This window comes from Coregonus lavaretus, assembly GCF_964263955.1.
Source record: "Coregonus lavaretus genome assembly, chromosome: 22".
Taxonomy (NCBI): Eukaryota; Metazoa; Chordata; class Actinopteri; order Salmoniformes; family Salmonidae; genus Coregonus; species Coregonus lavaretus.
In genome coordinates, this window is record NC_140009.1 from 28,705,568 (window position 1) to 28,849,746 (window position 144,179).

The window sequence follows — 144,179 nt, forward strand, 5'->3', positions numbered from 1 at the left end:
AAATATTTCCCATGTAATGTTAATGGGGCACTAACATGGCTGCCATAGAATTTTGAAGTGTCATGTAAATGCACTATAATGCTCATTTTAGACATTACACTGTGTACAAAACATTAGGAACACCTGCTTGTTCCATAACATAGCTTTCACCTGGTCAGTCTATGCTCCCTTATTGATGTCACTTGTTAAATCCACATCAAATCAGTGTAGGTGAAAGGGAGGAGACAGGTTAAAGGATTTGTAAGCCTTGATACAATTAAGACATGGATTGTGTATGTGTGCCATTCAGAGGGTGAATGGGCAAGACAAAATATTGAAGTGCCTTTGAACGGGGTATGGTAGTAGGTGCCAGGCGCACCGGTTTGAGTGTGTCAAGAACTGCAACGCTGCTGGATCTTTCACGCTCAACAGTTTCCTGTGTGTATAAAGAATGGTCCACCACCCAATGGACATCCAGACAACTTGACAACTGTGGGAGGCATTGAAGTCAACATGGGCCAGCATCCCTGTGGAACGCTTTCGACACACACCTTCTAGAGTCCATGCCGTGACGAATTGAGGCTGTTCTGAGGGCAAGAGTGGGTGCAACTCAATATTAGGAAGGTGTTCCTAATGTTTTGTACACAGTGTTTATTTCCGCATGTAAATATTAATGGGGTGCTAACATGGCTGCAGTGCCATGTAAATGGTCACATAATGCAGAAACCCAACTCTCTAAATACATGGCTCTGGTTATTGCTAAACGATGTTACAACACGTCAGCAACATGTGATACTGTATTCGCATTTTGGACACATGACACACAGGATACTATGGACATGATATTGTCTATGATTAAGTAATGTTCAGGTAGGGTGAAATGAGAGGGGTTCTAAAACGGTGTTTGCCTTGTTGAAACAGATAAGATTACAAAAATGCATGTCTTATGTTTATGTCTCCAGGGAAACTTTTTTTTCTAAAGACAACCTAACATTAGGCTGTAGCTATAGCTCATGAAAACACATTGAGGAAGAGACAAAGTTCAACAGAGAGCGAATAGTCTGGGTGCAGCCTGAGCGTGATATTTCAGTCCCATCTTACATAAGGGGTGTTTTACTGTTATTGCCAGAGAGGGTTATATTTCCACAGGACACCTCTTTGGTGTTTTGATTTGTTTCCAAGGGTGGTTAAATTCACTGTTGCAATTCACCCAGTCCTGCTGTTACTCGTTTAGGGGGCTAGCTAAGTGAGCGATCTTAGTTCCAGCAGGTCTCTTAGTTAAAAGCCAAACGTATGTGTTTGCATTGCACGGGCTTAGTATAGAACTGGCTGTAAAACTACTTCATGGAAAACTCTTAAGGCCTTCGCAATCTTCTTCCCTCTTTTCTATAGACGGTACAATTATCAATTCAATTTAACTAATTTACTGTATGTCATGGAGTTGACTTAAATGCCATTTAGAATGCCTTTCTCGATCCCACTTATTGAGCCTACAGAAGAACGTGTTATGTTTTGGTTGTTAATTTCATTAGAATACATGGTTTGCGCAACATCTCCTACACTCTCATCTACTACTTTAACTCACCTGCTGCCTCTTGTGTCGTACTGCCTCATACTCTTGATAAAGTGGACCTTCTTGGCCACCCTTGCGGGTCCTGGAGAGCCCAAATGATTCCGTGATCTAAGACAAAATGGAGAACCCAAAAAGATGTGTCAATTAAAACGTCAACATTAGTAAATGTCTAATGTCTGGACCAACAGATAGCAAGCAGTACCATATCATTTCTCAGTGAGTTTTAGAATATGGAGGTAGACCAATTCTGTGCATGAGGGGAATTAACAATGTTCTTGAAATAATAAATGAAGGAAGACCTTGTAGATTTCTTTACACCACATATTTGAATAACAAAGCCAAAATTACAATCTTAGGTGAGAGGGAGCTTAAGTAATTGTCTGGTTTTTCTAAAGATGATCAGAGAGAAGGAGCGGGAGAGAAAGACAGAAAAATATATGTGGGGTGGGGAAGGGAGAGATGAAAACACAGGACAAGATCTGACAATGATTTTAATGTTTACTTACACAAACCACAGCAGATAATGTTGTTAAAATAAGCAAACCAATAAACAAAATATGGAAAAACTATATCAGATAATTGTATGAGCACTTAGTTTTATTTAGTGATATATTGTGCAGCACTTGTAGCTGCCTGCAACGTTTTTTATCGGACCTTGACAGGCAGATACGATTTTCTCAAATGGGGCAGCTGATAATATAAAAATATATAATCATAATATTATTGCCTTGAGAAAAACGCTGATTTTAAAAAACAACAACTACAATTTCGAAGGTAGGTCTGGTAGACTGTGACCATTTGAATAACCATTGATTTCTATAATGAAACTACCTGTTGGAAATATGCGGAAGTAAGAACACCTTTATAAATCAGGCCTATTCTGTCAAACGTTGAAACAGCCAATGTTGCTTACAATGAATACAAAAGCAGTGAGTTACACCTACAGACCCGACTGCTGGTCATCATGACAGATCCCTGATTGTTTCCCACCCTAATAAAAATTGAGTAGCTAATATGTCCCACCTTTGACGTGTATCCCCCGGCACGGAATTCAGAGTCTGGAGCACAGATGGCGATTTGGCAATTGGATTGAAGGTCTGAGGTCCAGAAGTGGGGGACAGGGGAGTATCTGGGGGTACCATGGAGTCTACACCCTCAAAAAACACCTCACTGCACCCCACAGCAGCACTTGAGCCAGTGTCTGTAGACATATCCAAATTAGGAGGGACTGGGCTCAGTCCCCAGATCCCCGCCACAGTAGTAGCAGCGCCACCGGCCAAGTAAGGTGATACATGGGGGAAGGTTCCGTAGGTACTCGGTGAAATTTGAGGGTGTCCAGTCGTATGTGCCCCAGCGGCGTCTCGACTTCCGAGCTCGGCTGCGTCCCTTTGACCGAGGTTTCCATTGCTGAGATGATATAAAGGCCGTCCGTCTAGAGATATGTTGTTCAGAAAAGAAAGAGCCGCCTGTCTCCGTTGTGAGTCTTTACCTTTTCGGAGGTGTTCTTTGTGTGATTTGGCAGGATTACTGTCTGTTTTACACTGACGACCGCACGCAGCAGTCGCCATTCTAGTAATAGAATGATTGATAGTGCGCATTGAGGAACGAATTTAGCCGGCGAGAGGACAACTCCACGCCCACCATAAGATGATTGGTTCAGACTTATCATTATGTAAATAACTTCGTTCTAGCGGATTGGCTGTGAGATATACACTGAGTATCCCAAACATTAGGAACCTCTTTTGCCCTCAGAACAGCCTCAATTCGTCGGGGCATGGACTCTACAAGGTGTCGAAAGCGTTCCACAGGGATGCTGGCCCATGTTGACTCCAATGCCTCCCACAGTTGTGTCAAGTTGGCTGGATGTCATTTGGGTGGTGGACCATTCTAGATACTTAAGGGAAACTGTTGAGCGTGAAAAACCCGGCAGCGTTGCAGTTCTTGACACAACCCCGTTCAAAGGCACTTAAATATTTTTCTTGCCCATTCACCCTCTGAATGGCACACGCACAATCCATGTCTCAATTGTATCAAGGCTTGAAAATCCTTCTTTAACCTGTCTCCTCCCTTCATCTACGCTGATTGAGGCGGATTTAACAAGTGACATCAATAAGGGGTCATAGCTTTCCCCTGGTCAGTCTGTCATGGAAAGAGCAGGTGTCCTTAATGTTTTGTACACTCAGTGTATAGATGCCATTTAGCAGACGCTTTTATCTAAAGCGACTTACGTCATGTGTGCATACATTTTATGCATGGGGATGAACAAACTATCCTGGCATTGAATCCTGGCATCCAAAGCAATACTCTACCAACTAAGCTACAGAGGACCACAGATGCTGGAGAGGGATTTGTAACAACTGGTAGATACATTGTAACAATGGATAGAGATACATACTGTAGGTACAACGGATAGATACATCGTAGGCACAGCCAAGGTATTGTTATACATTAGGCCCTATGCATTTATTCAGCAAAACGTTGGACATCTTTGGAAATCTTAACCAATAGATTTTTATATACATTATTATAGTCCAATTACTCATTTCATCCTAATCACCAATCAGTGCACTTGCGTCTTCATGGTAAGTATAGGGATCCTCTTTATATTAGCCAACTATATTGAGAAGGTCGGTGATCATTTATATTGAATTACATTGTGCTGCAGATTTTCAATATTGTGCCCCTATATGAGATAAGAACATGTAGAGTGGCTGGGAAGTGAACCGTTTTCTGTTGAAAATTATGATAAAAAATAAAGAATTTTGTGGAGAGAGCCCCACCTGGCCCATTGACCTCTGGCTGGACTCAGGTGCCAGCAGCCAACGGAGTAATGTTTCATAATCCACTGATCCACTGCTACATGAGACAGGATTTAGCTGTTTACCACTGGGCAATCTAATCAGAACAATCTGTCACTTTAGTAGAAGGATTTGCTCGTCTCTCTCTCCATCTGTCTCTGTACCTCTGTCTAATTGAATGATTCACATTTAAACCATTCTACAGTAGTTTGATAACTGTATTTAACTGACCTGAAAGCTGGATTTCCAGTTCCCACATATACATTTATGTACATTTTACATTTTAGTCATTTAGCAGACGCTCTTATCCAGAGCGACTTACATGAGCAATTAGGGTTAAGTGCCTTGCTTAAGGGCACATCGACAGATTTTTCACCTAGTCAGCTCGGGGATTAGAACCAGCGACCTTTCGGTTACTGGCACAACGCTCTTACCCACTAAGCTACCTGCCGCCCCAGACCTTTAATGTATGTATGTATATTTGGGATAATTAGCTATATTTTGGATAGCTGTGGTTGCATTTGGTTTCTGAAAATCACACATTGAAAGAATGACTTGGTCATACAGAAGGTAAACACATTGCTCTTTATTTTCCCAACAACAACATAATGAAAGTCTTTTCTTTTTTTTTTCTGCAGTGACCAGCAACAGTCTGGAACGACCAGTTTAAGGCTTTGATTCTGGTATGTGTTTTTGAGGTACAGCCCAGACAAACCAGTATGGTTTGATGGATGAATCCAGACAAGAACACTGTATAAGTTAAGCCGTGGTGTTATACACAGACTCAACAGTTAGCACCAACATGGAGCCGTGGCTTCATAGTTCTGTGGCTATGTGGAGATACTGATTTCATCTGCGTGCTAACAGGATAATTGAGTTAACTGGACAGCATTAAGAACTAACGCCTCATCATCTTTCTACGACACAATATCATATGAACCCCAATGTACAACATACACGTGCACGAACAAGCGCACACACGCTCCTCACATAAAAATGCTCCCAGTTTCAACCTCTCAGCCACATAATGGTTCTGTCTTCTTCTGGATTTAAAGTTGATACGCTCCATTTTTTGTGTTAGAAAGAACACTTATTTATCGAGCAATGACAACCTAGATACACACGAAACACATACTGTATCATCCTCATGAAGATTGACAGATATCTAAACTATTTTATACACGGCATCCAGAGTCCAGACAAGTTAGACATAATATATAGTAATCCATGGTACAGCAATCCTGCATATTCCGTATCCAGCCTACTTCCTGTTTGTTGTACTACAGGAACGTTGTGGTAATACCACACCAACTGTATAAAAACATAGTGTACTGAACATTCATCTCGATACATTTGTTCAATTTATGTTGCTCTTTAGAAATTGTCCTATGGATTTTCGACAATTTATTAAGGCTTTGAGATTACTTAAACATGCATAAATAGCTATGACAAATGACACACAGCAATAAGATCTTCCTTTGTCATCTTCAGGTTAAAATGTCCTGTTCCAGTAGCTCCATTAGATGGGTATGTATTAAGCATACCCCATGTGACTTATTTACTGTTATGGTGTATTATCATAATAAATTAACAGAAATATTGTCATAGGTATTCATATGTTTAGGTATTGTCTCTGATGGTATTTGTCTTGGCTTGAGAGGACATTATTTTGAAGCACGTTCATTGAGGATGGTTTCCCTCTGATTGACAGCTAGCCACGAAGCCCAGCTCCTCTTTCGGTGTCCCTCTGCATGTTCACTGATCCCTAACCTCTGACCCCTGCCCCATAATCCTCCCTGTACCATCCCCCTAACCTGAGAAATTATACTGACACCAAAACACACACCTCACCTAGTCACCTACTTAGGCCACATCAGACATTGTGTCTTTCTGTCCCAGACCTTTAATGTGAAAACATTTGGACACACTCCACCTCTCCCTGTCAGTGTACCTTTGATGCTTCACAACACCGAGGGGCTATAGAGCAGAACTGATCCTCAGAGAGAGTTAGTCAGCTGTGTGCCACTGTGGGGCCTTGCCGGCTGGCTGAAAGCCAGTTGAGTAACAGCACTCTCTGCGGTTCACACCGTGGTCTCATACTCCATCACCTCTGTGGGTGAGCCCAGACAGCGGTACTGGATCCTTGGTGTGACCGGAGCAGCACCCTCGAGCACCAGGATGGTTTTGCGCAGCCTGCGGTCGATGAAGTGGGCATCCCAGGCAGGGTACTTCTTCCTGGGCAAGTCAATACGGATGACTGGCCCCTCTGTACTAGGGGCGAGGGGTGGAAAAGTGGCCTTGGCTCCTCTTTTAAGTGTTCGTACTAGAAACACATCTGCATTAGCCCCTCCCATCTGCTCACGGTCTCCCCCTTTAGTCCTCTGCAGGGTCCTGGGGGGGCTGGCCACTACATCTGGAGGGAGAGAGGAAGCTGGGGAAAGGCAGGACTCCACTGTTACCTCCTCCGGCACCCCACATCCCCACCCTGAGATAGGACCGTCAGGGTGCAGCAGGCAGTAGTAGACGAACATAAAGAAGGTGCCCAGAGCGTAGCTACTGACCACCATGCACACTGTGAGCAGGGCATTAAAGTCTGAGGTCTGTGGGCCACGGTACAGATACCAGAATGTGGTGAGTGCCACGTTCTCAATAAATACAACCACGCTGTAGATGAGCATACGGCAGCGTGTGCGCCCCTCTCTTACGCTAAACCAACAGAAAACATACACAATGCCGACCACCATGTTATAGATTATCTCCTCCCATTTGGACATGCAGAAGTCTGTTTCGCCTTGAATTATCCAGAATGTCATGATGCACCAATGGGCCACGATGAAGATACCAAAGTAGAGTTGGAATACAGAGGCAAACAGAGCGAAGGCCATTGTACGAGCTCCGATGGTAAACAGGTGCCATAGGATTTGTACAATGACGGCCTTGTAGGACATGGGCAGCTTGTCGTCCCGGGAGTCCCTCAGAACCTTCTGGTAGGAGGCGATCATCCAGGACAGAGACATCAGAGAGGCAGAGGCTGAGAGGCCTGGAGAGAGAGATAGAGGCAGGGAGAGACAGGAGCCAGGCAGAAAGAGAGAGAGACAGAAAAATTAAAGTAGAGGTTTAGCAGTGTAAAAGGGTCTGGCAGTCATGAGATTAAAAGAACTCGCTGCTGAGCTGAGTGTCATGTGAAGCAGAAGGCTCCATTGTAGTCTAAGGAATGCTTCAGGCCAGGGAAACATTCCTACAATACAGACCAGTATGCTAGAATGTGTGTCAGCGTTTACCCATCTTTGTGGAGGGATTTTTAAATGAAGAATGGTGTGGATTTCACGTGTTGGGGAGTTTCAGAGGGTGATGTCACTAGTGAGTGATTATTAAGGTACAGTGGCTTGCGAAAGTATTCACCCCCCTTGGCATTTTTCCTATTTTGTTGCCTTACAACCTGGAATTAAAATGGATTTTTGGGGGGTTTGTATCATTTGATTTACACAACATGCCTTCCACTTTGAAGATACAAAATATGTTTTATTGTGAAACAAACAAGAAATAAGACAAAAAAAGAAGAAAACTTGAGCGTGCATAACTATTCACCCCCCCAAAGCCACCTTTTGCAGCAATTACAGCTGCAAGTCTCTTGGGGTATGTCTCTATAAGCTTGGCACATCTAGCCACTGGGATTTTTGCCCATTCTTCAAGGCAAAACTGCTCCAGCTCCTTCAAGTTGGATGGGTTCCGCTTGTGTACAGCAATCTTGTGTACAGCAAGTCATACCACAGATTCTCAATTGGATTGAGGTCTGGGCTTTGACTAGGCCATTCCAAAACATTGAAATGTTTCCCCTTAAACCACTTGAGTGTTTCTTTATCAGTATGCTTAGGGTCATTGTCCTGCTGGAAGGCGAACCTCCGTCCCAGTCTCAAATCTCTGGAAGACTGAAACAGGTTTCCCTCAAGAATTTCCCTATATTTAGCGCCATCCATCATTCCTTCAATTCTGACCAGTTTCCCAGTCCCTGCCGATGAAAAACATCCCCACAGTATGATGCTGCCACCACCATGCTTCACTGTGGGGATGGTGTTCTCGGGGTGATAAGAGGTGTTGGGTTTGCGCCAGACATAGCCTTTTCCTTGATGGCCAAAAAGCTCAATTTTTGTCTCATCTGACCAGAGTACCTTCTTCCATATGTTTGGGGAGTCTCCCACATGCCATTTGGCAAACGTGTTTTCTTAATTTTTTCTTTAAGCAATGGCTTTTTTTCTGGCCACTCTTCCGTAAAGCCCAGCTCTGTGGAGTGTACGGCTTAAAGTGGTCCTATCAACAGATACTCCAATCTCCGCTGTGGAGCTTTGCAGCTCCTTCAGGGTTATCTTTGGTCTCTTTGTTGCCTCTCTGATTAATGCCCTCCTTGCCTGGTCCGTGAGTTTTGGTGGGCAGCCCTCTCTTGGCAGGTTTGTTGTGGTGCCACATTCTTTCCATTTTTTAATAATGGATTTAATGGTGCTCTGTGGGATGTTCAAAGTTTCAGATATTATTTTTATAACCCAACCCTGATCTGTACTTCTCCACAACTTTGTCCCTGACCTGTTTGGAAAGCTCCTTGGTCTTCATGGTGCAGCTTGCTGGGTGGTGCCCCTTGCTTAGTGGTGTTGCAGACCCTGGAGCCTTTCAGAACAGGTGTATATATACTGAGATCATGTGACACTTAGATTCCACACAGGTGGACTTTATTTAACTAATTATGTGACTTCTGAAGGTAATTGGTTGCACCAAATCTTATTTAGGGGCTTATTTACATATGCACGCACCACTTTTCCATTTTTATTTATTTTTTGAAACAAGTTATTTTTTTTACAGGTTGTAATGCAACAAAATAGGAAAAACGCCAAGGGGGATGAATACTTTTGCAAGGCACTGTATAGGCATAAGCAATATATATGGGTTTGGGTATAGAATGTGTCAAGATACTGGGTAATTTGAGATGGTGATGTCACTAGTGAGTGATTAGTAAGGTAAAGGACGTGTCAATGTCAAGGATAGGTCATCACTGTGGATTGTATGGGGGAGTTTGAGATGGTGATGCCACTAGTAATTATTAAGGTTCAGGACAGTTTTTGTGTTCAGACCGTGACTCACCCTGCAGCGGGAGGACCTGGCTGGCCTGGACCATGATGCTGAGCTGCAGGACCAGCTGGGGGGCGCTCTTTAGGAAGGACTCCAGCAGGCGCAGCATGCTGATGTCAGCGCTCTCAAACATCATGCGCCAGTAGAAGTGACGGCGCTCATGGTCCCCACGCCAGCGACTCTGCACCCCCAAGTACAGGGCATGGACATACCTGTGGAACATCAGAGGGGAAGAGGGAGGTGGGGGGGGGGGTAGGGACAGAGAGGGAAGGGCATGAGTATGATATTAGAATCATGTCCAAATTTGGATCAAGAAACACTCCATATCAATCTGTTTTAGCCACATGCCAGCACCATCTCAAGACAGATGGCTCAGTGCAGCCTCAGTCCAGCCTCATTCTAGCAACTGAACTTCAAACTCCAGACAGCCTGGGAGCTGTCACTCCATCCAGACAGAATAACTGGTAATAGTTTGTCGTCTCTTGGTAGAGTGCCACTGAGCATGAATCTGTCTGGTCACTTCATCCTGTCCTCTCTAGGCTACAGAAGTGATCGCTTTGACAATATAAAATGTGGCTTCCTCATTTGACTTCAACCTCTCTAAATGTAGTGACTGTTTTTGTCATGAGTCATTACCTCCGACTGATTGTGTGAAAGATAAATGTTTCTCTGTGATGGTGGAACCGGAACTAAATGTGGCTCGGTGATGGCTAGAGGGAGGATGGGACAAAACAGAGCCCTGTCCTATAGTATCTCAATGAGCCTAGTGAACCAGGAGGGAGTGAGTATAACCCTTTTTGTTCTGGTTTCCTCTGCCTGGGGATGTCATATACACACACAGAACACACAGACATGCATGCTATAGTTGCCCACTGATGATTATTCTCATTCAAAGTGGTCCAAAAGCATTCTGCCATGCCACTCCCATCTAATATCATCCAAGCTGATTGAAATGTAATGACAACATGCTTTGCTGACCACAGAACAGCATCATTAGCCTTTACTCGCCTCCATCCCTGTGCACCTGTCTGTCTGTGTATCAGTGACAGTTAATTCCTGAGTCAACACCTGAGGGTAAAACATACAATGGTAATCCTCTTTAATGCGCAGACACGCCATTCCGAGACCAGCCACATGGAACAGAGCACACACAACAGCTTTAATGGAATTACAGCTAATACCACTTTGCCTCAGAGACTTTCAATAGACTCCTCAGACTGGATGGTACCGTGTCTCAATCTATACGAGGAAATAAAGAATATGTAAATCCTGCCCATGGAGTAATCTAAAATCCAATCAAAACTAAACCAATTTGATTTATCACATGCGCTGAATACAACTGGGGTAGACTTTATAGTGAAATGCTTGCTTACAAACATTTCCCAATGATGCAGTTTAAAGATGCAGATGCAGTGAAAAAGACCAGTTAACTGATTTTGCAAAGAAAGAAATGATGGCGTGGTTGTCTATTCAAATAGTGTTTCTACAGTAGATCATGTGCTGGCAGACTCATTCAAGTGACAGTGAATTGACCTAAAGGCCAATCCCTCACAGGTAAATTGACATACAGTTGCCTAGCTATGTAAACTTACTTTCTGTCCCAGGGGAACAGTGAGAGAGAGAGAGAAAGAGAGAGAGAGGTGGGGGATAAAAGGACATAGAGAATGAATGATTTGCCTCTGAGGTCTGTATCACTGGCTGCTGTAAATACAATTAGCCTACCAGTCTTCTCACTACAGTTCAAAGGCACAGCTAGAGCCTGTCAAAACCAATCATCACAGACTATGGCTGATTCCGAAGACTACTACTTCTGTATCTGTGGCTGAGTAGACCTCCAGAGCCATATATCTGCACTGTGAAATGCAATGAGACTAAGATATATTTGTTACATCCTCCTACCATATCTAGCTTATTTTCCATATTTGGCATGTATGGCATAGATAGAAAATCCATAACATAGGAAATCCATGCCCTGATATCAAATCCTAACACTCCCCATCTCACAGAAGACCCGACACTTTCACACTCAAACGATGGAAGTTAGACAAAGGGGATTTGTGTGTTCATAAAGCAGACGGTGTGGATGAGTAGACGATTTTCCCCGGGAGATTATTGACCTAGAAGCTCGTGAGGGGGGAGGAGCTTACAACTCCCTTCCTTCGTTACCAGACGTCAAAGAAAGCGATACAAAAGACATATCGACATTGTGAATAGAGTAGCCTTCTCTGGGTGAGTTTAGTTTAGTAGGGAAAAGGCTGAAATTAGGATATGTGTTTAACAATAATGTTCAAAATTGAGCTGTTAAAACAAACCAAGATATAGTAGACTAGTAGGGCTTTTGGAATGTTTTGATCACCATCTAAGCAGAACCCCGTCTCACACACACGTTCAAGCCAGTACAGTATCCGTGTATGAGTGATCTTACCTCCAGACCTGTGCTAGCTGAAATATATGGATGAAGCATTGAAAGAGCCACATAAAGGCTCTGCAGCAGCCCCGGGCGCCTCCCATAGTGCCGGTCGTAGGCAATGCCCCGACCGCTGCATCGCGGCCAGCAACCCCTTGATCGCTGTCCTTGGTGCTGAAATGGCTCTTCGCGTCCGATGCTGCGACCACGGCAGCTGCGGCTGTGCTACTGTCGTTGGTATCCGAATAATCATAGGCGAACCACCTAAAACTCAACACCTGAACCACCACAGATGGAACGATCACGAAGACCAGTGTCAATGCAAACCACCAGTAGTTCCGCCTGAGGTAGTAGTCCGCGGCCAGCCACAGGTCTGAGGCCCCGTCCGAAAAGAAGACCAAAAGGGCACATAGCGTCCAGCTGCAGTCGAGGAGCGAGTAGCGCTTCCTAGCAGGGTGGCACTGAAGCGAACGTTGATCTGAACCGGACAGGCACTCGGGCAGGATGTCATTTCGCAACGAGACGGGTGCACCATCAGATTTAGCGGCCATGTTTGTTTTAGAGAAGAGGGAGATGGGAAATGATGAAAAGGGGGAGGGGGTCGCGTATGTGTGTGAATGCATACGTGTGGGGGAGAAAGGGAGGGAGGAAAGGCGAGGGGAGGTGAGAAAGCGAAAACTATATTTCATAATAAATCCTGACCAAAAATTTGATTTATTTAGCTCTACCATACAACAGAAAATGAACAGTGAAATGTTAGCACGCTTGATCATCATTAGATGAATGATTGTGCGTTTTCTTTAAGACTGCATTTGCACTGGCAGGGGAGCCATGATGAAACAGTTGGACGTTTCATCAGTGCTGAACTGAACAGTGCTGAGATGGCCGTTTTGAGAACACAGCACAGGGATCATCAACTAGATTCAGCCCCGGGCCGATTTTATGTTGAATGGATGGTCAGGGGGCCGGAACATAATACAAATAATTTGTAGACAGCAAATTAACCGCAAGAAGCCCAAACACATATACTGTTTCACTAAAACATAATAAATTCAAGCCTTGCTTAAATTTGTATTCGATCATGTGTCTCTCTATTATGTGGGAATAATGGGGAAAATATTTATTAAATTAAAATCAGCTGATTTCCTGGTGTTTTTACTGTCTTTTATGTCGAGCAATGAACATTTTACAAATATAAACGTTTTTTTGTGTGTGTGGGGGGGGGGGGGGGGGACTCAGAAAACTTGGGGGGCGAAATGAAATCACCCGCGGGCCGCCAGTTGGGGAACCCTGACATAGCAGATGTTAAAATGTCATTTTACAAGTGCATTCAGTCCTTTGCTTCATATGAGTAGGCCTAATTTGCTCTAAAGGAGCTTGTTGCTCCTCTGTGTAGTTTAGGCCTACATGATCCATGTGCCACAAAGATACTGTACTTGAAAAATGTCTTAATAGACTACACATTAAATACCAAGAAAGGCATACTATGATGATGTGACACACATAGCCTATCAAACCTGACTAAAAGCAGGTGCCTATGCCTCCTAGTACAGTCTGTAATTATAATGACACCTTCTGGTAGCAGGGGAGGCCCCAGGCAGAGGCCCCATTGTCTTTCCCATTCACCCTCTGAATGGCACACATACAGTGAGGGAAAAAAGTATTTGATCCCCTGTTGATTTTGTACGTTTGCCCACTTACAAAGAAAAATGATCAGTCTATAATTTTAATGGTAGGTTTATTTGAACAGTGAGAGACAGAATAAGAACAAAAAAATCCAGACAAACGCATGTCAAAAATGTTATAAATTGATTTGCATTTTAATGAGGGAAATAAGTATTTGACCCCCTCTCAATCAGAAAGATTTCTGGCTCCCAGGTGTCTTTTATACAGGTAATGAGCTGAGATTAGGAGCACACTCTTAAAGGGAGTGCTCCCAATCTCAGCTTGTTACCTGTATAAAAGACACCGGTCCACAGAAGCAATCAATCAATCAGATTCCAAACTCTCCACCATGGCCAAGACCAAAGAGCTCTCCAAGGATGTCAGGGACAAGATTGTAGACCTACACAAGGCTGGAATGGGCTACAAGACCATCGCCAAGCAGCTTGGTGAGAAGGTGACAGCAGTTGGTGTGATTAATCGCAAATGGAAGAAACACTAAATAACTGTCAATCTCCCTCGGCCTGGGGCTCCATGCAAGATCTCACCTCGTGGAGTTGCAATGATCATGAGAACGGTGAGGAATCAGCCCAGAACTACACGGGAGGATCTTGTCAATGATCTCAAGACAGCTGGGACCATAGTCACCAAGAAAACAATTGGTAACACACTACGCCGTGAAGGACTGAAATCCTGCAGCGCCCGCAAGGTCCCCCTGCTCAAGAAAGCACATATACAGGGCCGTCTGAAGTTTGCCAATGAACATCTGAATGATTCAGAGGAGAACTGGGTGAAAGTGTTGTGGTCAGATGAGACCAAAATGGAGCTCTTTGGCATCAACTCAACTCGCTGTGTTTGGAGGAGGAGGAATGCTGCCTATGACCCCAAGAACACCATCCCCACCGTCAAACACGGAGGTGGAAACATGCTTTGGGGGTGTTTTTCTGCTAAGGGGACAGGACAACTTCACTGCATCAAAGGGACGATGGACAGGGCCATGTACCGTCAAATCTTGGGTGAGAACCTCCTTCCCTCAGCCAAGGCATTGAAAATGGGTCGTGGATGGGTATTCCAGCATGACAATGACCCAAAATACATGGCCAAGGCAACAAAGGAGTGGCTCAAGAAGAAACACATTAAGGTCCTGGAGTGGCCTAGCCAGTCTCCAGACCTTAATCCCATAGAAAATCTGTGGAGGGAGCTGAATGTTCGAGTTGCCAAATGTCAGCCTCGAAACCTTAATAACTTGGAGAAGATCTGCAAAGAGGAGTGGGACAAAATCCCTCCTGAGATGTGTGCAAACCTGGTGGCCAACTACAAGAAACATCTGACCTCTGTGATTGCCAACAAGGGTTTTGCCACCAAGTACTAAGTCATGATTTGCGGAGGGGTCAAATACTTATTTCCCTCATTAAAATGCAAATCAATTTATAACATTTTTGACATGTGTTTTTCTGTTTTTTTTTGTTGTTATTCTGTCTCTCACTGTTCAAATAATTCTACCATTAAAATGTGATGATCATTTCTTTGCCAGTGGGCAAACGTACAAAATTAGCAGGGGATCAAATACTTTTTTCCCTCACTGTACACAATCCATGTCTCAATTGTTTCAAGGCTTAAAAATCCTTCTTTAACCTGTCTCCTCCACTTCATCTACACTGATTGAAGTGGATTTAACAGGTGACATCAATAAGGGATCATAGCTTTCACTTGGATTCACCTGGTCAGTCTATGTCATGGAAAGAGTAGGTGTTCCTAATGTTTTGTGCACTCAGTGTATGTAGCCCAAGTATCTGATGCTGTCTGGCCAAAGAGAATATCACATGCCATACTCTTTTTGGTCAGACAGCATCAGGTACATGGGCTACACATACTGTACATGTCCTCTGCTTTGACAATGATGGCAGTATTATCAGCAGCACCTGTCTTTTTACAAAAGAAATGTGTTAACTTAGGTAATTTTTTTGTTGAAATTAAATATTTTTCTTTTCTCTGCCCCGCTCTGAAAGCGCCTCATTGCTGCAGCATAATTTCAATCAAAGTCACATTTACAATCATATCGCGTGAAACAATGCACGGGAACTCTGTCAGGGCGGAAAAGTCCATTATTATGAACCAGTCCGTGGGTGATTAATAAACTTTGAACACAGAGCAAGGCTTCAATCGCAGAGGGACATCAGGGAATGCTGTCTCTTTTTACTGAGACGTGGCTTACGTACAATACACTCGATTCTGCTATTCAACTACACCGCTTCCCCATATTCCGAATGGATCTAACGGCGGCTTCTGGTAAGTCGGGGGGAGAGGTATGTTTTCTCAAACAATTCCTGGTTTACCGAAGTTAAAACATCGCAAGCTGCTGTTCACTCGACCTGGAGTTTCTTGATGCTAAAATGCAGACCCCACTATATGCCGAGGGAATTCATATGCTACAAGCAAACACCAAGGCGGCACTCAGTGAACTTTACAAGATCATTAGCCAGCAAGAATCCTCTCACCCGGAAGCAGTCTTTATTGTCATGGGTGACTTTAACCAAGCCCGGCTAAAACAAATTTTCCCAACATGTATCCTGCCCCACAAAAGGATCCAGCGTGCTTGACCATGTATACAAAAACATCTGTGACGCGTACAAAGCCCCCACTACAGCCAATCAGATCACGTCTCTCTGTTCCTACTTCCCACTTGGGAGCCACCAACACAGAGAATAGTGAGGCGCTGGAGGAGACAGACTTAATGCTGCAGCATTGTTTTGAGAATACTGATTGGAAAATGTTTAAAGATTCATCCATCAACATTGAGGAATATACATCGTCAGTCACAGGCTTCATTCAAAAATGTGTTGATGTTGTACCCACAATAACAATCCGGACATACCCCAACCAAAAACCCTGGATGAACGGAGATATCTGTACAATGCTGAAAGGCTGTACTGCAGCATTTAATGTCAGCAGAATGAACTCCGATGACTCTGTGGCGCGTGATGCGTACAAGGCAAGCAGCTACGAGCCCCGCAACTCTGTTAGGGACTCAAAAATACAGACTCAAACTTGAATTGATGTTCGACAACTGAGACTTGCATCACATGTGGCAAGGACTACAGACTATCACAGACTACAAAGTCCTGTGTGGCTCAGTTGGTAGAGGTAAGTGAGGTAAGTGAACTGGCATTGTGGAATCATGACAACAACCTCTCCCTCAACGTCAGCAAACAAAGGAGTTGATAGTTGACTTCAGGGAACATGCCCCGATCCACATCAACGGGACTGCAGTAGAGAGAGTCACAAGTTTTAAGTTCCTCGGCGTCCACGTCACCGAGAACTTGTCATGGACCAACAACACCACCACTCGCCAAGAGGGCGCAACAGCGTCTCTACTTCCTAAGGCAGCTGAAGAAATTCGGCATGCCGACCCGGGTCCTCTTCAAATATTACCGCTGTACCATCGAGAGCGTCCTGACCGGTTGCATCACGGCCTGGTACCGGAATTGCTCTGTCCATGAATGCAACGCCCTCCAGCGCGTGGTGAAGACGGCCAAGTACATCACTGGGACCATGCTCCCACCCATCCAGGAAATCTACTTAAAACGATGCCCAGGGAAGGCCCACAGCATCATCAAGGACCCCACACAGCTTTTCTCTCCCTTACCATCGGGGCAGACGGTATCGGAGCATGAGGTCTGATACCAACAGGCTCAGAGACAGTTTATCTACAAGCCATCAGACTGCTGAACACTTGAACTGGACACCTGCTCTGATTCTCCGAACTTAGCACACATGCACACACCCCCAGAGATACACACACACATACACACATCACAACTGGTGCTACCACTCTTAGTATACTGCTCAGTTTATACACTGCCTGCCATCCCCCTTCCCCAATACACTTGTAAATATTGGACTATAAATTGGATTACCGTTTATTGAAAAAGTATGGATTTCTGCTAACAAAGAAAGGCACGCAATCACAGAGGACAAACATAGGTAAGCGTTTCATAAGATTTTGGGGGGGGGCCGCGACTGAGAGACCCATGGGGCGGCACACAATTGTCCCAGCATCGTCCAGGGTAGGGGAGGGTTTGGCCGGCAGGGATGTCCTTGTCCCATCACGCTATAGCGACCCCTGTGGCGGGCCGGGCGCAGTGCACGCTGACTCGGTCGCCAGGTGTATGGTGTTTCCTCCAACACCTTGGTGCGGCTGGCTTCCGGGTTAAGAGGGCACTGTATCAAGAAGCAGTGCGGCTCGGAAACACACGACCTTCGCCTCTCCCGTGTCTGTGCGGGGGTTGCAGCGATGGGACAGGGACTGTAACTACTACCAATTGGATACCACGAAATTGGGGAGAGAAAGGGGGTAAAATATACACCAAAAAAAACACACAAAAAAAGTATTTGATGTAGTCGGAGCTTAATTCCACAAAGCCTGGTCTCTGCTCAACTCCATTGGTGGAGTTCATCAGCAACTTCCTTCACCATTGAGTTGAGTTTAGTCAGCTAGGTCTGATATTCTCGTGACACAGCCTCATAAGGCGAACCCTGTTGCCGTTGTGCAGCATTAACTGTGGCCTGTCTGCCTTTCCTCTCAGCAAGCCTGGCACACAGCTGCTGCCGCCCTACAGCTATCACACCCTGCGCCTCCCTGGGTGGTTCCTCATAAGCCAAGTAGTAGGCCTTTTGCTGTGGGCACATCTCACGAAACGCTGCTGCTGTTGCATTTCTCCAATTCCTGCAGATGAACATCTCGAGCTTGGCTGCTGCGTCGGTCATTTTCTAGGATAATCTTTCGGCTTTTAAATAATTTGAAATTAATTATAAAAAATATAAATCTAATCAGTCTAAATAATTTGCCTGAATTAGACGGAGGATGAACTGTGACAATCGGGGACAGCAGTTAGCGCATCAGTAACGATGCGACATGGCTGTATTTCAGAAAGGCAGGAAACTGTTCGGTTGAGGGCGGATTCCATGGAAATAGAACGAGCTGTCTCATTCTAATTCTATGCCAACAATCGTTTAATGTTCCCGCAACACACTAGAGATTCGCAACAGGCAAAATGTCTTCACAACTATTGATTATCATCATGTATAGAGAAATAAAAATGCATTGACAAAATAATGAAAATGTACGAAAATTTTATCATTCATAAAAGCTGGAAAATCCTTTGTGACAAGGTAACAAGACACAATATAGTTGGTTTAGTACAACATATTTTCAGTCTCAAGACACATAGAAATCAAGTCTCCTCATTTCCCCTATTCTATAAAACACAAATTTCCCACAGTTTCATTATGCAAAAAAACAACACAAGAATTAGAATTTATTATGGGAAAGATGAGAGCCTTGCAGCTTCCCATATAAAACAAAGTCACTTACTAAATATGTTATTTCATGAATACAACTTCTTAAAAGTAGTAGGAGAAATAAAACATGGAAGTTGATGCATTACTGTTGACACAATTAGTGCAGATGGGTAAGGTAATGAAAAAGGCCAACATTTCCAATGATTTATTTTGCAAACATTTTGTCATTTGAAATGTGCCAAAGATCTGAAAATATTTGCAATCAAACAACCTAATTCATAAAATTCACAATAATATGCATGGTAGTCTGTTTTTTTGTTTTAAATTGTAATTTCCAAAACTGGGGAAAGGGAAAACTCTTCATCACAAGGCTGTCCCATTGACAAAATGAAAAAGAGAGAAAAAGGTGTGGATTTCTTAACCATTATTACAGTGGTGAAGAAGATAATTACTTTTCTGCTTTTGTCAAACGTCTCCATTCGTTATTGAAAGGGATTGAAATGCTGGCATGTTCCAACTGGGCACCAGTATTGTATTGCAGCTTCCTACAGGTAATAGAGACAGAGGACATGTTAGTTCACAGCTACTTTTGTATTCCTTGTGAGAGCAATTGCACATGGAATTCATGACTGTGAATCATGCGAGACAGTTTATTCTGATAGAAAGCAAATATATCAATGCAAGTACATTAGCTGGTGCCATACTCATGGGATTATGATCAAATTAAATACAAATGTAAATATCATAATACATACAGATTCCGTATCACCCATTGGATGCCATCTTGGCCCACTCACCTGGCTCAGAGCTGCTGTAAGTGGGAGCTTTAGAGCAGTGTGCAATTTGACTTCTTTGCCTTCTTCTTTTCTATGGGTGTTTTCCTATTGATCTGTCTGACCAGGTCATAGAAAATCTAAAGCAGACCAAAGGAGCGGGTAGTTAGAGATACATGAGCATTAACTGTCCGTTATAAGCGCCAGATAAATCACACTTGTTTACTTGACGAGATGTATTTTCTTATTGGAATTCTTGTCAACTCCCGAGACGTAACATACATTCATTCAGTCCAGGTGACTGGAAGTGAAAGCAGTGGGGCTTACCTCATTAACGTTGATCTTTGATTTAGCGGAGGACTCTAGAAAGGCACAGTTGTTCCACTGTCTGGCCAGGTTCTGACCCTGCTCCTTGCCCACCACACGCTCATCCTCCAGGTCACACTTGTTGCCCACCAGGATCATGGGGACCTGATACGAAATAATGAGAAATAGACAGAAGACAATGAGAGACTATAGTGCTTTACTCTGTTGCTTTCCAAAGCAAAAATATTGGCTATATATGTCGCCATAATGTGACAACAAATCAATAATGTACTAACTCTGCATGTGGCAGAAATAAGAGCTGAAACTGGCAAACATCAGTCATGACATTTCTATCTCATTATTGCCATGTTCTGGGCGGCAGGTAGCTTAGTGGTTAAGAGCGTTGTGCCAGTAACCGAAAGGTCGCTGGTTCTAATCCCCGAGCCGACTAGGTGAAACATCTGTCGATGTGCCCTTGAGCAAGGCACTTAACCCTAATTACTCCTGTAAGTCGCTCTGGATAAGAGCGTCTGCTAAATGACTAAAATGTCAATGTAAAATGTTCTCCCCACAGAGAATACCCTATTGAGAGATCCTATGGCTATCAGAGCAGTAGGATTACAAGACAAGAGCCAACAGACTCCTTTATTGAGAACACCATTAAAATTGCATACAAATCATAAACGTATCATAGTTATCATAACAGCTGCAATAAATGCATTGCCGACGAGGCCTAAGTGTTGGAAGCACGTCAATGACAGTGACTGAGCCCTAATAAGCTACAATACTCACATCCTCAGTGTCCTTTACTCGCAGGATCTGTTCCCGAAGGTCCTGTAGATCATTAAACGTGGACTGTGCCGTGATGGAGTATACAAGAGCGAAGCCTTGACCATTCTTCATGTACAAGTCCCTCATCGCTGTGAACTGCTCCTGTAGAACAGCAGAGGAAAGACTCCATGACATACTGGTCATATTTACTGTTAACACACAATCTGTCACCATGGCTAACTTGGACATGCTCTACCTACTGTTCCAGCTGTGTCAAGGATTTCAAGCATGCATTGCTGCCCATCCACTTCAACTTGCTGTGGGAGAGAGGGAGTCAAGTTTAGTAACATTTTGACATCAGTGGCGGCAATTGAAATCTTAGTAACTATAGGGCAGCATACCTTTCTGTAGGAGTCTTCTATTGTGGGGTCATATTTTTCCACAAAAATACCCTGTACAAATTGGACTGTCTGGAAGAGATTAAGCAAGGGGAGGAGAACATGAATGTAGAGAGTGACACATATATTCTCCAAATCAAAACGGCCACTCAATCAGGGCTCTAAATTAAACATTTTCATTGGTAGCACTGGTGCTCCTAACTTAAAGTTAAGAGCACCACATAACATTTAGGAGCACCAGAAAATAAGATTTTTTAATTGATTGAGATACAGCCTTTATTGGGCCTATATGACTTCTAGCTATTTTTTAAGCACATTTTGTACCCTAGCAACTAATCTGTTTCTAGGGTACAACATATGTTTATTATAAAAGTTAAAATGTTTATACAAATACCGGTCATTGAAATTACAAAGTAATTAGTGGAATATTAGGTTTGCTAACATTGTGTAAAACGCACTGTTTCCTAATGAGCTGCATTACATAGAAAATGGTATACTACCTCTTTAAGAATGTCAAATTTGTGTGTGATGACATGCACATCTGTCATTCATTCATCGCTTTGATCATTGATCTCCTGAAAAAGCTATCCCTTTACCATTCTTTCTGTGCCCCCAAATGTTTGGATGCACTGGTAAAGTTACCAGCTTGTTAGCTTGCTAGCTAATGCAGTAACATGACGGAACAAGTTGTTAACGGCCCGCGACATGGTTTATGAATATAAAATATGGCCCACCAATGGAGATGCATCCAACTGCAGCGCCAATGAGCAATAGAACGGAAAAAAACTTAGTGCCGGTAATATGGTCACAACTTTTGAACGGTTTGGCCACTCGGAAACAGCGGTACAGTAACGCTTAATCATTACAACAATTATTATCGGGCTGATTTTTTGTTCTAGGTGCACTGGTGCTCCCACATTTTTATTCCAAGTCACACAGCAAAATATTTAGTGGCATATGCGACCAAAATGGTCGCACTTTAAAGCCCTGCACTAAATGCACTTACACCCAGATTGACAATAACAGAAACCTAAGCATGGCGGTACTACTAACCAGTGCAGATTTGCCTACACCTCCTGAACCTAACACCACTAGCTTGTATTCACGCATGGTGGGGTTACTTCACTCGACAGCACAAACGTCTGTAAGAGATGAGACAAGAGAGAGAACATTGGTTAGGCCTACTTACGTCACTATTTATATAATTTTTACACATTGCCGGCCACAGATGAGGAGAACCCATTAACTCCCTTCAGTTTTCATCAGCTCTAGACGCAACATTGTGGGCGGTTCCCTCGGCTCGTCCATTATCTAACTACTTTAGTTATCATTTACATAGCCAAGCCTAAACATAACTGCCTTGTCGTGGTAATCCCCTTTGACAATACATATTCAGAAAATGAAACTCCCTTCCCTCTGCCAAAAGAATAATATATCTTTCTCACTTACTATCTTGGGCCATTTTCCCTTTTCAAAAGAAGGAAACAAATAGAGAGGAGCCAAGATAACCCAGAGATTTGTTCCTCCCTTATAAGATTACGCACTACATCTTTAACACTTAAGTGAGTGACAGTGAGCTGATGCTAATTGTCAAACAGCTTAGTCTCTATGGAGTCGGTAGGCAATAGCCATAGTGCCACAAATAGCTTAATCTAATTAGCATGCATAGGAGAAGGCCATGTGGGGTGAGGCGTTGCCACCACTATCAGCTTGGCAAGGTGAGAAGTAGGGCTTGTTAAATTAGCACAACATTATAAAACTCATCAGTCAATCAGGTTTTTATGACTGTTTATATTACAAAGCTATCCAGTAATTGTTTCCTGTTCTGTCTTGGAGCCAGCCATGGAAACGTGAGGCACCTGCCAATATACACTTTTCTCTACAGAATATTATCCCCATGATACCTTTGTTTTACTTTTGTTTTGTCTGTATTCCAACGGGACCACGTTGGAAACAAGTGGAATCGCTTTAGCGTGTTATCATTGCATCTTTCCCCCAAAAAAATATATTAATCTACATGTCTCTTTATGTCCAATAGGAATTACCACCAGGCACAGGCAAAAACTCCTTCATGAGAAAATACGTATTTTATGTGCTGTGCAGAGAAACAATCCAAACCCACTATCATTATCTAGCTTTGCAAACCCAACAAATTGCAAGCAGCAGCAGCATGACAAGTCTACAATGGAGAGATGGGTGGGATGTGGGATGTTACAAAGGTCCATTCAATCCTCAGGCCATTGCGATACACCCCCTCCTCTGTGAAAATGGTGTGCTTATAGAAAACAGAACAGAGATCAGAGTAAAAGGATGACCATTGCTCTTAAATAATGACTAGCCCCATTTTAGAAGCAGAAGTAGAACCCACAGCTGCAATAAGAATGCTAAAGAAAGTGTGTGCCACAAAGGTTTCAGAAAGGCATTTCACTTTTATCTGATGTGGCCATAGCCTTTAGTTGACTGATTACAGATGACACATCTGGAGTAGCGCTTAAGCAAATACAGTGAGCTCAAAGTATTGGGACAGTCATACATTTGTTGTTGTTTTGTCTCTGTACTCCAGCACTTTGGATTTGAAATGATACAATGACTATGGGGTTAAAGTGCAGACTGTCAGCTTTAATTTGAAGGTATTTTCATCCATATTGGGTGAACTGTTTAGAAATTGTACATAGTCCCCCCATTTTAGAGGACCAAAAGTATTGGGACAAATTCACTTATACGTGTATTAAAGTAGTAAAAAGTTAAGTATTTGGTCCCATATTCATAGCATGCAATGACTACATCAAGCTTGTGACTCTACACATTTGTTGGATGCATTTGCTGTTTGTTTTGGTTTTGTTTCAGATTATTTTGTGCACAATATAAACTAATGATAAATAATGTATTGTGTCATTTTGGAGTCACTTCTATTGTAAATAAGAATATAATAGGTTTCTAAACACTTCTACATTAATGTGGACACTACCATGATTACAGATAACCCTGAATGACTCGGGAATAATGATGAGTGAGAAAGTTAAATGCACAAATATCATAACCCCCCAAAAATGCTAGCCTCCCCTTTTATTGTAATGGTAAGAGGTTTGTTTGTCTTGGGGATATGATATTTGTGCATCTACCTTTAACCTGTCTCCTCTCATTCATCTACACTGATTGAAGTGGATTTAACAGGTGACATCAATAAGGGATCATAGCTTTCACTTGGATTCACCTGGTCATTTTGTCATGGGAAGAGCAGGTGTTCCTAATGTTTGTACACTCAGTGTAAGTGAATTTGTCCCAATAATTTTGGTCCCCTAAAATAGTGTGACTATGTACAAAATGTGCTGTAATTTCTAAACTTTTCACCCGATAGGGATGAAAATACCCTCAAATTAAAGGAGAAGTTATTTTTTACAACCAAATCTCTAGTTTGTATGTCAATGGCATTTTATAGAAGGGTCCAGACAAATGTATTGTGATTTCACGTTTTAGAGAAACTTACCACAAACAGCAAATCACTTCCTTATCCTCGTTGTGTAGTATGGGGGCCCCGAAAATAACATGAACAAAGGCTCCAAAATCACACAAATACATCATTTTAGAAACAGCAAAGCTCTCACTATAGTGATGCAGGTCTTTAAATGTTGTACACATGAAATTGTGTCAATCCGAACTTTATCCGCAACGTCATATTCCATTTTGTTGCGACTCGAGCGATACCTCTCCGTCCATTTTACAGGTAACTGACAAAATAAAGGAAACACTTGAGTAAAGGAGGGATACAAAGTATATTGAAAGCATGGGGTGCTTCCACACAGGAAGTTCCAGACACTTGTAGAATCTATGCCAAGGCACATTGAAGCTGCTCTGGCGGCCCAACACCCTATTAAGACACTATATGTTTATGTTTCCTTTATTTTGGCAGTTACCTGTAGCAGCAGGCTACACGGAAAATGGAACCGCTCCAGAAGGCTCGAGACGTGCAAAAGGGAATATAACATTGCGGACAAAGTCCAGAATGACACAACTGCATGTGTACAACATCTAAAGACCTGCATCACTATACAGAGTGCTTTGCCGTTTCTAAAAGGATGTTTTTTGGGTATGTTTCTTCAGGGCCCCCATACAACACAACGAGGATGAGGAAGTGATTTGCTGTTTGGGGTAAGTTTCTCTAAAACGTGAAATCACAAAAAATATGTCTGGACCCCTTTACAGTATAACATTCCATTTACACCAAAAATAGAGATTTGGTTGTAAAAAATAAAACTTCTCCTTTAAAGCTGATAGTCTGCATTTTAACCTCATAGTCATTGTATCATTTCAAATCCAAACTGCTGGAGTACAGAGTCAAAACATCAACAAATTTGTCACTGTCCCAATACTTTTGGAGCTCACTGTAAATGCCTTTAGAACTTCACATGGTCAATTCCAATATAGAATTCCTGCAAAACACAGCTGATATGGAGTGTTTCCATGTTGACAGCACCTTGGCACATCCACCATGCCCACTGCACACCAGCACAGTGAGCACACTAGCCTCTTGATATGTTATAAGTCAGTGAGGGTTCAGACCCAGTTTTCTCTTAACACAATAGGCAGCAGGCAACCTGACAGAAAATGTTTTAAGCCTACATATTCTTTTTTTTTACTAATGCTCTGTGCGTGGTACATTCCCAGACAGCATACAATAGCCTAGTTTCTGCACTGAAACTCATTTTATAGCAAAAACACCCACTCTAAGGACATAACCTACTGTGTTCAAGGCTGGAAGCGACAACTCCCCACTACATCTGGTGAGGGAAGGCTAGCAGTTCCCAGGACACACTGAAGTCTGTGGGCAGGTGTGGAGGCTGTGTTGGGAGCCAAAGGAGCTAGGCTACTCCAAAGAATCCCCACAAAACTAGGGAAAAGACAGAAGAAATATATAAATAGCATTTCACTTTCACTTTTTGTTAATAATCTTACGCCTGCACTTTGAGGGAGTTGGGAGTGGGACACATATTGCCAAACAGTAGGTGTACATTAGCCTGAGTCCTCTACTCATCAGTGAGTGCGTTTACACGCACACTAATAATTTGATATTAAACTGATTATGACAGAATGCAGAGTATGGCATTAGTCATGTAAACACCTTACTCTGCTTATCTTAATTGGCGTAAGGTCATAATCGAAGTAAGCATACGACGATTAAAACACATGGTTTTCTGAGCAATCTTTCAAATTATTTGGACAGCTTAATCGGCGTTCCAGCTGTGTATTTGATCTGCGCATGTGCCAGCGTGTGGTAGCGCAAGCCTCCCTCTTATGCGCGAGTGAAGTGAGTTCTGAAAAACTGAAAGTATGCATCATCTTATAAATAGTTTTCACATACAAACTTTATGTCAGAACTCCGAATCAAAAAGTATTTGCAAAAATAACATGGTCACTGTGTTAGAACTTATTTTGATTGGGGATTTTCTGCATTTATCAAAAGGCCCATCAGTAGCCTGATTTCAGATGTGTCCATGTAAACAGGATTATTAGAGAAATCGTTCTTCTTGCAAAGCTTGTAAATATTTTAAACAAACTATTACATTAACCTGACTATCCACAATAATCACATTATTGTGTGCATGCTACTGTGTTGTGTTGGGGAAGCTACTCTAAAATATAGTTTACCAAGCTACCAATTACTTCACACTGGAAGAAGTTAAGCTAGACTAAAGCTACCCTTAAGAAAAATATAGTTTACTTAACTAAAGTTACTTTGAAAAAGTAGTTCACTACATCCAAACTACTTTGTGAAAATGTATCATAAGTAAATCTGTAATGTCAGACTACAAATTGCAAGAACAAATCACTTTGGGGTCATATGTTAACAGAATGTGGAATTTAGCCTATTAAACCACAAAACAGTTTCAAGTGAGAATTAGGCAGGTCTGATGCCGAAAAAGGAAAGTATTGCCTACTTCACCCATATTTATTTTTGCAAAAGAAAAAAAGTAGTGTAGTTCCAGTAGTTAGCCTAGCTACACGGCATAAAAGTAATTAACTACTGAAAACACTACCTAGATTTGAATTTAGTTCAACTACCACCAAGCTACTGGAAAATGTAATTCATTACTAGCTAGTTGAACTACTGTACATGTACAATGAATGTACAAAACATTAGGAACTCCTGCTCTTTCCATGACATACTGATCAGGTGAATGCTATGATCCCTTATGAAGTGGATTGTTAAATCCACTTCAATTAGTGTAGATAAAGGGGAGGAGACAGGTTAAAGAATGATTTTTAAGCCTTGAGACGGATTGTGTATGTGTGCCATTCAGAGGGTGAATGGGCAAGACAAAATATGTACTGTCTGAATAAAGTGTCAAACCACCTAAAAAAAGTTGTTCACACCCCCCCCACAAATCTCAAAGTCATTGAATTTTGAGTGTTCATTTAAATGTTCAAACCATTCTGAATACACCTGACCTGTTCATAGGCCTAAGCCATGTCAAAATACATAGAATTGCAGGAAACTAGCTTTAAAAGTATCTCCCCCAGACTCCCATCTAAGGTAAAATCTCACTCCAAACTTTCTTCAAAAGTTGCCAGCCCTGCACCTGTGTGTAATGGAAGGAGGCCACCAGAAAGGTGTTGTCAATGAAAAATACTGTCTGACCCAACTGTGATGAAGCAGGTTAAAACAGTGTACAGTAAGTGTGTATTTTGCATTTGAGAATCGATTCACGTTTAGATGGAGTAATTTTGCTCTGAAAATAACATGCTAGGACCTTGGACCTAAAGGAGCAACGGTAAAGTTAGGCTCCTTTAAGAGTACATATTGGGCTACACTCAGTCTTGAACTTGACAGAAATATGGGAATTACTTGTATTGCACATGGGTGTGCTCTCCTGAATGTCAAGTCACGAGTCAAATCTTAATTCTCAAAAGTCAACACTAGACACCCTTGCTTACATAACTAGTGCGCTAAATGCAACACAAATGTGCGAATCTCAATCTATCCATCTAGCTCAGCGTTTCACGAACTCGCCGGTCCTCGAGCTCGGGACCCCATCAAGGGGTGTACGTTTTGATTTTTGCCCCAACACTACAATGCGGATTCAAATGATCAAAGCTTGATGATTCGTTGATTATTTCAATCAGCTGTGTAGTGTTACTTAGGTCAAAAACCAAAACGTGTACCGAGTTTGGGAAACCCTGACTAGTTGGCTAACTAACTAGCTATAGCTAATAGGAAACAGTAGCTAACTTGCAACTAACGTAGCTAGCTAGCTAACGTTTAACATTAGTTACACTGTGTCTGACATCACTTCGACAAAAGTAAGAACGTTTCAGTGTAACGTTAAAACTTACTAAGAGGAAGGGATCAGGGCTACCTAGCCAGCCAAGTTACCATTTAGATAGCTGGCTAGCTACGCTAAGTTAACGTCCCCCCGTACAGTTGCCACCCTGGTCCGATTCAAAGTTATATCTAACAACTATGTAGCGTAGCTAGGTGAGCCAACTGGGTAGTGCCTGGCTAACTTCTTAATAGTTAGTCAATCAACGTCCAACTAGCCAAAATGGCTAGCTAACTGAGGCGTGTGAACCACTGGTGTTAACTAGCTACAGCCAACTCCCTTCGGCTTGTTATGTTAGCTAGCTGCTTAGCTAACGTTAGCCTCCCTTAGACTTTCCATCCGGCCTAGTCCTACTTGGCCATCTGACACGTTTAACATTTTCACGACCTATATACATGTTCGAGTATTGATTATCCCCAAACTGTTGCTATGACCAGAGATAATAGTTACTCACCGTGTTTTGGTCTCCCCGCCGCCTCACTGGAGTAGCTGACTTCAATGAACCTCCGCGAACGTCAATCCCTAGCTAGCTAACCTCTCCCACCATAAATGGCAACGGACGGTGGCACGAGCTAATGTAGTTTCAAGGCGGCCTGGTTATTCACAATGTTGTAGTCCATAAAACCATAATGGATCATCTGAATATGTTGGCAACCATGCACACACTGAAAGTGCAAATATGATTAAATAAGATATTACAAGTTTATTTATATGGTCTTCACATTATAAACTGAGGACTGACAAAAACTATAAAGTAGGCCTACTGCCATACAAAGCTGTTTGGATAATGTGGGCATGCAGAATACTGTCATGTGTGCAATTAGAAAGCATACTTTCCACTAGAGTACCCAGAAATAAGCCATCTCTACTTTTTCAAACATATCAGAGGAAACGGTCAAACAGCTGCAAGGAAACAGCAAGGGTCTTCAAATTCAAGCCCCCCCCCCACCCCCACACACACACATAACAGCAATATTTATTGCCAACCCAAAGCTTCTAGATACTGTACGTACACTATCAACATCTTGGCAGTGTTGTGAGAATGCCCTCTATAGACTAAAGACTTGTGACCCTCACTGAGGCCTTTGTTACTTTAGTGTCAGGAGGGAGTAGAGAGCATTGTCATCCATTTTCAGTGGGGGTTCCCCAAAATGTACGGTGCAGTACAAGTCACTGTCTTCCTGGGGAAGAATGTTGGAGCTGTACATAATTATCTCATCATACACATGACAAGTGTCCTCTTCACCCTGAGAGAGAGGAAGAGAACAAGAGAGAGAGGGGATTGGGTAGAGTTTATTTGTTGACCGAGTTAGTGCAGAATGACTGCTGTCTGATGAGGACATGCAAAATCTTATTCAAACTATGATATAAAGCATAAACAAAGATCCAATTCACCTGTGCAATGTCTACAGGATCTGATACTTTAGATGATGGAAATGCTGAGGGACACAAATTAGAGGCTTCAACATATCATAAACAAATAAATAATATTATCGTAACTGCATTATATGTAGGTAGGATATCAAAGAGAGGGAACTTGGTCATACTCAGTGAGCGCGACATTGATCGCTTTCTGAGAAGTACACCAAGTGCAACCACAGTGCAACACATTGACAGTCCGACAGCTCCAACAACAACATGGACACTTACAAAACCTAAATGAAAGAGTGAGAATAATTAAACAAAATCTCAATCAAACCCGTTTCCAGTGTTTTTGGAACAAAATAGAGTAGCTTAAAGTTAAATTACCTGTGCTATCAATCAGAATTGACGAGGATGTTGGCGTGACATCCCAATCTGCAACAGGTAACTTTTTGTATGGCACCATTAACGTGACAAAACAAAATTACACAGAAGATAAATGGAAGATTTATTAGAATAAGAAAATAATTGTACAATAGGAGCTTCTTAGGAGCTTATATTTTAAGCTATTTAAAGTTAAATCAACCTGTGTAAAAGTGGGGACCTCTGGGGACACATATCTGTGAGTTTCAGTGGTGTCCTTCCTATCGTGTGTAGACAGTGAAGTGACCAATGGAGCTGTGGGTAGAAATAGTAGATGATAGACCGAGTATGATTTTTGTGCATTCAAAGACAATCAAATGGGATCAAAACAAAACAATATGCATACCTTTACTCACAGAGACATCTACTTTTGTTAAAACATCTCTTCCCCACCGATCAAGTCCACAATAGTAAAGTCCAGAGTCCTGTAATTCCAGGTTTTTGATGGTGGCAATGAAAGTACGTCCATGAACATTGTCATACACAGAAAATCTTCCTACTGAGACAAATGTGTCAGCTTTCACACTTCTGATGAGAATGTCACTGTAGGAACAGGGGTGGCGACACAAATATTTGGGTTTATATTGATATCCATCTGGATATGAACACTTAATGTCTAAAGATCCACCTTCATATCCATGCTCTCCAATTTTGCTCCTTTTTGCGTAACAGCTTAAAACTTGATAAAAGAGAAAACAATGTTATTTTTTATCATAATAAAAAAGAATCGTTGAATGTGAAATAAACAATAAAACTTTGTAGAATTGTTTGGCAGACGTTTATTCAATACAATTTGCAGTATGCAGTGGTCTCTTTCGCAAATAAGATAATCAACAACAAAAATTGTCTGCAGTTGTAATCAACAACAACAAACCAACAACAACAAAAATGGTATGTGTTAAACTCACCTGGCAAGTAAAGGAGAATCATCAGATAGAGTTTCATGTTTTTATTTTTTAAACTTATTTCACCACAGATAAACGTGAGAACAGATTATTTTCTCCCAAATGCTCCTACTGTCACCATATCAGTCTCCATCCAGCAGCATCATTTGAAGTGGCTCAGGGCTGTTTTTGTCTTATTACAGGAAGTGAAAAATATAAACTGATTGCAACATTTCAGGAAGGAAGTGCTACAGACAAGTGCTACTTTTGTTAAATCAAAAGCCTATGAGGCAGACGGAGACATTGAGGACAGATGGAATATCCCACAATTGTTAATCTGGAGGAATTAAATGACCTGGTTATTAGCTATTGGATGCATTCTCGAAACCAGACTTATGATTGTGTTTTGTTTGGTTCTGTAAATACATTTCAGAATCTGCACTTGAATACATCAGGTAACACCTGTGGACTAACATGTCAACCTCAGTGCTTTACTGTCCTCTACTAGTAGTTAAAAATCTTGTCTTGGTATATTTTCATGACATAAAACATCTATGATACAGTGGGGAAAAAAAGTATTTAGTCAGCCACCAATTGTGCAAGTTCTCCCACTTAAAAAGAGAGAGAGGCCTGTAATTTTCATCATAGGTACACGTCAACTATGACAGACAAATTGAGAAAACAAAATCCAGAAAATCACATTGTAGGATTTTGTATGAATTTATTTGCAAATTATGGTGGAAAATAAGTATTTGGTCACCTACAAACAAGCAAGATTTCTGGCTCTCACAGACCTGTAACTTCTTCTTTAAGAGTCTCCTCTGTCCTCCACTCGTTACCTGTATTAATGGTTGTCGACACCTGTCCACAACCTCAAACAGTCACACTCCAAACTCCACTATTGCCAAGACCAAAGAGCTGTCAAAGGACACCAGAAACAAAATTGTAGACCTGCACCAGGCTGGGAAGACTGAATCTGCAATAGGTAAGCAGCTTGGTTTGAAGAAATCAACTGTGGGAGCAATTATTAGGAAATGGAAGACATACAAGACCACTGATAATCTCCCTCGATCTGGGGCTCCACGCAAGATCTCACCCGTGGGGTCAAAATGATCACAAGAACGGTGAGCAAAAATCCCAGAACCACACGGGGGGACCTAGTGAATTACCTGCAGAGAGCTGGGACCAAAGTAACAAAGCCTACCATCAGTAACACACTACGCCGCCAGGGACTCAAATCCTGCAGTGCCAGACGTGTCCCCCTGCTTAAGCCAGTACATGTCCAGGCCCGTCTGAAGTTTGCTAGAGTGCATTTGGATGATCCAGAAGAGGATTGGGAGAATGTCATATGGTCAGATGAAACCAAAATAGAACTTTTTGGTAAAAACTCAACTCGTCGTGTTTGGAGGACAAAGAATGCTGAGTTGCATCCAAAGAACACCATACCTACTGTGAAGCATGGGGGTGGAAACATCATGCTTTGGGGCTGTTTTTCTGCAAAGGGACCAGGACGACTGATCCGTGTAAAGGAAAGAATGAATGGGGCCATGTATCGTGAGATTTTGAGTGAAAACCTCCTTCCATCAGCAAGGGCATTGAAGATGAAACGTGGCTGGGTCTTTCAGCATGACAATGATCCCAAACACAACGCCCGGGCAACGAAGGAGTGGCTTCGTAAGAAGCATTTCAAGGTCCTGGAGTGGCCTAGCCAGTCTCCAGATCTCAACCCCATAGAAAATCTTTGGAGGGAGTTGAAAGTCTGTGTTGCCCAGCGACAGCCCCAAAACATCACTGCTCTAGAGGAGATCTGCATGGAGGAATGGGCCAAAATACCAGCAACAGTGTGTGAAAACCTTGTGAAGACTTACAGAAAACGTTTGACCTGTGTCATTGCCAACAAAGGGTATATAACAAAGTATTGAGAAACTTTTGTTATTGACCAAATACTTATTTTCCACCATAATTTGCAAATAAATTCATAAAAAATCCTACAATGTGATTTTCTGGATTTTTTTTCTTCTCATTTTGTCTGTCATAGTTGACGTGTACCTATGATGAAAATTACAGGCCTCTCTCATCTTTTTAAGTGGGAGAACTTGCACAATTGGTGGCTGACTAAATACTTTTTTTCCCCACTGTACAGTATGTACCCCTCATGAGTGAATTCTAAACAACACAACATTCTCAAAAGCATTCTCAAAATATATTCCCTCCCTCTCAGAACACAATCCATCACAGTGAAATGTTTGCAAAGGTCAAGGGATCTCCTGCCAGCTATAGGGAAGTTCCTCATACTTTCATGTTGTAAGCAACTGGCATCCCTATGCACAACTAAGATATTGACTGCTATTATATTACAGATTGACCAGATTAAGAACCTACACACACTTAATTTAGCTGTACTGAACAAAAATATAAATGCAACATGTAAAGTGTTGGTCTAATGTTTCATGAGCTGAAATAAAAGATCCCAGAAATTGTTACATATGCACAAAAAGCTTATTTCTCTCAAATGTTGTGCACAAATTTGTTTATATCCCTGTTAGTGAGCATTTCTCCTTTGCCAAGATAATCATCCACCTTACAGATGTGGCATATCACGAAGCTGATTAAACAACATGATAATTACACAGGTGCACCTTGTGCTGGGGACAATAAAAGGACACTCTAAAATGTGCAGTTTTGTCACACAACACAATGCCACATATGTCTCAAGTTTTGAGGGAGCGTGCAATTGGCATGCTGACTGCAGGAATGTCCACCAAAGCTGTTGCTAGAGAATGTAATGTTAATTTCTCTACCTTAAGCCTCCTCCAACGTCATTTTAGAGAATTTGGCAGTACGTCCAACCATCCTCACAACCGCAGACCACGTGTAACCACGCCAGCCCAGGACCTCCAGATCCGGCTTCTTCACCTACAGGATCATGTGAGACCAGCCACCCGCACAGCTGATGAAACTGAGGAGTATTTCTGTCTGTAATAAAGCCCTTTTGTGTGGAAAACTCATTCTGATTGGATGGGCCTGGCTCCCCCATGGCTGCACTCCTTCCCAGTCATGTGAAATTTTAGATTAGGGCCTATTGAATTTATTTCAATTGACTGATTTCCTTATATGAACTGTAACTCAGTAAAATCGTTGAAATTGTTGCATGTTGGGCCTCCCGAGTGGCGCAGCAGTCTAAGGCACTGCATTGCAGTGGTTAAGGCGTCACTACAGACCCGTGTTCGATCCTCAGGCTGTGTCACAGCCGGCCATGACTGGGAGACCCATGAGGCTGTGCACAATTGGCCCAGCGTCGTCCGGGTTAGGGGAGGGTTTGGCCGGCCAGGATTTCCTATAGCAACTCCTTGTGGCAGGCCGGGCACCTGCAAGCTGACCTCGGTCGCCAGCTGGACAGTGTTTCCTCCAACACATTGGTGCGGCTGGCTTCCGGGTTAAGCGAGCAGTGTATCAAGAAGCAGTGCGGCTTGGCAGGGTCGTGTTTCGGAGGACGCATGGCTCTCGACCTTCGCCTCTCCCGAGTCCGTAGGAGATTTGCAGCGATGGGACAAGACTAACTACCAATTGGATATCACGAAAAAGGGGTACAAGTTTTATTTATTTTGTAATTAGAAGAAATTGTTGCATTTATGATTTTTTCAGTATATAATATCCTTTGATCGTGACACTGGATAATTGTCTTAAAAAAAAAACATCAAACCAATATCCTTGTTCATTGCTCTTATGGGTACTTAACTGTCTAAAAATAAAAACTATATGGTGACTTGCAATGTGTAAGCCTTTCCTTCCAGTTGTTCCCCTTTTTACTTTTCTGTTTCTGCCATACAACTCCCCCATTCTCCCCACCTCTTAGCTGGACAAAGCCTCACATGAAAGAGCAGGACATCCAACTGGCCATCATCCAGTAATGAAAAAGAACAGAGGAATTATTCTTACATCATACTGTATCTTCAATGCAATTACCAAATATGGGCATCTCAGGAGAAAAGGAGGGAGAGATTCAACTGAGGGAGACTGAAGTCAGCAGTTAGTGTAGCCTAATGGGGCTTCACCAACACCACCTTCTGGCTCACAGTACCAACTGCATCAGATATCTCTCCATATCTCAGCAGCAACAACAGAAGCAGGGCTTCACCCCAGTCTACTACTGTAAGACAAATGCAGTTCTGTTTCTGTATCAAGTCCAACCTCTTCTTCCTGTGATCTCCTGCCCGTTACTCAAGCAGCTTCGGAACATCAACCTGCAAGAGATTTAGATTTGATTTATTCACCAATATTCTTCCTGACTGTAATTTCAAGGGAAATGCTGGCTTTATATATATATATATATATATATATATATATATATATATATATATATATATATATATATATATATAAAACAGTAATTTACAGTCTACAGATGTAATGAAAATTCCTCTCATACTGTTGGCTGTTCACCACATTAATCACATTGTGCTGATATCATTATCATGCTGCTTTCACAAATAACTTCCACTCCTCTCCTGATCTAACCTTTTTTAGAGCTTTCATAGTGCTCTTGCGAATGGAGTCCAGCAACTGATCCCTAGTGTTCCTCTCTCCTTGGTGTGAAGTCAGCCCATTGAGTTTCCTCTGTGAGGCAGGCATAAGGGCTTTCCTTAGGCCCTCCAACACTGGGGCAGGGGGAGGAGGGGGAGGTAGTGCTGGTCCAGATCGGCCAGCTTTAGGAGCCTGAGGTGGAGGTGGTGGAGACCCAGGACGAGATCCACCATCCCCAGCCTTAGGCGGAGGTGGTGTAGACCCTGGTCCAGATCTACCACCCAAAGCCTTAGGGTTTAGCTTACCCACAGCCTTAGGGCTCACCTTTTCCCCAGCTTTGCCGCTCACCTTGTGGAAGGGTTCAGGTAAGGGTTTAGAGGGAGGCAAAAAATGAGATGTTTTCAGGTTTCCTGTCCTCTTAGTCTCACCAACAGACTTGGGTTGGGGTTGAGATGAAGGTTCCAGAGAAAACTTCCCCAAAGGCAATGTGTTCTTTTTTGTGTTGGTCTGTGGTTGTGGTGTCTGGCATGATGGCTGGAATGGCTGAGGCTGCTGGGATGAATGGGCTTGTAGCTGTGCCTGTTTCTTCTCCTCCAGTCGACGTTGCCGCTGCAGGTCCATGTTCCGACTCAGGATGTTAGTCATGGTCATCCTTGGGCTGGCCAGCTCAAAGCCGTAGCCCAGCTTCATCAACCTGGTGTTGTTTCTCAACGCATTGGCCATCTCCATCTCTGTCTTGCCTCCACAGATGTGCCGTTGGTTGTGGAAGCGCAGTTCAGCGACGGTTACATTTTTCTCTAAGGCATGTACCACGGCCAAAATTCCCTTGCCAGTGAGGTGGTTGGAGTCAAGGATGACGCTGGTCAGAGACGTGTTGTTCCACAGAGTGCCGGCAATGGCATAAGCCACATGGTCGTCAGCCCGGGTGTTGGCTAAAGCAAATGTCTTCACATGTGTGTTGCATTGTAGTGCTTCTGCAAACTGGATGAGGGTGTGGGTCTTGATGACATCTGAGTTGTTAACATTGAGCTCAAGGAGCTCATCAAACATGCTGGCCTCCTCGTCTCCCTCCATGACTTCACCAGCCAGGCGTTCTTCCCTACTACTGTTCTCTAGGTTTACATTGCTGGCTTTACTGTATTTATTAGGAGTCCTTTCTGTCTCCTTTTCACTGTCTCTCTGTGTGTCTCATCCTGGACACTACTTGGTTTCCTGTGTGATTTGATGTTTTCTCTCTCTTTGTCCTCATTATTCCTCTTTTCCTTCGTCTCAGTACCCCGGCATTCTTTCTGCTTTTCCTCTACTTTAGAGAACATTCCTCTTATCTTGCTATCCTTCATTTTTTGAGGTTTCTCTTTCTTATCTTTCTCCTTACTATCATCTTTCTCAGCTTGCCCTCGAAGCTTTGAAATCAGGTCCTTGGTTTTAGAGTCGGTCTTTTTTCTGATGTATTTTCTCTCCTTTTCTTTCATATCCTCTTTTTCGTTTGCAATTTTGAGATAAGGTGTAGTGTTTTGTTACTACACTTCTCCTTTTTCTCCTTTACTTCAACCTGTACTTCACTGCTATTTTCAACAATCTTATCTTCCTTTTTTTCACTGGCTTTGTCCTTATCTTCTCCTGACCTACTATGTGGTCTTTCCTCATTTCCCTCTCTACTCTCTCCTTCACTCTTCAAGTTCTTGCACTCTGGTTTTTCCTCATTGTCCTTGGATATGTCTTCCTTAGTGGTCTCCACAGCAGAGAAGTTTAGGTCCATGACATCCTGGTCATCCAGGTCATCTGACTTGAAGTAGAAGAAACTATCACAGCTCTTCCCCATCTTCTTCAGGCGTTCCCATTTCACTCTGTCAGTTGTAGGCTCCTTAAGTATGAAGTACATAAGAAAGATAGTTGCATGAATCATACAAGTATGAAGTGCAGTATTAGATTAATAATTATTTAATACACAATGTACTGTATGTACAGTGAGGGGAAAAAAGTATTTGATCCCCTGCTGATTTTGTACGTTTGCCCACTGACAAAGACATGATCAGTCTATAATTTTAATGGTAGGTTTATTTGAACAGTGAGAGACAGAATAACAGCAAAAAAATTAGGAAAAATGCACGTTGAAAATGTTATAAATTGATTTGCATTTTAATGAGGGAAATAAGTATTTGACCCCTCTGCAAAACATCATTTACATTTACATTTACGTCATTTAGCAGACGCTCTTATCCAGAGCGACTTACAGGAGCAATTAGGGTTAAGTGCCTTGCTCAAGGGCACATCGACAGATTTTTCACCTAGTTGGCTCGGGGATTAGAACCAGCGACCTTTCGGTTACTGGCACAACGCTCTTAACCACTAAGCTACCTGCCGCCCATGACTTAGTACTTGGTGGCAAAACCCTTGTTGGCAATCACAGAGGTCAGACGTTTCTTGTAGTTGGCCACCAGGTTTGCACACATCTCAGGAGGGATTTTGTTCCACTCCTCTTTGCAGATATTCTCCAAGCCATTAAGGTTTTGAGGCTGACGTTTGGCAACTCGAATCTTCAGCTCCCTCAACAGATTTTCTATGGGATTAAGGTCTGGAGACTGGCTAGGCCACTCCAGGACCTTAATGTGCTTCTTCTTGAGCCACTCCTTTGTTGCCTTGGCCGTGTGTTTTGGGTCATTGTCATGCTGGAATACCCATCCACGACCCATTTTCAATGCCCTGGCTGAGGGAAGGAGGTTCTCACCCAAGATTTGACGGTACATGGCCCTGTCCATTGTCCCTTTGATGTGGAGAAGTTGTCCTGTCCCCTTAGCAGAAAAACACCCCCAAAGTATAATGTTTCCACCTCCATGTTTGACGGTGGGGATGGTGTTCTTGGGGTCATAGGCAGCATTCCTCCTCCTCCAAACACGGCAAGTTCAGTTGATGCCAAAGAGCTCGATTTTGGTCTCATCTGACCACAACACTTTCACCCAGTTCTCCTCTGAATCATTCAGATGTTCATTGGCAAACTTCAGACGGGCCTGTATATGTGCTTTCTTGAGCAGGGGGACCTTGCGGGCGCTGCAGGATTTCAGTCCTTCACGGCGTAGTGTGTTACCAATTGTTTTCTTGGTGACTATGGTCCCAGCTGCCTTGAGATCATTGACAAGATCCTCCCGTGTAGTTCTGGGCTGATTCCTCACCGTTTTCATGATCATTGCAACTCCACGAGGTGAGATCTTGCATGGAGCCCCAGGCCGAGGGAGATTGACAGTTATTTTGTGTTTCTTCCATTTGCGAATAATCGCACCAACTGTTGTCACCTTCTCACCAAGCTGCTTGGCGATGGTCTTGTAGCCTATTCCAGCCTTGTGTAGGTCTACAATCTTGTCCCTGACATCTTTGGAGAGCTCTTTGGTCTTGGCCATGGTGGAGAGTTTGGAATCTGATTGATTGATTGCTTCTGTGGACAGGTGTCTTTTATATAGACTGATCATTTCTTTGTCAGTGGGCAAACGTACAAAATCAGCAGGGGATCAAATACTTTTTTTCCCCTCACTGTAAGTGAATTTGTCCTAATACTTTTTCTCCACTAAAATGGGGGGACTATGTACAAAAAGTGTTGAAATTTGTAAACGTCTGTGGACAGGTGTCTTTTATACAGGTAACAAACTGAGATTAGGAGCACTCCCTTTAAGAGTGTGCTCCTAATCTCAGCTCGTTACCTGTATAAAAGACACCTGGGAGCCAGAAATCTTTCTGATTGAGAGGGGGTCAAATACTTATTTCCCTCATTAAAATACTAATCAATTTATAACATTTTTGACATGTGTTTTTCTGGATTTTTTTGTTGTTATTCTGTCTCTCACTGTTCAAATAAACCTACCATTAAAATTATAGACTGATCATGTCTTTGTCAGTGGGCAAACGTACAAAATCAGCAGGGGATCAAATACTTTTTCCCCTCACTGTACGTATATATTTTTTCATTTAGAAAATATTTTCTGAATGCTTCTGGAATGTCTATGTCCGTACGTTAGGACACAGCCCATGTAAAACCTATGGAACATTGCCTCTACGAACACCCTCTGGAAAACCTATGGAACATTGCCTCTACGAACACCCTCTGGAAAACCTATGGAACATTGCCTCTACGAACACCCTCTGGAAAACCTATGGAACATTGCCTCTACGAACACCCTCTGGAAAACCTATGGAACATTGCCTCTACGAACACCCTCTGGAAAACCTATGGAACATCGCCTCTACGAACACCCTCTGGAAAACCTATGGAACATTGCCTCTACGAACACCCTCTGGAAAACCTATGGAACATTGCCTCTACGAACACCCTCTGGAAAACCTATGGAACATTGCCTCTACGAACACCCTCTGGAAAACCTATGGAACATTGCCTCTACGAACACCCTCTGGAAAACCTATGGAACATTGCCTCTACGAACACCCTCTGGAAAACCTATGGAACATTGCCTCTACGAACACCCTCTGGAAAACCTATGGAACATTGCCTCTACGAACACCCTCTGGAAAACCTATGGAACATTGCCTCTACGAACACCCTCTGGAAAACGGTATATCTTGCATATAGCAATCAGGGCTTTTGCATCCCATACAGGGCGATGCATGGGTAGGGATCTGCGAGCCACTGTGTTAGTATCTCTGGCAGATGTTTCCTTAAAAGGTAGTATGGGTCAGAGCGAGGAGCCTTCTGCTCTGGAATTTCATTCGTCTTAGAACTGGAACCAGCATTAGCCAGACTCATTATTCCATGAGCCTGTATTTTACCTTGTTCACCAAAACCTTCTCCAGATGGGCTTTGTGAAAACAAAACAACATACAAAATATCTACACCAAACACCCTACAGATGGCCAAGTACAGCTTTGTAGGATGGAATTTAAGTATTGATAACCAATTATATAGTACTAGTATAGTTAACATTTTAATACAATGTGAATCATATATCCTGCTATTTATACATGGCATGGTATAGTGGTCAATATATATGTAATGCCAATTACATGCACTCAACAGAATTGTATTCCCTCAAATACACACTGACACAAAATCCAACCATGATATGGTATGCATTTATCACATAACACCTACAACACATTTCTTGTTACCAAGTAATGAAAACACTTCTCAAGATGATGCAGTAGCTTTTCTCTTCAGGGCTCAGGGGCTCATTTGTTTATGATTTAAAAAATGGGGCTGCCTAGCAACTCCTCAGAGTTATGATGCCCCAGTGTGTAGGTGACATTTTGCCTGTTCACACTGGGTCTTCCGTACCCTTGCTCTGGATCCTTTTCAAACAACAAGAATTCTCAATAGTCTCTATACACGCAGCTGTTACAACATAGCTCATGTTTCCTTACTTGTCACCTGTTGGAGGCTTTATCCAACAGCTGAGTGTCAACATACTCTGGGTCTCTAAAGGTAAGCTCAGTGTCTAAGCTTCTCTTCATTAATCATTAGGATATTACTGTATCATCTGAAAAAATAAACTTCATTTACAAAATAGGACACTGGTATTGTCATAGTCAAGATCTGTGACTTGTGTGATATGTCATATTTATATTTTATACTAATACAATTGCTCAGAGAAAGATTTGGTTTACCAAGTAATATTTTTATTTCTCAAAAAGGTAGAGGTAAAAATGACTGTTTTCAATAACTTTCAATACCTCACCGTGCAAGGATAACGGCACTGAGCCTTTTCCTAAAATGTTTTATGAGTTGGGAGGGATCTTAGGCCATTCCTCCATACAGAATCCTTCCAGATCCTTGATATCCTTCGTCTGCGTTTATGGACTGCCCTCTTCAATTCAAACCACAGGTTTTCAATGCTTTTCAAGTCCAGAGACTGAGATAGCCCATTGCAAAATGTTGATTTTGTGGTCAATTAACAATTTCTTTGTGGATTTTGATGTGTGCTTGGGGTTATTGTCTTACTGGAAGATCCACTTGCGGCCAAGTTCAGCCTCCTGGCAGAGGCAACCAGGTTTTTGGCTAAAATGTCCTGGTACTGGGTAAAGTTCATGATGCTGTTGACCTTGACAAGGGCCCCAGGACCAGTGGATTCAAAATAGCCCCATGACATCAAAGATCAACCAAGGTGAGGTATTGCAAGGTATTGAAAACAGGGGTGTCAATAATTTTGACCCCTACCTTTTTGAGAAAATAAAATATTGCTTGTTAAATAAAATCTCTCTTTCTCTAAGCCATTGTATTAGTATAAAATAATATTCCCCCATTTTTTTTGGTTGCGTTCAATACAGCTCAGTATTTCAATTAATTATTTTATAGTCATTTTTGCTCATCTTTAGTAAGGGTGTCAATCATTTTGGACCCCACTGTATGTCTGTATTCCTATTTCTGTCAAACTCCATACAATTATTATTTATTTATTTCCAGTAGAGACACTAACAGCAGTTATATTTGAAGTTAGTGGGTGAAATATTGGCCACAATAGTATTTTCATCTGCCTGATAACCCCCATCATCCCTGGTCTTGAATCCTGAAATCACTGCACCATGTCTGGAATCCAGGGTTGACAGGGTGAGGGTCCTGATATACTTAGGCACTTGAATAAGATGTCAAATTGGTAGGCCATCTTGAAGTACTCGATTGACAGCTGTTCAAACATTTAGGATACACTATTCGTACTGTAATAACACAATTTCAGGGTTCAACCAGCATGCCACTCCTAACTATTCTTGGTACAAGCTGCCCTTTACGCACAGCTTACAACATTGACATCATACCTCAAAGGACAGCTCCCTTTGAATGAGTTTCTTGGTTTCGCGCTCACAGTAATCAAGCATCGCCCCTCTATTGTATTTTATTGACGGCTGCTTGTCTGTCTGGTTCCTCTGCCGGTGCCCGACTGGCACAGTTTGATCCGGGTCAATAACAGTCAGTTCGCACTGCAGCTCTTCCACCTCGGCTGGTGTCAGAGCGGCTAACAGGTTCTCAATATCGGAGTCCTCCTCGCTCTCGGCGGGGCGTTGATTCCGCACTTTCCACATTATTTCCCACGAAAATGTCCTGTTATGCAAAGCGACGCGTAATTGGCACGTCCGTTCTCCAAAAGTCCTTTGATAATAATAGTTGTATTGTATTGGTACACCAAGTTCAGGTTAATTGACTTCTCCAGTCTGTGTTTGAAATGGGCTTTCAGTGCAATTGAAATAGGTTGGACAAGGAGAGGGTACTGACCTATCAGGAGGACTGCCTGGACCTCCTCTCGAATAACTGTTTAGCTCAATGCCCAATTTGAGATCAGAGCACTGGAGCTGGACTGGAGCCATATGACAACACAAAGAAAAATGCAAATTGATAGCTATTAAATCATCTCTATTCTGCATGGTGCTATTATAAGTTTGTGCATGATGTCATCAAGAGAGAAGTCATCAAGAGAGAATTATACTTTTGTAGCCTATTATGGCCATTTAACTCAAGATTCTTTTGACTAACACCAATAATCCTTATGCATTCATCACGTAATAAGCCTGCTTATAGGACAGTGGTACTACACACTATAGTGTTGATATTACGATATTACATTGACATTTTAGTCATTTAGCAGACACTCTTATCCAGAGCGACTTACAGTTAGTTCCTGAGACTATCTAGTGGACCAAATTAAAATATGAAAACCATCCCTTTGATATTAGAAGAAATTGTTTTTATTCCACAATATAAACTGCAATGTCTCAAATTACCCCTCTCCATTCCTTCCCAAAGTAACCCACCCAAGCACATACACTACATGACCAAAAGTATGTGGACACCTGCTCGTCAAACATCTCATTCCAAAATCATGGGCATTAATATGGAGTTGGTCCCCCCCTTTTGCTGCTATAACAGCCTCCACTCTTCTGGGAAGGCCTTCCACTAGGATGTTGGAACATTGCTGCGGGGACTTGCTTCCATTCAGCCACAAGATCATTAGTGAGGTCGGGCACGGATGTTGGGCGATTAGGCCTGGCTTGTAGTCAGTGTACCAATTCATCCCAAAGGTGTTCGATGGAGTTGAGGTCAGGGGTCTGTGCAGGCCAGTCAAGTTATTCCACACTGATCTTGACAAACCATTTCGGTATGGAACTTGCTTTGTGCATGGGGGCATTGTCATGTTGAAACAGTAAAGGGCCTTCCCCAAAGTATTGCCACAGTTGGAAGCACAGAATCGTCTATAATGTCATTGTATGCTGTAGCGTTAACATTTATCTTCACTGGAACTAAGGGGACTAGCCCGACCCATGAAAAACAGCCCCAGTCCATTATTCCTCCTCCACCAAACTTGACTGTTGGCACTATGCATTCGGGGCAGGTAGCGTTCTCCTGGCATCCGCCAAACCCAGATGGTGAAGCGTGATTCCTCACTCCAGAGAATGCGTTTCCACTGCCCCAGAGTCCAATGGCGGCGAGCTTTACACCACTCCAGCCGACGCTTAGCATAGCGCATGGTGATCTTACGCTTTTGTGCTGCTGCTCGGCCATGGAAACCCATTTCATGAAGCTCCTGACGAACAGTTATTGTGCTGACGTTGCTTCCAGAGGCAGTTTGGAACTCTGTAGCGAATGTTGCAACCGAATACCGACGATTTTCACGCACTATGCGCTTCAGCACTCAGCGGTCCCGTTCTGTGAGCTTGTGTGGTCTACCACTTCATGGCTGAGACGTTGTTGCTCCTAGACGTTTCCACTTCACAAGAACAGCACTTACAGTTGACCGGGGCAGCTTTAGCAGGGTAGAAATTTGACAGACTGACTTGTTGGAAAAGTGGCATCCTATGACGGTGCCACGTTGAAAGTCACTGAGCTCTTCAGTAAGGCCATTCTACTGCCAATGTTTGTCTATTGAGATTGCATGGCTGTGTGCTCGATTTTATACACCTGTCAGCAACGGGTGTGGCTAAAATAGCCAAATCCACTCATTTGAAGGGGTGTCCACATACTTTTGTATAGTGTATGCGGCAGTTGATAGTTCCTTCTGTCTGTTACATTGCTAGTCCACAACTGTAACTTACCCCACAGTCTATACGCTTTCTGTTTCTGTACATCAAACCATTGCTAAAGCATCAACACATAGTTCAGAGGAGACCAATCCATTGAATTAAATTGAGACAAACATTATTGCTCAGATAAATAAACCTAATCTACCCAAAATTATATAAGTCAAATGCAGATGCAAGTACCAAGCACTGGGTTTCCCCAAAAATACAGTTCTCTCTATTACATGATTTATTATTTTATTTTTTAAGGGGAAGGGGGAGGAGGGGACCTTAACCCACACCATCTGTCTCTGGTTTTGCATGCAAGGAAGTTCCAAGTACAATATACCCTTGGATCTTTACAGGGTGCCTTATTGTTTGACTCCTTTGCACCACCCATGATATGGAAACCCATGCAGCACATTGACTCCACATCATGTCACAACCACAAACAGTTCAAAGGAGGAAAGAAAAATATGTAAAAATACAAAAAAAAGTAACCAAACAATATAGTTCCGTACAACAACCCAATAAAGAGGAGATAGCACCGTTGTTACAAAGGGGATGAGGACAAGGAGGGCTAGGTCTGACATCCTGACTTGTGTGGCCGAGTTGCTAACGGAGTAAGCCGAAAACCGTCCGACTTCCAGCTTTCCTTCCAAAACTCCATCCACTCTCCTAAAATCCTCAGCGGCCATTGCTTATTGTACAGCTGACACACACATAGTCCTCTTTCTCAGCCAGCTCGGCTGTCACACCCACACAGACCTGGTGGAACCACTGGTTACAGCTGCCGTCACACTGGACCCAGTCCACCTGAAATAAAGGCCAAATAAAGAAACACCAAATAAATCTAAGAAGATCTTATTCAAGTGACATAAGCCAGACAAGGAACTGAACATTCAGTTCATTTTACAATTTCTACTACAAAGAAACAAACTGCTAGGCGTTCTGTCCCTCTCTCCTTTACTTGAATTCCAACACTCTAGCGTTCAGTCAATTAGATTTTCGCAATTCATTATCTTATTTCATATATTTTCTTATATTATCAGTGAGTGATTTATTTAAAAAGTCATTCAGACCTCATCTCCTTCTGGCTGCTGGCATCCCTCTGCTGGACACATGGCCATCTCCTCTTCAGAGCCGTCTGACTGAGAAAAGTCGGAGCGGGGAGATGATGAGGTCGAGGCCGCCCTGCGTTCCAGGTTCTTCTCCTTGTTCATTTTCTGTCTCTTGTTCTGGAGCTTCTTGGCCTTGTCCCTGCGCTCTGCCTCTAGAGCCTCCCTCTCCAGGCGTCGCTTGGCCTTCTTCTCTGCTCCGTTAACTACTTCCTTTTTCAGCCCATCCTATAATAATAATAATAATATGCCATTTAGCAGACGCTTTTATCCAAAGCGACTTACAGTCATGCGTGCATACATTTTTGTGTATGGGTGGTCCCGGGGATCGAACCCACTACCTTGGCGTTACAAGCGCCGTGCTCTACCAGCTGAGCTACAGAGGACCACAACATCCTGAAGAGATTGAAAACATAACATCTTAAAGTAAGTAAACTGTATTTCTTATTTTCATCAGTGAGGATACGGTAACAATAATAAACCAAATGCTTTCATAGGCCAATCATAAAAAAACATACAATTGAATTTAATGAATTTGTACGAAAGGCTGTGGAGAAATAGTAGTTATCATAGTAGAATAGATGGAATTTCATATCAGAGCTGTAGCTCCGCCCACCGGTGAAGTGGAGAAAAGCATGCTGGGCAATCACCAGCTCAGAGAAGTCAAGTGAGAGGAAGTTCCAGCCATCCTGTGGTTTCCCACCAGTTAGCTTTCATTGTGTTAGCCAAGGCCAGTGTACGTCCTTGTTGATATGCAAGTATATATTTAATATCCTTCAGGTGTTTGTCTAAAGACGCACTGGGCGACAATATTGTCATTTTATGGATATGCTAATTAGGAGTTTCTACCACGAGCCACCAAGAGCTAGCAACTGTAGCTAAGCTTGCTAGCTCCGTCTCTCCTGACTTATTATTTCGGACCTTTAGCCTAGGATTCGTATTGTGTAATGTCCCCCAGTGCCTTTTTACATACCCTGTAATTGTATACTGTATAGATGTGGGTATATTTCATTGTGAACCTTGTAGAGGTATTTCAAGTTCATTGTGCAGTTGTAGCCCTGTAATGAAGATAGCAGTGCTATGCTTTGTAGAGCGGCACCCCTTTAATATATAATTAGTGGAGTCATGTTGTATGGGGCTGTATTGTCTTCTATAGCATTAAGCCATTATAGACATGTTATTATTAGATGCATATTGTTTATAGTACAGTGATTTAGAGATTGTATTATGTATATATCTGTCATTCACTATTGCATCTTTATTTCTCTCTTTACTTGCAGACCACATACACAATTTCTTAATGCAAGTTTCCATACCACTTAGTGCCTTAGCCCATCCATGCTACATACACTGTGCTGTTCCGTGCCCGTACTGTGAATCTTCAGCGTCAGTAAACCACCTCGACCGTAATCCTCCATCTTGACATCTGTGCCCTTACCAGCACACAAGAGCGAACATAAAGTAAAACCTAATCTAAAGAATATACAGTCCACTAAGTCCTCAGTTACAGTATTTGATAGCTAGCATGCTCACACACCTCTTTTTGTGGAGAGCTTCTTCCCTGAGAGTTGCACTGCTTGCGTTTGTCACAGTCCGAGGGGTCGTCATCTTGCTGTGACGTGCGTCCGTTGGTGTGGTGCATTCTCAGCCCGTTCAGTAGCACATGGTAGAGTTGTGTGATTTCTGGCAGAGACACCTGCAGCAGGAGCCCTTCCACCATCAGCTCCTCCAGCTCCACACTCAGACCTGCAACAGCGCAGCACACATCAGGTTATTGTAAAATAGAATGTTCTCAATAACCTACTGTAGCTGCTTAAATAATCAGTAGTCACCAGTAGAGCGATAATCAATACAATTATGTTATCAAGAAGTCCAGGTGGTGATAAGACTTGCAAATGATTCTACAACACTGCTTTACAACACAGAACTGACCCTGCAGAGGAATGCATCTTTGCTCGGTGTAGAAGACCATCTGATCATGGCTTGTCCTGTTCCACTCTGGAGTCAAACATGGTGGCTGTATATATATATACAAAAAAATATATACAAAATAATTAATTACTAATCTGGTTATTAACATAATTGTCTCTTAATTCTGAATTATATCACTTTAAAATGGATAGATAACTCTACAATTCAGAGAAGGGGTATGACTGACTGACCTTTCCATCCGGAGATGTTGTAGTTCCAAAGCTCTCCTCCAGGTCTGGAAGGCCACAGGAGGCAGAGACCTGTCGCGCACGGTGTTGCCAGCTGACTGTTCTCTCAACCAAATAGTGAAGCGCATCGCCTTCCGGCAGACGCACCTGGATACGCTGCAGTGACGCAAGCAAGGGCAGGACCTTGTCCAGGGGGGGCTTTTCCGAGCGTCGGCAGTCTGGACACAGCCAGGCCTGGGTTGAACGGGGGTCTGAGGGAGCCCTCACACACACGCTGTGGAAGGCGTCCCGGCAGAGCTCACACTGTAACATGGCTCCCATGGGGGGATTCTGACACACACACACATTCAGGTCCATGCAGTCTGCCGTGGGGAGGAGCTTGGACTCGTTAGCTGCCCGGAGGGATGAGAGGGCCCACATCTCCCGTAACCGCACCTCCCCAAGAGTTGCCAGCTGGTAAATAAATGTAAAAACATTTCAGTTTATAGAATTTGAATGCAAGTTCATGTCCAACATGCATTGAGATACAATACATATCCAGTACTAGAAAGAAGTAGAGAAAGCGAAGGTCCGCACTTTTTGAATTGAGTTGAAAAATAAAATATGTATTCAGTTTGAGACATGGCCAGTGTAGGTGTACTTACAGCTGAGGTAGAGTCCTTGGTCTCTGAGAGGGCTTTTTCCACGTCACTGAGACAGTCTAGCTTCACCATCTTCTTCTTACTGCCGTCTTTAGCTTTTTTCGACTTCCTTTTCGGAGACCCTGCTCCTGCACCAACCTCGAATCTTGGACACAGAACCTGTGGACAAGAACAAATGATGAATTCTGGGAACTGCTTTATATTGTACATCACTCATGGAACTTTCATAGTGGTGCATTACAGCCATTAGAACATTACCTCAAGCAGAGTAAAGTGAGAGTTTTTCATGAGGAAAGTTTTAGCTGCAGACTCTTTCCAGGCCTGCACCTCTGCTACCAGGGACTCCAGCTGCTTTAGATGGTCCAGCTGGACTGGGATGGCTTGTCCTTGTAGAACCATATCAGAGAGGTTGTCAAACAATGGAATGGAATCTCCATCCTGTAAGAGTACACAGAATTCAAGTTTTCTATACATAATGGTTACACATAATTGTGTCAACCTGGGAGCATTGTTTCTATAAAAATCATGTATAACAACATCATTGTGAGAACGTGGTGTTTTATTCTTCCGTACCTGAAGTGCCTCAGCTTCCTGAAGCCACTCCCTTGCCCTACTGATGGAGTCCTTCAGCATCATACAGTTGGGGAGGTAAGCAGGGATCCCCGCCACCTTCTCAGCTGCTTCCGAGAGGACTTCTATAGAGAGGGGGGGCCTGGTGGAGAAGAAAAGAGTTAGGTCAAAAAGACTGGTCAGTCACCAGCAGGGGGCCCAGTTATCCGACTGCCAGGAAGCATACATATCATATTTACCCATTTGTATGGACTATGGAGAAATGTTCTCAGGTGTGTATTAATCATAAATATATGAAAAAAATATGTTTTGACATTTCACTTCCCTTGTTGGTCAATGTTTGTTGCAACTCACTCCATCTTTCATAAAGGTACATTTAAGATCTGATGTAAGCAGACATCACTGTTGTGATGGTTGTGAACCATGCAACGTTTTCCTCTGACAACTGATGGATTATTTCGTTTTAGTAGCTTTACATAGGCATCTATACTGTCCCCTTGCAACCATGATACACTTTGAAACCATTGTATAGGTTACATATACAGTTACAGTGGTATGGGCTATGCACAATTCTATAATAAAGAAAATGTTCAACATACTGATAAAATCCTAAAGAAACAAAACATTCCAGCCGTCCTTGAAGAGATAAAGAGAACAGTACTTCTCACTATACTAAGCTCTAAAATGACAGAACATTTGAATGAACTCTAGCTCTAGAAAGATGCAGACAATTAAAACTGGACTGAAAAAGACTCAGTTAAACCGTGGATATGTGGAGCGCACAGAATAGATGCACATTCCTTGGAGAGCCATGCCATTAAAAAGCTGTTTGAAAACACCGGTGACAGTGATTATTAAAAAGCACTGGGTACCAATGGGATGAAAGCAGAACTAGATATGCATGCTCACTTTTTGTAGATCTTGTTGAATATTCTAGCAGCAGCATTTTGCACTAGCTGGAATTAAAATGAAGCATAATCAGGGACACTGACATACTGTAGTTCTGCTAATGTACAAATCAGTCTAGTAAGTTTGTACATTAGTTAAAAAGAGAAACCTCACTAGCTTTAATATAAGTGCTATAACCACATGGCTCATTTTGGCTAAGAGTAGAGAACGTTCAAATTCAAGACCCAGAGTTGAATGTCTGAGTGAGGACCCAATTATTGTAAATTCAGGTCTAAATGACATAAAACCCAGAAGATGACCTTAAACCTTTTTTTTTTTAATCCACTATTATAAAATGTAGGCCCGTCTTCTTTCACATCGGATTCCTAAAAAAAACAACCTGAGATACCTGGTTTACAGATTAAGATTACAGATGTAAACAAGAAATCCTCTGTGTGCGGCCCTCACCTGGCCTTGAGGAAGATGCTGGTCTTTTCCTCCCAATGTTCAGACACTGTGAGCAGCTCCTGCAGACGAGCCATGGCCTTATCCACGGAGGGGTGAGAGGTCAGGCCCACGCCCTGGTCTATCAGCCTCCGCATGGTCTCCAGGGTGAGGGTGGAGGGCTGGGCTCTGGTCTGCTGCACACCCTCCAGCCAGCGGGCTTGCTCCAGCCTCTCCCGTAGTAATGGAAGTTCAGGCAGCTCCACATCAAAGTCAAAGCTAATGTCTAGCAGACTCTGGATGACCGCTGTGCCGGTGGCCTCATCCATCAGAACTTTCTCACTGTGCTGCTGGAAGTCTTCGATGCAATTCAAGAGATCCTAAGAAAAGAAACGTCATTCATATCATTATGAACCAGATTCTACAACGATTGAGGATTCAGATGTGTTTTATTTGGGTTTATGCTTTTACCTTGAGAGGAATACTTTCTGATTGGGGATGTTAATGGTTAACATTTAACCGGTCATGCACATCAGTCTATAGGTTAATTTGAATAATTTAATGGAATTAAATTGGCGCGTGTGTATTTTTGTTAGCCATCATGCATCTTATTTATCACACTCGCACAGCATACAGACCCTAGTTTGAGTGGAATATCACCTGTCAGACAGCGCGAGAGCTGCTGCAGCTCCTCAAACAGCTAGTTTCTGCTGGAGTGAAAAGCCCAGTCATTGCGCAACAATTCTAAATGCAATCACGTGTTAAAAACAGAGTTTTGACGGCCATGATTAAAAAGAGGATCCCAGCTTTCTGTTGATACTATTTTTCTTTCTCAACTCATAATTGAAGCGCGCTTCCCATTCGCCATTGAAGTACATAGTGTTAGGCAACGGTAGACAGACTATAAGCACATCACCCACCACTTTGCAATCTGAGCTGGAGGCTGTATGCAATTTGAAATAAATATACTTAATTGTTTGAAACCTGAACGTTCTACTTCCCATTATGAGGCATGTCTTTCCTTGCTTCAAAGTAGCCTAGCCAAAATCAAACCATAGAAACGTGGAGGAAATTATTTATGAAGACTTACTCATATGCCACTGAAATCAGCATTTCTCTCCTGTTCTATTGGTTTTCATGTCAACTTTCTTTTGTTGTCCAGAAGCCAAAGGCACCATCCTAGTCATATTAGCAACCCATCCTAGTTGTTGCATCTTTAGATTCCCCCTCTTTCCAAGTTTCTAACAGAGATTTTCATCTCTGTCACATATAGAACCACTCGCATCAGGTGCGCTGTTTAGAACAGTGTTTACTGCGAATGACATTTTGGTAAAAGTTTGAAAATGACGTTTATTAGCTGCTTCATTACAATAGTTGCATGTTCAATAATATAGCCTTTTGGCGGGAGCTAAATGTCTTCCTTGTATGCATGCATAACATTTTCTGTGTCATGTCATGTTTACTGTTTGGATTTTCTTTTACAGTTTGTTAACCGGTTAATTAGGGTCGGTTAATCGGCAGTAAAATTGACCAAAATTTGCATCCCATCTCTAATCAGTCGCTTTAAACACAGTTCCACAGGCATCTTAGTCAGGTCTAATAAATTCCAATGACATTTTCTAATGGCTGCAATATCATGGCATTTAGATATTGAACTTCCTTATTGCATGGCATGAGGTATTTATTGGACCTTTAATTGGGGGGCTTGAGGAAGGCTGCAGGGGATGTTGTAAAGCTGCCTGACAAATGACCTCAGCTCCTGCACGGTCAGCTGGCTCTGGGTCTTTCCCCCAGCACACCGATACCTGGGAGAGACAATTATCACAACAATTGAATCAAACTGCATCATGAAAACCCTTGAATCAAACTGGTAATTAAATTTAAATAAACAGTTGGTTGGTTGAGGAATTGAATATTAAAAGACATAGTTGATCATGTGTGGGCAAGGGAGGGAAATGATCCAGTGATACTCCTCCTGTAACATCTGACTGCAGACTGTGTTAGTGGTACCTAGTCTGCCTTTTGCCGTTGAGTAGCTGCTGGGCTACTGAGGAGCACTTCACTGCATCCTGTGTGACTAAACGGAGCTGACGCAAGAGGTCATTGTCAGGGAACTTCTTGGACTCTGATTCGTTAATGAGGGAGCAGAAGACTGACAAGCCTGAGGAGAGAAGATCAAAATAATCAATTTCAACCAATAGGTTATGTGAGGCCTGATTCACAACTATATTGAACAAAAATATAAACGCAACATGTAAAGTGTTGGTCCCATGTTTCATGAGCTGAAATGAAAGATCCCAGAAATGTTCCATACACACAAAAAGCTTCTCAAATTGTGTGCATATCCCTGTTAGTGAGCATTTCTCCTCTGCCAAGATAATCCATCCACCTGACAGGTGTGGCATGTCAATAAGCTGATTAAACAGCATGATCATTAACAGATGCACCTTGTGCGGGGACAACAAAATGCCACCCTAAAATATGCAGTTTTGTCACACAACACAATGCCACAGATGTCTCAAGTTGAGGGAGCGTGCAATTGGCATGCTGACTGCAAGAATGTCCACCAGAGCAGTTGCCAGAGAATTGAAAATATTAATTTCTCTACAATAAGCCAAAGTCGTTTTAGAGAATTTGGCAGTACGTCCAACCGGCCTCACAACCGCAGACCACGTGTAACTGCGCCAGCCCAGGACCACCACATTCGGCTTCTTCACCTGTGGGATTGTCTAAGATCAGCCACCCGGACAGCTGCACAAACTGTCAGAAAACGTCTCAGGGAAGCTCATCTGTGTGCTCGTCGTCCTCACCAGGACCTGACTACAGTTTGGCGTCGTAAACGACTTCAGTGGGCAAATGCTCACTTTCGATGGCCACTGGCACACTGGAAAAGTGTGCTCTTCACGGATGAGTCCCGGTTTCAACAGTACCGGGCAGATATGTGGGCAAACGTTTTGCTGATGTCAATGTTGTGAACAGAGTGCCCCATGGTGGTGGTGGGGTTATGGTATGGGCAGGCATAAGCTACAGACACCGAAGACATTTGCATTTTATCGATGGCAATTTAAATGCACAGAGATAACGTGATGAGATCCTGAGGCCCATTGTTGTGCCATTCATCCACCGCCATCACCTCATGTTTCAGCATGATAATGCACGGCCCCATGTCGCAAGGATCTGTACACAATTCCTGGAAGCTGAAAATGTCCCAGTTATTCCGTGGCCTGCATACTCACCAGACATGTCACCCATTGAACATGTTTGGGGTGCTCTGGATCAACGTGTACAACAGCGTGTTCCAGTTCCCGTCAATATCTAGCAACTTCGCACAGCCATTGAAGAGGAGTGGGACAACATTCCACAGGCCACAATCAACAGCCTGATCAACTCTATGCGAAGGAGAAAATGGTGGTCACACCAGATACTGACTTGTTTTCTGATTCACGCCCCTACCTTTTTTTGTAAGGTATCTGTGACCAACAGATGCATATCTGTATTCCCAGTCATGTGAAATCCATAGATTAGGGCCTAATGAATGTATTTCAATTGACAGATTTCCTTATATGAACTGATATTCATCTTAGAAATTGTTGCATGTTGTGTTGATATTTTTGTTCAATGTAAATACAGTTTAACTCTAAGGGGTGGTTTTCCAAACCAAGATTAAGGCTTATTTCTGGATTTAAAAGTACTTTTAATGGAGACAAGAATATAGGCAAGCTGAATTTGTCTCTCACTTTTTTTCTTGTCCAGTTTAGCCTCCAGAGTCTCCGTCACGCGGGAGGCCCACTCGTCATAGGACTCAGCTCGCTGCTTCACCACGTTCATCATGGGGTACAGATCATCCAGTGTAAATCTATAACTGCAAGTGAAAAAGGGAATAATATCAGTAGTGGTCAAAGCCAGAGCAGATGAGGCATCTGAGGACACCATGGCCACAGAAATGTCATTAAAGGAGCCAATGTGACTCATTATTCTACGTGTCCAAGATACCCAATTTACAATACATGACCAAAAGTGGATACCTGCAAGCCGAACATCTCATTCCGAAATCATGCACATTAATATGGAGTTGGTCCCCCCTTTGCTGCTATAAGAGCCCTTACTCTTCTGAGAAGGCTTTCCACTAGATGTTGGAAAATTGCTGCAGGGACTTGCTTCCATTCAGCCACAAGAGCATTAGTGAGGTCGGGCACTGACGTTGGGCGATTAGGATCGTAGTCGGCGTACCAATTCATCCCAAAGGTGTTCGATGAGGTTGAGGTCAGGGCTCTGTGCAGGACAGTCAAGTTGTTCCACACCGATCTCGACAAACCACTTCTGTATGGACCTCGCTTTGTGCACAGGGGCATTGTCATGCTGAAACAGGAAAGGGCCTTCCCCAAACTGTTGCCACAAAGTTGGAAGTACAGAATTGTCTAGGATGTCATTGTATGCTATAGCGTTAAGATTTCTCTTCACTGGAACTACGGGGCCTGGCCCGAACCATGAAAAACAGCCCCAGACCATTATTCCTCCTTCACCAAACTTTACAGTTGGCACTATGCATTCGGACAGGTATCATTCTCCTGGCATCCGCCAAACCCAGATTCATCCGTCAGACTGCCAGATGGTGAAGCATGATTAATCACTTCAGAGAACGCGTTTCCACTGCGCCAGAGTCCAATGGCGGAGAGCTTTACACCACTCCAGCCTACTCTTGGCATTGCGCATTGTGATCATAGGCTTGTATGCGGCTGCGCGGCCATGGAAACCCATTTCATGTAGCTCCCGATGAACAGTTATTGTGCTGACATTGCTTCCAGAGGCAGTTTGGAACTCTGTAGTGATTGTTGCAACAGAGGACCGACGATTTGTACGTGCTTCAGCACTCGGCGGTCCCGTTCTGTGAGCTTGTGTGGCCTACCACTTCGCGACTGAGCCGTTGTTGCTCCTAGACGTTTCCACTTCACAATAACAGCACTTACAGTTGAACGGAGCAGCTCTAGCAGGGCAGAAATTTCACTAACTGACATGTTGGAAAGGTGGCATCCTATGACAGTGCCACGTTGTAAGTCAAGAGTCTTCAGCAAGGCCATTCTACTGCCAATGTTTGTCTATGGAGATTGCATGGCTGTGTGCCCGATTTTATACACCTGTTAACAACGGGTGTAGCTGAAATAGCCAAATCCACTAATTTGAAGGGGTGTCCACATACTTTTGTATATATACAGTGAGGGAAAAAAGTGTTTGATCCCCTGCTGATTTTGTACGTTTGCCCACTGACAAAGAAATGATCAGTCTATAATTTTAATGGTAGGTTTATTTGAACAGTGAGAGACAGAATAAATAAATAAAATCCTTTTTTTTTTTGCATTTTAATGAGTGAAAAAAGTATTTGACCCCCTCTCAATCAGAAAGATTTCTGGCTCCCAGGTGTCTTTTTATACAGGTAACGAGCTGAGATTAGGAGCACACTCTTAAAGGGAGTGCTCCTAATCTCAGTTTGTTACCTGTATAAAAGACACCTGTCCACAGAAGCAACCAATCAATCAGATTCCAAACTCTCCACCATGGCCAAGACCAAAGAGCTCTCCAAGGATGTCAGGGACAAGATTGTAGACCTACACAAGGCTGGAATGGGCTACAAGACCATAGCCAAGCAGCTTGGTGAGAAGGTGACAACAGTTGGTGCGATTATTCGCAAATGGAAGAAACACAAAATAACTGTCAATCTCCCTCGGCCTGGGGCTCCATGCAAGATCTCACCTCGTGGAGTTGCAATGATCATGAGAATGGTGAGGAATCAGCCCAGAACTACACGGGAGGATCTTGTCAATGATTTCAAGGCAGCTGGGACCATAGTCACCAAGAAAACAATTGGTAACACACTACGCCGTGAAGGACTGAAATCCTGCAGCGCCCGCAAGGTCCCCCTGCTCAAGAAAGCACATATACAGGGCCGTCTGAAGTTTGCCAATGAACATCTGAATGATTCAGAGGAGAACTGGGTGAAAGTGTTGTGGTCAGATGAGACCAAAATGGAGCTCTTTGGCATCAACTCAACTCGCCGTGTTTGGAGGAGGAGGAATGCTGCCTATGACCCCAAGAACACCATCCCCACCGTCAAACATGGAGGTGGAAACATGCTTTGGGGGTGTTTTTCTGCTAAGGGGACAGGACAACTTCACCGCATCAAAGGGACGATGGACGGGGCCATGTACCGTCAAATCTTGGGTGAGAACCTCCTTCCCTCAGCCAGGGCACTGAAAATGGGTCGTGGATGGGTATTCTAGCATGACAATGACCCAAAACACACGGCCAAGGCAACAAAGGAGTGGCTCAAGAAGAAGCACATTATCGTCCTGGAGTGGCCTAGCCAGTCTCCAGACCTTAATCCCATGGAAAATCTGTGGAGGGAGCTGAAGGTTCGAGTTGCAAAACGTCAGCCTCGAAATCTTAATGACTTGGAGAAGATCTGCAAACAGGAGTGGAACAAAATCCCTCCTGAGATGTGTGCAAACCTGGTGGCCAACTACAAGAAACGTCTGACCTCTGTGATCGCCAACAAGGGTTTGCCACCAAGTACTAAGTCATGTTTTGCAAAGGGGTCAAATACTTATTTCCCTCATTAAAATGCAAATCAATTTTTAACATTTTTTACATGCGTTTTTCTGGATTTTGTTGTTGTTATTCTGTCAAATCACTGTTCAAATTTACATTTTAGTCGTTTAGCAGACGCTCTTATCCAGAGTGACTTACAGTTAGTGAGTGCATACATTTATTTTAATTTTTCCATACTGGCCCCCCGTGGGAATCGAACCCACAACCCTGGCGTTGCAAACGCCATGCTCTACCAACTGAGCTACATCCCTGCCGGCCATACCCTCCCCTACCCTGGACGACGCTAGGCCAATTGTGCGCCGCCCCATGGGTCTCCCGGTCGCGGCTGGCTACCACAGAGCCTGGATTCAAACCAGGATCTCTAGTGGCACAGCTAGCACTGCGTCTTTGTCAGTGGGCAAACGTACAAAATCAGCAGGGGATCAAATACTTTTTTCCTCCTCACTGTATATAGTGTATTTCTATTTGAACATTCCACAACATTGTGCCCTGTTGAATGCGCCCCGGGACTCACTTCAGCGTGAAAAAGGGGACAAATCTGTGGAGAAAGCCAAACTGGTGTGCTTTGGATAGATTAGATGCGTCGGAGGACAGGACATGAGACATGACTCACTTCAGTGTGTAGTTGGTGAGGGGGCAGGAGCAGAGGTCCTGGATGTGGTGGAGACAGACCAGCTGGCCGGGGCTGCAGGGGCAGGTGATGGCAGACAGGTAACAGGTGGTCCTACACTTGGCACACTGCCGCTCATCGTCCTGCAGGAGATCGTATTCCGCCTGCTCGCAATGCAACACCCCCTTGGGGAGAAAGACACAAACACAACCATGTTATAAATGAAGACCCGAGAGATGGGGAACCAGACAGCTGTTCTCCTTAATTGGAGTGAACAATGTCTCATTAGTGTTTGATAAGCCTCTAAAAATACATACATCAAAATGGTCTGTTTAGGTCTCGTTGCTCTGCCTATCAAAATACTATATTGTGATGTATTGTGACCTGAAAAATACAGAAATATAAAGCTATGATATAATATTCCTCTAAGAATCTCTTATTTTTTGGGAGAAAAAAAAAAGTTTGATTAACTGACTTGAAAAGCGAAAAGGAAATGTATTTTGATTTATAATTCTGTCTGTTGTAGGGGCACCTTACCATCTTGCGGACTTTATCTCGTAGGTCCTGTTCCTCTCTGATCATGTCCTTCATATCCTTCTGGACAGCCGACGCCAGGACCACATCCAAACTGTTGGCCTTGGAAGCCATCTTGCAGATCATCTCGTCATGGGAGAAAACACAGTACCGATGCAGCAGTCTGTAGTGGTCAACGCACTGTCGGCCTAATGCCATCTGAGATTAACCAAAGAGAGACTATATTAGTAAACAGTCCACTTCACATAAACTAACCCTTGCAATATAATATCAATGAAGAGCTTATGTAAAGGAAGAGAACATTCTTAGCTCTATCCACCTCCATAAAACAATGAAAGGGTGCTTGAAGCCAATGAGTATCTTACCCAGTCCACAGTGCAGAAGTTGACAGCCTCAGCAAAGTTGAAGCCCTGGTTGAAACCACTGTGATAGGCTCTGGGGAAAGTGATGACAAACTCACCAGCACACTGATTTGTTCTGTAAATCTGGTGACACAGAAAATATTGATTTCTGATTGATTTCTCTGTTACTGAAATGATATACTATTCTATGGAAATACATGGGTGTAAGTCTAGTTACATTGAGAGAGACACTTACCGGGACCCCATAGGACATGAGGGTGTTGGGGTTCATGATGGTGACCAGCTGGTGGAGGAGATCAGGCTGAATCTGAAACAGCTCTGGAGCCAGCTTCTTCATCACAGCCTCAAGCTTTTCTGCAGCAAAGCCAGGTGCTCCATACCATGTCTTCGGCTCCCCCCTTTCAAAAACAAAAAACAAACACAGAGCTTGATTCGGGAACATCATGCAAATAAGGTATTCAAGGTGATATGAATAATTTGAAAATATTGTCCTGACTCCATACAGAAAATGTGGAAAACTAAAAATCACTGATCATAAGCAAAATGGCACTTTGTGTTATGATTGTATATTACCATGTTACAATTAACTTAATTTCAACATCCCTAAATAAAGAGTGGTTGGCCAACATCAGTACCAGTGCAGATAGTTGATTGAGTAGCTCCAGTGGTCCTCGATGTGCCAGCAGAAGGAGGAGAAGCACATGCCTACATAAAGCCAAGGTAGAGTCATCCCACAGATGTCTGCTGTGACATGAGTCAACACTGACGGGTCCATCATCGCCATGTTGTTCAGGTTCCAGCCACACTTCAGGTACTTCTGCAAGAAATCATGAGAAAGAGTTTAGCCATTTTTAAAATATATTTATATTCTGATTCAATGGTACATTGGCAAGACATGAAATTGAAAGAAACGTTTGCCATTATATCATGAGTCTACTACTGTGTGATATACTGTATTGGTTTGGTTACCCATTCATTTCAATACACAGCTGCCTACCTCATCCTTTTCTGAAACCTTAAATCTTCCATTCCTGATGGGGAATCCGCTCCCAAACTCCTTGGAGGCTATATCTGCTCCGTACTCCACTGTGACGTCCTCTTCGATGGCGCTCACCAAGCGCCAGAACTCTTTTTCCACCAACTCTGTGGGAACCATCTGAAACAAACAATAAAATGTTAAAAATTCCATTTCATGACAGTTGTGAATCAATTATAACAGGTCAAAATTGTAAGACCTTCCTTAATGATTAGACATGTTCTACTTACATGAACTGGCATGTTGAAGTAATCAGACTTGAAGGAGTCTGCCATTTCTCCAAAAGCCTGCAAAGAGTAGTCCCTGTATGCCTGCTCAAAGCCAAATGCCTCCTGAGGTTTGCTGCACTCCTGTTCAAAATAAACAAAAAGGGGTAGAAATCACACCTTAATAACAGTTCTCTCTTTTCACAGACAAACGCATAGGTACTCTGAATAGACCATTTAAATTGCTTTTTGAGGAGGAGTGGAAGTGAACCCTGGACCCCAAAGAACTTCCGTTGCGTTTGTAAACAGCTGTTCCGTCGCGGCTGTAAACAGCTAGCTAGCTAACTTTATTTGTTTTCTCAAGGTATTCGCGGGTGGGATGGTCCTTCCGTCCGGGGACAAATCTTAATTAAAGTTGATAGATTTCCCAAAGAAGCATAGCAGCGGGCTGCATTGCCTGCATGGATAGTAATGTTAGCAGCAGGTTAAGTTGATTATTAAGTTAACCATCTATTCTAGGTAACGTCATCTAGCTAGCTCGCTACATATAAATAGGATAGACAGCCATCCATTTTTTTTTTTTTTTTTTTTATGACACAAACGTTAGCTTGATCTGCTAAAAACAACAATGTTAGCTACCTAACAAGTAGCTAAGCTAGCTAGCTAATTAATAATAATATGCCATTTAGCAGACGCTTTTATCCAAAGCGACTTACAGTCATGCGTGCATACATTTTTGTGTATGGGTGGTCCCGGGGATTGAACCCACTACCCTGGCGTTACAAGCGCCGTGCTCTACCAGCTGAGCTACAGAGGTAACAGATAGATTTTCAGTTCCAAAGAGAGAACTATGATAATACAAAAACACAATTGCAACGAAATATATCAAATGCTATATCACTTGAGAATAACAAAGCAAGTCGTAGTCTAATTTTCATGTTTCCTAACCTCAGATACAGAGATCAGTGAAAGCTGCTAAACCCGGTCTGCAAATGAAGGTCCCAAAGGAAGTCCCAAGTCCTGGAGAGACTGAAGGGTATATCTCCAATGGGTTACATGTGTTACTGGTTTACTGTTAGAATTGTTTGTAAGACTGCAAAAATACTGTTAAAAGTATCAATGCATAGACATAGAACATGTACAGCCAACCTTGCTCCTAGATATCTAGCTACTGGGTGTGCACGTTTCTGTTCCAGCCCAGCCCTGACATTCTGCTTATTATTTGTATTAGACACTATTCATTTAACTATTCAATCATCTCTTGTTTTGGAGTAAGATGAATGTCTATACCCACTAACCATTTACATAGACGTTTTTTTTATGATATGAAATAAAGTGTTGATTCTTTGAATGAAGTATAGTGTACTTTTGGGTCATTAAAAACATTCCCTGTTTGTCTGTTTTATTTGGTTGTCACTCACTCTCATTTTGTCTGATGATATTGCACAGATTTGCAGCTGGAGCTGATGTTCTTGATCATTGATTTGGGTGTGACATACGCACAGCAACATCCATTATCCTACCAAAACCATGATCTTGGTTGGGCTAGAACAGTGGTACCCGACCTTTTTTGGTTACTGTACCACCAAGTATATTTTGCTCTGCCCGGAGTACCCTTGAAGTACCCACTCATGTACATTTTACCAGTAAGCCTATGGTCTCATGAGTCTTCTCAAGTACCCCCTGTGGATAAACCAAGTGTCCTAGTACCCCTGGTTGGGAAACACTGGGCTAGAATAACAGTACTTTAGGTATCAGAGCAGGTGACATCACCACACTATGGCTACTAGGGCTTTGTCTCACTTTCTTTCCTTGATTACTTGCATCATATCTCCTCACCTGTATTTTATCACAATTGTATTGGAGGTGAAGGTACAAGGTCCCTACCTTCTGACCTTCTACTCAAATTGGTTTTGAGAAGGAGGCGATGAGAGGAATCGAGGAAGGATGAATTGAGAAAGAGCGTAGCACTCACCTGTCAACTAGCTCACATGCTACACACATCCCTCTGCTGCAACACTCACTGACCTCCTCCGCATCAACCTCAGCAGCCAGCAGAGCAGACTGTGTGAACTGAGTCAATCTAGCACCCACATAATTAATTTTGTGGGTATTTAATTTTCTACATTGGCTCAGATCACACAGTCGGTGGCTGAGTTATACTGTCGGTGGCGTAGGAGCAGGTGAAAAGGTTGTGACTGTAGCAGAGGTGAGCTGCAGGTGAGTTCTAGTAGCAACTGTGATGTGATTCCATCCCCCTGAGACTTGAAGTATTGTCTCCTCCTGTCTACCATTAATGTATCTATATTTTAATACCGTAAGCATCTCAGCTGCGGGAGGATCTTTTTTGTGCCGATTTGCTTCATTCTGCTACACTCACTGTCCTCCTTCTCCAATGGTTGGTATGCTAGCTACAAGTGTCATTTGATTTGGGTTTACGTCCCGGCACCGGGCAGCCATATGGGAATGAAACTCATACATTACATGGCTACTTTGCAGCCCTTGTAAAAGTGACCCTGTAAAAGTGACCCTTCACTGTGGTCACGCTTCAGGATATTTTTTGCTTGCCTCCACTATCCGTGGTCTACCCTTTTGGTCACAGTGGATGTGAGATTATTTACTGCATGCATGCCCAATGCAGACATATGATGGGATTAGTATTGGCCTCGTGGGTATGTCCAATGTACTTGTACATGTGGCTTGTCATTTCTATACTGAAACAGGATAAGCAAATCCTCACACACTGTTTACATTTTGTTGAGATGCTTTCTCCCTTTTAAATGATACTATTAGAAATAGGAAAAGCACTCACATCTGAGCATTTATGTGTGTGGGAATAATTTGCTAATAGTTTACTGATACTGGCAAGATCAGTGTGTGGGTTTTTCTTTTTCATTAGACAATTAATGAGCCTAACCATGTTGAAGGATACCAGATTTGATTTCTACAACTACTGTACATGCCTTCATTAAATGGATTAGTGCAATCCCTACCCTTGTAATGAAGGTAGACCGTAAGGATGACATGCACATTAGAGAGACATTATTAGCAAATATCACCATCATGAGGGTGTGCAGAAAGTAATATTTTAATGTTCATTTGGTTTAATTTCAAAATACATGTTGCTTGTTTCTTAATTGAGTGGGCAATACACCTGGGTAAAATATAGTTGCGTTTTGGAGGAAGCAGACGAAGAGCTAGGAGACACAGATTAGTGAAGGGGGAAAGAGGTTGATAGTGGGGTAATTGCTGCTAGCTAACTTTTGATGTAAACACTTGCGGCCGTCAATCATTGGACTCGTATGCTAGTTACATTTAGTTTAGTTATATTGTTGGCTGCCGTGAGAGAAATTCATCTATCTAGCTGACTAACAAGGTAAGCGGATCTTTCTCTACCTTCACATCACACTAGCTCTGTGGTTATTTGCTGTGCTAGCCAAATGTAGCCAACACCACCAGAGCAAATGGATAATAAACGTTGTCTGATTTTGTTTAGTGGATCTGGTAGCAACAAGTCAATGTGTATAACTCGTTTGTTCCGTTTTTTGGTTGGATCAAGAAAAACGAACTAGCTAGCAATTATGGCACGCTGCAGCGCCGGGTGTTTACTGGGGAACCTCTTGGTTGCGCGTGCATATATAATGTGTTATTGACATTTGAAAAGGTCTATAGCTAACACTAACACATACAGTGGGAGAACAAGTATTTGAATCACTGCCGATTTTGCAGGTTTTCCTAGTTACAAAGCATGTAGAGGTCTGTAATTTTTATCATAGGTACACTTCAACTGTGAGAGACGGAATCTAAAACAAAAATCCAGAAAATCACATTGTATGATTTTTAAGTAATTAATTTGCATTTTATTGCATGACATAAGTATTTGATACATCAGAAAAGCAGAACTTAATATTGGTACAGAAACCTTTGTTTGCAATTACAGAGATCATACGTTTCCTGTAGGTCTTGACCAGGTTTGCACACACTGCAGCAGGGATTTTGGCCCACTCCTCCATACAGACCTTCTCCAGATCTTTCAGGTTTCGGGGCTGTCGCTGGGCAATAAGGAACTTTCAGCTCCCTCCAAAGATTTTCTATTGGGTTCAGGTCTGGAGACTGGCTAGGCCACTCCAGGACCTTGAGATGTTTCTTACGGAGCCACTCCTTAGTTGCCCTGGCTGTGTGTTTCGGGTCGTTGTCATGCTGGAAGACCCAGCCACGACCCATCTTCAATGCTCTTACTGAGGGAAGGAGGTTGTTGGCCAAGATCTCGCGATACATGGCCCCATCCATCCTCCCCTCGATACGGTGCAGTTGTCCTGTCCCCTTTGCAGAAAAGCATCCCCAAAGAATGATGTTTCCACCTCCATGCTTCACGGTTGGGATGGTGTTCTTGGGGTTGTACTCATCCTTCTTCCTCCAAACACGGCGAGTGGAGTTTAGACCAAAAAGCTATATTTTTGTCTCATCAGACCACATGACCTTCTCCCATTCCTCCTCTGGATCATCCAGATGGTCATTGGCAAACTTCAGACGGGCCTGGACATGCGCTGGCTTGAGCAGGGGGACCTTGCGTGCGCTGCAGGATTTTAATCCATGACGGCGTAGTGTTTTACTAATGGTTTTCTTTGAGACTGTGGTCTCAGCTCTCTTCAGGTCATTGACCACGAGGTGAGATCTTGCATGGAGCACCAGACCGAAGGTGATTGACCGTCATCTTGAACTTCTTCCATTTTCTAATTATTGCGCCAACAGTTGTTGCCTTCTCACCAAGCTGCTTGCCTATTGTCCTGTAGCCCATCCCAGCCTTGTGCAGGTCTACAATTGTATCCCTGATGTCCTTACACAGCTCTCTGGTCTTGGCCGTTGTGGAGAGGTTGGAGTCTGTTTGATTGAGTGTGTGGACAGGTGTCTTTTATACAGGTAACGAGTTCAAACAGGTGCAGTTAATACAGGTAATTAGTGGAGAACAGGAGGGCTTCTTAAAGAAGAACGAACAGGTCTGTGAGAGCCGGAATTCTTACTGGTTGGTAGGTGATCAAATACTTATGTCATGCAATAAAATGCAAATTAATTACTTAAAAATCATACAAATGTGATTTTCTGGATTTTTGTTTTAGATTCCATCTCTCACAGTTGAAGTGTACCTATGATAAAAATTACAGACCTCTACATGCTTTGTAAGTAGGAAAACCTGCAAAATCGGCAGTGTATCAAATACTTGTTCTCCCCACTGTAGGTACTCTGTATAGGTAACACTGTAACAACATAGGTACTCTGTATAAGTAACAGCGCTGAACACATTCATATCTTACACTCACAGGAGCCAGTACAGACTGTCTGTGAAGTGTGAATGTGGGATTTTTTTTATGATATATATTTTTTTAGGGGGTAGATCAGCTTTACTATTGCAGATAGATTGTGGCTTCCATCAATGTAATTGTCTGCATCATTTCCTAGCCCCCATATATATTTTTTTATATATGCAGTACCAGTCAAATGTTTGGACACCTACTCATTCCAGGGTTTTTCTTTATTTTTACTATTTTCTACTTTGTAGAATAATAGTGAAGACATCAAAACTATGAAATAACACATGGAATCATGTAGTAACCAAAAAAGTGTTAAACAAATCAAAATATATTTTCTATTTCAGATTCTTCAAAGTAGCCACCCTTTGCATTGATGTTAGTTTTGCACACTCTTGGCAATCCTTTATTATTTCCCCCTAACCCTACCACCCCTCCCCTAATTGGAGTAAACTAATGGACAACGTTTAGGCTTCTACTTCCAGCTTATACATACTATATACATTTTATGGAAAGTATATTTTACAAAAGTTATATTTTGTTTGTTTTTAGTCCCATCCTTCAGCTACCCTCAACCCATCCCATAGATCTCTGAAGACCATCCCTATTTGCCATATATTTTTCAACTGTGCTGTGATGTTTCACAAAAAGTTCTGAAACTTCCTATTCTCATTGTTTCTACAGATTGTAAATTAAAGATAAACATTTTTGATAAGAGTATTATTATACTGAACAAAAATATAAAACGCAACAATTTCATTTATTTTACTGAGTTAAAGTTCATGAGGAAATCAGTCAATTCATTAGGCGCTAATCTATGGATTTCACATGACTGGGAATACAGATATGCATCTGTTGGTCACAGATGGGCCTCAGGATCTCGTCACGGTATTTTTGTGCATTAAAATTGCCATCGATAAAATGCAATTGTGTCCGTTGTCCGTAGCTTATGCCTGCCCATACCATAACCCCACCACCACCATGGGGCACTCTGTTCACAACAGCAAACCGCTCGCCCACACAACACCATACATGTGGTCTGCGGTCGTGAGGCCGGTTGGATGTACTGCCAAATTCTCTAAAACAACGTTGAAGGCAGCTTATGGTAGAGAAATTAACTTTCAATTCTCTGGCAACAGCGCTGGTGGACATTCCTACAGTCAGCATGCCAATTGAGACATCTGTGGCATTGCGTTGTGACAAAACTGCACATTTTAGAGCGCCCTTTATTGTCCCCAGCACAAGGTACACCTTTGTAATGATCATGCTGTTTAATCAGCTTCTTGATATGCCACACCTGTCAGGTGGATGGATTATCTTAACAAAGGATAACATGCTCACTAACAGGGATGTAAACAAATTTGTACAAAGAAAATTGAGAGAAATAAGCTTTTTGTGCGTTTGGAACATTTCTGGGATCTTTTATTTTAGCTCATGAAACATGGGAGCAACACTTTACATGTTGCGTTTATATTTTTTTCAGTGTATATTATTGATCAATTAACTATGACTTTTCAAATCACCCAGCAGTGCTATTTGCAGAGTTACCTCCAGGTAAATGTTGCAATTCTTCAGCCATTCCTGAAACTGCGACCAAAAACAAGCTACATATGTACAGTACCAAAACAAATGATCTAATGATTCGGTCTCTTCGCAGCAGAATCTGCAGCGCTGGGATGGTTGTATCCCCCATATACTGTATAACATTCTATTGGTTGCAAGAATTTTGTATGAAAATGTAAATTGATAAAGAATCCGGTGTTGTTTTGTGTATCATTTCATAAACCATGTGCCGTGGAATCAGTACATCAAAAATCTCTTCCCAACTATTTTGCAATCTATATGGCACAGCTGTCATTTTTTGGGGTCCTTAAATGAAACTGGTATTCTTTTTTATTTATCACAATTTTCTTTAAGCAATTTTGGTCTTTAATGCAGGGCTAACAGACAAGTTCCTTACTTTCTCCCACTTCCACTTGCCTCTTCCATTTGAATGTGGTTATTGGTGTGATGAAGTGAATAGACATCACTACTCACTTGAGCCAGGCACTTGGGGCACCTCCAGTCTCCTTTGGGGACATCGTGTAGAGGGGGTATGAGACAGAAGGTGTGGTAACTGGCGTCACAGCCATCACACAGCAGAAGACGATCCTCGTCTCTTCCGCTACCACACACCAGACACATATACAGGTCCACCTACAGAACAGAGGAGGGAAGAAAGGGCTTTGTTCCAGCTGTTCTTCACTCCTGTTATTATACAACTAATGAATAACCAAAGGGACTACAACTCAACTTTTGTTCACATAATCACATTTGTTCAAACGTCCTATTTGCTGCACAAAAATACATTATACTGTTGATAATCCATTTAAGAGTATTCTCTCTCATCCAAAGAATGGATCAAATAAAGCCACACTTACTACACTCACTGCAGGAGGTGGTGCATCAAGACTTGGTTTTTTCTTATATCGAGACTTGTTTTTGTCTGCCTCGCTCACCGGCTCAATGGGTTCTTGTTTCACTAGAATGGGAATTTCTTTTTCTGCAAAGAAAAATGACATATGATGAGCATAATAAGGAACATCAGATGATTTAACTCATGAATTACCCATGGTGTATCTTATACCCTAGCCTGAATATCGTACATGACCTTCCAATATTCACACTTAAAATGCATGACCCAATATATGGATTGAGTAGTATACAAGTGTATGGATATTGGCACCGATCACAAATATTGTGTTAACTCTACTGTGGTTAAAGTAAAGCCTTGTTGGTACTGACCTGGCTCGGGCTTGGCAACAAAAGAGCCCATCCTCCTCCTCAGATTTGGTCTGTTGTTCTCACAGGGTTCAGTTCCTGGTTCTGTCTTCACACAACCTGACTGTGGGTGGAGAAATAGAGTTCTAGTTAACTATTGTAACTGCCACTAATGATGTTACAAAGTTTATATGCAATAGAGAGAAATGTGTCAATGCATTCATGAATAATTAAGATAACACCCATAAGTCTTTAGGCAAATTACATTCAAATTGGCCTTCTTATGCAACTCCTCCATTTTGTGACTTAAGGATTTGAAGGGGATAGAGTAAAGTAGATGGTTACAAGGTAGTTGTGCAATCTGAATTACTGGTTTTAAGAAGAGTTCTTCTGACAAGTGTGTGAGGCTCTGTTCGACAAGGGCATCCACCTCAGCTCTCATCCGCTTTGCTCTGCAGGCGCTGTTGAAGCAGGACTCGGTTGGCTCAACAAATTGCTGCCTCTCAGCCAGGTCAGGGGGTTTACACTCCTTGTCACTCGTGTCAACTGGCAGGGTTGGCTTCTGGACAAGCTACAGGCATATACATTGTAATATTAAACAATACATACAGTTAATCCATTACAAATGTAGAATAAACGTACAACCAATAACAAATCAAAAGACATGGCACACATCTATGGCAGCAAGGACACCCAGACTATGATAGCGGTGCACAGACAAAGCACTATGAGACCATTTAAAACAAAGAATGGTTGTATTGCAGTCTAACATTTCTGTGTAACCAAAATCTCCAGACTATGCCATAGACGTGCTATCTGTTAATTCTTAGATAATAACCATGAGGCAGACATACCTTGTCAAGTTCAGGAGCAGACACTAAACGCATCAGCTTGGACGCAAGCTCTGGTGCCTAAAACAAGAGAGCTTGCAACATTAACAACAACAAAGACCCAATCTACGTTCACTCTGTACGCTTTCTCTACAGTGTTCAATAAATGTATTCAATATTGAAAATTATCCTCACTAGACATTAGACAAACATACTTCCAGCATAACAGCAGTAAAACTATGGTTGATCAGTGCTCAACTTGCCTACAGATGAGCCAACCAAGCACTTAACACAGCATTAGCTGATGCATAAAGCTGAGTGCAATGTGAATAGACACAGACAGATTAATCATGAGTGTTAGGCAGGGGTTGGAACCAAATCGAAAACCAGAAAATAATGACATTTTTCGAGGAACAGAACCAGAACTGAGAACGAAAGGGATCTATACTGTTCCGGAACAGAACCTTTATTTGTAAAAGCATGGGAACCAGTTAATAACGTTCTGGGCCTTTTTTTTTTGTCCCACAAAAAACGCAATGCGCTTATGCAAAGCCCTCACTGTCACTCAAACTTATTCCAGTGTCTTCCTGCCTGCCAGCTGAAAATCTTTGCCCGTGTGTGTGTTTATAGGCTACCTTCCCCTCCCCCTCCCTCTGAAGCATGCATAGTCTACTGTAGCTACTGGCGTTACAGACGTGATTCAGAAATGATCAATGCTAGTTATGGATACTATAGTCTTCATGTTACACAATGGATTTATTAAGTACAAAAAGGTAAGACATATTTTTTATATGGTACTGCTCTGCACACACAAGCTTGTTAGCTTGTTATCTAGCTCTGGTCTAGCTCTCGAAACCTCTAGGCAGCATTATGTGTAATGTAATGGAATCGATAGTCATGATCAAGGGCTAGCTCTGGTCCAACGTTAGTTTAGCCAACTCTCTGAAGTTCAAAGACATTCAAAGTTCCTTCATAGAAGCCACTCCTCCGTAGATATAATTCTGTGGGCCTAATTCAGATGGGCCTAATGCATGTCATAACAACAAGATGGCCAGCGCATCATGCCCAGCGCTCTCCTCACCTGCAAAATTTCAGTTGCATGTCGCACCCTACACTACACTTGTCTCTCCAATGCATAGCTTGCCCGCTCCATAGAAAGCTGCTCTATCCATTGGTCAACTAATTTAATGTCGGGTGAAATGTAAAAAAGGAACAGAAAGGAATGGTATAAACCGTTACTTTTTGGGGATTTTAATCGGTTCAGAACTTTATTTTTCTGGTCGGAACAGTGGAATGGAACGTTAAAAAAATAATGGTTGTGTTCATAACGAAACAATTGGAAAATAATTGGTGTTGGGGCATCTGTCCAACTTACCAGGAAGTTGGCTCCGCTCTGGAAGAGGTTGTAGGGGTAGAGGAGTCTCTCATAGTGTGACCGTAAGTGAGAGCCAACAGCCTTGCCAGGAGCAAAGCCCATCTTAAGCGCAATCGCTGTCCAACGTCTATCGCGACACACAATATCAAATCCACCCTCATCTGCAACATTCTGAAATAAAATGTGTCAAAGTTAGGTAGAGTCATTGGATTCTGTTCAATGCTATTTAAGATGGAATAAATGTATAGTAGTTTGAAACAATGCTAAACACTAGTGATGGGGAAACAAAGCTTCTTGAAGCGTTGATGCTTTCCAGCCAATTGTGTCGAAAATAGTTTCATTACGCGAGGCTTTGATCAACACAGTGTACACTAGTGGCACCTGCTGGTCAAAAGAATTTAGAGCAACCAAATTATTATATATAACGTCCCACACGCCATAGCGCATGCGCAGGGTAGCCTTTTTGTCTTCTACCGAAACTAATGCAAAGCCAATCAGGTGGTTGTTTGACAAAACAAAGCTTTGGACGTCATTGATCACATGATTCTGATAAAATTATACAGGCATCGGCACACTGCTTCGAAGTAAACTGCTTAGTGATTTTGACACATGCCTCGGAGCTCCAGTATCAAATCTAACATCACTACTAAACACCCAACCTTGTTGAGTTGATACAGGTCCAATATCTTCCTTTCCACATGAGGAATCTTCAGAGAACACCCCTGCAACTCCCAGAACTTTGCAATCTGGTCCAAGAAATTAAGCTTGACTCTGGTCTGTGCCTAGGAAAGGGAAACAAGGGTGATATATTTGTCACTGTAGGGATTTACATTTAGAGAATCATGGAGGTGATAAGTCTCCTGACTCAGATATGTGATGCAATAAAAAAAAATATTTGTGCACTGAAAATACTATTTTTCTGCTGACCGGCCCCTGCGCAAACAACCTTTGACTTTCCTTTCACCAAAGCTTCTGAAGGGGGTGATTAATAATGGTAGGCAGTAGGCACAATAGAAAACCTTCAGTGCTACGTCAACTAGACAATTGCATTGACAGGGACCCTGACCAATCAGTTTAATTTCCCCTTATAGGCCGGGGTGTCAAAGGGGTGCATATGGTTCATATCTTCAAGGGTATTGTACATTAAACTAAAATCTAGGCTACACATCATGCAAAGTGACTTCCTTACCAATGTTCCCTCTAACCTGCGCGAGTGTGCGGGCCCGCAGCTCCCTGGGACTGCTGCGCAGAAGAAATATCAGCGCGCACAGAGAAGCACGAGATAGAACTTTACTCAACTTTCAAGTTTTCCCCCTTAGTTAACACTATCAATGTTTCCCTTTACTGTGGGAATTGTGATTGAATCAACGCAATATTAGCCACTTTCAATGCAACATACCAAAATAAAACAAACTGAGCAAGACTTAGTATGCAAAACTAACTATGCAAGAGATTTTGTTGTAAGCAGAACGCATCGGAGTAGGATTCTATTGCATTGACATGCAAGACTCAGCCAGTACTCTACAAAGACCGGTGCGGCATAACCAATCAGAGCTGCAGTAGGCCTATATGCAAATAAACCATTGCCATATATGGATCTGTGCCATTCACTTTGAACTGGACTGTGTTTACAGCATGAGGGGTCATGAGTAGATGCGCTTGTTTTGAAAGCAAAGCGAGAGCTGCACGTAGCCACCTGTGCACATTTGTTCATTTCCTTTGCTAGTTAGTGAGTTATTAGCCCAGTTATAGATAATCTGTAGTCAGCAATGGGGGAGTGATTGCTTCCTACAAGAACACAAAACGTGTACATTTCTAGACATCTTTGAAAAGCGAGTCAGGTAAAGAGCTTTTTTTTCCTTCAAAAGTCTCATGGAATGTAGGCCTATATTGAACACCACACGTTGGCTGCTACTGTAGGCTGAATGATAGAACAGCTATTTCCATGGTAAAATGTTATGTGATGATCAAATAGCCACAGTAGCCTACTTGACCACTGTCTGAAACTGTAACTTAAAGCAGGTACAGCCTCAGCGTTCACAGTAAACACGCCCTGGAAATTTTCACAACAAGTTTGCGCTCAGCAGACCTGAAATTTGCTCAGTGCTGAAAACATTTTGAGGGAACATTGCTTCTTACCTCCAGTTCATTTAGCCTCTGTATCCGAGGAGTGAAGTGCAGTCTGTCAACATCACATGCAAATGGAGGCTGCCAGTCCTACGAGGATACAACAAAATGTCATTATTAATATTTGACTTAAATATTACACATAATAAATAGGCCTATTGCACAGCTTAAGAAATTATGCAAAGTGTACCACATAACACCCAGCAGTATGGGGACATCTTACAATAAACCAGTCATTGCCCTATATGGGACACGTGTCAGTAACAGATGTTTAGCCTACAACTCTGTAAGTCTGTCTATGGGTCTACCGTGGTCAGTGAGTTACATCAAAATCAACAAAAACACTTTACATTGGCCATCGGCCAGACCCAACTCATTTTGCTTTATGTAGGATAGATGGAGTCTTTCTTTGAAAGGAGGTATTGAAGACATGTATAATGAATTTAATTTCACATAAATAGGTCAAGGTACTGTTCTCTCAATACAATTTGCTAGTTATTTTACAGTTACAACATGAGCATTGTAGAGCATACAGCACGACTTATTCCTCATCTTAAACCCACTAACCTAACTAACAACACCTAAAGACCAACAAAATGGCCAGATGGAACTCAACAGCCAAGAAACGGTCGGGCCTACTGAGTGAACATTCCATTGCACCAGGATATTTCCATCCATCTATGCAATTACTTAGCACTAATTTTAGACTAATGGATAGTTATACCTAATACTTATCTTTTTTTTACCTGCACTGTTGGCGCATAAGAATTTCACTGTACCCTGCGATTACATCTGTGACCCTGTGCATGTGACTAATAAACTATCTAATACTATATACATTATATGATTGATGCCTATTATTAATTTATGGATTCCATCTTTTTGGGTTCAGGGGCCCTTTTTATTTCAGTTTCCAAAAAGGTCACAGTTAAAAATATGTTGAGAAAAATATAAGTTTAGGCTACACCAAACTGGAGACTAATAAATAAAGGTGATCCTTAGTTGTGGGAAGTTAGTTAGAAGTTTGTCTGAATGACATCAAAAACAACATTCATAGTAGCTAAACAACCAACATCAACCGTCTCTGTAAAGTTACAACTCTTTGTCATTACCAGTGACTAGGGTTGCAAAAACTTTCAATAAATTCCCTGGTTTTCACAAAATCCTGGTTGGAAATATTCCCGAAATCTGTAGGGAATAAGCAGGAAATTCCCAGTCCTCCAACCAGGATTTCTGGAAAACCTGGGAATTTATTGAAAGTTCACTGAATTTTGCAACCCTACCAGTGACTATGGTCAGACAATGTCAAAAGTTTGCCTATTATTTTTGATCTACCAAGCTAATCAATTAAAGACAAGAGTTCCCAGAAGATACCGACCCTACTGTTACGCTTGTTTACACGGAGCTGCACTGGGGTTAAATTAAGACACTGTGGAGACAGCGTGAGATATGGGTCGGAAAACATACCTCAATGCAGGAATGGGATATGCCACTGTACTCCAAATTGTACCTTTATCCACACTGATACATAGAGAATATTGAAATACTGATCGTTTTCCCAGAAAACTGCCATTTTCGTCCTCATGGCACGCTAGCTAGCAGTAGCCACTATAGCCATTCTGGAATGGCAATGTCAGCCAATCAACTCCTTTGTTGTTCAACTCCATGTGCCATTCCATAATGGCTGTTATACAACGGGTGGTTCTAATCCTGAATGCTGATTGGTTAAAAGCGCATTCCTGCCGGTGTCTATTCCACAAGTTACCACCGGCTAAATCTATGACGTTAAAATGCCCTGACTGCGCAATCCACTGTCTCATCAGCCCAGCCAGGCAAATTATAAACTTGATCTCCACTATAAAAAGCATCTAGACATTCTCTCACATTTCTTTTAGACTGACATTTAGTTTTCAACAGCGGAGATTTGTATAAACCTTGCTGTCTGTCTCTCCAACATTTGCAACATTGTTTCAATATTCAAATTCGATCTCCAGCAGTCCCATAGTAATGAACGTGTAGGGGTCAGGACGAGACAGACAGGCAGCGTTTCTCAGCCAGTCTAAATCATTAATCAGCTGGCATCATTTTTATGGATATATACAAAGAAATGTCAATTGAAAAAAGGTAAAACGAAATGAAGTGCAGCTAGTTTGCAGTCTTTACAGCTTCAGTGTTTGAAGTGATTGTGTTACTGTAGCTGTGTTGTTGGCTAGCTCCTGTGAACAACAGTGTCCTGACGAGAGAGCACATTTTCTATGCCAGGCAAAATCGCGCCTCATTAGCTCATTGTTATGTATGTTCCAAAATAAATGTAACTAGAAAACAGCTTAAACAAATGCAGCTACTGTTGTTATTCTTTTTTAAGTTTGATGTGACTAAGTTAGCCGTAGTTGGCTAGCTAGCAAGCATGGGATAAGAACATTGCCAGCCAGTATGGCATGGAACATTTAAAAGGAATGACTGGGTCGTGTCCATAGATACAGAACACAAGTATTTCAATCTTCTCAATGGAGCAGTGTGGTTACAGGTACAATTTGGAGTACAGTGGCATATTCCATCCCTAGATTGAGGTAGGTTTTCTGACCCATATTTCACGCTGGCTCCACAGTGTCTTAATGTAGATTGCGTTCAGACCCCAGTGCAGCTCAGTGTAAACAAGCATAACGGTAGTGTCGGTATCTTCTGCCAAAGACAAATGGTGTATGCGTGTGTATTGTTTTCTCGCCTGATAACAAAACTAGCCAATTTAGCAACCGCTACGCTAATCAATTCCCACCTGTCAGTCTCCACGTAAATTCAATTGACATAGCTAGTTTTTTGGTTTATTGAATGCTGTTTGTTTTAAGTAACTAGCTAGCTAATTAACTTGTATTTTTACACTAAACTGACAGACTTCACTGTCGGTCATTGCACTTGCTAATTTGACATCTGTCGTTAACGAAACGATAATCTCACGACTTGTTCAAATCAGCTAACGTTAGCTAGCTAGTTAAATTAGCTAGCAGCCGGTTTCAGTGATGATTGAAGCACAAAGATAACATTGTCTAAGCAGGTTACGTTAGCAAGTTATTTTCACTAACGTTGCCTGCAGCTACACAATGCCACTCATTCAGTTGGTCAGGTAGCTAACGTTAGCTATTAAAACTAGTTAGATTATGTAGCTAGTTAACTATAAACATTTTAATGATACAAAAGAATCAGCAAATCCTTCATCCGCCATGTTGAAAAGGTCCCTTTAACCCCCCGTTTGTAGTTGATGTCAGTCTTGTTGTTAAAATGGTTTTAAAGAATCTGTTAAACCATTCAGCAGCTCGACCACACTTACCCGAGGCGGGCGGACCTTGCAAATACCCGTTTTTTCAGCAATTGGACGTATCTTATTTATATAAGCAAAAGGATCGGCAAATTCCTCCCAGCTTGGTTCGAAGACTGGGCACTCCTGAGGCGGCTTGAACTCGTCCGGCCGAGGCTGGGTCATGGTCGTGGTCCAATCTTAGAGCTCAGACAACACAGGTAGCCTGGTCACAACAGTGTGTCACCTTATCTTATGGTCTGTCCGGAGGTCTATCCTTCTAATTTTCCAATGTCAGGTTCTCTTGAAGTCAATCCGGATCAACAATACGAGGCAGCTTAGTCAAACACACATACACACACAGTGAAACGAATGTTCTAAGGCAGTGACTACGTCCGCCTAAGAAAGTAGATACTATATAATTTTTCTAAAACCTCTTATGTTTGCAAACTCATTCTCTGACCTTAGACATCAATCCTACTACATGTTAGACATTTTAAATCAATATAAATTAAAGGCTTTTATTACATGGATTGTGATTATTGTCGATTACACTAACATATATTTCTAAAATGATTCGTAAATATTTTCCAATATTTCAATTATTGTTAATCACATACATACATTAATATATAAATATACAAATACCCGTTTGTTTTGACACACCATTGTCGTGTTGAATTTAGTCTAATTTACACAGAATTATGTTGTTGGTAAAGATGGAGTATAAACTACGCATACATTACTACTTTCTTTCGTCAGACCCTAATTAAAACAAATTTAAAACTAAATCGTAATGAAACATATATAGGCTATTTATAGAGGCCTATTATTAAGTCACAAGATTGAATGCACCCCACTGATGTGCTCAGTGATGTAGCCCACAGTGCATTTGAAGCATATGCTACATCCAAACCAACATCTTCATTAAAGTGTCAAATATTTTTCGTCTAACATAACATCGTCTTATTGACAAGTTCAATACACGTAATTGTGCACCATGATGAAACAATATGATTTCAGAGTATTCATTCTTGAAAATGCTCTTCATTGTATCCTCACTGGCTACACTGTTTACTATCGCGGAGGGATATTTTCAGGTGACACCTTCACCGCTGCCGGAACTTGTTCTTTAAATAGCCCGGATGGAGTATTTTGATTGGATGTATCTGCTTAGGAGGGGGCGAGCATTGATGAGTTTTGATATGTAACACAGTTTGAAGCTAGTCACAAATTGTATCGATGCGCTCCACAATAATGATCCAGAGACCATAGCCCAGTAGCAACAGTCATCAGCTCACTGAATGCAACCAGCAATGGGTTACAACTGTTTATTACAGAATTATAAAATATTTATACATCTATAGACTCATAATATACTCATAATATACTGTTAGTAAACTAAATATAAACCCTCAATAAATTGTTACTCAAGCAGAACATGACACCAGAACGTGGGTAAGGTTCTCCAATCGACTCTTGGTTGAGTTTGGCACAGCTGTAACATGTTAAACATCATGAATTTCAAAGAACTAAGCAAAGAAAAAATATATTGTGCAATATTGATTTTATTCAGAAGCTGAAAACTATTGCAATTGGAAAACATGGCACTTTGGAACTTACACATTAACAAGGCATTAATAAACCGCAATAAAAGTGCATCTTGCTGTCCATACGGTTTTTACAACTTCAGATGTTTTGGTTCAGGGGAGGCAGATACAACAATATATTGTTACAAGAAGAAAGAATACAAAGAAGACAGAATATTACATTTTTAATAGACAGATAGGACATCATGGTAATTTGGTTCTTAATATTCCTCACCCGCTTCATCATCATCAGATCCTGTGCTTGTTCTGCCCAGCTCTTCATAATCCTTCTCCAGACAAGCCAGGTCTTCTCTGGCCTCAGAGAACTCTCCCTCCTCCATGCCCTCACCTACATACCAGTGCACAAAGGCACGTTTGGCATACATGAGGTCAAACTTGTGGTCCAAACGGGCCCAGGCTTCAGCAATGGCAGTGGTGTTGCTCAGCATGCACACAGCCCTCTGGACTTTAGCTAGATCACCTCCAGGTACGGCAGTCGGGGGCTGATAGTTGATCCCAACCTGATTAGGTATAAACAAATAAAATGTAAAAAAGACCCCTTAGACCACAAAAGAAATATGGTGTGTACCTCAAATTGCAAAATAAACCATATACAGGAGGCAATCATATTACTTACCTTGAAACCGGTGGGGCACCAATCCACAAACTGGATGGAACGTTTGGTCTTGATATTTTGAATGGCAGCATTCACATCTTTGGGAACCACATCTCCACGGTACAGCATACAGCAGGCCATGTACATGCCATGGCGAGGGTCACACTTGACCATCTGATTGGCTGGCTCGAAGCAGGCAGTGGTGATCTCAGAGATGGTCAGCTGCTCATGGTAGGCCTTCTCAGCAGAGATAATGGGCGCGTAGGTGACCAGGGGGAAATGAATGCGGGGGAATGGGACTAAATTGGTCTGGAACTCTGTGAGGTCAACATTCAAGGCACCATCAAAGCGTAGGGAGGCAGTGATGGAGGAAACGATCTGACCAATCAATCTGTTGAGGTTGGTATAGGATGGACGCTCAACGTCAAGGTTGCGGCGACAGATGTCGTAGATGGCCTCATTGTCCACCATGAAGGCACAGTCGGAGTGATCCAGGGTGGTGTGGGTGGTCAGAATGGAATTATATGGCTCTACCACAGCTGTGGACACTTGGGGAGCTGGATAGATGGCAAACTCCAGCTTGGACTTCTTGCCATAGTCAACAGACAGGCGCTCCATCAGCAGAGAGGTGAAACCAGAGCCGGTGCCGCCTCCGAAGCTGTGGAAGATGAGGAATCCTTGTAGCCCTGTGCACTGGTCAGTCTAGGGAGAAAAACAATTGATCAACACTAGGGATGCACAATATATTGGCCTTAGCCTATATTATTACTACATTATGACTCAAAGCCTTCCTTTGACTATATGACCAAGATCAGGTCTTAATGTGATACTTACCATTTTACGGACACGCTCCAGAACCCCGTCAATGATCTCCTTCCCCACGGTGTAGTGTCCACGGGCGTAGTTATTGGCTGCATCCTCCTTTCCAGAGATGAGCTGCTCAGGATGGTAGAGCTGCCTGTACATTCCCGTCCTGACCTCATCTGCGGGGAAAACAATCACTCATCAACACATATAGGACATCAACTGGAAGTGTCACCTAAATTACCACACAGTAGTATCAATTTATTGTTGATTTGCTCTTGGTTGGCAGTCCTGTGCATTGATTTTATGTAGCCTATAAAGCTGTACTTACATCCACCTGCAGTGTAATGTAGATGCACAATTTTAACAATCAAGATTTGTAGTATTTATTCATGTTCAGTATTAACACTTGAAGTGCTACAGTAGTGTTAGTATTTTGATTAATGCACACTACTTACCTGACATACTATAGCTCATTAGAAGTACCATGCATTTAATTAATTATTACTTGACAAGGGCTACTTATGTGTACTTTGGAGCAGCATATGCTGTGTGTGGGCTTTCTTTATTCATTCATAGTTTTTGTTGTTGGCCCAGTTGTTATTGTTGTGAAAGTTTGGGATGCGTATCACTAACAAACCCCTCATTTATTCAACATTTAATTATTTTATCATCTCTTCATCTTTTTATCAATATTCTACACCATCACTTACCAAGTCCAGCTTGCTAGGTCCACAAATACAGCCCTTTGTTCAAGCTTTCCTGAGCCACGCTCATTGAAGAAAGTGTAAAAGGGGTTATCACCGCCACCACCAATGGTCTTATCGCTTGGATACCATGCTCCATCCAGCACAGGTCCCCGCCCGCATGCATTCCCAATTAGCACTCCTGCCTGGCCCATGAGGATGGATATGCATTCACACTACACACGTATAATCACACACACAAAACATGAATGATGGGTGGAGGGAAACAAAACGTTACAAATGACATCGCTTACCAACCACCGTTGGCTCCAGGTCCACAAATATGGCCCTAGGAACATGGCGGCCAGAACTTCCGGTGTTGAAAAAGGTGTTGAAGGTGTCAGTCCGTGAATGAGGCCCCTGGTCCTCTTCATTGAACACCCCGTCAGGCCCCACACCGTGTTCCAAGCAGAAGAGTTCCCAGCAGGCATTGCCCGTCTGAATGCCCGCCTGGCCCACGTGGATGGAGATACACTCTCTCTGTTGGCAAAAAACAACAGCATGACTACTTCCTGTTCCTCAAACCATCTGGCTGAAGTGGAAAATACATAAACAGCAAAGCCCATCTGACACACAGATACTGTAAATCGGAACTATATTTACACACAAAGGTACAAGGAATTCAACTATGCTGACATATAGGATTTATTAATAACAACATTCCTGTATGTTATCTTTTCACCTTTAGCTGGTTATGACACCTCAGTAAGCACATTCAATACCGAATAAAATGTTGACAGAAAAGCAAAACCAGATATAGATCAGGGAAAGATCAAGATGTATCAATTACCACGTGGTTCAAGTAATTAAAGGAGCTTGGAAAGATGCAGCGGTCATCCCCCTCTTCAAAGGGGGTGACACTCTAGATCCAAACTGTTACAGACCTATATCCATCCTGCCCTGCCTTTCGAAAGTATTTGAAAGCCAAGTTAACAAACAGATCACTGACCATTTTGAATCCCACCGTACCTTCTCCGCTATGCAATCTGGTTTCCGAGCTGGTCATGGGTGCACCTCAGCCACGCTCAAGGTCCTAAACGATATTATAACCGCGATCGATAAAAGACAGTACTGTGCAGCCTTCTTCATCGACCTGGCCAAGGCTTTCGACTCTGTCAATCACCACATTCTTATTGGCAGACTAAATAGCCTTGGTTTCTCAAATGACTGCCTCGCCTGGTTCACCAAATACTTCTCAGATAGAGTTCAATGTGTCAAATCGGAGGGCCTGTTGTCTGGACCTCTGGCAGTCTCTATGGGGGTGCCACAGGGTTCAATTCTCGGGCCGACTCTATTCTCTGTGTATATCAATGATGTCGCTCTTGCTGCTGGTGACTCTCAGATCCACCTCTACGCAGACAACACCATTTTGTATACATCTGGCCCTTCATTGGACACTGTGTTAACAAACCTCCAAACGAGCTTCAATGCCATTCAACACTCCTTCCGTAGCCTCCAACTGCTCCTAAACGCCAGTAAAACTAAATGCATGCTCTTCAATCGAACGCTGCTTATGCCCGCCCGACTAGAATCACTACTCTCGGCGGGTCTGACTTAGAATATGTGGACAACTACAAATATCTAGGTGTCTGGTTAGACTGTAAACTCTCCTTCCAGACTCACATTAAGCACCTCCAATCCAAAGTTAAATCTAGAATCGGCTTCCTATTTCGCAAAAAAAGCCTCCTTCACTCATGCTGCCAAACATGCCCTCATAAAACGAACTATCCTACCGATGCTTGACTTCGGCGATGTCATTTACAAAATAGCCTCCAACACTCTACTCAGCTAATTGGATGTAGTCTATCACAGTGCCATCCGTTTTGTCACCAAAGCCCCATATACTACCCACCATTGTGACCTGTACGCTCTCGTTGGCTGGCCCTCACTACATATTCGGCGCCAAACCCACTGGCTCCAGGTCATCTATAAATCACTGCTAGGCAAATCCCTGCCTTTTCTTAGCTCATTGGTCACCATAGCAACACCCACCCGTAGTATGCGCTCCAGCAGGTATATCTCACTGGTCATCCCCAAAGCCAACACCTCCTTTGGCTGCCATTCCTTCCAGTTCTCTGCTGCCAATGACTGGAACAAACTGCAAAAATCTCTGAAGCTGGAGACTCTTATCTCCCTCACTAACTTTAAGCATCAGTTGTCAGAGCAGCTTACCGATCACTGCACCTGTACACAGCCCATCTGTAATTAGCCCACCCAACTACCTCATCCCCATATTGTTATTTATTTTGCTCATTTGCACCCCAGTATCTCTATTTGCACATCATATTTTTCACATCTATCACTCCAGTGTTAATACTAAATTGTAATTATTTTGCACTATGGCCTATTTATTGCCTTACCTCCATAACTTACTATATTTTGCACACACTGTATATAGATTTTCTATTGTATTTTTGACTGTATGCTTTGTTTATCCCATATGTAACTCTGTGTTGTTGTTGTTTTTATCGCACTGCTTTGCTTTATCTTGGCCAGGTCGCAGTTGTAAATGAGAACTTGTTCACAACTGGCTTACCTGGTTAAATAAAGGTTCCTTTTTTTTTTTTATATATATAAAAAAAAAAGTAATGCCAAAAGTAGAGAGCAATATGGTAGCTCCAAATTTAAAAGAACTATGTCACTCTAAATAATGACCCCCAAAGATCCTGAACTCAAATCTAGTCAAAGAAAAATGATTTATTCCTTTGATAGTCGTTTTCCCGGACACAGATTGACCCTAGTCCTGGACTAAAATCAGAACTAGGCCTAATCTGACGCTAGGAAACTGTACCTAAGTGTTTAAATAATATATTTTAGACAGACTGCCAGACACATGTTTCAGCAAGTCCAGATTGTATTCTTGGCACTGGATCTCAGGGGGAGGGTATTCTAGATTCTCACAAGGTGGTAATACACTGACATTTGAAAAGGAAGTGGCATCAGTAAAAATTTAAAACTAAAATGCTGTGTAATAACACAGTAAGTCACAAAGAAAAATATAACTCTTAAATCAGGAATACAAAGTAACTTATTGTATGATGACAGGAAAGGGGTTTGGCATGCTTGCTATACTTTTTAATGGCTTATTCTTTAAAAAGCACATGGTATCATGCATAGGCCCATAGGCTATGTACTAGACTACATTTTTTGTTTATGTACACAATTGATATAGAAAGTTACTGTATCACATGACATTGCTTTCCTAGACTCCTGCCTAAATACAGGTAAAGTAAGCTAATCTTTTAACAAATTAATGTGTCATTTGAAGGTTAAAAACCTCATGAAAGTTTGTCAAGTTTGTCAAGCATGTGACTCAACCAGCTGCGTCTGCCCCTACCAGAGACGGAAGAAGAAACTCGCTGTTGTGGTTCAATAAAAGTCAATGAACTAAGTAGACCAGACCCAGCTGATATTGCATTGGTGTCTTTAGGACACCCAGTAAAGTAGACCGGAACTGACCCTTTTTTTTTAAATTGTAAAAGGCCTGAGTGAACTATCTTCATTTATCCACCATATTTGCCCATACCACCCACCTTTCCGCTTCCTCACCCAGCCTCAACAGATTCATCGGAATTCTCTCTTTCAGACACAGACAGTATACATTCCCGCACATACTGTATTACCACTGAGTTTCTAAACCCAGAGGCGCAACAACGCAAGACTTCCGTGAACGCTTGCGAAACAGACCAAGTAGACCAGGCCGGGGTTTGAGAAGTCAATGAGAAGTGAAAAATTCTTAGTTCTTAATTTTCTCAAAATCTAAAGGCACAACCTAGATTCGAGACAATGTCTTAAGTAGTTGAACATGTTATTAGTCCAACGTCGTGAAAGTGACACGTTTTAATTTCCCTAAAAAAACAACTGTATATCGAAGGAGTTCGGTGCGAGACGACCGTTAGACATGATGACGTGTTTCTGCGCATGAGCTTAGCTAGCCAAAGTCGCCATGACATCGCCTACAAGTGTGATCAGGGATTTCAATTGGCGAAGCAGTTTCTGCCTATCTTCATACTGTCGGCAACTGTCTTTTATATTACATTGTTAGAACGTAGTAACAAAGTATCAACATTCATACTAATGGATACATTCAATTGATGTGGGTAGGGCCCTACGCATGGCTGCTATAGGCATAAGGCAATAAAACGTTTTTTCAAATGAAACATCTGAAATCGTCGAGTAAATGTTGGTCTACATTTTCAGACTGCATGAACATTACATTTGCCAATGAGCATGGCAAATACTAATAACTACTGAAAATAGGAAACATTTACTTCCCGCATTTAGTATTTCAATGTAAAAAGAGAACAATGAAGTTATGTAAAGTGCGCGCATACCATTTCCTCCCGTCAAGATTCAGATGATTGAAGACGCGTAAAAAAGGTTGAGACAATTTATTGTTAGCATACAGTAAAGGCACAAAACGTTTTGCTACAGCTCCGTCGACAAAAGTATCCGCCAACACAGCAATGTCAGGCACCAGTTGCATGCGACTGGTGTTTTTATAGCCTGGGTCTGCGCTGCACTTTGAGCACACCGCCCTACACAGTACTGAAATACCTGAACACTCTAGTCGAATTGTCATTGGATCCCAGTGGTGACGGTGGAGGTATGATGACATTTCAAAAGTTGATTTACATGAAGCCTACAGTATATGTGATTTGGTTCATACTCCATCTACAAGCAGATATCGTTGTGGTTTTGGGGGGTAGCCCGGTTGGAACTGAACCAGGCTCTGGCCTTGGGGCAGTCTGTCATAAAGCTCTTATCAAGGATCACAAGACTACCCCCTCAACTACACACCTTACAACTACAGTATTGATGTTTGTGAACAACACAAATATTTACATATACAGTATACGTGATTTGGTTCATACTCCATCTGTTTATCTATGCATAGTCACTTTAATAACTCTACCTACATGTACATATTACCTCAATTACCTTGACTAACCGGTGCCCCTGCACATTGACTCAGTACCGGTACCCCCTGTATATAGCCTCACTATTGTTATTTTTTACTGCTGCTCTTTAATAATTTGTTACTTTTATTTCGTATAATTGTATATTGTATTTTTTGTGTGTGATTTTTTTGTGTGTATTCTTTCTTAAAACGGAATTGTTGGTTAAGGGCTTGTAAGTAAGCATTTCACTGTAAGGTCTACACCTGTTGTATTCGGCGCATGTGACAAATAACATTTGATTTGATTTGATATTGTTGTGAATTTGGGGGTAACCCGGTTGGAACTGAACCACGCTCTCGGCTTGGGGCAGTCTGCCGTAAAGCTCTGATCAAGGATCACAAGACCACGCCCTCCTTTGGGAAACACATCCCTGCCCCTCCAAACATCTGCCCACGCCCTGACACCAGTGCAGCGAGTTCAGGGATTAGCCCAACCGGGACTCAAACCCAGTTCCCTGTGAGTGCGACTGTCAGTCCAACACCTTAGCCATGATACCAAGAGGTCCGAACCCCTTGACAAAATCACTAGGCTTGTATTAAAGTCACCACAGTACACTTCAGCATAAAATTCTGCATTGGCTTAATAACTGAATACAAATATAAAAGCGATAAATTATCAATGTTTATTCACTTTTCAAGTAACAACAAAAGACTAGTCAGTATTTTGTACTTGCCCTGGAGAATAGAAGTCAAGTTTTTTTCTTGTCCAAACAAATCCACTGTGGACAAATGCATGCACCATACACACATCAAAAAATCATTTTTGCTCTTTTGCTTTATTAGCAGTGTTCTTCAGTCTGTCGCAGTGGACAAAGTGATTTTGACAAGATGACAGAACAGCAAAAGAGCAAGGAATCATGTGCAATTATGAAACACTTTCCCTAAAATTTAATTAATTTCAAAATATATTTGATACATTGAAAATAATGACTGTCAGGTAAATACCAATTCTTCAATAAGTGATTTGTTTCTAAAAGCACTTTATACAGAATTACAAAATCTACAAAGGGTTTACTGATTTGAAAACCTGGCAAAAGCTAAATAATCATCATACTTGATGGTATGACAACAATCATCACAGTCCTAATGAGGCATCATGGTTGTTCAGTTCAATGTGGGCCACAAGGGCATAAGGCATATAGCAGCAGCAAACTGGAGTCTCTTGTGTTTCTTCTGCTCCATGGTTCATAATAGAAGTAGAGAAATACATTGCACTTTAAAAGATGAGTCGAAAATTAACCTCACAGGTAACCACGGCAACAGGAACCACTAAAAGAGTGTCATGAATTTGAGTGGGTTGGGATGAGTGTCTTGTCGGAAGCTACAACTGTTGATGAGGAGACTAAAATAACTCTAATCTCTGTTGTACACCCCCTGTCCCTTATCCATTGAATGCCAAGGGTTTTCCCACAGAAGTAACCAAACTCAGATGAGAAAGTCTGATGAAGACAATCAATCAAAAGACTTCAGGGAGGACACATAGCACAGTGGCCTCCAAGTGCATGATCCCTGTGTCACTCCATAGTAGTGGCACGTAAATATCAGATTCAGGTTTAGGACTAGCTGCCTGCCCTCCTCCGCTTCATCCAACCTTTCTGAGGTAAATCTCACTTCTCTCGCAGGACACACACTCCTGCATCGCAGCGCTGTGTGGCCATGGAGGTGACCACCTCCCAGCTGTCAATAACTGGGTCGTAACACTCAATACTGCTCAGAAGGGAGTTTCCATCATACCTGGAGAGAGGGAAAAAGAGCACAGGGGAGGATGAACAACATCATATGGCTGATTCAGTCACATCCTCATAATCGAAGACTGGACCATAAGGGGAGGTTGCTTTTATGATTCAGATATTACAATGTTATCTAAGCAAGAATAATATAAATCAATTAAAAGAGTTGTCATACATAATTTATATGAATAATCCCAACCAAAATGCATCTATATCTCTGTCAATACTGAAGTTGGGCACAGAGCCGTGGTTGAGTGGTAACACTCCTGGCTCTATGCACATGTACAACTCCCAGCCGGAGACCCGGGTTCAATCCCTGTGTCCTCCCTTGACTCTGTATCTCCTCTTCACCTGTCTCCCCCATTGTTTCTCATCTGTCTGTCATTAAAAGCAATAAACATATGAAGGGACAGTGAATTTCCACTCGTTTAAAATATTTAAAATATATTAAAGTCGGAGAAGGGTTGGGATGTTTAGGCTTACCCAGCTATGGCGTAGAGTCGTCCCCGGAGGACGGTAGCTCCAACATAGCAGCGCGGAGTGGTCATACTGGCTACCGTGGTCCAATAGTCTGTCCTAATGTTGTAAACCTCCACGGAGTCAAGGTGCGCTGTTCCATCGAAGCCTCCCACCACATAGATGTGGTCGTTGAGCAAGGCGACACCAGCCCCTGCAACAAAGATTATAGGCCCTTCAGATATACTAACCATAGCCATATGTAGAGAGAGCCATACTGTATATAATCTATATACTGCCCTGATACTATTATATTGTCCTACTGGAGTACTGACCTGAGCGTTTAGTGGCCATGGGGGTAACATTCGTCCAGTGTCCTGTGTGAGGGTCATACCTTTCCACTGAATTTAGGATATTCAATCCGTCGTACCCACCTGCAACAAATGACATACAGTGGGGAAAAAAAGTATTTAGTCAGCCACCAATTGTGCAAGTTCTCCCACTTAAAAAGATGAGAGAGGCCTGTAATTTTCATCATAGGTACACGTCAACTATGACAGACAAATTGAGGAAAAAACATTGAGAAAATCACATTGTAGGATTTTTTATGAATTTATTTGCAAATTATGGTGGAAAATAAGTATTTGGTCACCTACAAACAAGCAAGATTTCTGGCTCTCACAGACCTGTAACTTCTTCTTTAAGAGGCTCCTCTGTCCTCCACTCGTTACCTGTATTAATGTCACCTGTTTGAACTTGTTATCAGTATAAAAGACACCTGTCCACAACCTCAAACAGTCACACTCCAAACTCCACTATGGCCAAGACCAAAGAGCTGTCAAAGGACACCAGAAACAAAATTGTAGACCTGCACCAGGCTGGGAAGACTGAATCTGCAATAGGTAAGCAGCTTGGTTTGAAGAAATCAACTGTGGGAGCAATTATTAGGAAATGGAAGACATACAAGACCACTGATAATCTCCCTCGATCTGGGGCTCCACGCAAAATCTCACCCCGTGGGGTCAAAATGATCACAAGAACGGTGAGCAAAAATCCCAGAACCACACGGGGGGACCTAGTGAATGACCTGCAGAGAGCTGGGACCAAAGTAACAAAGCCTACCATCAGTAACACACTACGCCGCCAGGGACACAAATCCTGCAGTGCCAGACGTGTCCCCCTGCTTAAGCCAGTACATGTCCAGGCCCGTCTGAAGTTTACTAGAGTGCATTTGGATGATCCAGAAGAGGATTGGGAGAATGTCATATGTCATATGGTCAGATGAAACCAAAATAGAACTTGTCGTGTTTGGAGGACAAAGAATGCTGAGTTGCATCCAAAGAACACCATACCTACTGTGAAGCATGGGGGTGGAAACATCATGCTTTGGGGCTGTTTTTCTGCAAAGGGACCAGAACGACTGATCCGTGTAAAGGAAAGAATGAATGGGGCCATGTATCGTGTGATTTTGAGTGAAAACCTCCTTCCATCAGCAAGGGCATTGAAGATGAAACGTGGCTGGGTCTTTCAGCATGACAATGATCCCAAACACACCGCCCGGGCAACGAAGGAGTGGCTTCGCAAGAAGCATTTCAAGGTCCTGGAGTGGCCTAGCCAGTCTCCAGATCTCAACCCCATAGAAAATCTTTGGAGGGAGTTGAAAGTCCGTGTTGCCCAGCGACAGCCCCAAAACATCACTGCTCTAGAGGAGATCTGCATGGAGGAATGGGCCAAAATACCAGCAACAGTGTGTGAAAACCTTGTGAAGACTTACAGAAAATGTTTGACCTGTGTCATTGCCAACAAAGGGTATATAACAAAGTATTGAGAAACTTTTGTTATTGACCAAATACTTATTTTCCACCATAATTTGCAAATAAATTCATAAAAAATCCTACAATGTGATTTTCTGGATTTTCTTTCCTCATTTTGTCTGTCATAGTTGACGTGTACCTATGATGAAAATTACAGGCCTCTCTCATCTTTTTAAGTGGGAGAACTTGCACAATTGGTGGCTGACTAAATACTTTTTTTCCCCACTGTATATCCTTACTAAGGTCAGGGGAAAAACAGGTGATATTTTAAATATTTATACACCAACACCATTACAAACTTAAATCAAACATCTTTAATACCCACCTAGACAGTATATGAGTCCACTAGCCACCACCAGGCCAGCTCCTTCCCTGGCTGTCTGCATGTCCCCCAGCATGCTCCACTGGTCAATATTGGGGTCATATCGTTCCATGCTGGTGTGACGGCGACTACCGTCAAAGCCTCCAGCAACATAGATCATATCTGTTGGCAGAAAAGTGAGAAAAGATATGTTAGGAAATGTTCCAACAACTTTTTGAATGTCTGCATTAGAAAACACTTACAGGTTTTGTAACACCTGAGGACAGTCACTCACTTCAGTGCTATTTGTTTTTGTAAACCCCATGACAATGAGGACTGTCAATCAGAGAAGATCCTCTACCTCCGAGTGTTGTCGCCCCGGCAAGGCCACGCCGTACATTCATAGTGGCGACGTTGTACCAGACACCATCCTCGTCTGCCGTGTAGTCCAAGCACTCCACCGAGCTAAGCCGTGATCGACCATCGTAGCCGCCAATCACATACACGCGGTCATTGAGGGACACGGTAGCCACATAACGCCTTTTCCGAGCAATGTTCTGTAAAAATATGCTTGGGATAAGCTAACCATGATCAGAGAATAGAGACAACATGTGTAATAAAATAAATGCCACTTACAGGTAAAAAGCTCCACTCCTGAGTTTTAGGATCATACTTCTCAACAATATCTATAGGGGATTGTTGGCTGCCGAATCCTCCAATAACCAGCAGGACCTCCTTGGCACCTTGAAAGAGCAACAGTGAATCACTTTTTCACATCAATAACAAGATGGCAACTCCCACTAAGCTTGTCTTGTATCCCTATTATTAGGACAAGAAAAGCACCCCAAAAAAGGGAGGACAGTACTGTACCTAATCTGGCTTGGGTGCGTGGCCCCTGCATCTCACTCCTCAGCTCAGGTCTAAGGTGAAATTTCTTGGCCTCATCCACAAGGTCTCGACAGGGAAGACTGCATCGAATGAGGGGCTGGAACACGTCACAACATATACAGTACTTTATCCAGACAGTAATAACACATAAAACACCACAAAAGTTTATTCCTCTGCTCAACACTTGAGGCCTGTTTTCCGGACTCACACTATAAATCATTCTCAATGGAGAATCTTCATTGAAAGTGGATTTTAGGCCAGGACTAGGCTTAATTTATTAACAGGAAACTGGCTGTTGATGTATTAACACAAACCCATTATGGGGAGGGCTAAGACAAGAAAACTGCCTACATCATGTGACAGTGTGTGGTCTAGCTGCCTCACCTCTGAGTCAATAACGTCTGTGATATAGCGCGGAGTGAGCAAAGGCATCCGCACATGCTCCAGCATCTCTGATAAATACGTCTCCCTCTCTTTCCTATTGTGTTTAACCCAATTCAACACTGCCTCAAATACAGGCTCCTCTGAGTCCACCTGCAAATAGAGACAATATGTATTGACAACCACACACCTTGACAACAAAACCAAACATGATTGGATAAGTTTAGAAACATTTATGTTATTTATATTTGAGTGGCATAAGATTAATTAATCAATCAATGTACATGCAAAACATAGATATTGAAACAATTCTAAAAATCAACCCGCAATAGAGCATTCTGGGAAATATGATAATGATGGGCGTGGTTTTGGTTTAACTCTGGTTATTAATAGTGAAGGGAAACTGAGGCTTTCTGAAATTGTGCCGAAAAACTGTTAATTACTCTGCGCTTCATTATCTGTTCACAATGCACATTAGGGACATCTGCTGATCAGCAATAAATAGCAGCATGTGATTATCAGATAGCCATTTTCTCTCCACTGTTTTCATTAAAACTCTGTGGCGCAGCGGTAAGTCGTTAGCTTTAGTAGCCTATAATCAGTTGGAATACCAGGTTCACACCTTATATCATGCTTCCCTTTTTTGCCTTCAAGTTCACTATTTTTCAAAAACTGAATCTATGGCATTATTTAGGATGCTTAAGACAGAAGCTTATACTATACTACATTTAAATGCCAAGGTGCCTCCTGTCCTTGGTTCAGATGCGGTTATTAGTCTCCAGCTGTGATGATGGATGGAACACTGACTCCCTTCATTGAACCTTAACTACATTGATTGCAGTATGAAAATGTATGCACTCACTAACTGTAAGTCGCTCTGGATAAGAGCGTCTGCTAAATTACTAAAATGTAATGTAAATGTACATATAACAAATATTTGAACAACAATGCAGAAAGTGTGGTTTCACATAAAACAATTTTCAAAACAGTATGCCTTCAACGGGATTCGACCTCATACCCTCACATCCCTGAATGTTCCATACTTGCTAAGCTACCGGTCAGGTGAAAGTTTTTGTACAAAATCCTAACTACAGTGCCTTCGGAAAGTGTTCTACACACAATACCCCATAATGACAAAGCGAAAAAAGGTTTTTAGAAATGTTTGCAAATTTATTAAAAACAGAAATAGCTTATTTCCATAAGTATTCAGACCATTTGCTATTTACATAAGTATTAAGACCCTTTGCAATGAGACTCGAAATTGAGCTCAGGTGCATCCTGTTTCCATTGATCATCCTTGAGATGTTTCTATAACTTGATTGGAGTCCACCTGTGGTAAATTCAATTGATTGGACATGATTTGGAAAGGCACACACCTGTCTATATAAGGTCCCACAGTTGACAGTGCACGTCTGAGCAAAAACCAAGCCTTGAGGTCGAAGGAATTGTCTGTTGAGCTCCGAGACAGGATTGTGTCGAGGCACAGATCTGGGGAAGGGTAGCAAAACATTTATGCAGCATTGAAGGTCCCCAAGAACACAGTGGTCTTCATCATTCTTAAATGGAAGAAGTTTGGAACCACCAAGACTCTTCCTAGAGCTGGCCGCCCGGCCAAACTGAGCAATCTGGGTAGAAGGGCCTTGGTCAGGGAGGTGACCAAGAACCCGATGGTCACTCTGACAGAGCTCTAGAGTTCCTCTGTGGAGATGGGAGAACCTTCCAGAAGGACAACCATCTCTGCAGCACTCCACCAATTAGGCTGTTATGGTAGAGTGGCCAGACGGAAGCCACTCCTCAGTAAAAGGCACGTGACAGCCCGCTTGGAGTTTGCCAAAAGGCGCGTAAAGACTCTCAGACCATGAGAAACAAGATTTTCTCTGTCTGATGAAACCAAGATTGAACTCTTTGGCCTGAATGCCAAGCGTCACGTCTGGAGGAAACCTGGCACCATCCCTACGGTGAAGCATGGTGGTGGCAGCATCATGCTGTGGGGATGTTTTTCAGCGGCAGGGACTGGGAGATTAGTCAGGATCGAGGCAAAGATGAACGGAGCAAAGTACAGAGAGATCCTTGATGAAAACCTGCTCCAGAGCGCTCAGGACCTCAGACTGGGGTGAAGGTTCACCTTCCAACAGGACAACGACCCTAAGCACACAGCCAAGACAACGCAGGAGTGGCTTCGACTTGAACCCGATCGAACATCTCTGGAGAGACCTGAAAATAGCTGTGCAGCAACGCTCCCCACCCAACCTGACAGTGCTTGAGAGGATCTGCAGAGAAGAATGGGAGAAACTCCCCAAATACAGGTGTGCCAAGCTTGTAGCGTCATACCCAAGAAGACTTGAGGCTGTAATCGCTGCCAAAGGTGCTTCAACAAAGTACTGAGTAAAGGGTCTGAATACATATGTAAATGTGATATTTCCATTAATAATGGTTAATAAAAAATTAAAAACCTGTTTTTGCTTTGTCATTATGGGGCATTGTGTGTAGACCAATTTTAGAATAAGGCTGTAATGTAACAAAATGTGGAAAAAGTCAAGGGGTCTGAATACTTTCCGAATGCACTGTATATTACACACATTTTGATCACGAAAATCGTGACAAGCAAAAATACTTTGAATTAATAGGTAAACTATAAATCAAGTCCCATGGTTACAATTATGTTTTCATACAGAAAGATATGCGCTGTGCGGTTAAAGACAGGAATTTCCAGAGCACAAAAGCATACTTAAATCAGATTGTCTTCTCCATAATTTCAGAGCCAGGCAAATCTGCACAGGGGGCAGATTACTGCAGGTCTACACTTGCAGCTTTCCTTTCCACTTAAGGTTTTTGAAGGACAATTTGACACTTGTGAAAAGTGTCCCCGACGCATTCAAAGATGACCCCGAATGGAGATCAGACATGCACCTGAGGCTGCATGACTGTGTGCTCACAAACAAATTCAGAATACTATTCCACTTTCGTAGCGCTTTACATCAAGTTTCTCTCATAGCTTTGTAGTATCATCATAATTACACTAGTAACAACATTGTATTAACATGTTGTTACTTAGTACGTCAGTAATTGTAGTTTAATTGCATAGAAATTGAGTTGTAATTACAAAAGAGGTACAGGGACTTTTCCTATTACACTAGTGTAATAACAAAAACCATTCAACTCCATTAATATGCATTTACAAAGGCTACCTAATGTAGGCCTACAATGTAACAACAACATTACTATCCCAATTAGAGCGTTAGGACACAGGTATAATACCTCACCAAATCCTCCTTTGTTTACCTGGATTTCATCGCATTTAACTAGTTTTTCAACCTCGTTCTGGCTGAGCAGCATAAACTCCTCATGTTGAACCACCTCAGGGAAGTGCTTCTGAGAGAAGAGCTCAGCGGCCTGCATCAGGTCAAGGCAATTGTGGGTCTCAGCAAAGTCCCGAATGCCCAGGCAGTTTGTGGGATCAAGCTGACTATCCAGAAAGTCACAACATGCTCTTTTCACTCCTGAGGAATACAAAGAAGTACAGTATGTTCATTTGTCAAATAATGTGGAAGTATTTAAAGCTGCAATATGTAACATTTTCGGCAACCTGACAAAATTCACGTAGAAATGTGTGTTATAGATCTGTCATTCTCATTAAAAGCAAGTCTAAGAAGCGGTAGATATGTTCTATGTGTGCCATTTCTATGCTTCCCGTTCTTCACGTTCGGTTTTGTACACTAGCTTCAAACAGCTGAAAATACAATATTTTTGGTTATGGAAATTATATTTCACAGCGGTTTAGATGGTACAATGATTCTCTACACTATACTTGCTTGTTTTTGTCACATAAACTGAAATGAGGCGAACTATTACAATTTTTGCAACCTGGAAATGGCGGAGCGATCTTTAATTTGCTAAAAAACTTGTTGACATAAATTAACATCATGTTTCAACTACATTATCAAATTAGTAACACATTAGCCAATCATATTGCACAAACCTGATAAGGGGAGCTGATGGGTGTGCATTTCCTTTCACAAAGGAGCAGATTTAGATTTAACTGACATACAGGTAGTTTATTCCACAGAGTAAATACAGTGGATGTAAAGTATAGTGCATATAGTCCAAGGGTTCTCATTATTTTTAGCCTTCTCAACTTACCTTTGAGCTGCAGCAGACAGGCAGCAGGAAGCAGTTCCTGGACATTCTCCACTGTGACCAGGACTGTCTCTGTGTAAACAAAGTCCAGCAGGATCTCCATGGTGGATGCAGTCAACCCCTGAATGTCTATGAAGGATTTCCCTTTCTCTGACAGCTGCAAAAGCACAACAGCAAAGACAGACACATCAGCTTAAATGAGTAGAGTTAGTAGTCTCTCTCGCCAGACCCTGGATGCTCCGCACGCTTACTTCTGGCTGTGAGAAGAGACTAAAGGGGAATAGATCACAACTCCTTGCAAAAAATGAATACAAATGGTTTACTATTTGTCATACATGTGTAGGCAGCTGTGGATTATAGTCAGCTTTGATAGTAAAAGAGCAATGCTCACCTGGTGATTCTTAGAGAGCTAAAAATGTTAAAGGAAAGACAAACTAGGTCAACTGAGCTGCAGAGAAATAATTAGGATTGGACTTTCTGCTATGCACTTTCATGGCTTTTTCGTGGTTGAGAATATGATCCATGCAATTTAGTTCAAGTTTTTATTGAATTAATAACCAGATGGCAGTTTCGATAGACACTGAAATACATATTGCTTAAGGAAATGAATATCAGTTTAATTTCAGCCTACACAAATCTTATCTGGGTTATGTAGAAAGTATTTTGGGCATTGTCAACCTCGGAATCAGTCAAACAATTATTCCCTGTCTCATTCTGCATACAAAGAGAACCACCAGCAAAAGTATTTAGAAAGTTATTCATGCTGATGACACTGGAACAAAAAAATACCATGATTTGGGGGATTTTCATTAACTTTAATCCATAGAATGGTAGAATGGTCCTTTGGAGGAAGGATTGTTGACATATATTTGTATGTAAAAGCATAATAGAGAAATAATTAAGCACAAATGTCAACAATCCTTCTTCCAAAGGACCCTTCTTAGGATTAGATTTCCTGAAAACCTTTTTTTGGCCTGGTTTTGTGAGGAATCACCTCTACATTATCTCCAGTCTTGTGCTTAGTTACCTCACTGGTGAACATGGCACAGAAGTAGTCACTGCAGGCTGCCAGGACAATGCGGTGCACAGGAAAGTCAGTATTCTCCACTCTCAAAGTGATGTCACAGAGTGTGTTGCTCTTACGAAGTACATTCATGGCATTGAGGATGGATTTGGCATGGGAGTTGATCATGATGTCTTTGGGAGCCATGGTACTGTACTTGACGAGAGTGCCTCAAGTTTCCTAGAATCTCAATGTGCTGCAATATCTGGCAAAAAGACAAAGACAGAAAAGCGTGATTGAACATAGTTTGGAGGCAAAGTGCAAAGACGACAAATTACGATACATTATATGGGACCTCGACCACTGAGGTTCACAGCTGTTTAATGTGCAGGCAAAATACATTACTGTAATATATTACAGTGAACAACAATGAAATAACTAGCTAGACCTATTAGAAATCTAGAAATAACTGCCCTGTCCACACAGATGACCTGGGATCAAATACAGTCCGTCACATTGGTGTCATGACCTGAGTGTACTAGCGCTTCGCCTGTCTACCGGAAGTTGATGCTGTTGCTATGCAACTTCTTGCTAGCTTGTTAGCATAACAAATTACTAGCTAGACATCTTATGATTAAATTAACAATGTCCATTGACAATGCACAACGGACTATACCAATTAGCTAAGCTAAGAATGACGTGAATAATCAAGTCAATAAACGTTGGGTAGTTAGTTAGATAGCATATAGTTAATATACTGGCAAGTTCGATGCATTAGTAGTCAACTAACGTTAGATAGCTAACTAACATACCGGTACATACAAGCAACTGCTGTAATTATATGCTATGCGGTTCGTAAGGCTAGCGTAGCTAACAAATTGTCAGCCAACATAACATGTAACGTAATTTATTTGAAAAGTCATTACTTAATTTAATTTCTCAACATTTTCTTTAAATGTTTCATAAGTAGTTAAAGCCATTTTCTTTAAAATCTGAAAATGTTGTGAAGCCACACCCATTTTCGGAAGAATTGCATCATGGGCCCTCAAAGCACAGAAATTGTCTCCAAAGCCTTTTAATATTTTTTACAATTATTATTATTATTATTTTACATGAACACAAATGGGACAATTGGGCTAGGAGGTAAATATCACATTACACAAGGACCTTAAGGGACATTACATTTACATTTTAGTCATTTAGCAGACGCTCTTATCCAGAGCGACTTCCAGTTAGTGAGTGCATACATTATTAATTTTTTATTTTTCATACCGGCCCCCCGTGGAAATCGAACCCACAACCCTGGCGTTGCAAACACCATGCTCTACCAACTGAGCTACATCCCTGCCGGCCATTCCCTCCCCTACCCTGGACGACGCTGGGCCAATTGTGCGCCGCCCCATGGGTCTCCCGGTCACGGCAGGCTATGACAGAGCCTGGATACGAACCAGGATCTCTAGTGGCACAGCTAGCACTGCGATGCAGTGCCTTAGACCACTGCGCCACTCGGGGACATATACACATTTATAATTCTAACAGCTTTTTTGTTGGTAGAGTATTTAATTGTCTTAAAATATAGTTCAATTTATTTTTGTAATGTAAGAAAATGTGGTGTTTTGTTTGTAAATGTACATTTGTGAATATGAAATTTGGCCAAAAGAATAATGAAATTAATTACATAAAATAACTGTAAGTCGCTCTGGATAAGAGCATCTGTTAAATGACAAAAATAAATAAAAAAATAAGTATACTTGTATACTTAAGCAATAAAGCACAAGGGGGTGTGGTATATGGCCTATATACCATGGCTAAGCATGACGCAACGCGGAGTGCCTGGATACAGCCCTTAGCCGTGGTATATTTGCCATATACCACAAACCCCCGAGGTGCCTTATTGCTATTAGAAACTGGTTACGGCTGTCAGCCAATCAGCATTCAGGACTCGAACCACACAGTTTATAAATCGTATTTTGGCGAATGTAGGACGACATCCGGGAACATTTGGCAAACTAACTATATCCATACTATGACCAATAAGCATACTACATACCAGAGGTGTGGACTCGAGTCATGTGACTTGGACTCGAGTCAGACTCGAGTCATGAATTTGATGACTTCAGACTCGACTCGACAAAATGTACAAAGACTTGCAACTCGACTTGGACTTTAACATCAATGACTCGTGACTTGACTTGGACTTGCGCCTTATGACTCGAGAAGACTTGCTACGAGGACTTGTAATGACTTGAAAAGACTTGCTAAGAGGACTTGAAATGACTCGAAACTAAAATGTAGGACTTTGGACTCGACTTGAGACTTGATGGCTTTGACTTTTGACTCGACTTGGGACTTGCCTCATCTTTGACTCGACTTGACTCGGGACTCGAGGGCAAAGACTTGAGACTTACTTGTGACTTGCATAACAATGACTTTGTCCCACCTCTGCTACATACTCAATTTAAGTATGAGTATTGTAACACAGCTGGATTCAGACTGCTAGCTAACGTTCCATTTATTTGACTAAGCTGGTGTAGCACATGGGGATGTGTAGAACTTACTCCGCAGCCTGAAGTGTCCCCACTTGCGCCAGCAAATTGCTAGCTTTTCGCGTGGCGCCGACTGGGTCGCTTTCGGAGGGTGGTCACGTGTGCTAGTAAAGCAGAGATCCCGAGTTAGTGCCAGGTAAGGGGCCGAATTGGGAGGAAGTTGTACTCGCTGAATAAGCAGCGTGACGTTACACTGGAATCTGTCCAATTTGACTTGAATTAGCTTTACTCAAGCCAAGAATTGTAAACAACATGTCACCTTATGACATTTGCACATAGCCAACTCCAAATAGCTAACTATCAGCTGGTTATGCAAAGGCCAACTAGCCGCAGATAACCGTAGCTAACTATGAGTTAAGGGTTTGAAAGAATATGACAGACAAACTACCAAAGAAGGAAGACGAATGGCACACACAGTATCAAGCAATAAAAAACGACCCACCACCTAGCTAGTTAGCATTAGCAAGCCGACCAGCTAGCTAGCTTGTTCGCTAACTAGCTAACTCCAATGGCAGACGTCCAAGTCACAGTTGAGGATGCCAAATGTGATCCATGGTAGTCTGTGTGCTTTTCTGCAATAGCATGGGCTATTGCGAATGAGTTTTTCTAACTAATTACTAACAATATATTATTTTCAAGGATGCCGCAACAAATCTTGCTAGATAGCTATCCGCAGTCAGTGTAGCTTTTGACAAAAAACACTATGACTATACGTCACGACTCACATACGTGCGCACACCTAGAATGTGCATGTTTTTACTATTGAAAGTAAACACTGAACCAATGTAAACAAACTCATAAAAACTCAGAATCAAAGCAATAAATAAAATGTTCCCTTTTTCACAAATTTAGCTAGGTTATTTTTTTTATTATTGTTGTGACAGCCTGCTTGAAATCGCCATCGCAGGATCCGTCGAGTTCAATTTTTATGAATGGTGCCAAAAGTGCAACATCGTCCACATGGCGTTCACCGGTGCGCATCCACTTTTTATTTTTTTATTTTTTTATTTTTTTACACATCAAGAAATATATATACAGTGCCAGTCAAAAGTTTGGACAAACCTACTCATTCCAGGGTTTTTCTTTATTTTTACTATTTTCTAAATTGTAGAATAATGGTGAAGACATCAAAACTATGAAATAACACATATGGACTCATGTAATAACCAAAAAAGTGTTAAACAAATACAAATATATTTTATATTTGAGATTCTTCAAACAGCCACCCTTTCTTTGCCTTGATGACAGCTTTGCACACTCTTGGGATTCTCATTTTACATTTACATTTTAGTCATTTAGCAGACGCTCTTATCCAGAGCGACTTACAGTTAGTGAATACATTTTTCAATGTCATGAATACATTCTGTTTACATATACAATACATTGTTTTTCATGACATTCCTACATACATGTTTTTCATGAATACATTCTCTCAACCAGCTTCACCTGGAATGCTTTTCCAACAGTCTTGAAGGAGTTCCCACATATGCTGAGCACTTGTTGGCTGCTTTTCTTCCACTCTGCGGTCTGACTCATCCCAAACCATCTCAATTGGGTTGAGGTCGGGGGATTGTGGAGGCCAGGTCATCTGATGCAGCACTCCATCACTCTCCTTCTTGGTAAAAAAGCCCTTATACAACCTGAAGGTTTGTTGGGTCATTGTCCTGTTGAAAAACAAATGATAGTCCCACTAAGCCCAAACCAGATGTGATGGCATATCGCTGCAGAATGCTGTGGTAGCCATGCTGGTTAACTGTGCCTTGAATTCTAAATAAATCACAGACAGTGTCACCAGCAAAGCACCCCCACACCATAACACCTCCTCCTCCATGCTTTACGGTGGGAAATACACATGCAGAGATCATCCGTTCACCCACACCACGTCTCACAAAGACACAGCGGTTGGAACCAAAAATCTCCAATTTGGACTCCAGACCAAAGGACAAATTTCCACCGGTCTAATGTCCATTGCTCGTGTTTCTTGGCCCTTTGCAAGTCTCTTCTTCTTATTGGTGTCCTTTAGTAGTGGTTTCTTTGCAGCAATTCGACCACGAAGGCCTGATTCACACAGTCTCCTCTGAACAGTTGATGTTGAGATGTGTCTGTTACTTGAACTCTGTGAAGCATTTATTTGGGCTGCAATTTCTGAGGCTGGTAACTAATGAACTTATCCTCTGCAGCAGAGGTAACTCTGGGTCTTCCATTCCTGTGGCGGTTTTTGCGACTGCACTTGAAGAAACTTTGAAAGTTCTTGAAATGTTCCGTATTGACTGACATTCATCTCTTAAAGTAATGATGGACTGTCGTTTCTCTTTGCTTATTTGAGCTGTTCTTGCCATAATATGGACTTGGTCTTTTACCAAATAGGGCTGTCTTCTGTATACCAACCCTACCTTGTCACAACACAACTGATTGGCTCAAACGCGTTAAGAAGGAAAGAAATTCCACAAATGAACTTTTAAGAAGGCACACCTGTTAATTGAAATGCATTCCAGGTGACTACCTCATGAAGCTGGTTGAGAGAATGCCAAGAGTGTGCAAAGCTGTCATCAAGGCAAAGGGTGGCTATTTGAAGAATCTCAAATATAAAATATATTTTGATGTGTTTAACACTTTTTTGGTTACTACATGATTCCATATGTGTTATTTCATAGTTTTGATGTCTTCACTATTATGAGTAGGTTTGTCCAAATTTTTGACTGGTAGTGTATATGTGTTGTTTTTAATCACATGTACACTATATACAAATATAAAATTATTTGTAAATGCACTTGTGGATCAACATTTCTGACATATTTGTAGATTGAGCCATGCACATTTGCAAATCCATTTGATACAGTTAGCTACTAAAATTTACAAAATGTAGTACACATTTGTGAATCCTGTTATATGTTTTATTCAGAAATCAAGATTAACCTATAGGACTTTCCAAATGAGGGATGACCCTGTTTATTCTACCTCTAAAGGAAAGTTACTACTTACTGTTTTTTGTTGTTTCCTGCTGAGAGGTTAACCAGCAGATTTGACTTTATGTTATCATTAAAACCAAGTATATATTTAATTTTTGTTGAACACAAGGGGTCTAAAAGACAATGTGAAGCAGAAAGCTCTTTTTATATTTTGTAACGGGCAGAAGGCCCATCGCACTCTTACAAGAGACTCATTTGTGTGATGCTGATGCCACCTTCTGGTTAAACCAGTGGGGAGACAAAGAACTGTTCAGTCATGGCTCTAACCGGTCTGGAGGTGTTTATTTTGATTGGTGGAGATTTTAATTTGTCACCTGACAAATGGCTAGATAGGTGTCCTTCTAAATATAGTACTTACCAGTATAATACTACAATACTTGATTTCACTAATTAAAATGCTCTTATCGATGTTTGGAGGGACGGAATCCAGATGTTAGACAATTTTCATGGGTAAAACCTAATGGTAGCTGTCAATCCAGAATAGATTTCTGGTTAACAAGACCTGAAATCATAAGACATGTGCCTGATGTATCAATTTCTAGTGCTCCTTTGACAGATCATTGTCTGATACAGCTTGTCTTGAAACCAGAAGTTAGGACTAGAAATAAAAAAGATTATTGGAAGTTCAATGCAGACCTTTTAAATTATGAGGATTATTGTAATGCTATTAAAGATTTAATGCTGAAGATTAAGAATTATATTAATATAACTAGCTATAATAGTAGATGGGAATACTTTACATTTAAAGTGAGGGTGTTTTCGATGCAGTTTAGTAAAAAAGTGTAGGCAAAAGAGACAATTTGAGGTTCAATTGGTGCAGGACATTAGTGAATGCTGTAATAGGACACCTCACACACATGGTTATGGTCTTAAAAAAAGAAGACACCTGTACCATGTCAGATATAGAGTTGAAATGTATTCCATTTTGAGTTTGCGTCCCAATATTACGTATATTTAAAACCAAAAAACTTTTACTCAAGTAGTATTTTACTGGATGACTTTCACTTTTGCTTGAGTCATTTTCTATTAAGGTATCTTTACCTTTACACAAGTATGACAATTGGGTGCTTTTTCCACTACTGAAACGAGCCTATGCAAGGTCTCGAGCTAGATGGATAGAGGAAGGGGAGAAAAACTCTTCTTACTTTAGTGGTTTAGAAAAAAGGAGGCAGGAGAGAAATGCAATAAATGCATTAATGATGTTGAATCTACAGATCCTTGATTGATTTCTGAAGAAGTATATAGATTTTACACCAAATTGTATTCCTCCTACTCTTTTTATGAATCATTTGCCTTTCTTGAAAGTATTAAACTACATATCCCCAAGATAGACCTAGCATTTAAAGAGACCTGTGACACTGCTGTTAAGAGAATACCATTAGGGAAAGCACCAGGACAAGATCGACTGACCTTACACTTCTACAAATTATTTTGGGAAGGTATAAAATAACTGTTATTTGATGCGTTGAAATAATGTATAGAGAATAATGGTCTAATGCCAACTATGAAACAAGGGTTGATAACTCTTATACCTAAACCTGGTGAAGACGAGATATATAGACAATCTGCGCTCTGTGACTTTACTTAATGTAGATTACAAGTTGTTTACCCATGTGATTGCTAACAGAATGAAAGAGGGAATGACACAAATAATAAATTACACTCAATCTGGATTCCTTAAAGACAGGTCTATACATAACATTAGGCTTGTCCTGGACCTTTTAGATCACAGAAATATGATTGATGATGGATTTATTTTGTTTTGGGATTTTGTATAAAGCTTTTGATATGTTTGAACACCCATTTATTTTACAAACACTGGAATATATAGGTTTTGGTGAAAAATGTTTAAAGGTTATTGGAATGTTATATGATGGTATTAATAGTTCAGTATCTCTTCAGCATGGATAATCTAAAATATATGATGTGAAGAGAAGAATTCGTCAAGGATGTCCCATCTCACCATTACTTTTTATTCTTGTGGCTGAGTTATTAGCTATCCTTATAAAAAAACAGTCCAAACATCCAACCTTTAAATGTCATGGAAAGTCCATTGGCTATCATTCAATTAGCAGATGACACCACTCTATTCCTCAAGAACACGGCACAGATTACAATAGTACTAAATGTTAGGTCCTTTTTCAAAGGCTTCTGGTTTACATTTAAATATGAAAAATGCGAATGAATGGCTATTCCTGATCACCCTATGATCACTGTGCATAATATACCAGTTAAAGATTAAGTAAAATATTTAGGTATTGTAATTGATGAAGGATTTAAATGTTAGGAAATATCCAATATACAGAATGATTTAAAGAAATCAAACTATTCTCAATAGTTGGCTACAAAGGGATTTATCCATTGTTGGGCGTATTTTACTTACTAAGATGGTGAGTCTATCAAGACTAACTTATCCAGCCTATTCTCTAGCTAAGTAAATCAAGACAATTTCAACTTTATATGGAAAAATAAACATAATTAAAAGGGGATATTGTAAAGACTATTGAGGATGGTGGTCTGAATGCAACTGACTTTGAACCAATGAATGGTACCATGAAATTAAAATGGTTCCAACGTTTTATTTGAAAATGTGAACGTTTTTATTTGGTTTTCCTTCAGAAATATTTAAGAGCTTTTTGGTGGTACAGATTTTTTGTTAAGATGTTATTTTGAGATTTCTAAACTGCATTAAGTTATCTGCATTTCATCAGCAAGTCCTCCATTATTGGAAACTAATATGTAAAGGTCATTTCACTTCACATACTACTCCTATTTACATTTACATTTTAGTCATTTAGCAGACGCTCTTATCCAGAGCGACTTACAGTTAGTGAATACATATTTTTTTTATACTGGTCCCCCGTGGGAATCGAACCCACAACCCTGGCGTTGCAAACACCATGCTCTATCAACTGAGCTACATCCCTGCCGGCCATTCCCTCCCCTACCCTGGACGACGCTGGGCCAATTGTGCGCCGCCCATGAGTCTCCCGGTCGCGGCCGGCGGCGACAGAGCCTGGATTCGAACCAGGATCTCTAGTGGCACAGTTAGCACTGCGATGCAGTGCCTTAGACCACTGCGCCATTAGAACAATACATGTATCCTAATTAAGAGAAACAGTTAATTTTACAGTGCATGGATGGAAAAAGGTATCTGGTTTATTCAACATTTAATGGCTGTCAGTCAAAAATGTGATCTTGTTTGCACCAATAGTCAATACGCTACAGTAGTTAAGGCAATTTCACAAGCAATGCTTTTTTAATCAAAGGAACTATTCTTCCTTCTGAGTATTTCCCTTCACCTTTGAAAAGGAAATGTACCGTGTATTCGGAAAGTATTCAGACCCCTTGACTTTTTCCACATTTTGCTACGTTACAGCCTTATTCTAAAATTGATTAAATAGTTTTTTTTCCCCTCATCAATCTACACACAATACAGGTTTTTAGAAATGTTTGCAAGTTTATTAAGAATAAAAAATGGAAATATCACATTTACACAAGTATTCAGACCCTTTACTCAGTACTTTGTTGAAGCACCTTTGGCAGCGATTACAGCCTCGAGTCTTCTTGGGTATGACGCTAAAAGCTTGGCACACCTGTATTTGGGGAGTTTCTTCCATTCTTCTCTGCAGATCCTCTCAAGCTCTGTCAGGTTGGATGGGGAGCGTCACTGCACAGCTATTTTCAGGTCTCTCCAGAGATGTTAGATTGGGTTCAAGTCCGGTCTCTGGCTGGGACACTCAAGGACACTCCTGTGCTGTGTTGGCTGTGTGCTTAGGGTCGTTGTCCTGTTGGAAGGTGAACCGTCGCCCCAGTCTGAGGTCCTGAGCACTCTGGAGCAGGTTTTCATCCAGGATCTCTCTGTACTTTGCTCCGTTCATCTTTCCCTCGATCCTGACTAGTCTCCCAGTCCTTGCCGCTGAAAAACATCCCCACAGCATGATGCTGCTACCACCATGATTCACCGTAGGGATGGTGCCAGATTTCCTCCAGACGTGACATTTGGCATTCAGGCCAAAGAGTTCAATCTTGGTTTCATCAGACCAGAGAATCTTGTTTCTCATGGTCTGAGAGTCTTTAGGTGCCTTTTGGCAAACTCCAAGCGGTCTGTCATGTGCCTTTTACTGAGGAGTGGCTTCCGTCTGGCCACTATACCATAAAGGCCTGATTGGTGGAATGCTGCAGAGATGGTTGTCCTTCTGGAAGGTTCTCCCATCTCCACAGAGGAACTCTGGAGCTCTGTCAGAGTGACCATCGGGTTCTTGGTCACCTCCCTGACCAAGGCCCTTCTCCCCTGATTGCTCAGTTTCATTTAAGAATGATGGAGGCCACTGTGTTCTTAGGGACCTTCAATGCTGCAGAAATGTTTTGGTACCCTTCCCCAGATTTGTGCCTCAACACAATCCTGTCTCGGAGCTCTACGGACAATTCCTTCAACCTCATGGCTTGGTTTTTGCTCTGACATGCACTGTCAACTGTGGAACCTTATATAGACAGGTGTGTGCCTTTCCAAATCATGTCCAATCAATTTAATTTACAACAGGTGTAATCCAAATAAGTTGTAGAAACATCTCGAGGATGATCAATGGAAACAGGATGCACCTGAGCTAAATTTCGAGTCTCTTAGCAAAGGGCCTGTATACTTATGTAAATGCTATATTTCCGTTTCTTATTTTTTATAAACTTGCAAAAAATTCTACAAAACTGTTTTTTCTTTGTCATTATTGGGTGTGGTATTGATGAGGGGAAAAAAGGATTTAATCAATTTTAGAATAAGGCTGTAACGTAACAAAATGTGGAAAAAGTCAAGGGGTCTGAATACTTTCCTAAGGCACTGTAATTTACAAGATTTTACTAGGATTTTCTATAGTCAGAATAAGGACCAGATACCGTTCTTTTCCTTTATCACCTAAAGTTAAAGAAGTTTATCTCAAAACCATGAATGACATTTACCCATGTAATGATTTCTTTAGACAGAGATTTAACTTTTACTTTAATCAATGTGTTTTTTGTAACTCTGATATTGAAACGGCAGACCATATTTACATTTTTTTTACATTTTTTTTTTTTCTTCACTTCAACTCACTAAAACCTTTTGGGATGCATTTCAATTTACATATAATGATCTTATTATACCCACTTTAACTTATAATAATGTCACATTTGGTTTCCTAATGGAGAACAGAAATGTTGAATTTATGTACAATAATTTGATTATTATAGCAAAAATATTGTCATTTCTTAACTGTTCCTTCTGTTTGTAATCTTTTTAAATGAGGTTAGTCCAAGAAATCTTTGAAATTAGTTTAATCTAAACAAGCCCTATGTCTTTATAATAAGTTTTGTACTCTGATCCCTGAAACTTTGTGTCTTAGTTTATTTTATTATACATTTTTTAATTGTATTTTCTATTATGTATTATGCTTTTCCATTTGCTCGGTCTGTTTATTAGAACAAATGTTTTTTCTTGTATGCAAAATGTTCCTATTTGTTTGTGAAAATTCCTGAAAAAATACAACAACAAATAGGCTTTTGGGGTCCCAGCCCCGTTATTTGGACTGGACTGGTTGGCCTCGTTCCTGACAGTTCCGTAATATACGTTACTTGATTGGCCAATATCAAGAAATGAGGGCGGGGATTAGAGCAACACAAGGACAGTCGTGATAAGGAGGAGCGTAACGGCGTGTTTCCGGTAAAACCAGGCCGAGAGATAGCAGTAACAGTAATCTATGTAGCTACTGAAAAAGAAAGAACAGTATAGAAAGAATTGTCTACTTTGTTGGACAACGTCTGTTAAATTTGCTAAACCTTTACAAATAGATATTGATTGGTCGTCGGGAAAAGAGGCGGCTGTAGCAAGGCAATGGAAGCCGAGTTTCGGAAGATCGATGAACCCGGGAGTTGGAACGCCATTTACCAGGTAACGTTAGGTTCGTCTTGGCAAATCAAGGTGGATTTTAAGTTTCGAGTTCTGTGTGGTGAGTAGGCTAGATGTTAACATTATGGGTCTACAACGACTTATTACGTGTCTCGTGGTTATAAAGTATTATTTCTGATTTATTAGGTACCAATTATGATACCCTAGCTAGCTAGCTAGCTAGATTACCTTGTTCCGATTGATTTAAAATGACCAATCTCCTCGGCGCTGTCCGATGTATGAAGCCTTCTAGCAAGCCCCACTGTTTCGAATGATACATTTGTTATCGAGTAGGCTATGTAACGCAGATTGTCACATTTGTGACGTTTACCTGCACGTGGTTGATACATTGTAGCAGATTAGTGTTGTTACATTGACAGTGTCATCGATAGTTAAATGTAGACGGATTCCCCTACTTACTCCATGCCACAGTTCAGACATCATGCATGTTACTAGAAAAAGGGCAAACCACAATTGCAATTACATTTATCTAACTAACACATCTATTAACTATTAGAATACTCTGCATTACAGACAATGCCTAAACGTGACTGTGTGGCCAGATGTGTCATATTTGAGAATAATGTGGTGGATGACAATTTATTATAGTGTCAGCATAATTTGTCAAACTGGTTTAGGGAAATATCCTTTAGATGGCATATTAAGAGCAGATATCCCAAGTATCCTGTTATTGTGTTGTAAAGAACGACCATAGTTTTAGAAAATGGTATTTGGACATCCAGACACACTGGATAAGCACACCATAAATCTGCAAAGTAGTACATGCTCAATAAGACCCAGCTAGGGTTGAAACTAGTTTTAATTAACAGAGCACCTTTAGGAGAATACCAGTGAGAGAGCAACCATAGGAACAACCATTTGCCTCCCAAAACAAAGATATCTCCCAAGTTAAGAAATTAAGTTTGAATGTATGGTTGTTTTTTGCTCTCAGGAAATCCGTCAGCAATCAAGTGAGCTGCCCTGCAAACTTGCCAAATTACCTGAAAACAAAACTCGGAATCGCTACAGAGATGTCAGCCCATGTAAGTTTTGTACTCTTGACTCCATATAGAGGAATGATGATTGAGCTGCTGAGATTCCTCGGTCTAGATACAGAGGCAAAACATAAGATAACAACACGCAAATAACACAATAATAACAGGCTGAAACATTTGATAATAATAAAGTTTATAATAAAGTTGATGCACTATGCAGGACAGCTTTTGATACCTGTGCAATTTGCACAATCTTCTCTTCAAAATCAACACTGTTCTTGTATTTAAGTGCTATATACTGTGACTGAAACTTGTTAAGCTGTAGTCTTTGAAACATCTCATGTATGGCAACAGATGGATCTTTTAAGGTCAGATGCCTCACAAGCAGTTCAACAGATCAAGCTTTTAAAGTATATATTTTAAATCTTCCGTCATGGTAACTCGACACAGCAAAGCTGTTGTGGTTTCCTCTTTTCACAAAGATGCAAAAAGCGAACCTAAACCCTATGGGACAGACGGTCACATGTCAACCAGGGTGTCCATATGTTCTTGTTTCCTGGTTTGAGGTAAAGTGAAAATCAGCCATACACTAGACTTCTTCAAGTATTTTAAATCTTGGTCATTTACTTTAGTCCCATTCCAACTATCTTTTGATTTAGATTAGAAGAAATAGATAGTATTTCCTGTGTAGTTGAGTGGATTAGAACAGGAGAAGAAATAAACACTGCTGTGTTTCAGTCACAGATAGACAGTACAGCTGCAATAAATGTCTTTTGAGAACTGAATCTCTAAACACAAGTCCCTTGGGATATTACAAATTCATCAATGTTCTTTAATTCTCTGCAGTTGACCACAGCAGAATCCGCCTGCAACTGGGTGCGAACGACTACATTAACGCCAGCCTAATTTCTGTAGAAGAGGCACAGAGAAGCTACATTCTTACTCAGGTTTGTACTCTGGCTTTTATACTCTGGCTAGAAGGTTCTGAGAATAAATTGTTGTCTATATGTCAAGGGATTACAGCAATTTTACTTGGTTCAGAATGTCCGATTTCCAATTTATGAAGACAACAACAGCACAGTGAAAACAAACTTAAAGCAAACCCTTCAAAAGCAAGCCGGGCATCCTGTGTGACCTGGGAGGGGAGGGGGGTTCTAGTTCATAAACAAATGTATACAATTTATATAGTAGGCTATGCTCTCTGGTTTATATATGTTTTTATAATGTCCCAAATACCCTCTAGTTCATTGTCATAGTCCCGGAGGGCCGATTCCTCTTGTTCCATAGTCATGAAGTCCCTTAACTAAATGTTTATGCTGAAGCACTGAGGTTGACATACTTTCCAGTTTATCAGTAGTGTCCTTTTGACTGATAGAAAGAATAAATGTTTTATTACATTATCATCACATTGATTCTTTTCTAAGATGTACACTCACTGAGGTTTCATTTTAGGATTGTGTAAAAGTGCCACTCTGACTTGAGTGCCATGATACAGTTTAAGTCGGAAGTTAACATACACTTAGGTTGGAGTCATTAAAACTCGATTTTCAACCACTCCACAAATTTCTTGTTAACAAACTATAGTTTTGGCAAGTCGGTTAGGACATCTACTTTGTGCATGACACAAGTAATTTTTCAAACAATTGTTTACAGACAGATTATTTCACTTATAATTCACTGTATCACAATTCAAGTGGGTCAGAAGTTTACATACACTAAGTTGACTGTGCCTTTAAACAGCTTGGACAATTCTAGAAAATGATGTCATGGCTTTAGAAGCTTCTGATAGGCTAATTGACATCATTTGAGTCAATTGGAGGTGTACCTGTGGATGTATTTCAAGGCCTACCTTCAAACTCAATGCCTCTTTGCTTGACATCATGGGAAAATCAAAAGAAATCAGCCAAGACCTCAGATTTGTTTTTGTAGACCTCCACAGGTCTGGTTCATCCTTGGGAGCAATTTCCAAACACCTGAAGGTACCACGTTCATCTGTACAAACAATAGTACGCAAGTATAAACACCATGGGACCACGTAGCCGTCATACCGCTCAGGAAGGAGACGCGTTCTGTCTCCTAGAGATGAACGTAGTGCAAATCAATCCCAGAACAACAGCAAAGGACCTTGTGAAGATGCTGGAGGAAACAGGTACAAAAGTATCTATATCCTCAGTAAAACAAGTCCTATATCAACATAACCTGAAAGGCCGCTCAGCAAGGAAGAAGCCACTGCTCCAAAACCGCCATAAAAAAAGCCAGACTACGGTTTGCAACTGCACATGGGGACAAAGATCGTACTTTTGGGAGAAATGTCCTGTGGTCTGATGAAACAAAAATAGAACTGTTTGGCCATAATGACCATCATTATGTTTGGAGGAAAAAGGGGGGAGCTTGCAAGCCGGAGAACACCATCCCAACCGTGAAGCACGGGGTAGCGGCATCATGCTGTGGGGGTGCTTTGCTGCAGGAAGGACTGGTGCACTTCACAAAATAGATGGTGTCATGAGGAAGGAAAATTGTGGATATATTTAAGCAACATCTCAAGACATCAGTCAGGAAGTTAAAGCTTGGTCGCAAATGGGTCTTCCAAATGGACAATGACCCAAAGCATACTTCCAAAGTTGTGGCAAAATAGCTTAAGGACAACAAAGTCAAGGTATTGGAGTGGCCATCGCAAAGCCCTGACCTCAATCCTATAGAAAATGTGTGGGCAGAACTGAAAAGGCGTGTGCGAGCAAGGAGGCCTGCAAACCTGACTCAGTTACACCAGCTCTGTCAGGAGGAATGGGCCAAAATTCACCCAACTTATTGTGGAAGGCTACCCGAAACGTTTGACCCAAGTTAAACAATTTAAAGGCAATGCTACCAAATACTAATTGAGTCGTGGTCAAAAGTGCTGCCTCAGTTTTGATGATGTACATTTGCATATATTCCAGAATGTCATGAAGAGTGATCAGATGAATTGCAATTAATTGCAAAGTCCCTCTTTGCCATGAAAATGAACTGAATCCCCCAAAATACATTTCCACTGCATTTCAGCCCTGCCACAAAAGGACCAGCTGACATCATGTCAGTGATTCTCTCGTTAACACAAGTGAGAATGTTGACGAGGATAAGGCTGGAGATCACTCTGTCATGCTGATTGAGTTAGAATAACAGACTGGAAGCTTTAAAAGGAGGGTGGTGCTTGAAATCATTGTTCTTCCTTTGTTATCCATGGTTACCTGCAATGAAACACGTGCCGTCATCATTGCTTTGCACAAAAAGGGCTTCACAGGCAAGGATATTGCTGCTAGTAAGATTGCACCTAAATCAACCATTTATCGGATCATCAAGAACTTCAAGGAGAGAGGTTCAATTGTTGTGAAGAAGGCTTCAGGGTGCCCAAGAAAGTCCAGCAAGCGCCAGGACCGTCTCCTAAAGTTGATTCAGCTGCGGGATCGGGGCACCACCAGTGCAGAGCTTGCTCAGGAATGGCAGCAGGCAGGTGTGAGTGCATCTGCACGCACAGTGAGGCAAAGACTTTTGGAGGATGGCCTGGTGTCAAGAAGGGCAGCGAGGAAGCCACTTCTCTCCAGGAAAAACATCAGGGACAGACTGATATTCTGCAAAAGGTACAGGGATTGGACAGCTGAGGACTGGGGTAAAGTCATTTTCTCTGATGAATCCCCTTTCCGATTGTTTGGGGCATCCGGAAAAAAGCTTGTCCGGAGAAGACAAGGTGAGCGCTACCATCAGTCCTGTGTCATGCCAACAGTAAAGCATCCTGAGACCATTCATGTGTGGGGTTGCTTCTCAGCCAAGGGAGTGGGCTCACTCACAATTTTGCCTAAGAACACAGCCATGAATAAAGAATGGTACCAACACATCCTCCGAGAGCAACTTCTCCCAACCATCCAAGAACAGTTTGGTGACGAACAATGCCTTTTCCAGCATGATGGAGCACCTTGCCGTAAGGCAAAAGTGATAACTAAGTGGCTCTGGGAACAAAACATCAACATTTTGGGTCCATGGCCAGGAAACTCCCCAGACCTTAATCCCATTAAGAACTTGTGGTCAATCCTCAAGAGGCGGGTGGACAAACAAAAACCCACAAATTCTGACAAACTCCAAGCATTGATTATGCAAGAATGGGCTGCCATCAGTCAGGATGTGGCCCAGAAGTTAATTGACAGCATGCCACTGGGAAAGTGATGAAAGAAATAAAAGCTGAAATAAATAATTCTCTACTACTATTCTGACATTTCACATTCTTAAAATAAAGTGGTGATCTGAACTGACCTAAGACAGGGAATTTTTACTAGGATTAAATGTCAGGAATTGTGAAAAACTGAGTTTAAATGTATTTGGCTAAGGTGTATGTAAACTTCTGACTTCAACTGTATCTATATCAAAAGTGGGTAACACTTCATTGGAATCTTCACTGACATGCTCCTTCTACGGGTAGTGTAGCCCGGTCACATTTATTACAGTGGGTTTGTTTCAACTGTGCCTGATTGACATAAAAATAATGGATGAGAGATGCTTGTAGCGTAGCTCTGGGTTGTTTCTAACAATACCTCCGCCCCCTCTTCTTATTCCAAAGGGACCCCTTCCAAACACATGTGGTCACTTCTGGGAGATGGTTTGGGAGCAGAGGACCATGGGAGTGGTGATGCTGAACCGTGTCATTGAGAAAGGATCTGTGAGTATATCAATGATTTATTAGTAGTATTTAATTCATATGAGCCTCCTTGAATATTGAACCTCATTAACCACTATGGGCCTCCAGTTAGAGAGCGCTACTCTGTTTCAGTAAGACAGAGGGGCCATGGAAAGTTGTTCACATAAGGGCCTTTCCACTTCCTATCTCAAAATATTAATATTATACGTATTCAATGTGAACATCCCTATCAAATGTATGCACTTCTGACTGTTTTCAGGTGAAGTGTGCACAGTACTGGCCACCTAGAGAGGAGAGGGAGGCGATCTTTGAAGACACAAATTTCAAGCTTACACTTGTTTCAGAAGACATTAAGTCCTACTACACTGTCCGTCAGCTGGAGCTGGAAAATCTGTCGGTAAGATTCCTCTTCCTCATTGTGCCATCTTCTGTTCTCCTCAGATGTATCCACCCATAGAACCAGTGGATCCCAACACAGCATCCTATTATATATATATTTTTTATACTTAGGCATAAAAACAAACATTGAACAAATGGTTACACTTCCTGTTACAGTGCTCTTTTCAGTGATCTACAGTGCCCTCCATAATTATTGGGACAGTGAATCATTTTTTCTTCTTTTGGCTGTATACTTCAAAAGTTTGGATTTGAAATCAAACAATGACTATGCGGTTGAAGTGCAGACTCAGCTTTAAATTGAGGGTATTTTCATCCATATCGGGTGAGCCGTTTACAAATTTCAACACTTTTTGTACATAGTCCCCCCATTTTAGGGGAGAAAAAGTATTAGGACAAATTCACTTACAGTGAGGGGGAAAAAGTATTTGATCCCCTGCTGATTTTGTACGTTTGCCCACTGACAAAGAAATGATCAGTCTATATAAAAGACACCTGTCCACAGAAGCAATCAATCAATCAGATTCCAAACTCTCCACCATGGCCAAGACCAAAGAGCTCTCCAAGGATGTCAGGGACAAAATTGTAGACCTACACAAGGCTGGAATGGGCTACAAGACCATCGCCAAGCAGCTTGGTGAGAAGGTGACAACAGTTTATTCGCAAATGGAAGAAACACAAAATATCTGTCAATCTCCCTCGGCCTGGGGCTCCATGCAAGATCTCACCTTGTGGAGTTGCAATGATCATGAGAACGGTGAGGAATCAGCCCAGAACTACACGGGAGGATCTTGTCAATGATCTCAAGGCAGCTTGAACCATAGTCACCAAGAAAACAATTGGTAACACACTACGCCGTGAAGGACTGAAATCCTGCAGCGCCCGCAAGGTCCCCCTGCTCAAGAAAGCACATATACAGGCCCGTCTGAAGTTTGCCAATGAACATCTGAATGATTCAGAGGAGAACTGGGTGAAAGTGTTGTGGTCAGATGAGACCAAAATCGAGCTCTTTGGCATCAACTGAACTCGCCGTGTTTGGAGGACGAGGAATGCTGTCTATGACCCCAAGAACACCATCCCCATGTCAAACATGGAGGTGGAAACATTATGCTTTTGGGGTGTTTTTCTGCTAAGGGGACAGGACAACTTCACCGCATCAAAGGGACGATGGACGGGGCCATGTACGGTCAAATCTTGGGTGAGAACCTCCTTCCCTCAGCCAGGGCATTGAAAATGGGTCGTGGATGGGTATTCCAGCATGACAATGACCCAAAACACACGGCCAAGGCAACAAAGGAGTGGCTCCAGAAGAAGCACATTAAGGTCCTGGAGTGGCCTAGCCAGTCTCCAGACCTTAATCCCATAGAAAATCTGTGGAGGGAGCTGAAGTTTTGAGTTGCCAAACGCCAGCCTCGAAACCTTAATGACTTGGAGAAGATCTGCAAAGAGGAGTGGGACAAAATCCCTCCTGAGATGTGCGCAAACCTGGTGGCCAACTACAAGAAACGTCTGACCTCTGTGATTGCCAACAAGGGTTTTGCCACCAAGTACTAAGTCATGTTTTGCAGAGGGGTCAAATACTTATTTCCATCATTAAAATGCAAATCAATTTATAACATTTTTGACATGAGTTTTTCCTGCATTTTTATTTATTTATTCTGTCTCTCACTGTTCAAATAAACCTACCATTAAAATTATAGACTAATCATGTCTTTGTCAGTGGGCAAACATACAAAATCAGCAGGGGATCAAATGCTTTTTTCCCTCACTGTATGTGTAGTAAAAAGTTAAGTATTTGTTCCCATATTTATAGCACACAATGACTACATCAAGCTTGTGACTCTACATATTTTTTGGAAGCATTTGCTGTTTGTTTCAGATGATTGTGTGCCCAATATAATGTATTGTGTCATTTTGGATTCACTTTTATTGTAAAAAGGAATATAATATGTTTCTAAACACTTCTACATGAATATGGACGCTACCATGATTACGGATAATCCTGACTGAATCTTGAATAATGATGAGTGAGAATGTTAGAGACGCACAAATATCATACCCCCAAAAAATATTAACTTCCCCTGTTATTGTAATGGTGAGAGGTTAGCATGTCTTGGGGGTATGGTATTTGTGTACATACACTTATTGGCCATTATTAGGTACACCCATCTAGTACCGGGTCTGACCCCCCTTTGCCTCCAGAACAGCCTGAATTATTTGGGGCATGGAAACGTTGCTCAAATGGTATCAAGGGACCTAACGTGTGCCAGGAAAACATTCCCCACACCATTACACCACCGCCACCAGCCTGTACCGCCAAATCCTGACTCTGCCATCAGCATGACGCAACAGGAACCGGGATTCGTCGGACCAGGCAATTTTTTTCCCACTCCTCAATTGTCCAGTGTTGGTGATCGTGTTCTCACTGGAGCCGCTTGTTCTTGTTTTTAGCTGATAGGAGTGGAACCCGGTGTGGTAGTCTGCTGCAATAGCCCATCTGTAACAAGGATCGACGAGTTGTGCATTCCGAGATGCCGTTCTGCACACTACTGTTGTACTGTGCCGTTATTTGCCTGTTTGTGGCCCGCCTGTTAGCTTGCACGATTCTTGCCATTCTCTTTTGACCTCTCATCAACGAGCTGTTTTCGCCCACAGGACTGCCGCTGACTGGATCTTTTTTTGTTTGTCGCACCATTATCTGTAAAACCTAGACACTCGTGCGTGAAAAGCCCAGGAGGCCGGCCGTTTCTGCGATACTGGGACCGAACGATCATACTACGCTCAAAGTCGCTTAGGTCACTTGTTTTGCCCATTCTAACGTTCAAATCGAACAGTAACTGAATGCCTCGACGCTGATGCCTCCTACTTTATATAGCAAGCCACGGCCATGTGACTCACTGTCTGTAGGAGTGAACCATTTTTGTGAATGGGGTGTGGTGTACCTAATAAACTGTGTGTGTGTGTGTATATATATATATATACCCACATTCACTATGAGGAGTGCACTGTACTTATTTATTATCATTATCAGAAGAGATCCAGGCTATTCCTAGAAATCCTCCACACAGCTTCGGTGGGTTTATGACATCCGTCTATAAGCAACGGGTTTATGACTTCCTTCTACAAGCAACTCCGGGCTACCATGTTCCAAAGTTATTTAAAACATGATTCCTATAACGTTTTTTTTTACTTGTTCATACTTGTTATGGTAGGGAAATACAGCAATCGATATCTCTGTTCTATTTTATGCTTAGTTGGTTTATTTGTCCTCCTTCTACAGACTCTGGAAACTAGAGAGATCCTACATTTTCACTACACCACCTGGCCTGACTTTGGGGTGCCCGAATCTCCAGCCTCCTTCCTCAACTTCCTGTTTAAGGTGCGGGAGTCTGGGTGCCTCAACTCTGACCAGGGGCCTGTGGTGGTGCACTGCAGCGCAGGCATCGGCCGCTCCGGAACCTTCTGTCTCGTCGACACCTGCCTCTTACTGGTCAGTACTGGACTGGGAATTCCATAAAAAATGTCCAACTTTATTCCTCCCACAAGGGAAATTGTGCAAATGTTGTATTGAGATGGGTTGTGCATTCTCTGGCTTTATGAAGAATCATAACTTCATGCCAGGTTATTATTTATCATTTTGTAACTAACTTAGAATTGTTCAATTTAAATTATTATACAATATCCAATATGGATGGTGTTAAGAGATCGATGGGAGGTGTTGAATGGAGTTGGGACTAATAACAACTACCAACAACTAATAACAAAAAGATAACTAATGTAAAGCATACTGTGTCCATAATAAGTATATAGGTTATAGGTTGAGAGCTTTTGTGAGCACAGTTAGAAAGATATGGCATATAGAAGCAAACCGGATGGACATCATCAAAATGATCGGAGAGGTTGAGGGTAGAGGAAGTTCAGGAGTAAAAACAAACAAAATAGAATGATTGTAAAATTGACTGTGTCCATAAAATGTATATAGTATGTATAAGCTGGAAGTAGAGGCCTAAGCATTGTTGTTCACTAGTTTACTCCAATTAGGGAAGGGATGGGGGGTTGGAAAGTAATAAAGGGAAATATATTTTTTTAAAGGATATGTGTGTGTATATTTATGTATGTGTATATGTGTGCGTGTATGCATGTATGTATGAGAAAAAAACATGGGGGATTGGAAGTGATGCAGACAATTACTTTGATGGAAGTTACAATATATCTGCAATATTAAAGCTGATCTACCCCCTAAAAAAAATTAAAAATAAATAACATTTCTGTTTGCAGATGTCCATGCGCAAGGACCCGTCATCTGTGCGCATTCGTGACATGCTGCTGGAGATGAGACGCTATCGGATGGGCCTGATTCAGACCGCTGACCAACTCCGATTTTCCTACCTCGCTGTTATTGAAGGTGCCAAGTGCATCATGGGAGACGCATCGTTGCAGGTACATTTAATTTCTCTTTTAGTTGCTGCTATGAACCAACGTGCTATAGTAGATCATGCAAGAACATCCAAATTTAGTCTCCGGTGCCTGTAAAATCTGTTTGCCTTTGTGTAAGGGTTCTTTCGGGAAGTAGCTACTAGCAACAACTCCTTGTTGGCCACAGAATGTTGTTATACTTGTCCTCTAATGAAAAATTGAAGAAGTCTAATTAGGTCAAGTGTTTATTTGAATAGTTTGGATTTGGGCAGCCCAAACTAGATTTAGATGTCTCCTCATAATGTACGGACAAAGGTCATAGCTATTCTCTTCCCTGTAAAGCCTTTGAATGTTTAAATAATACCCACATCAATCCATGAATGTTTACGTTAAGGAGTCGTGGAAAGAGCTCTCCAAAGAAGAGGATGTTCCTCCAGAGTTCACCCCTCCCCTGCCCTGCCCCCGACCACCAGGTCTAATCAACGGCATGGTTGAACCTTCCTTCTTTCCTGAGGAGATTGTTGTTGAGCAGAACAATTCCCACACTCGCAGGTAAATAAGATCAGCTCAATTAGACATTTTTAGCAGTCTAGACTTCATACATGCAATATTTAATATCCCCATATCTCTCTTTGTCCTTCTCCCCCTCTGAATATCTCTCTCTCCCATTGCAGTGCCCCACCAGAAACTGAACTGCGATGGAGGGGAGGTGGTGATGGTGCTACCTTCCAGTCTCCCACTGTCCCCACTGATCAACCTGGCGGCCAGGTGGGAAGCAAAGAACCAGATCCCAAAGCTCTGATGGAACCACACCGACTGCATGAGACCGAAACTCAACAGGGGCTGAACCAGGACCAGGCAGCAGCAGCAGGAGATGACAGCCCTGAGGCTCAGGGTGCCTGGACCCCCCTGCTGGCCAACATGTGCCTCTGCACTGCCCTGGCCCTGGGTGCTTACGTCTGTTACCGGGCCTGTTTCCACTGATCTCCTCTACCCTCCTCCCTCTCTTGCTCCTCCCTTTCTCGTGTCTGTTTTTTTGCAGGGTGAATTAGGCTGTCTAGCCGGCCCTCTCTGCCTATGGGTTTACTCTGCTGGCTGAACGAGTGGATTGTTTGGACTTCAGCAAATTGATTGATTCAGACTCACTCACTCGTTTTCTTTTATAAATGCAGAACAGGGGTGTGGGAGGAAAGGACTTTCCCTCGTCACCCACCGTAGCTCCCATATGAACTGTCAGTTTGGACTCTCAGGGCCTCAATTTTCAGGTGTCAAATCCCAAATACAGGTGTTAATTTAAAAACAAATGAGTAAACAAACATTTTTCTTCTTTATAGCCGTCAGTAAAGGAAGGTATGTGTTTGTTCCTGTGTCCTGTGAGCTGAATGGTCTACTAGTTGACCCTACCTACACGCATGCACCCTCCATTCAGTTACCAAATGACACACTCATAAGTGTTCTTCCATTTCAGCCTTTGCAAATAATGTCCATTGGCTATTCACCTTTCTCTACCAAATAGTTATTTCATTACAGCACTTCAAAAAAAAAAATTGGTCAGGAGGAGTTACTCAGTGCTTGATTTGTGGCAACCCTGCAGTGCCAACGTAATGAATTGCTGCAGAGACGTTAGTAAAAAGAAAACAACCAAACCTCTCCTTGAGATGATGGGGCAGTATTATACCCAGGAGGAAGCTGAGGCTAGGGGCTGGCCACTGTCCGAGAGGAAGACTGCCCTCCCCGCCTTCCACTGGTTGAGTGGTGCATACAGGCCATAGGAGAGCTCTCTACCACTGCCCCATTTAGGGCCTTTTGGCTAGAGCTACAGGAGTGTGTGTGTGTGCGTGCGAGTGTTTAGTGAGAGTTAACTGAGCTTTCTACTGATGCTTGATTTCTATCTGCTGTCTTCGTGGAAAACATCACAAGTTAATAATATAAGTCATTTGAAATGTATTCTAGATTGTTTCCTGTTCCTTGACCCTGCCCCCCTTTTCCTTGTACCACGTATTCATTCCTAACTTGACATTTAAACAAGAGTGTCTAGTTGATAATGTGCTTTGAATGGAAGTGCCGCACACATGTATTGAGCTGTTCTGTTTGGCCTAGTTTGAGACGCTGTGTTCACATTTAGCCTGTTTCAAAAAGTGGTTCCAGCTAACGCTGATGTACAAATTCCAAAATCTGCTCTAAATGAGTCTCCAATGATTTCACAACATAATTTGTTGTCAAACCTATTAAATATCATTCAGGGATAGTGACTTCTTGCTGTCACCACATTGGATGAACAATGCAGAGGCTTTTCATGCTAAAGAAACAAAGTGAATGTGTAAGGAGGAGGGTAATGCATCAGGTGAGCGTTGCATAGTTATTAAATGTCTAGAGCAGGCGTCTGAACACAGGAGGCTGTATTAACGCACAAAAATGCCAGCGCAGCCTACTATATGGAGACACACAGACAGCAGCTAACCCTACTCTCCCTTCGCTAGCAATACAAATACTTTATATTGCCCTTTATTTTCCCCATCCTCTGACAGCTAAACCCATCCTGCCTGTATGGACAGGGAGCCTGGGATCTCAAACCAACCAAACTACCAACCAACACCAGCACACAGAATAAATAATTGTAGTGATGATCAGTTATATTACGTTATGGCATGGGCCTGTGCTGTCAAGTTTGTTGTTATTACTTTTTTCCACATAGACATCCTGCAGTTTTGAATAAACAGGTTTTTTATGAGATTAGTTCAGCTGCTAGCATTCAATTTACTTTAGTGGCTCAAAAAGAACTACGTACTTCCTGAGTCCAACAGCTGTACTTTTTCTCTAGAATGTATGAAATCCTACCCAAGGACACACCCTCTTGATACTTTTTTCAGACCAGGTTTCATTGTGCCGTCTTTTTTCCGCATCGGCAAGTAATGATGAACTCACAGTACCTACCTGGGCAGCCTTGTTCTTGGCCGGACGTTCCTGTTTTTCTGTACTTATGGTCACAAACCATTTGTCTTTTTTATTTACATCCATCATTGTATTTCTTTTTTAATAAATAAAAATGTACTGCTGATTTGTTCTAGCTTTTGGATCGGAGTCATGTTTAAGATTTTATTTTATCAGACTGAATTCTGAACAAAAGGCTGTGGTAATAAAATCAGTGTCTCTGTACTTTCCTTGTAATCTCAATCTTTTGAATGAGATTGAATTATGATCATATTGACATCACCAATTTGAAAAGGGCATTAGAAGAGAATGTCTCACCTCAGTGGTCATTGAAGCTAGGCTGAGCCTTGCCAGCCATACAAAGGGAGCAGATTGGAGCGCAGAATATGTTATACTATCAGACATTTCTTTGAGCTACTGCATCTCCCTAGAAGACCACAACGTACCAATAACATTTTACATTTTAGTCATTTAGCAGACGCTCTTATCCAGAGCGACTTACAGTTAGTGAGTGCAAACATAATTATTTTTTCATACTGGCCCCCCGTGGGAAACGAACCCACAACCCTGCCGGCCATTCCCTCCCCTACCCTGGACGATGCTGGGCCAATTGTGCGTCACCCCAAGCTCCTGAGTGGCGCAGTGGTCTAAGGCACTGCATTGCAGTGCTAACTGTGCCACTAGAGATCCTGGTTCGAATCCAGGCTCTGTCGCAGCCGGCCGCGACCGGGAGACTCATGGGCGGCGCACAATTGGCCCAGCGTCGTCCGGGGTAGGGGAGGGAATGGCCGGCAGGGATGTAGCTCAGTTGATAGAGCATGGCGTTTGCAACGCCAGGGTTGTGGGTTCAATTCCCACGGGGGGCCAGTATAAAAAAATAAAAAATGTATTCACTAACTGTAAGTCGCTCTGGATAAGAGCGTCTGCTAAATGACTGTAAATGTAAATGTCTCCCGGTCACGGCCGGCTATGACAGAGCCTGGATTCGAACCAGGATCTCTAGTGGCAGTGCCTTAGACCACTGCGCCACTAACCTTGATAGGGTGAGATAAGCCCTTATGTCCCTCAGACATTAAGCAGCTAAATCAGTAGGCTATAAAGAAGTGTCCAGCATACAGCGGTATCACAGATAGAACAATGAGACCGATATTTCACCGGATGTATAAATGTGAAGCATCGGCTTGGCGTTTCCACTCACTACCAAATATGGTAGGACGCCCAGTGGCCGGCAGTGGGAGATGATGGAACGAGATGGATTTTGGCCGACATTCTGCTAATTATTAATCGATTAAACATTTGATCTCAATACAGTTTTCTGTTCCCAAAACTAGATTCTGTTACGAACAGAGTGGACTAAGTTTAGTAGACTTTACCCTTTGCCAATGTTTTAAAAAAGTGCGTTGTTTAGAAGGAGTGCAAAGGCGAATTGAGTTATTGCACACGCGCACTTCACAGATTAGGCGTTACCCCTAACGGGAAATATGCAAATATACACTAGAACGCTCCAATAGGATCTCGCTAGCTCGTGCTTGGCTCTGCCCACCTCCTTGCTTGTTCTGCCCACTATGACTGATTTGTTCGCGTTTGAAACGAGAAGACTATGGTCTATCTTGGTTTAATTATACAATTATTTGGCGGTATGGCACTTGTGGACTAATTCTGACTTAACAGCTGCTCTTGACTTGACCATTAACAGGTAAAGCTGACCTCGCAAAAATACCGACATTTAATGACGTCTTATTTTATCTTTGTATTATTTACTGTGACAAACTTTGTAGGCTGTTTCTACATTCCGTGTTTTGAAGTTTCCACAAGGGGGCTCTTTAGTACACACAAACAGCCCAAGTTTCAACATAAACAGACAAGTCAAGTTTCCTTGTGTCATCATACAAGTGTATGACTCACATACCTGGGCACATAGTGTACAGTGTAGCCCACGTGTTTCCTGTTTTCCATAACAGTACTCATCAATAATAATCTTTCTGTATGCATAAATACATGTCAAAATTAATACAAATAGTTTCCTGATCTTTTATCTCTCAGATATAAGACAGACACTTCAGAACAAACTTCCTTTTGATTTTTTTGGGGGGGACTTTCTGTTGTTCCATGTAGTGAATCTGTTATTCAATTAGTTTCTTTTGGCTAATAGCAGCAATGCCAAATTCAACGTTTCAATAAATACAGTGCTATGAAAAAGTATTTGCCCCCTTTCTAATTTTCTCTACTTTTGCATATTTGTGATACTGAATGTTATCAGATCTTCAACCAAAACCTAATATTAGATAAAGGGAACATAAGTGAACAAATAACACAACAATTACATTTTTGCATCCCCAAAGCATCACACCACCACCACCACCATGCTTGACCTTTGGTATGATGTTCTTACTGTGGAATGCAGTGTTTGGTTTTCGCCAGGCATAATGGGACCCATCTCGTCCAAAAAGTAGACTCAAGTTTGCCAAAAAGCACCTGGATGATCATCAAGACTCTTGGAAGAACGTTCTATGGACAGATGATTCAAAAGTATAACTTTTTGGAAGACATGGTTCCAGTAATGCCTGGGGAAAACCAAACTCTGCATTCCACAGCAAGAACATCATACCAAAGGTCAAGCATGGTGGTGGTGGTGTGATGGTTTGGGGATGCTTTGCTGCTTCAGGACCTGGACGACTTGCCTTAATAGAAGGAACCATGAATTCTGCTCTGTATCAGAGAATTCTACAGGAGAATGTCAGACCATCCGTCTGTGAGCTGAAGCTGAAGCGCAGCTGGGTCATGCAGCAAGACAATGATCCAAAACACACAATCAAGTCTACATGAAAATTGCTAAAAAGCAACACATTTGAAGTTTTGGAATGGCCTAGTCATAGTCCAGACCTAATCCCAATTGAGATGTTGTGGCAGGACTTGAAACGAGCAGTTCATGCTTGAAAACCCACACGTCACTGAGTTAAAGCAGTTCTGCATGGAAGAGTGGGCCAAAATTCCTCCACAGCGACGTGAGAGACTGATCAACAACTACAGGAAGCATTTGGTTGGAGTCATTGCAGCTAAAGGTGGCACAACCAGTTATTGAGTGTAAGGGGGCAATTACTTTTTCACACAGGGGAATTGGGTGTTGCATAACTTTGTTTATGAAATAAATGAAATAAAAATGTAATTGTTGTGTTATTTGTTCACTTATGTTCCCTTTATCTAATATTAGGTTTTGGTTGAAGATCTGATAACATTCAGTATCACAAATATGCAAAAGTAGAGAAAATTAGAAAGGGGGCAAATACTTTTTCATAGCACTGTTTATTTTTTATATATTTTTTTTATTCCTTAAGGCAGGGTTCTCCAACTGGTGGCTCGTGCGCCGAATTTGGCCCGCGGGTGGTTTCATTTGCCCCCCCCCCCCCCAAGTTTTCTGAGCCCCCAAAAAAGTATATACAGTACCAGTCAAAGGTTTGGACACCTACTCATTCAAGGGTTTTTCTTTATTTTTACTATTTTCTACATTGTAGAATAATAGTGAAGACATCAAAACTATGAAATAACACATATGGAATCATGTAGTAACCAAAAAAGTGTTAAACAAATCAAAATATATTTTATATTTTATATTCTTCATAGTAGCCACCCTTTGTCTTGATGACAGCTTTGCACACTCTTGGCATTCTCTCAACCAGCTTCATGAGGAATGCTTTTTCAACAGTCTTGAAGGAGTTCGCACATATGCTGAGCACTTGTTGGCTGCTTTTCCTTCAGTCTCCGGTCCAACTCATCCCAAACCATCTCAATTGGGTTGAGGTCGGGTGATTGTGGAGGCCAGGTCATCTGATGCCGCACTCCATTTTTTATTTATTTCACCTTTTAGACTTTTACTCAAGTAGTATTTTAATGGGTTACTTTTACTTGCAATTCTACACAAGTTTTCTGCAATTCTACACATTTGGCCATGGGGCTGAGAGAAAACGTGTACATTTTATAACAAATTTCATGCAATTGACGAATTTTGCCGTGGGACAGAGAGATTAAAAAAAAAAATTTAACAGCTAATTTCCTGCAATTCTACACATTTTGCTATGGAGTGGAGAGACATTTTTAGCAATTTTAAAGCTGATTTCCAGCAACTCTATACATTTTGTAATGACTTATGCCATGTTAATATGATATCTGAGTGAGAATGACTAACAAAATCAACGGGGGTCCCCTGGAGGTCAGGGCCCCTGGGCACGTTCCCTGTGTGCCCGGTCGGTATTCGGCCATAATTAATACAAGTTTAGATAGCTGGCTAGACTAACTACCGTTCTACAAATTGTTATTTGACATGGCTAACTGAGTCACTGTCAGTGACTTGACATAACAAGAGAAAAATTGCTGATGCACAACCACATTTTGAAATTGCATCTGGTTTATTCTACTATTCTTACTCTAAATAGTAAGTTGAGACCCTGACTGAGTTCCTAAAAAAAAGTCACCAGGAACTGGCCCTGAATGTGGGTAACAACACTGTTGTTGCCCAGGACTAATATATTAACCAACAGTTCTAGGGTTTCCCAGGGAAAACTAGGGGGTAAGTGTGTGTCTGTGTTACATGCATCAGAGGAATGCAACTAAAGAGTGAGTAATAGCACTCCCAAACCACGTGGCTCTGCTGACGTCAAGAGACAGGATGGAACATGCTGCACCATTTGGCATTGGGAAAAGGACTGCCAAGGCATTTCCAGAGAAAGGAAGTGGTCTTAAAGGCACAGCCGCTCTACAAACTGTACTATGCAACATTTTTACATTAGCAGTTTACATTAGCAGGATTGTTTAAATGTTTATGGTGCTCCTGATGATGCTGCTGATAATGATGATGATGATGATGATGATAATGATAATGATCATGATGATGATCATGCTGAATGATGATGATGATACAAGAAGCACAGTTTATATGATAGTGTATCATTCTGATCCTATGATTGACTACCTGATAATAAATCAATCAATAAATTAAGTAGTAGAATATATATATATATATATTTGTTGCATATATTCATGGTCTGTGTTTGCTGTGAACAAATGTTGCTAAATGTTGTATTTGTATGTATTAGCCTTTTACTAGGTCACTTGATTGATCAATGTAGGCATAATCTTCATAATAAATACTTTCTGTGACAAAATGGGCAAGAGATGACATTTTACATTGAATTGACATTCATAGGCCTAGCTATTGGTTCTTTGCTTAGCCTCTTCTGCTGAACCTGTGACTTCAGTATCAGTCCTAATCGGACAGGGAGTCACTCCTGCCCTACAGGCTCTTCCAATGTGTATCCTGAGTTTAGTCATTAACCTGGAACTTCCCAATGGCCAGCCAGCCCTGAGAGGCCCTGAGGGAATAAAAGGGCGGTCTTTGTCCTTAGCTAAGTTTTACTCTTATACTCTGAGTTACTTCATTGGGGCCATGTGGGGATCTGGAAATTCCAGAAAACGAAACCATCTGAGAAATGCTTAATGACTTGTGGGAGCTTGAGTCATCAGAACCTAATAGATGGATGCAGACACATTTGGCTTGTCATGTACATACACAGTACCTGGTGGTCATGCATACAGGTCATGCAGCTTGCAATGTCTCATAATACCTCCACCAGAAGTTTTTCACTGAATGAAAGATCAATTCACTTTCATTATCTATCTATCTGAGAACATTACGGCCATTGATTTTTTCATTACTGAACGTGGAAGTGTGACAAATCCTCAGTAAGTTTTAAGAGTATTTTGACTCAAAACCAGCCTCCTAAACTGAGAGTGCTTTCTTCACTATAATGGAAAAACACGGTGTTATTGGCTTATTGCTATCCCGACCACCACAACATAGTTTCTGAAGTTGATCTCTTTGGTGACGGTTGTTATGACACTAACCCATGAGCATTAGTACTGGTTCCTGTTCCTGTCCCTGGTTGCTGATGGCGTTGACACCCTGTTACTGTCAGGCCTGCTACGGCTGAGATGTCACATGCGGTCTTGCTTGGTGTTAAGAGGTTTGGTTTAGGCATGTAGGTCATAGCAGCTTGCTCTATGTCTCAACAGACGTTCTCCTGAGTCGTATAGCTGGTGTTTCCACCTCCAACATGCTCTGCATCTCCCACTTCCTTCCTCTGGCCCAGCGCTCATCGAACACGGCAACGACTGATGACGTTGACAAGAGGGTGATAATGAAAACAAACCTTACTGAGCTGACCGCCCTGGGCCTCCTCCACCATAACAGTCGACATTGCTGTATTGCTTTTCACATTGGTGACTGTTATCATTATATGCAAAGTTGTACATACTTTGGTAGTGGCAGAAGAAATTGTCAATTTGTCCGTGGTTGTGAAATATGTTGTTTTTTGTAGATATCCACATGTATATACCCAATGCATTACATACTGTATAATGTGTATAGTCCCGTGTAGCTCAGTTGGTAGAGCATGGCGCTTGCAATGCCAGGGTTGTGGGTTCGATTCCCACGGGGGGCCAGTATGAAAAATGTATGCACTCACTAACTGTAAGTCGCTCTGGATAAGAGCGTCTGCTAAATGACTAAAATGTAAATGTATATACTGATACAAATGTACTGTTATTTATTATAATTTTTTACATTTATCATCATCAGCTACACCTAATCATGGAAATAAGGGGAAAGGTTCAAATGAATTTGAGGTTTGTCACATTTTGGTTGATGTGGGTGGTTTGTTCATCTATTCAAACAATGTGTGCCAACACACCCCATTTCCTGTTTAGTAGTCTGTGTGGGCCGGCTCACCTGTACGTGGATGAGTGTGAGACATCGTGTAGCTAGACGACATGACTAGGATCTTATTGCGCAACTATCCACAACTAATCTGGAGCAGCAGACAATAATGATGGAAAATAGTTTGAAATCTGTTGATCACTATCAATTGCAAAAAAACATACCTCCCTTCCTTCAACACTAGTTTTTTTTTCCTGACTGTAAAGTAAAAGTGACAATAAGACTTGTAATTCTTAGATCTTTCTTTTATGTTATGAGAGAAGAAATGTATCTTCTGTTATATTTAAAGAACTTGAAGATCATATCAAAAGGAAACCGGACCTTCACTTTAGTACTTGTAATCTAGGAAGTTTTCAGGGAGTACATTGAGGAACAGAGAAATGACTTGATAGATACTTCAACTTTCTAGTTCAACATAATTAAGGATTTAACACAACAAAAAACATACTCAATATTTTCACTAAGGAGTTACAGACAGATGTTCAACACCCTAAGCTTGTCTGTGTCTGATAAAATGTGACTTGTGAAATAGAAACTCAATTCACAGATCAAATATCATTTTCTGTATATTTAAGGCGCACTTTCATTCACCTATGACAATACAATAACTGATAAGAGGCTCAGTCTTTTTAACGTGTTCTCTATCTGATCAGGAAGGAAAAGATGCCATATCTCGCTGCATGTGGGCTCATTGTGAGAGCCATTGTGAGTAGTCTGACGCCCCTGGAACGGTTGATTTCCATCCCTTGAGGTGGTGGCAGTTTTTTCTGCCCCTGCCTATATAGTGCCAATGTCAGGTTCACTTGCAACACCAATATCATGTTTAAGCTGTTTCTATTTGTTTGCATACACATCTATGAATTGTAATACTGTATGATATAACATCACTGTTTGAGAAAGTGATCAACTTAATTTAATTGTACTGTGTAATTGTATTCTGGTTGGTATAGGGGCATGGCTTGCCAAGCATCTCTGACCTCTACATACAAATGATAGTATGACACTGTAACCAAAAGTAAACTAATTGACACCTACATATATGGTTGTTTTGTCACCTGCCAGTGTTTTTCCTTATGCAAGAGCAGGATGGCCTTCTGTTTCACAAGACCTTCACAAGACCCATAATACTTGCTCTGCAGTGACCACAAGTCCCTGCTATTGCACGTCAGTGGTGCCTCTTTGCAGTCGTTCACAGTAAAATAGGAGAAGTAAAGAAGCTGTTGAAATCTGGGTTCACTCCAAGCCAGATCATCCTCCTGCCTCTTACGGTATCTCAGCATTTATGAATTCCCGTAGCAAGCCCCATGCTCCGGATATCCGGGGAGCACATAAACTGCCATTTTTATCTAGGTTAAAGGGATAGTTCACCTAAATTACAAAATGGCATATTGGTTTCCTTACCCTGTTAGCAGTCTATGGACAAGGTATGACAGCAATCCATGCTTTGGTTTAGTTTCCCTGGCATGGTTTGCACATGCTAGCATTTTAGCATTTGTGGCACCAAATCCCATTCAAGTCATGGGACCGATATTAGCATTTTTCGCACATCATGTCCAAATCATCTAAAAGTATCTCAAATTGATTGTGAAGCTCAACAAAGTCACAACAAAGTCCCATGACTTGAATACAGATACAGATAGTGCTGTTCCCTGTGACATGGGGGATGATATCAGAGGAGGTGACTAGTCACTCTGAGTCATGTAGTACTCAGTGTTTCTCAACTTTTTTTTATACCAGCAGCTGGAAAGCTATAGCCTTCCTGTACCACAGAGTGACATGCTATGGTCCTTCCTCCTTTGAAGACCACTTAAACCTACATTAACGGACTAATCAGTGATAATAAAAATAATTTATTAAACTTCTACAGTTCTTTTCATAGAATCTCAAAGTGACTCAAGAGCAAAAAACAAACAAGTATTTAAAAAAATTGTTTTATTTAAACTTTATTTAACCAGGTAAGCCAGTTGAGAACAAGTTCTCATTTACAACTGCGTCCTGGCCAAGATAAAGCAAAGCAGTGCGATAAAAACAACAACACAGAGTTACATATGGGGTAAAACAAAACATAAAGTCAAAAATACAACAGAAAATATATATACAGTGTGTGCAAATGTTGCAAGTTATGGAGGTAAGGCAATAAATAGGCCATAGTGCAAAATAATTACAATTTAGTATTAACACTGGAATGATAGATGTGCAAGAGATGATGTGCAAATAGAGATACTAGGGTGCAAATGAGCAAAATAAATAACAATATGGGGTTGAGGTAGTTGGGTGGGCTAATTTCAGATGGTCTGTTTACAGGTGCAGTGATCGGTAAGGTGCTCTGACAACTGATGCTTAAAGTTAGTGAGGGAGATAAGAGTCTCCAACTTCAGAGATTTTTGCAGTTCGTTCCAGTCATTGGCAGCAGAGAACTGGAAGGAATGGCGGCCAAAGGAGGTGTTGGCTTTGGGGATGACCAGTGAGATATACATGCTGGAGCGCATACTACGAGTGGGTGTTGCTATGGTGACCAATGAGCTAAGATAAGGCGGGGATTTGCCTAGCAGTGATTTATAGATGGCCTGGAGCCAGTGGGTTTGGCGATGAATATGTAGTGAGGGCCAGCCAACAAGAGCGTACAGGTCACAATGGTGAGTAGTATATGGGGCTTTGGTGACAAAACGGATGGCACTGTGATAGACTACATCCAATTTGATGAGTAGAGTGTTGGAGGCTATTTTGTAAATGACATCGCCGAAGTCAAGGATCGGTAGGATAGTCAGTTTTACGAGGGCATGTTTGGCAGCATGAGTGAAGGAGGCTTTGTTGCGAAATAGGAAGCCGATTCTAGATTAAATTTTGGATTGGAGATGCTTAATGTGAGTCTGGAAGGAGAGTTTACAGTCTAACCAGACACCTAGGTATTTGTAGTTGTCCACATACTCTAGGTCAGACCCGTCAAGAGTAGTGATTCTAGTCGGGTAGGCGGGTGCCAGCAGCGTTCGATTGAAGAGCATGCATTTAGTTTTACTTGTGTTTAAGAGCAGTTGGAGGCTACGGAAGGAGTGTTGTATGGCATGGAAGCTCGTTTGGAGGTTTGTTAACACAGTGTCCAATGAAGGGCCAGATGTATACAAAATGGTGTCGTCTGCGTTGAGGTGGATCTGAGAATCACCAGCAGCAAGAGTGACATCATTGATATACACAGAGAAAAGAGTCGGCCCAAGAATTGAACCCTGTGGTCCAGACAACAGGCCCTCCGATTTGACACATTGAACTCTATCTGAGAAGTAGTTGGTGAACCAGGCGAGGCAGTCATTTGAGAAACCAAGGCTATTTAGTCTGCCAATAAGAATGCGGTGGTTGACAGAGTCAAAAGCCTTGGCCAGGTCGATGAAGACGGCTGCACAGTACTGTCTATTATCGACACTTGAGCGTGGTTGAGGTGCACCCATGACCAGCTCGGAAACCGGATTGCATAGCGGAGAAGGTACAGTGTGATTCGAAATGGTCGGTGATCTGTTTGTTAACTTGGCTTTCAAAAACGTTCGAAAGGCAGGGCAGGATGGATATAGGTCTGTAACAGTTTTGATCTAGATTGTCACCCCCATTGAAGAGGGGGATGACCGCGGCAGCTTTCCAATCTCTGGGGATCTCAGACGTTACGAAAGAGAGGTTGAACAGGCTAGTAATGGGGTTGCGACAATTTCGGCGGCTAATTTTAGAAAGAAAGGGTCCAGATTGTCTAGCCCAGATGATTTGTAGGGGTCCAGATTTTGCAGCTCTTTCAGAACATCAGCTGTCTGAATTTGTGTGAAGGAGAAGCGGGGGGGGGGCATGGGCAAGTTGCAGCGGAGGGTGCAGAGCTGGTGACCGGGATAGTGGTAGGCAGGTGGAAAGCATGGCCAGCCGTAGCAAAATGCTTGTTGAAATTCTCGATTATTGTAGATTTATCGGTGGTGATAGTGTTTCCTAGCCTCAGTGCAGTGGGCAGCTGGGAGGAGGTGCTCCATTCTCCATGGACTTTACAGTGTCCCAAAACTTTTTGGAGTTAGTGCTACAGGATGCAAATTTCTGTTTGAAAAAGCTAGCCTTTGCTTTCCTAACTGCTTGTGTATATTGGTTCCTAACTTCCCTGAAAAGTTTCATATCGCGGGGGCTATTCGATGCTAATGCAGTACGCCACAGGATGTTTTTGTGCTGGTCAAGGGCAGTCAAGTCTGAGGAGAATCAGGGGCTATATCTGTTATTCTACTACTTTGAATGCTCCATCCTCTGAATATGGAGAGGGTTAGTTCATGGCTTGAGTGAAGGGAGCTGGTCAGAGGATGGTAGATGATGGTGATGGAGTCTGCTGATGATCTTGTAGAGGGCAAGTCTGGGAACCAGCCTGAGTCTTATAGCCAATGTTTATAAAGAATGTTTATAAAGAAGAGTAACACACCAAATGTATAGTATATAAATGTGTTATTACTTTTGTATAGTGCAACTGTGTTGACAGAGCAATGTAATTTCCCATACCAAAAAGTGCATACCGTACACACAATTTTGAAATTAATATGATTCAAGAAAAGTCAACTTGGTAATTTCCTGGTCAGTGTTCAATTTCCTCCCCATACTACTTTGTTGTATATTGATATCATGTTGAAATGCTATGGTGTACGTAAAAATCAGAGATATGTTGAAATATCACTGTTTCATGTAGACCACAAATAGAAAGAAAGTACAACAAGAATGGCTATAATTCCACTAGCTAGAGCTCACTCAAAATAAACAACACTAATGATTCATAGATGTGAGGAGATAGCTTACTTATGTCCTGTTTAAAGTATCAAACACAAGGTGGGGCTGCACTGTTTGTATTGCTCTATCAGAGGAGTTTATAGGAGGGCTATTGGTCTGCAGGAGGTATGATGCAATGTGGAGTTTACGGACAGCCACTGCTCATTGACGGTAATATGTGTGGGAAATTCCCTCTCCTCTGTCTGAACCAGGCACTTGGAGGGATCTGGGAGGCTCCAGGAGCTGCAGGGGGCGGGATTACAAGGTCACCGCAAGTAACAAGTTTAACCACTGTGTGTGTGTGTGTGTGTGTGTGTGTGTGTGTGTGTGTGTGTGTGTGTGTGTGTGTGTGTGTGTGTGTGTGTGTGTGTGTGTGTGTGTGTGTGTGTGTGTGTCAGAATGAGAACAATAACAAGGGAAGCCCATCCATTTAAACTGAGGGTAAAACTGTCACCGCCAACAACAACAACAACAACAACAACAACAACAACAACAAGTGTATGTTGGGGAGTGTATGATGCTACACAGCTTGATTTGAAACTGCTTAGTTGTGATTTAGGCCTCTTATACAGAGCATACTAACAGAGGTCCAGCACTACTCTCATTATTTTGCACTCAATGAGGCTAATGTTATGCTGCAGCTTAGAAAACAAACCCAACCAAGATAATACAGTGTACACTACTTTTTAGGAATCAATCAAATGAAGTGAATGTACAGTATAATGTGGGTGAACTATCCCTTTAAGTATTACAACCTATTGCTAGATTTGTCTTGTAAGATCAAATTGCTTAGACAGTTTTTTTCATTGGGTGTGACATTTGAATTCACAGATGGAACAGGAAGATGTTGAGCAATATACTGTTTCCAATATGGGAAGTTGTGTTGTGAAATCCACTATGTTCAAAACATTCTATTTTATATGATACAAGGAAGAATGACAGTGTCAAAATGTACTTGGAGCTATTGGGTGCAGTAACAAAGCCTCATTGAGAAATACATAAAGCACACATACACAATTTGCTCTCCCTCCCGAAACTGGCATCTTTCCCAAACCTCCGCCCTGCATTGTCATGGGTATACAGTAGGCCATGCACATGTCAAAGCTTTTCTTATGAGTGAGGTGGTAGGGTGGGGGGTTCTTTATCTAGAACCTAAAAGGGTTCTTCGGCTGTCCCCATAGGAGAACCCTTTGAAGAACCCGTTTTGGTTCCAGGTAGAACCCTTTTAGGTTCTATTTAGAACCCTTTCCACAGAGGGTTCTACATAGACCCCCAAAGGGTTCTACCTGGAACCAAAAAGGGTTATCCTATGGGGACAGCTGAAGAACCCTATTGGAACCCTTTTTTTCTAAGCGTGTATTATTAGGGAAACTCTTGATGGCCAAGTTTGATAGTATTTTCAGTCATTTCCACTGCCTTGCATTCATGTGTAGAAATGGTGGCAACTTGGTATTCTTGACCAGTTCCACTGAGACTAGTTTTTTGCTTAAACTAAAACTAAACTTGCTTATCTAGTCTTACTGATCAAACTGGACAATCAGTGGATGAGGTAATCAAATATAATTTGTTCCACATCCAAAATCACTCTTCTCTTTGGGTCGTCTCATTGGCTAAATATTAAAGTATGCCACTTGATATTTGAGGCTGGCAGGTTATACACGTTTTTCAAAAAGCTGTTTGCAGGACTGTGGTGGTGTGTTTGGGCAGGAGGTTAGTTGCTGATTAATCTAGGTTTGTGAGGCCTTGAACCCCTCTGTGGGTCAGTGGACCCACCAGACTATTGACAGAGGTGTGTGCTTAAGATAATGGTGCCATTTGCTAGTTGGATGAAAAAAAGGCTCAGTTAGTATGTCTTCTTTCACCAATACACTGCTGAATTGTTTAACTGAATCACACTGTAGTAATACTGGTATTTACATTAGGTTCTCAATATCATGACTTATCATTTTGCATAACTATCATTCGATGCAAATTAGTCATCATATTCCAAATCAGTTGCCCACGGGTCTAAAATAAGAGATAAATGTTACCTTACGTTTGAGCTTATGTACACCTATAATATTTTTATTCCCTGAGTTATTTATACCTTGAATTCTTATACATGTATGTGAGCGAAGAGATACATACAAGTTATATTTAATGATGTGTGTGTGTGTGTGTGTGTGTGTATGTGAAAGAGCGAGAGGAATAAACCAGTCAGGTGATCTACTACCTTTTTTGAAATCTCACAAATAAACAACATACACATGAATAATATCAAAGTATAAATCTGTTTAATTCAATAAAATATCAAGTACCATTAAAACATGTGTACATTTTCATCATATTAAGAGAATACTTAATTCATTGAGAATACTGTTACAAAGAGTTGCATCATACCTCTGCAGTGGGCTACAACTCTTCCCTTGACAACCACATTGCTCCAGATAAAGAAAGGTATTTTTAAATAACAGAATATTTATCATTATTCAATATAAAATACAAAGCCCGTACAGAAATAATGCATACACAAAATGAATAAAGACAGAATGAAGGTGACATGTCAAGAATCATGAATGGTTGCACATTCCATGCACCTTCTGTGCTCAATCACAACTGGCCTTGTAAACTGTTGGTGACTTTTTTCACCTATATATACACTGTACACAAACGTAACATATTGGAATCACTTTTTCAGAATTATGGCACCGCGATAAATGGGGTTTTAAGTCCGTGCCTGATCAAGTACCGGTTTCCAGAGGTGTGTGGGCACTCTGTTGTGGCTATCACTGACCGGTGGCAGAGAGCAAGTTACGCAGCGTGGCAAGTTCTCTTGACAGCTGCTCCACGCGTTTTTGTAAACGATCATTCTCTGCGGCCAGTTCCAGCACTCTGTGTTGCGTCTCCATATTGCGCATTTTGGCTTTATCCCTGCTCTTTCTAACCGCAAGGTTGTTCCTCTCCCGCCTCTGCTTATATTCCTCACAGTCCTTTTCCAGTCGCTTCTTCCCCTTGCCACCAGACGACATTTTCCCGCCCTGCGAAGGCAACCTGTCTTTACCTGACGGGGCAGGTGTGCCGGGTGGACTGGAGGAAGACGAGGACGCAGTGGAAATGTTACCAAGGCTGCCACTTGGAGTCGACTCGTAATGAAGATACCTCATGTCGTAGCCAGTTGAACCGTTGTCCATTCTTGGGTCCTCTTGAGACTCGTCTCTTTCACCGGCTTTAAAGTGGGTCCCAAGAAACTCCGGGCTGAACACGGTGTCCACACGAGTTTCCTGCAGTTCAGGATAGCCCAGGACGTATGGCTCCCTATTGTCGTGCGCACTTGTCTCCCGCTCGTTGAGAGAGATGTAGTTTCTGTAGTTTTGTTGTAATGATGAGAGTCTCTTTATCCTGCTTTCCTCTGCAAGGAAATCTGCGAATATGTCTACCCCTCTCTGCTGAGTTTCGTTATGTGTTGCCAGTTGTTGACAGTGCGCAGCAGCTGGATCCAAGTAGACACTGAAATCTATCGCTTTCTCGTTCTCGGCTATGCCAAGCTCCGTCATCGAGCCGTCAATGGGCTGCTTGCAAGTGCTGTTGTCGCTAATGGGACTGATAATGTAGTTTGTACTCTGGAAAGCAAAGCAATCCCTGTCGTAGAAACCGGCCACTTCCATGGATCTTAACACCCACCGGATTGCGGTAACATCGAATCCAGGGGCAGACGCCCGGGGAATTGGCTACGCGAGTAGGCCTAATGCTGTCTGAAAACACTAAAGTATATTGGCACACGACTGAATGTCACTGTGATAATATTCAGTTGTTGAACAAAACAAGAAACTTGAAGAATTGGCTATTACTCAGCAGCAAGTCACCGGAGTGATGAGTAAAGTTGATGTCTATTGCAGCAGGGAGAGTCTAGGAAGGGCTTATATAGACTGTGAAAGAATGGGCGGAGCTTGTGTGATATGTTCTCCTCCTCTAACTAACCACTTCCCCCTTGATTTCATGCTCTGAATTGTAATTTTAAGAGATGGACCTTAGAAAGGCAACATTTCACAACTAACCTATACTAGAAGCCCACTGGTTAAATCAACGTTGTTTCCACGTAATTTAATTGAACCAACGTGGAATACATCTTGAATTGATGTCTGTGCCCAGTGGGAGCCTACAGACCTGGGTTCAAATACATGTGTATTTGAGTCTATTTAACAAATACCTGTGTATTTGAAGGTTTGTATTTGAAATACTTATGTGCTGTGTATTTTTGTATTTGTCAAATAATGTGGCCGAATCAACTAGTTCTATTTTCAAATAATTTCCTATAAATAGCCCACTATTTGAAACTATTTTCAAATACTTGTTTCCAAATACATTATCTTAAATACCCTTAGGACCAAACAGACCCAGGTTTAAATGCATGGAGTATTTAAATATGTGTATTTGAAAATACACTTGTCTGTGTATTTGAGTATTTTCAAATACATGTCAATACTTTCCAAGTGTATTTCCGAATACATTCCAATATTCAACTACTTGTATTTTCAAAGAAAAAATATCAAAATACTTACATAGAAATGTATTTGAAAGTAATTGAAATACCCTACATTTACATTTTAGTCCTTTAGCAGACACTCTTATCCTTACAATTAGTACATTCATCTTAAGATACACTATATATACAAAAGTATGTGGACACCCCTTCAAATTAGTGGATTTGGCTATTTCAGCCACACCTGTTGCTGACAAGTGTATAAAATCCAGCACACCACCATGCAATCTCCATAGACAAACATTAGCAATAGAATGACCTTAGTGAAGAGGTCAGTGACTTTCAACGTGGCACCGTCATAGGATGCCACCTTTCCAACAAGTCAGTTCATCAAATTCCTGCCATGCTAGAGCTGCCCCGGTCAACTGTAAGTGCTGCTATTGTGAAGTGGAAACGTCTAGGAGCAACAACGGCTCAGCCGAGAAGTGGTAGGCCACACAAGCTCACAGAACGGGACCACTGAGTGCTGAAGCACATAGCTCTTAAAAATCGTCTGTCCTTGGTTGCAACACTCACTACCGAGTTCCAAACTGCCTATGGAAGCAACGTCAGCACAATAACTGTTCATCGGGAGCTTCATGAAATGGGGTTCCATGGCCGAGTGGGTTTTGTCTGTTATTTTGACTGGACTTCATACCAGGCGGTGTCATGCATTTTCAGTGGCTGAAGATGTTGATGAATTGTATGTGTACGTATGTATGTGTAGGTCCCAGCTCCTGTCTATATCTGCTCAAAAACAGATCAAAAGTAATTTTGTGGGCCAAATGGTGACATAAAAATCCAAAGTAATATCTTATTACTTATTACAATGCCAAGCGTCGGCTGGAGTGGTGTAAAGCTCACTGCCATTGGATTCTGGAGCAGTGGAAATGGGAATAATGGAGGAATAATTGTCTGGGGCTGTTTTTCATGGTTCGGGCTATGCCCCTTAGTTCCAGTGAAGGGACATCTTAACGCTACAGCATACAATTACATTCTAGACGATTCTGTGCATCCAACTTTGTGGCAACAGTTTGGGGAAGGCCCTTTCCTGTTTCAGCATGACAATGCCCCCGTGCACAAAGCGAGGTCCATTCAGAAATGGTTTGTCGAGATCGGTGTGGAACAACTTGACTGGCCTGCACAGAGCCCTGACCTCAACCCCATCGAACACCTTTGGGATGAATTGGAACGCCAACTGCGAGCCATGCCTAATTGCCCAACATCAGTGCCCGTCCTCACTAATGCTCTTGTGGCTGAATGGAAGCAAGTCCCCACAGCAATGTTCCAACTTCTAGTGGAAAGCCTTCTCAGAAGAGTGGAGGCTGTTATAGCAGCAAGGGGGGGACCAACTCCATATTAATGCCCATGATTTTGGAATTAGATGTTCGACAAGCAGGTGTCCACATACTTTTGGTCATGTAGTGTAGCTGGGTTTGATAACCACATATCACAGTTGTAGCAGTATTTGCTAAAACACTATTTCCCTAAATAGTTTTTGAACCAAGGTCTGCTGTAGTAATAGCCTAACTATAATATCCTACTAATAAATTATATTATATTCTGTTGACTGTAATCGCATTGAGCGCATTCTATTATATTCTAAAGACACTCACAGATTAAGGTTTTGCCACTGTAAATTTGAAACAATTTGTAGAGATGCTTGAAATATCAAATCACACATTTTAGGGCAGAGTGTAAATGCATTACCTAGCATATTGTAATCCACAGTCAACGCTTTCCATTGAGAAGACTGGGAAAAGGAGCAATAATTTGTGACTTGTGGGTCAATGATTTTGGAAAATGATATTTATTCTACACTGCCATCTAGCGATATTGTAAGATACAATTCACTCTCGACTGTAAACTTCAGTAGAGAGCTGACTAGGCCTACTGCTAGGCAATAGAAAGCTTATGTTGCTTGTGACTTTTATTACTTTCTTTGGAGCGATCACCCCAATAGTTTCCCCAAAACATTTATTTTGGGATAATTGTTTGATTTATGATCTCAAATAGGCCTAACACAGTTCAGTGAGAATTAAATTAAATTACGAAATTGTAAAACGTGCCCTAAACATAATAATTTCAACATCTTTAAATTAAAGGCCTATCTCTCTTCTAATTTAGCATCATGTTTGCCCACCATGTAGAACAAAAGCTGGCTGACGTGTAAAGGGGCAATCTGCAGTTGTTACATCTACTTTTGGATTTATAAATGAATGATATTTACCCATTGATTCTTGAAGAATATAACTTATAAATGCCTGATGAGTTTAGTTCAATTGTCGTACCCCATCAGAACCCAAAATAAGCTCCAATGTCTATAAACAAAGTAAATGTAAACAAATACTATTTAGCCTCAAAACATGGTTAAAACTATAATTGTTATATCATGGATGGTCAGTCCTAGCATCCATAGCTCTGTCTATGAATTTGAGAATGATTACATTTCTCCAGCCCCATACCTAATCTTTTTACAGAAACAAGGGCGGGGATTTTTCGTTGTTATTGTTTCAACTGCAGATTGCCGCTTTAACAGCCAAACCCAAATGTTCTGATTGGCCACTCACGGGTGGGGTCAGGCAATGCATTCGTTCTCCTCGCTTCCTAATTGGTTATTCGCCTGATCATGGAACTATGTACGACTCCGCAAGTGGCTGCTTTAGATAGCAAGCTCAATGTGATAGGGTTAGAAAGGCAATGTAGTTTTACGGCAGAGTGAAAGGCCCGCATGATTTTCACCCCGGGATAGCCCGATTCTTACCAGAGCGGGCAGAGATGTAGCTCAAATTCATGAGCACCGCAGCGTACACCTTCGCCAGACGCACGCGGCTTGTAAAACGAGCGCACCCTATCTTGTTCTGTAGTTCTTCCTACATCTGTTGGTTTCCTGACTGTGGAAAGGGGTTGAACCAGGAGTGGAACATGGCGAGAATGGTCAACGAAAACGGGTGTGGACAAGAGTTACAGAGCACAGAGCCAAATGGACCGGGTCGCGGTACAGCGCGGTGGGGTCCCCAACACGCAGGTGCTCTGGAACTTGCGAATTTATATTCGCCAGGTGAGGCAACAGCTATCTCTTTTGTCAACGCCACTCAGAAATGTCGTAGCCTACTAACGTTACATTTATACAACGCTTACGCTTATATATCGATCAGCCAATTAAGCTTCAGGATTTTACTAATTAGGATCACTGGAAAGAAGTTAGGCTTTTTAATATGAGGCTTTTCTGTTACATTTCCGGAAAACAGAAATGACATTACAACTGTAACTATGCTCCACACGCAGACTGGGAGGGGCTTACTTGACCTTTAAAAACAATTTGCCCTAATTGCTAAGTGTATGGTGTCAGGAACGGACCAAAGCTCAGTCATAATAAATGAGTGGTGCACACTTCAGAGTCTAACTACACAAATTATTTAAAAAATATTCATGAAAGCTAGCCTAATGTATGAGGACAGATTGCTGTACAAATTGAGCATTTACTTCTTTGAGTCAGTTGAACTCTAAACTCAACCTATTTGCATGTTACTTTTTGTACTTGATGCTTTTGAAAGGTTTTTTCTTTTCTGCTCGACTCCCATTGAAAGACACTGAATGCATAGGTGCTGCTGTGTCCTGGCTCTAACATTCCACATATGAATTCCACATGTAGGCCATCATTGTAAATAAGAATTTGTTCTTAACTGACTTGCCTAGTTAAATAAAGGTTAAATAAAAAATAAAGACCAGAATGCTCCTGTGTCAGCCCTAATAACACTACAGCTGGTCACACTGGTCAGGCTCCTCATTAGCTCCCGTCCAGAGCATTTATGTGCGGCTGTGCCTCCATTGAGGCTGAGATGCACGTAAACGCCCTGGAACAGAGCTAGCTCTTTACTGACACTGTGACACAGCATTGCCCTGGTGTAAGGAGACTAACTTACTTTACAGGGTATTGCCTGGGGTGTTGAGCCATAAAGCTGCTTGGCCTTAAACTGTCTTTGAGCTGTAAGAATCTGATCAGTATTTCTGGCCCAGCTGCTTTTCATTGAAATGAGTAGCTACAACCACAAAGCATGTAGCGTAAGAAAACCATCTAAGGTTATCAGTTAAGTGAATGCACTTCCAGTAACTCGCAGCTACAGGGTACAAAAAGTTAAGTCATGAAAGAAAGATACCGTTGGGTCAAAACGTTGCACAATAAAACTGCAGGAGCATTCATTGAGAAAGGTTATATCATTGGGCATAATATTGTCTAACTACGTTGAAGATGCACCCCTATCCCTTTTCTATAGTTATACAATTATTTTTATAATGGGATGTTAATTTTGTCTTTGTTTGTCTCCACAGGAAAAAGATGTCAGGAATGGATAAGTGTTGTCCTCTGCTTCTCTCTCATGGCCTTCAACTTTTGTCACCTCCTTGTTAACTTCCACCTGGGTCATATGTGGTATATCCTTTTGGGCATTGGTAAGCACTGCTGTTGCACCGGTCATTAGAATAAGCCTACATCCCATGTTATGTTTCTCATTGATTGACACGATTGTTTGCTTACATGTCCCCTCTATCTCTCCCCGCTCTCTCTCTCAGTGGCAGGAATATTGACTGCAGACTTTGCCTCTGGTCTAGTCCATTGGGGGGCTGACACCTGGGGATCTGTGGAGCTACCCATCTTTGGAAAGGTAGGAGATGCATTTGCTAATGTGACTGGATTTGAAAAGGTACTGTCCCCAAAATGTACGTTGTCTAATTATCTAATTGTTGTCTTGACTCCTGTTATTTTGAACTCACCTTCTGATATCTTGCCCCAGGCCTTTATCCGACCGTTCAGGGAGCATCACATCGACCCTACAGCCATCACCCGCCATGACTTCATTGAGACGAATGGTGACAACTGCATGCTGACCCTGATCCCATTAGCACACATGTCTTTCAACTTCCTTACCCTCTCGCCTGGTGAGCTACTGCCAAACAAGGCACAATTATCATTCAACTGAGCCAATGCTCTGGCATCTGAAAACATAATTTTCTAGAGCCCTGAAATGAAATCTAAGTTCAACCAAGATCGTCTTCTCTGTTTATCTGTCTCTCCACCCACATGTAGCGGAGCACTATCACAACTACCCCTGGCACTGCTATGTGATGGCACTGGCCATTTTCGTCACCCTAACCAACCAGATCCATAAGTGGTCGCACACATACTTCGGGCTGCCAGGCTGGGTGGTCTTTCTACAGAACTGCCACATCATCCTGCCCCGCAAGCACCATCGCATCCATCACGTGTCCCCACACGAGACGTACTTCTGCATCACCACAGGTCAGTGCTTGTGGGTATGGGCTTTGTGTGTATCACAATATGTCTGTCAGGATATAAGTAAGAGGAAAATATCATTGAAACTATCGGCAGCCAACCATCTTTTCCCCTTTGGCTGCGTTTACACAGCCCGATTCTGATATTTTTTTCCCACTAATTGGGTCTTTTGACAAATCACATCAGATCTTTTCACATCAGATATTTTTCCAGGCTGATCTGATTGTAAAAAATATCAGAATTGGGCTGCCTGTCTATGCAACTGGGAAATTAAATGGCACACCCAGAATGCCTTACAATCTGGAGGACAGCCTTACACATCGCCCCAATCGTCCAAATGTGTTATCTGTGCCCTTGGCGATATCATGGATAGTAATAGTTTGATGACATTCAAAGATCTGAAAGAAGCATTTATATTACCAGGTAACTCAAATCAAGTTTGAGTAGATTGATACTTGCTCACAGATTAAACTGAAGAAATCATCATAAAATTGGGGGGAGTGTAAGGGGAGACTCGGGATGGGGATGGGGATGGGGGGGGGGGGGGGGGGGGGGGGGGGGGGGGGGGTAGATGAACATGCTGGAGCAAAAATTGTTTCCTGGGGGAGGGTGGATGCCGGCGGGTGTGGGTTGGTGAGGGGGGGGGGGGGCTTTGTGTTTCTTTTCCTTGGATACAAAATATTACAAAACTATTGATACTGTTCGTTATCTTTGTATGCATTCTTCTGTTTTTTGTGTGTTATTTTTTTAGTGGCAGCCCACAGGTACAAGAAAGTATATGTGTGAAAATATCAAATAAGATAACTGAATATATCTGAATTTATATGCCTTTCAATGTTATACCTGTATCTGTAACCCCTTCTGAAAAAATAACAAACTAAATAGTTGGTCACAAAAGAATTGGGCTGCCTGTCTAAACGCAGCCATAATGGTCTTATCTCCCCAGGCTGGCTGAACTATCCCCTGGAGAAGCTGGGGTTCTGGTCTAAGCTTGAGGATCTGATCCAGAGTGTGACTGGGGAGAAGCCCAGGTCTGATGATCTGAAATGGGCCCACAAAACCAAGTAACCATGCAGACTGGCTGCACCGCTACCTCCGAAGGAGTAATCAGTCTCTTTCTCGCCTAACTCCAGCTGTAACCGATAGGAGACACAAACATAAGGATCTGGTTTCAGAGATGCCATATAGCTTTAAACCTTGCACATTTTGTCTGGTTCTAACCGTGAAGCGTTTTGTCAAGGGCCCAGGGGTGTTTTCTTAACCCACTGTGGAAATCTGAGAGGGAAGTGCTTTTTAAAATAACATTTGAAAGCACTAATACATTGCAATACTTTCTCAACTCCTCATCTAGCTCTTTATTTCTGATCGTGTATGTTTAACTTGACTCAACCTTTCTTGAGGTATAACACTGAAGCCATTGTCCCCAAAAGGGGTAGTCAAATATTTTTTCATCGTCATCCACTACAAAGACTGATAATGCTAAAATAAATACCTTTCACAGAAAACTCAAAATATCCCAACCAGAAATACTTGAAGGAAACAGTTTGCTTTTCTGCAGCACTTACAGTGTATATATATATGCACACACACACACACAGTTGAAGTCGGAAGTTTACATACACCTTAGCCAAATACATTTAAACTCAGTTTCACAATTCCTGACATTTAATCCTAGTAAAAATTCCCTGTCTTAGGTCAGTTAGGATCACCACTTTATTTTAAGAATGTGAAATATCAGAATAATAGTAGAGAGAATGATTTATTTCAGCTTTTATTTCTTTCATCACATTCCCAGTGGGTCAGAAGTTTACATACACTCAGTATTTGGTAACATTGCCTTTAAATTGTTTAACTTGGGTCAAATGTTTCGGGTAGCCTTCCACAAGCTTCCCACAATAAGTTTGGTAAATTTTGGCCCATTCCTCCTGACAGAGCTGGTGTAACTGAGTCAGGTTTGTAGGCCTCCTTGCTCGCACACGCTTTAACAGTTCTGCCCACAAATGTTCTATAGGATTGAGGTCAGGGCTTTGTGATGGTCACTCCAATACTTAGACTTTGTTGTCCTTAAGCCATTTTGCCACAACTTTGGAAGTATGCTAGGGGTCATTGTCCATTTGGACGACCCATTTGCAACCAATCTTTAACTTCCTGACTGATGTCTTGAGATGTTGCTTCAATATATCCACATAATTTTCCTTCCTCATGATGCCATCTATTTTGTGAAGTGCACCAGTCCCTCCTGCAGCAAAGCACCCCCACAGCATGATGCTGCCACCCCTGTGCTTCATGTTTGTTTTTTTTTTTTTTTTTTTTTTTTTTTTGTCATTTAGCAGACGCTCTTATCCAGAGCGACTTACAGGAGCAATTAGGGTTAAGTGCCTTGCTCAAGGGCACATCGACAGATTTTTCACCTAGTCGGCTCGGGGATTAGAACCAGCAACCTTTCGGTTACTGGCACAACGCTCTTACCCACTAAGCTACCTGCCGGCTTGCAAGCAACCCCCTTTTTCCTCCAAACATAACGATGGTCATTATGGCCAAACAGTTCTATTTTTGTTTCATCAGACCAAAGGACATTTCTCCAAAAAGTATGTTCTTTGTCCCCATGTGCAGTTGCAAACCGTAGTCTGGCTTTTTTATGGCGGTTTTGGAGCAGTGGCTTCTTCCTTGCTGAGTGGCCTTTCAGGTTATGTCGATATAGGACTAATTTTACTGTAGATACTTTTGTACCTGTTTCCTCCAGCATCTTCACAAGTTGCTTTGCTGTTGTTCTGGGATTGATTTGCACTTTTTGCACCAAAGTATGTTCATCTCTAGGAGACAGAACGCGTCTCCTTCCTGAGCGGTATGACAGCTGCGTGGTCCCATGGTGTTTATACTTGCGTACTATTGTTTGTACAGATGAACGTGGTACCTTCAGGCGTTTGGAAATTGCTCCCAAGGATGAACCAGAGTTGTGGAGGTCTACCATTTTTTTCTGAGGTCTTGGCTGATTTCTTTTGATTTTCCCATGATGTCAAGCAAAGAGGCACTGAGTTTGAAGGTAGGCCTTGAAAGACATCCACAGGTACACCTCCAATTGACTCAAATTATGTCAATTAGCCTATCAGAAGCTTCTAAAGCCATGACATAATTGTCTGGAATTTTCCA

The 144,179-nt window shown here is 41.9% G+C and overlaps 9 protein-coding genes and 1 pseudogene across 12 annotated transcripts in view; 2 read left to right on the forward strand and 8 right to left on the reverse strand.

Annotated features, from left to right (window-relative positions):
* LOC311149776 (CDK5 and ABL1 enzyme substrate 2-like) overlaps positions 1-3,150 on the reverse strand; it is a gene marked incomplete at its 5' end in the record, with an annotated part of 11,748 nt that extends 8,598 nt beyond the window's left edge. The window contains 2 exons of the mRNA XM_084187004.1: positions 1,565-1,660; positions 2,576-3,150. Coding sequence (XP_084043130.1) covers positions 1,565-1,660; positions 2,576-3,150 — 671 coding nt within the window. The remainder of the gene's footprint in view (positions 1-1,564; positions 1,661-2,575) is intronic.
* Positions 3,151-6,431: 3,281 nt separating this feature from the next.
* LOC311149379 (XK-related protein 7-like) lies at positions 6,432-12,490 on the reverse strand (the record flags this gene model as incomplete). The annotated part of the gene is made up of 3 exons (XM_084186558.1): positions 11,894-12,490; positions 9,481-9,680; positions 6,432-7,390 (listed from the first exon to the last, which is right to left on the reverse strand). The coding sequence occupies exons 1-3, from the start codon at positions 12,424-12,426 to the stop codon at positions 6,432-6,434; spliced, it is 1,692 nt and encodes a 563-aa protein (XP_084042684.1). The 5' UTR covers positions 12,427-12,490.
* A 6,163-nt stretch (positions 12,491-18,653) lies between these two features.
* LOC311150166 (ras-related protein Rap-1A) lies at positions 18,654-29,191 on the reverse strand. The gene is made up of 9 exons (XM_084187485.1): positions 28,860-29,191; positions 25,828-25,974; positions 22,140-22,228; positions 21,090-21,158; positions 20,949-21,005; positions 20,710-20,850; positions 19,939-20,082; positions 19,636-19,751; positions 18,654-19,383 (listed from the first exon to the last, which is right to left on the reverse strand). Exons 3-8 carry the CDS (start codon positions 22,194-22,196, stop codon positions 19,665-19,667), a joined length of 555 nt encoding a protein of 184 aa, XP_084043611.1. The 5' UTR covers positions 22,197-22,228; positions 25,828-25,974; positions 28,860-29,191; the 3' UTR covers positions 18,654-19,383; positions 19,636-19,664.
* Positions 29,192-35,291: 6,100 nt separating this feature from the next.
* On the reverse strand, positions 35,292-42,615 carry LOC311149916 (leiomodin-1-like; annotated as a pseudogene). The gene is made up of 3 exons: positions 42,352-42,615; positions 35,593-37,462; positions 35,292-35,318 (listed from the first exon to the last, which is right to left on the reverse strand). The product of its transcript is annotated as a leiomodin-1-like (transcript).
* Positions 40,763-75,823, reverse strand: LOC311149865 (lysine-specific demethylase 5B-B-like). Its single transcript, XM_084187105.1, has 28 exons — positions 75,478-75,823; positions 72,165-72,242; positions 70,685-70,807; positions 70,026-70,196; positions 68,675-68,731; positions 68,191-68,391; positions 67,845-67,944; positions 67,490-67,602; positions 67,098-67,256; positions 59,779-59,898; positions 59,510-59,668; positions 59,148-59,329; positions 58,748-58,910; positions 58,516-58,635; positions 58,154-58,348; positions 57,620-57,801; positions 54,141-54,265; positions 52,414-52,564; positions 52,094-52,208; positions 50,428-50,783; positions 49,075-49,213; positions 48,760-48,939; positions 48,505-48,660; positions 47,864-48,313; positions 47,634-47,718; positions 47,239-47,447; positions 45,666-45,929; positions 40,763-45,399 (listed from the first exon to the last, which is right to left on the reverse strand). The coding sequence occupies exons 1-28, from the start codon at positions 75,628-75,630 to the stop codon at positions 45,271-45,273; spliced, it is 4,635 nt and encodes a 1,544-aa protein (XP_084043231.1). The 5' UTR covers positions 75,631-75,823; the 3' UTR covers positions 40,763-45,270.
* Positions 75,824-76,994: 1,171 nt separating this feature from the next.
* LOC311149974 (tubulin alpha chain) lies at positions 76,995-83,749 on the reverse strand. Of its 2 annotated transcripts, XM_084187193.1 has the most exons (5): positions 83,534-83,749; positions 79,454-79,679; positions 78,484-78,632; positions 77,671-78,351; positions 76,995-77,554 (listed from the first exon to the last, which is right to left on the reverse strand). In XM_084187193.1, exons 1-5 carry the CDS (start codon positions 83,534-83,536, stop codon positions 77,255-77,257), a joined length of 1,359 nt encoding a protein of 452 aa, XP_084043319.1. In that variant the 5' UTR covers positions 83,537-83,749; the 3' UTR covers positions 76,995-77,254. The 2 variants fall into 2 exon arrangements, with proteins under 2 accessions (XP_084043319.1, XP_084043320.1); XM_084187194.1 differs by lacking the exons at positions 79,454-79,679; positions 83,534-83,749 and adding an exon at positions 79,167-79,438.
* Positions 83,750-84,766: 1,017 nt separating this feature from the next.
* On the reverse strand, positions 84,767-98,082 carry LOC311149645 (kelch-like protein 12). 2 transcript variants are annotated; one of them, XM_084186840.1, is made up of 12 exons: positions 97,858-98,082; positions 94,894-95,134; positions 93,870-94,023; positions 93,012-93,229; positions 89,733-89,882; positions 89,331-89,445; positions 89,097-89,203; positions 88,822-89,017; positions 88,485-88,643; positions 86,681-86,779; positions 86,373-86,559; positions 84,767-85,893 (listed from the first exon to the last, which is right to left on the reverse strand). In XM_084186840.1, exons 2-12 carry the CDS (start codon positions 95,074-95,076, stop codon positions 85,767-85,769), a joined length of 1,695 nt encoding a protein of 564 aa, XP_084042966.1. In that variant the 5' UTR covers positions 95,077-95,134; positions 97,858-98,082; the 3' UTR covers positions 84,767-85,766. The 2 variants fall into 2 exon arrangements, with proteins under 2 accessions (XP_084042966.1, XP_084042967.1); XM_084186841.1 differs by having other exon boundaries at positions 85,803-86,267.
* A 7,987-nt stretch (positions 98,083-106,069) lies between these two features.
* LOC311149695 (tyrosine-protein phosphatase non-receptor type 1-like) lies at positions 106,070-119,927 on the forward strand. Its single transcript, XM_084186904.1, has 9 exons — positions 106,070-106,304; positions 107,254-107,344; positions 108,143-108,243; positions 111,882-111,980; positions 112,219-112,356; positions 115,636-115,845; positions 116,634-116,795; positions 117,166-117,323; positions 117,446-119,927. The coding sequence occupies exons 1-9, from the start codon at positions 106,248-106,250 to the stop codon at positions 117,753-117,755; spliced, it is 1,326 nt and encodes a 441-aa protein (XP_084043030.1). The 5' UTR covers positions 106,070-106,247; the 3' UTR covers positions 117,756-119,927.
* A 13,562-nt stretch (positions 119,928-133,489) lies between these two features.
* Positions 133,490-135,115, reverse strand: LOC311150420 (CCAAT/enhancer-binding protein beta-like). The gene has a single exon (XM_084187895.1). The coding sequence runs from the start codon at positions 134,880-134,882 to the stop codon at positions 134,004-134,006; it is 879 nt and encodes a 292-aa protein (XP_084044021.1). The 5' UTR covers positions 134,883-135,115; the 3' UTR covers positions 133,490-134,003.
* Positions 135,116-138,536: 3,421 nt separating this feature from the next.
* On the forward strand, positions 138,537-142,528 carry peds1 (plasmanylethanolamine desaturase 1). Its single transcript, XM_084186491.1, has 6 exons — positions 138,537-138,797; positions 140,069-140,188; positions 140,309-140,400; positions 140,530-140,674; positions 140,823-141,035; positions 141,976-142,528. The coding sequence occupies exons 1-6, from the start codon at positions 138,662-138,664 to the stop codon at positions 142,095-142,097; spliced, it is 828 nt and encodes a 275-aa protein (XP_084042617.1). The 5' UTR covers positions 138,537-138,661; the 3' UTR covers positions 142,098-142,528.
* Positions 142,529-144,179: the final 1,651 nt, after the last annotated feature.

What these genes read in the sequence shown, in the direction of transcription:
- LOC311150166 (XM_084187485.1), bottom strand. Translation starts at nt 22,196, where the DNA reads ATGCGTGAATACAAGCTAGTGGTGTTAGGTTCAGGAGGTGTAGGCAAA. An exon ending in TAGAAGACTCCTACAGAAAG is followed by an intron (nt 21,006 to 21,089) that starts GTATGCTGCCCT and finishes TCTCTCCCACAG; the next exon opens with CAAGTTGAAGTGGATGGGCA. An exon ending in TCCTTGACACAGCTGGAACA is followed by an intron (nt 20,851 to 20,948) that starts GTAGGTAGAGCA and finishes GCTGTTCTACAG; the next exon opens with GAGCAGTTCACAGCGATGAG.
- LOC311149865 (XM_084187105.1), bottom strand. Translation starts at nt 75,630, where the DNA reads ATGACCCAGCCTCGGCCGGACGAGTTCAAGCCGCCTCAGGAGTGCCCA. An exon ending in TGTTGCCAAGCCCGAGCCAG is followed by an intron (nt 67,603 to 67,844) that starts GTCAGTACCAAC and finishes TTTTCTTTGCAG; the next exon opens with AAAAAGAAATTCCCATTCTA. An exon ending in CTCACTTTACTCTGCTTGAG is followed by an intron (nt 48,661 to 48,759) that starts GTAATGTTCTAA and finishes TCTTGTCCACAG; the next exon opens with GTTCTGTGTCCAAGATTCGA.
- LOC311149974 (XM_084187193.1), bottom strand. An exon ending in CCTGGAGCCAACGGTGGTTG is followed by an intron (nt 78,633 to 79,453) that starts GTAAGCGATGTC and finishes TTTTCCCCGCAG; the next exon opens with ATGAGGTCAGGACGGGAATG. An exon ending in TGGAGCGTGTCCGTAAAATG is followed by an intron (nt 78,352 to 78,483) that starts GTAAGTATCACA and finishes TTTTCTCCCTAG; the next exon opens with ACTGACCAGTGCACAGGGCT.
- LOC311149645 (XM_084186840.1), bottom strand. Translation starts at nt 95,076, where the DNA reads ATGGCTCCCAAAGACATCATGATCAACTCCCATGCCAAATCCATCCTC. An exon ending in AGGAGTGGAGCTTTTTACCT is followed by an intron (nt 89,018 to 89,096) that starts GTAAGTGGCATT and finishes ATATTTTTACAG; the next exon opens with AACATTGCTCGGAAAAGGCG. An exon ending in CGACTCTACGCCATAGCTGG is followed by an intron (nt 85,894 to 86,372) that starts GTAAGCCTAAAC and finishes CCCTCTCTCCAG; the next exon opens with GTATGATGGAAACTCCCTTC.
- LOC311149695 (XM_084186904.1), top strand. Translation starts at nt 106,248, where the DNA reads ATGGAAGCCGAGTTTCGGAAGATCGATGAACCCGGGAGTTGGAACGCC. An exon ending in GTTGGAACGCCATTTACCAG is followed by an intron (nt 106,305 to 107,253) that starts GTAACGTTAGGT and finishes TTTTGCTCTCAG; the next exon opens with GAAATCCGTCAGCAATCAAG. An exon ending in TCGACACCTGCCTCTTACTG is followed by an intron (nt 115,846 to 116,633) that starts GTCAGTACTGGA and finishes TTCTGTTTGCAG; the next exon opens with ATGTCCATGCGCAAGGACCC.
- LOC311150420 (XM_084187895.1), bottom strand. Translation starts at nt 134,882, where the DNA reads ATGGAAGTGGCCGGTTTCTACGACAGGGATTGCTTTGCTTTCCAGAGT.
- peds1 (XM_084186491.1), top strand. Translation starts at nt 138,662, where the DNA reads ATGGCGAGAATGGTCAACGAAAACGGGTGTGGACAAGAGTTACAGAGC. An exon ending in GTATATCCTTTTGGGCATTG is followed by an intron (nt 140,189 to 140,308) that starts GTAAGCACTGCT and finishes TCTCTCTCTCAG; the next exon opens with TGGCAGGAATATTGACTGCA. An exon ending in CTTCCTTACCCTCTCGCCTG is followed by an intron (nt 140,675 to 140,822) that starts GTGAGCTACTGC and finishes ACCCACATGTAG; the next exon opens with CGGAGCACTATCACAACTAC.